This window comes from Melospiza georgiana, chromosome 8 (genome assembly GCF_028018845.1).
Source record: "Melospiza georgiana isolate bMelGeo1 chromosome 8, bMelGeo1.pri, whole genome shotgun sequence".
Lineage (NCBI taxonomy): Eukaryota > Metazoa > Chordata > Aves > Passeriformes > Passerellidae > Melospiza > Melospiza georgiana.
The window spans coordinates 22,107,897-22,225,171 of NC_080437.1; the positions used below are offsets into that span (position 1 = coordinate 22,107,897).

A 117,275-nucleotide genomic window follows, 5' to 3' on the forward strand; every position below is an offset into this window, starting at 1 on the left:
TAAGAGCTATTTCTTGCTGGAGTTTCGCTGTAAGTGAATCCAGTTTGTGCACTGAGGACACTGCACAAACAAGCCAGATCTTGCCAAATGCTCTGCTAGTTTGCAAAGCACACAACAGCTTTTTGTTAAATATTAAGGTAACAAAATTCAATTTTTTTATATAGTTGGTGCAGCATTCCTTTTGTGTTACATTTCAAAGCATTAATTCACACAACACTTAACATCAGCCAGTACATATAATATTCTTGAAACAATTATTCTAGGTTCTGCCTTCCCCTGTTTTTCAGGTGCACGAGTCTTGTTGATGTGATATCCAAGAGAGCCATCACTAAAATTATTATGGTTGCATAGCAACCAGAATGTGATAAATAAATGGCTTTAAAAAGTCCTAGGCTATTTCTTTCCCAACAGAACCCAAAGTTTCTTATCACTGCACCTAATAAAACTCTTGAAGAAAAACATATGCAATTTTTACCACTAAAGAAGTTTCTTTATTCAAATATCTTGTTATTTCTAGGCACTATCACCAAATTACTGCACCAAGTTATCTTCAAGTACGCATTATTCCAGCATTGTAACTTCTCTGCAAACACCACCAAGACCCATCTTGTCTCCCCTGCTTGGATCATCAGCTGAAAGCACAACAGAAATGGTCTGAAGGTAGAAATTAACCAGTATAACACTCATCATCCAGCTGTAATTTCCAAAAGCATTAGGTTTTTCATACAGCCAGATAAATCTTCCCTAGAGAAACAAAACTAAATATGGACAAACCCAACATGCAACTTATATATTCCCAGTTTGTTTATTTTCATGGAATGCTAATTTAGTTACAATCTGGCAGTTCATAACTACTGAAATGTGACATTAATTCTTCTCCAATGCTATAGAACTGTCTTGATTTATATAGTTTTAAAACAATCTTATTTTACAATAGTTGAGGTCTCTGGTGGTTTTTCAGCTCTGATGCTTAAGCACACAGCAAGCTATAAACCTTAGGTTTTATATTTATACATATATTCTATGTATTCAGACAACTGCTGTAAGTTATCTATAACTTAATATTTATAAAAAAGTGCATATACTGGTACATATGCACATCTAGAAACACACTTTTATACTGCCTCCCTTTTTTATAAAAAGCTGCATAACATACAGCCATATTTTTCTCACTCACTGCTATTAAAGTCTTTTACTATCTTTGTTACACAACTTTAACTATTCAATTACCTCAAACTGAATGTAGGTACTTCTATGTATATTTTCTCCTAAAGAAAAAAGTCCTCCCTATTCCTTTAAGAAGCTTTAAATCATGCATTGGTTTAGTACACAGTCACTTTTAGCATGGATTTTAGAATCCTAGACAGTGTAAAATCTACTTCTGGAAAATGTCGGTCTGTATATTTAATTTCTTCTTTTAGTTACAAAAAATATATAGGATTGAAACATATGGAATACATGCATCTCTCAAAGTGGCTATATTCTAGCCTTATAGATAAATTAAAAAAGTACACCCCTGCTAACAGGATGCAAACATGGCCTCAAATAGGCCATTACCTGTATTTAATAGAGCTCATTACATTAAAAAGTTCAAGTCAGCTGTTCTCACAAGATGGTGTCAAAAGACTGAAGAGCATGATATATATATATAGTCAATATACAAAGGTGGGTGCACAGGCCTAGTGCCATTCCATTCTTCAATACTTTCAAGGCTTCTAGGCTTTGCCTCTGGTGATGTAACTCCTGAAATGATCTGAATGAAAGCTTAAGTTGAAAATTGCTTTTTAAATATACCATAAAAGTAAGCTGTGTTTAAAAGAAAAATGTACACTGAACAACCTGAAGTACTCACTGAAACAACTGTACAAAACTATTATAGATACAGAAAGAAAGAATGGTGGACTTAACTGCAAACACAAGTCACACTTGTTAACAGATGTAAAACCTGCTATGTTTTAATTCTTCTACCAAGTAAGAATTTGCAGCTGTTCAGAACAAGTAAAATTTGAACCACCTCACAATGTTTACATTTAAAGTTTTTATACAGTGCAAACGTTTAAGACAGAATAACTTCCCAGTGAAACAGCTGACACTACTTCATGCCAGTCTTTTGAAGATTCTTCTTTCAGTTAAGTCTATTTACACATTAAGCTAAAGGTTCACTCTATATGCTTTGAAGTTTGCTGAATATCAGCAGAAAAATATGTGAACTAGCAGCAGTTGTATTACAAATATGTGGTGGTTACTTTAATGAATGCATAAAGTTTTCAAGACTGTATTCAGTGTCATACTGCTCTTGATCCCATAGTTCTCCAAGGTTTTCGAGCACTGATTTCATTGATGCTTTCCCAGAAGAGGTAGAGGTATCTGCTTTTTCAGTTTTGCCATCCTTCACAAAAGAAAAAAATTCCTGTTAATATACAGAATAATGTTTTCAACAATCTAATAAATTCTTCAAGTCTGATAATTCTTCTGGGGAAATATCACTTCCTCCTGTTGTTCAGAGAGCTGTCTACTATTCATCAGTCCAACTTACACATTCATGTGATTAAATTTTACATTTCAAAGCAAAGCTTTTCCCTAAGCTGACTCTATTTTTGGTAGGTATTTGTAAAACTGTTTCCTTACCTTGTCAAGAGTGAACAGATCAAGAAGCTGCTCTGTTCCCATGCTCTGTAGGCTTGCATTTTCTTGGCTGATCACTGTATTTGCAATATTCATTTTGAACTTTTGAAGACCCATGATCTTCTCTTCCAGAGTTCCCCTGGTTATCAGGCGATATACATTAACAACACGTTTCTGAAAGAAAAAAACCACACTTAGCCAACAAGTATCATCTCAGATATTCAGGAAAGCATAAGCTTTTAGTGTTTAGCATGGACAGTCTAAAAGCAGTTTGGACTGGAGCCACCCTTCAGTAACTCTACTCAGTCTGACAGACATTAGATGGAAAGCACAAGACTGCCACTATACAGTAGAAACCTCTTCAGTTGCCTCTGTACTCTGGAAGAATTCACTGATTTCTACAGCTCTAGAGGAAAACTATCACCACTCATTCTTGCACCGGAGAGGAACAACCCTGCAGGCTGTCCCTTCAGTTCCTTGTCTCAGTCCTGAGTTATCTCTTCCTCCACCAAAGGGTGATTCTTCTCTGGCCTCTCCCCAGCAGCTCAGGAAGTACAGAAGAGAAGACTTATCAAGTTGAGGGCAGAATAAGGAAGAATGCACTTCAGCAGCTGGTATATTTGCAAGAAGTATGAATGGAAGCTTGATAGAAACCCAGAGATGTCACTTTGTTATACATTACAAACTCTCTCAAGCAAATTCAGCATGAGAAAAGCCACCCTTACGGGAAATGAAGAGGTTTTCACCTGCCCAATGCGATGTGCCCGATCCATGGCTTGCAGGTCTCTCATTGGGTTCCAGTCATGTTCCACAAACACAACGGTGTCAGCCCCTGTCAAGTTAAGTCCCAGTCCACCAACGTGAGTGGTGAGCAAAAGAACATCTATAGATGGGTCATTATTAAACCTGCATACAAGAAAAGGTTAAGCATGGTAAGTTTCATCTAAATAAAGGATTTATGAACCTCATCTGCTTTGAGGCAGATAAAAAACCCAATTTTGCACCATCTAAATAACACAGTTCATCAAAGCTGCCTCACAGTGGTTCTAGGGGATGAGGCATACCGGGAAACAATGGAATGTCTCTGCCCAGCAGGAATGCTGCCGTCCAGCCGCAGGTACGTAACTGAAGGTAACTGAGGTCTCAGAAGGTCGTGTTCCACTATGTCCAGCATACTCTTCAGCTGACAGAAGATAAGCACTCTGTGCTGGGCCACAACTGCTTCTGTACCACTTTCTGAAGATCCACCATTCCCCAAACCACAATCTAGCAGCAGCTTTAGGTAAAAGAACATTAAAGTGTGTCATTAAAATGACTGTAGAGCTCGTATAAATATTGACATTCACTGATTATCAAAAGCAGAAATTAGAGAAACAAACTGCAGAAGGAAGTATCTAATTGACAGTCACTTAAATGACAAGGAGACAAAGTTTGGCTTTACTGTCAAACTATGAAAAACTTAAGAGCCATTAAAAAATTAAAAAATCCCACTTTCTTTTCTTAAACTCTATTGTAAGTAAAGCTATGGAAATGCAATTTAACTTTATCAAGTAGTCTCCTGTGTAATAAAAACGAAAAAAACCTGCAACAAGGAGGACAGAAAAAAACATAAGTAAGGTTTTTCATATGCCAACAAATTATATAGACATCATCGCCATGAAGATTGTGTTTCCCCCTCCTTCTTAAATTATCAGGGAAAATAGGGCATATCCCTGAAACACTTGCATTCTTTTCATTTACTACTTAATTTTATTAAAAAGAGTTTTCTTATTGATGAAAGCTTAAATAAAGCATCCTAAACTGTAACAGCAGCAGAGACATTTGGGAAATTTAAGGCACAACAAATGTGTACTCACTTGTTTCAAAGCAGACAGCTTAGGTGCATGCTGGATGTCTCGAAGGGAAGAATTCTGAGCTGCAAGTTGCTCTGTAATTCTCTTGTACTCTGGGTGTTGGGTTGTGAGCACCAATGCTGGATGGTTGCAGAGCTTCCGCAAGTACTGCAATGCCTTGAATTATTTAAGAAATGAAGTTCAAAGAAATGATAAGCAAAAACACAGTTACAGAAAAAGGATTAACAGAATTAACTATAAGTACAGGGGTCACATTCCACAATCTGGACTTTATGGTGTATTTTCATCAAAGTTACACATTTAAAACCTGCATTTCAAATTGTATCCAAACACTGTTACACTCATTGTGATCTTGGTCCCCTCTTTCTGGAAAAATGCAAGGATTACCATTTTCCACACTTTGATCTGTGTCTGCAGTAGAGGAAATGGGTTTGGGAGCACTTTGAGAATAATTGCTTCCAATTAACCAAGAGTTAATCTTCAGTTCTATAAGATCATGAACCTTCATAAATTCAGATCTACCATTAAGGAAACATTTTGTCCATGTTTCAGAATCTTAATGTTGAAGTGTAAGAGTTGATGCAATCAGAATTACTTCCCTCATTCTGAGGTTTTGCTCTCTCAGTACTCAGTTTTTACAAGATCCACAAAACAGCAGAACTGAGCAGATCACATTAAAATATGAGGCAGTGTTATGCATCATAAGACACAAACTCATAATTTAAACATAATAGCTATACTTCACATTCCAGCCATAAATACTCTACTTAGATCATATGACCACAAATGTCTAAGTTTACTATTTTGATTTTAATTTTCTACTAAACCTATAAATACAGTTACCAAAAATGTATATACTAGGTAATAAAAGTTACTGAAAAAAACTGTACCTGAAATACATGACCTGTAGATTTAAGCTTTGGTTTTTCAGTTTCGTCATTCAGTGAAATTGAAGAAACTGTTTCATCAATATCACATTTGGCACGAGACTTGGCAAAATCTTCATAAAGCTGAACCTGCAGACCAGAGAATGAGTGTGTTTTTTCTGACAGAAGATAAAATTCAGAATTATCATTTATCAAGAAAGCTAACTTGAAACTAAACTCTGAATAGAACTATTTCATATGTAACAGAACATAAACTTTAACAACAGAATCTCTTGCCATTTATTCTCTTTCAACTTGGAAAGGGTTATTGAAAAACAATCTGCAGATACCTACATGTTGTTCTTGAACAATGCCCAAAATTAAACTCAAGAAATATGCTATTAATACAGGACTGGAATTAGTGTTTTAAACACATAAAACACATACTACAAAATTCTTTTAGTACACCCAGAGACTGTCAGAGCTGATATCAAATTGACGCAGGAATAGAGAATTCATGCCTTTGTGGTCTTAATTATGCTGAGAAATAAACTTTCAGCCACTTTTTAAGCATACCTGTAGAGGACTGAGAATACAGTAATAATCTTGAATAATTTTGGGTGGAAGATCTTGCAGCACATCCTCTTTCATTCTCCTTAGCAGGAATGGCAGCACTTGGCGGTGCAGAGCTTCCATTGCAAGTACCCCTAGTGAGGGCAACAGCAGCAGTGTTTTAGAAGAAAAACATTTTTCAAACCATTCAGCTCCCCCTCAATCTCTGATGTTAGAAAGAACCACACTTCTTTTCATTAGCAGATCTCATTTAAAAGGCTAAAACAAAACCCCAAAGATGAAACACTTGATCCTTACCAGCCTCTTGCTCTCGACTGGAGCTGCGGGCATCTCTGCTTGCCAGGATTGGTTTGCCATAGCGAGCTGCAAACTGGCGCTCAGTGCCCAGGAACCCTGGCATTAGGAAGTCAAACAACGACCACAACTCCAACACGTTGTTCTGCACATAAAAGAAACATTTGATAAATTATTTTCATAAGGAATAAGTTGTTGCAAGGTATCAGAAAACGTTTCCATACATATTTAAAATCCTACAAACTTCACACTACAACCTACTCCCAAGCTCCTGGAGCTTGGTGGCTCTTTCATCCATCTGAGTAACAAAAATACCTCTGCATGCACCTGAATGTATAAATGGACTTTCCACTGTGTCCAGTGCCTTAAGCCACACCTAGAGTTTTCCTGATTAACAAAACCCAGGACACACCAGTGGTCTTAGTCCTGGGTGAGACAGATACTGCAGAGCCAAGTCATTTGGACAAAGTTCAAAATCTGGAGATCTCAGAATTGAGTTTCCTGATAATTTTACTTGAGGAAGTGATAGAGAAAGTCTTGCTGCCAACTTTTGAACTCCATTAATACCACAAAACTTGCATTCATTCCCCTATACACAGATATACCAGGAAAGGAAAAGATGATGTTTTGAGCATTTAGAAATGAAAAGCTGTTTTACAATGTATAATTTGAACAAGATGATTGTTAAAAGGTACAATAAAGCTGAGTGCAAGACAGACCTATCTTGTTTTCCACTATTCATCCAAAATAGAAAATCAATTACCTGGATTGGTGTCCCAGAAAGAATTATCCTGTAATTAGCAGTCAGCTGTTTTACTGCTTTTGACAGCTTTGTTTTTCCATTTTTTATTACATGGCCTTCATCAAGAATGCAGTAATTAAACTTAATATTTCTGGAAAAGAAGAACACAGACTTAAGTAGCATTTAAAATTGTAAGCTATTAAAAACCTCAGAAAACAAGCCAATTCTTACCTGAAGAAATCAATGTCATTTCTTACAACATCATATGAAGCCACTATGAGATTGTGTCTTTTCACCTGGTGTTGCAATCTTTAAAAAAAAAATTGAGTTAATTGAAGTGTTCCTTACTTGTTATTATTTCAGCCTTTAAGGATACCACCACAAATGTTTCCATACCCACAAACTATGCTTCAGTAGTAGTAAAGTATATTGAAAACTTCCATGTGTGATATTTTACTGTAAACCAGTTATAAATGCAAGATTGTTACCTTGCTCTCTCAGTAGGAGGTCCTGTATAGTGCAATGGATTAAGATATTCTTTTGAGCAAAATTTGCCCACTTCATCCACCCAGTGTCCTGTGAGTGTAGGAGGACACACCACCAAGGAGGGAAGAGGAACACTGTCCACCAGTTTTGTTCTTGCATATTCCTGAGCCCTTGAAGAATATAAAAAAAAGAGTTTAAAAAACTTGTTTTTCACAGAAGAGTTGAGGTGAGAAGGGATCTGTGGAGTCCACCTGGTCTAAACCCTCTATCCAAGCACAGCCACACACAGTCGCAGTTGCTCAGGACTATGTCCAGATTCATTACCACACAAGACTTTATAAGTCTAAGACAAAATGTGATTTGTTTAAGCTTACCTGAGGCAATGATCACCTGCAAGAATGCAAATGGATTGTAAAGTTTTTCCTAAACCCATGTCATCACAAAGAATTCCATGAAGTTTGTATTTATTGAGAAATGCAAGCCAGTTCACTCCATCCTGAAATTAGAAAAGGAGAGTGACTCAATAAAACCTGGCTTTTTGCTAGTTGAGCTTCAGTTCACACATCCATATGTTCAGTGACCCAGCACTGCCAAACCAGGAGTTGGTTCCCCACCACAAATGCATCCCCTACAGCCCATTCACTAAAAGCAGGAGGAATAAAGGGAAAACCAAACATCCAAATAGTACAGTGAGGCCTGGCTTTGCAGTGCTGGGCTGTCACAGTCAGTGTTAGCAAGGCACAGCCCACTGACAATTCCCAGAAAAGGCAAAATCCAGGAAGGGGAAAAACATCACTAGAACAGTATAGAAAGGATGCATTACTTCATTTGTTCTTCCATACCCAGAGTCCAAGATACACACTGCACAACAAAAACCAAACGCCCAAAAAATTCACAAGAAAAAAATATATCTGAACAACTCCTACTATCCCATGAAACCATATCAGACTGGAACTTTAAAAATAAAAATATAAGCTGTTACCTGCTGGTATTTTCTGAGCTCTGCTTTGATTGGTACTGGAATTTCATAGTTTTCCAGTTTTTTTCCATCCAGTAACTGCTCCAGAAAGTGACGTTCTTTAGCCTTCATCCTGATTAATTCTTCAGACATATTTGGTGGGTCTGGTATACCAGCCTAGGGTAACATTTTAAAGCAGTCATGTAAGGGCTACAGGACTAAACTGCCACACAGAGAAGAAGAACTTAAACCTCACATTACTCAGACATTTTAAACACACAGTAAAGATCTGCAATCTTCTCAACTGTATGATTCTAAACTCAAAAGTTAAATACTATATTTAGCTATACTTGTTTGATTACTTGCAGGTCAAAACATGCAGAGTTGCAAGGTTCAAGAGATAAATCCTGCCCCAAAAGGACACTTTGAAAAGATTGATAAAAATTACACAAGAGATAGAAAATTCTGGTCAAGCTGCTAAGATTCTACAAAGACTGAGCTATTCTACCTCTAATCAGAGGGTTTATCTGGCTTGCTAGAGAATCCTATGACACCCACTCCTCTTGAGCCACAAGCTACCATCCAAAGTTTGATGGATTTTTTTCCTACTTAGCAGAATTAGATCTAAAGTGATACTGAAACCCACAGGATGAATTCAAGCAGTTGGAAACTGTTGGGAGAAAAAAACAAAACCTGAACCCCTCTAGGTCTGTAACAGCAGACCTTTACTTCCTAGGTACTCCCCATAGCAGGCCAGAAGCCCAAAGAAGGCATGTGGGGGCCAAATATACTCATTCTTGCTTGCAAATAACACACAGCAGCAGCAGAGGCACTGCCATTTCACCACCATCACATTTGTCATCCCATTTTTCTGGGCCTCTTCCATCCTCTTTCATTTAGTCAGCTTTACTTCAAAACCCATCTTACTGAGCACTTACAGAGGGCTCCTGACTAAAAAAATCCTCTAGCAAATATTGCCACCATGTATGTGGTTAGTAAGGAAGGGGGATGTTAGTACTGCCCACAGGATATTTAAAAACACAGACAGGGACAGCAGCCTCCTTGTTCAATGCTCTGCCTACACTCCCTTTTGCAGATCCCACCTGCAGTATGAACACTGTGGCAGGTCATTTGGTTCAAATATGTTGTCAGCTTGCAGCAGAATTGCTTATCAATACAAGTTTGATCAAGTTGAACCATTTATCTTACAATCCCTCTCTCAGTAATACTTTCATTTTTATGGTTGCAGGAATATTCAATTTGAGCATAAAGATGCAGAAAACAGAGCATAGTTTAGTTGCCCCAATTCACTTAATGCTATTTATCTATTGTTAAATAAAATACTGTTCCATGACAATACGAGTATTTTCTCTCACTATTAATCTGCTTCACTCTATGCTCACATATTTAATATTGTTCAGTATCTGATACTGAACTTGACCAGAAATGGAAATTTGAAGGCACTTCTTCCATAAATATGGAAAATAAATATGACGTGATCATGCATATGCATGCAATTAATAAAACCACTACAGTAGGTTTTAAGAGATTCTCACTGAACTTTATTAAAATAGCTTTAACCCTCCCCCAAGCTAGGAGTATTCCACAGGACTGTGTTTAGGATGCATATGAAGAAGGGCCTGGTGCAAATGACACTGCAATGAGCATGCTAGAAATTAAGTTCTTTGCTCCCTTTCAACCAGTTGAACATCTCAGTGTAAGCACACAAATTAAGTGTGCTCCTGTTAAGGCAGATCACTAGTTATCAGATACTGAGGTTCTATTGTGCTAAATTAAAAAGTGAAAGAATAAAAAATTCATTAAGCTGACAATTGCTTTTCATTACTGCTGTGGAAATTCTAAACTGTCTTCTATTACCATCTGGTGGTCACATTAAGTTACTTAGAAGCATTGTAGTCCTTGATGCACAACATCAGAAGTTGTCTGAGCTATGCAAGTTGTAGCACGAATGAAAGTCTGAAGCAGATCTGTACTGATTAAGCACTACTGCATCATAATATACAATATTTTATCTCTATATGTAGGGTGGTGCTTTTTGATTTTAGGAACTAGTAATAAGTGACCCTACTTATCCCGACATTATTTCTATTACTGTTATTTTTGATTTTGCCTTCAAACCAGTACTGCTTTTGTGCATTTCTCTTGACAACATACTTAGCAACACACATACCTAAGAAGAGTGCACACAGAATGCCTAAAGGTTTTAAATCCAAGCTAAGAAAAGCAGCATTACACACAAAATTAATAAATCTACCATTTAATTTTGTGCATACAGCTGGCATGAGCTTCTTATAAAGAAAAATTTCATTTTAACATTAAATTAGAAAATTGCTAACACAGAGTCCAATTTTGCTCATTTTAAATGGCACATCTTCTATTATTTGATATGGACTCAACACCTATAAAACCAGTTACTCATTCACCATTTAATAAGCCAGAAGCCTGGACTTTGCAGCTGGTGAGAGTGGATGCAGGACAGCTCACACATCCATATACTTACAGCTGGAGCTTACCTCAAGAGGCATCAGTCTGATCAGTGTGGCAAAGCACTGAGTGGCCATAAAACGTACACTGTTTGTCTGATCACTCATTCTGCCCAGAACTGGAACCACCAGAAGAACAATGTATGGGACAATACCAACATCCAGCTGCTCCATTACACCTGCAGTGCTCATTAAGGAAATAGTTTTTAATAGTTCAGGTTTGTCTGACAAATATACACCCAGGAGATTTCACACTCAGTAAGTCACTAATTGTTACACTCGGATGAGTGAAATTTCTAGTAACAAAGCAATGCAGAAGCAGGGAAATCTGATCTACCCAATTACATTTAGCCAGCAAAGTGCATGGTTTGAGAAACCAAATTACCTCCACCAAAATGTCACATGGCAGATAAAATACGGGCAATGTAAATTAAACTTTCTTCTGTTTCTTTCCACAGAACAAAAACCAGCTTAGTATTTTATTTCATTCCTCCTCCCATTTTTTTCAGGCAACTGTTTTTGTTCACCCAAGTGAAACAACAAAGAATCTTCTGCATTTCTGAATACCCAAGCAAGGATACATGCAAGTGCTTCAATTGCACCCTCTTGTTTGGTGTTGTCATCTATTGCTCCCAGCCACGGCAGAACTTTCTCTAGAAAGATATTCATTGTTTCCATGGTTGCTATTTTGCTCATAACACCCACACAACGGGAAGCCATGTGTCTCACAGCAGTGCTGGGATGTTGAAGGCACATGTAAAGATGAGGCAAATGCTGTATTAACTGAACAAAAGAAAAAGGTGCAGGGAGTAAAGGTTAATATGAATAATAAAAAAATTAGTGGGGTTTTTTTAAACTACAGAGTCTTTTAAAGTCATTTAAGAATGCTTGGAATGGCTCCTTTGCAAGATATAATTGTTTAAAATGAAAAAAATTATTTCAAAAGAAAAAGGCAATTGAAACTTTGAACATGTATTACTCCCCAATACAGACAAAATTCAGTGACAAAATTTTCAGCATTTCAGTCAAAATCAAAATTAATTGAGTCCTTAGTTAGCAAGGAAGTATTTCACACTGAAAAGATAGTACTAAATACCCAGTATTTTTTATTAAAGAGAAAATAATTATTTCTTAAATACAGATACACAGATTTAAGAATTCCTTCCAGCTAGCAAATTCATCCTGGACTCATTCCCTTTGTGTTTATGCAGATTAATTACTCATGTTGGGAATCTCAATTCTGTGTGACAAGGAGGACACCCAGAAGGAAATCTGCATCTCCCCAGCTGGGTATACATCAATGTCTCTGGTGTGTGTATGTGTCTTCCTTTTAATCAGAGCAGATATGCCTTTGTATTGGATACCTAAACAGATGGTCAGGTTTTTCCTAGTGTGCAAGTCCCTAAATACTAGCTTTGATGAACCAAGTTCAGCCTCTCTGACATTCTACAAATTTCTTTTCAACTGCACACAGTATTAGCAGCACCAAAATCAATTTACACAATAACCACATACCACATTTATGTATATATACATAAAAGGCATGTATTAAAAAAGTCTTTCAGTCAGCCACACAGTGCTACATCACCACATTTTAATCTGCACTTTCATAACAAACAGAAGGCATCATATTACCAGTCTGTTCTCCAGGTCTAGGAAATATAGAGTTAGAATAAAGCAGAGCAGAGATGCTGATTCCAGTGTAACACAACAAGACACAATAAAGACTTAAACTAGCAACAGAGAGACTGAAGTGTTTCATGCAAAAGCTGATTACCAGAGGATGTAGCTGAGTGTCCATTGAAGCTGCTGTTGTTTCAAAAACCTGCAAGGAATTCACCAGCTCCTGGGCAGGAGCATCTCCTTTTTCCAGTAACAGCTTTCGGTCTGGTAAAAACAGAAATGGTGCTCAGTTTCAGACTGACATACTGACTCCAGCCTGCCACCCTTCCCCAGCTTAAATCAGAAGTGCAATTACCAAAATTATTTATGTGAATGTTGTTCCTTAACGAACCAACCATAGCATCCCAGAGATGTGGCAATCCCGTTGCCATTTCAGCACCAAAATGTTTAGCTATAGTAGATAAGGCAAATTCAGCTCCTCTTCTCTGTACAACATAAGGTTTCTGAGCCTAGAATGAAACAATGCAAAGTAGCAAGGTTAGATACATTTAATAACAATTATTGTCAAGGGTGACCTCTCATTACATAGGCATTCAATTCTGATTGTGTTTATACCTACCTACAACACATTCACCAACAGATTTTTTCCTGAGTTAATTCCTTTATTCTTTATACACGTGTAAAAAAACAAAAATTCTTTCACAGCCAATTATTTAAAGTCTATAAATCTGAGATTTGGCCTTTGATGGTACCGGTCCATTTCAACAAGATGTTTCCAAGTGGTTCTGGTTCCCGAACCTCAGATATGGCCAATACAGTGATACCAAGAACAGTACTTACTAGAAAACTTAAAATACTTGATTTGTTATTTATCCCTATCTCTTGCTCTCTCTGGCAAGCAGAATTAATAGAAAACATTAATTATTAAGAATAAAATCCACAACACTGTTTAGGAGTTCACAATCCTGCCTAGAACCTCATTAAAACATGCTGAAGTTTGAAATTAACAAAAGGGAAGAGTTTAGGACACCAAGTATGGAAGTCACACAGACATGCTGTTTTACAACCATATTTCAATTGCTGGTTTTAATGCTTCAGGAGCATCCACCAGGCATTGAGATGGACCAACACTAACATGGGCAGGTCACAGCTCATGTCATCTTGTGTTTGTTCCACCCACTGTGGAAATCCATCTCCATGAACTTATATTGATATTCATATTCTACAGTAAATACAACATTTCAGGAGTTAATGTTCTTAATGACAAACATTTAAAACATCAAACATAAGCTGCTTGCAATCACAAAACTTCCTGTTTTGTGGTGCAAAACCCCTGCCACCCTACTACAAAGGTATCAACTCCAGTGAATTCAAAGTAATGGAAAGGAGGGGTGGATGTGAAGTTGCAAATTCAAGCTGTTGAAATTTACCTCATCAAGTTCTGTAGGAATGCTTCCACTGCTGCCTGTGGGGAGATCTGCAATAGGGGCTTTTGGAGCTTTTGGCGTAGGACCTCGCCGACTTGTGATGGCAAAAGCAGCTTTCTGATGCCTGTACAGTGTAATTATTCCCCTGTGCTTAGTAACTGTGTGCTGCATCCCATCTTTATCAGAGTTGGGCCCTAAAAGAAAAGGGAGAACAGCTGACAACACTTTAAGCTGTAGTTTAACACATAGGGGGAAGTGAGAGCTACCTACAAGTCATCTGCTGATTGTGCTTTAAAAAAACCCTAATTTTTTCCACTCTTGAGGATGATGGAGCTTCAGTACAAACAGCTACTGTGCTAGGACCACACTACAGACTCTGGATGAGAAGTTAAGTGTGCAAACTGCCAGAAATTATAATTCAGGAAGAGGCACAGGTAACATGTATGTTACCTGTGAACACATTATGTTCTAAAGTTCCAGCCAATTTATGTTCTGTAAAACAGTTCAATACTTCTGTCATGATACAATAAAAGATGCCATCAGTATCTTTGCATTTGTTGATGTTTCCATTTATACTAGAGAGCTTCATTTTCAATCAGATGTGAATGTTATTCTACTCTGAGATAAAGGAGGACACATTCATTAAGAAAGAGTAAAATGTACAATGGTCAAATCTTAAAGAAGGTTAGAATGTTTGAGAGAATTAAGATCTTAATTGGGTTAATCTGGGTTCATTCAATCCATACACTTTCAATAATGGACAGCCATTTAAAAAAATTCATGACCATTGCATGCATAGGATTATTTTATTAATTTTGAACACCGTCCTCATCTTTTTATCTTATGATTAGCCCATGGAATGTAACACAAGCCACACATTTTTGACAGGCTTTAATTTCCATTTTTACTCAGTAACATCTGTAAGTGAAATGTCATCAGAACTAGATATTAACCAAACAAGAGTCCACACCTGGAAATTGGAATTAAAGTATTTTATACATATATATAGATATATAGATATAAAACAATGCACATCAGTTGCACACAGTTTAAAATATCTAAATGAAATAATTATTAGTAAATACTCAGATGCTGGCATTTTAAAAATCAGTGAAAAGAAGCCTCGTTCAAATATTCATTTCATCAGCTCAGAAATAAGCACAGACATACTAAGAATCCTGGTAGTCTTAGATGTCCTACCTTTTGAGTTTTCATGGCTACTCTGAGGCTGTGCAGGACATGCTGCCAGTGGAGTCAGATGTGGATCCACACACAGGGAATTGCAAAGATTTTTTATAATCTTTGAGTTGGGACAAGGAGACCTGGTTGTACATTGCTGAAGTAACTTTGCTATGCATGAAGCCACATAGTTTTGTATGAGTGTATTCTCTTCTTTTTTGATAGCTTCCATTAAGGGTTTTATAACAGGATTTAGTTTTTCTGGAAGTTGCTGCAAGTTCACAACCGCACATGCAGCAAAGGTATGGACTCGCAGATGCAACACCTGCCATTCCTGATTTGTTTCTGTTACAGTCATTTGGACTTGTTGCCTTTTACTGTCCAACTGTTGCAGAACTTTAGGATTCAAAGTAAAGGATGATGTCACCTCATTGAAAACAGAAGTAACCTAAGAGAAAGGAAAAGAAGGAATTACAAATCTGCTTCATTGACTGTAAAACAGGATATCCTCATGGCACAACATGAGTCACTTGACCACATATCACCATCTCCATTTCTCAGTAAATAACAGGAAATGCTCCAAAATGTATTGCTGGGAAACCTGAACTGCAGATCAAAGAGAAAATCAGGTACATCATAGACATTTAAAGTCTAGATTCCCAAAGCTACAAGACCAGTTTATGTGCTCCTGCAAATTTAGATTGTTCTATATCCCATACCAGTTCTACCCAGATATTCTGGAAATATTTAAGCATGTGACAGATTAGCAAAGTAGAATGTGACTACAACAATCCAGAAAGGATGCGCAAGGTCCTGTACATGAACAAATTGCTCCTCAGCTGACTGTCTTTCGAGGAAAGAGACTGGGATAAAAATCCAAGAAAAAAGCACAGCAAAGTAGTTGCAGAACCTTCCATATCCTTCCCCACTCATAAGTGGTTGACTATTGTTGCCTAAATCTTTCACTGGAAAAAGATTAAAAGCAGATTAAAAGGTCAGGGGCAAGGTGGGGGAGAAGATCTAGAATTTACATAGTCTATTTACAAGTCTTATGACAATGGCTTTGAAGCCTGCTTTGTTTACTTGTGTGTAGATTTCAATAGTGAATCCACACCTGGGATCAGAACACTCAGTTTTATTTTCCCATTGACTATGTACCTTGCATTGCACTCGATTTTTGTCAGACTGTAAACACACCTCAGGGGAAACAGTAAGCATCTTTACACATTTTTTTTTCATGAGATATACAAAGGACACCACATTACTTCTGCAAGTTACTGTCTATGTAATAATTATGCTGAAGGTGTATTTCAAGACAAAAACAGATTGGGAGGAAAGGCAGGCATGCCTCTACTTACCAGCTCATTAGCTTGATCTATTGTAAATACACTGCAGTTCACTCTGTTTCCAATGTCAATGTGAGAATCAGCTAGCAATGAGATGAGTTGTTTACATTCGTTTTGCATCCGCGTAAAAGGAACAGCAATTTCATCGTAATAGAGATGTTCAGAAAGGACCCCAAGTAAACGAGGTTGAACACAAATAGCCACAGTTGTACACTCCTGCAACAGAAAAACACAATTTGCATTTCTGAATAATCACAGTTTCTTTGTTCAGTCTTGGGCAGCTCAATCTAGCTACAAAAATCCAGTTTCCAGAGGGACTATTAACATTCATAAACCAGAATATTAAAGATAAAGGATTAGGAACAAAAAGTCTGCCACTAGAAATTATAGTGAGCAGATAAAAGACAGTCATCTTAAAAGGAATCACTGACCTTAGATAAAGGCATCTTGAGAATATATTTACTTGTAGAAAAAACGTGAGCATATTTACTGATTCATAGTTCTGACAGCTGGCATTTATCTACTGAGTCCTGTATTCCTCCACTGTCTAACAATCAAGATTTTGGTATTTAGATGTACAAACACCATTTTAGCTTACCTACTGAAATTTTATTTCAAGCTAAGTACCACACAACAAGCAGTGGATTGAGATAGTAAGTAAAATATATTTTTGCTGCAGAAACATCCTACCTTTTGCAAGGCTGCCCACTCACAGATTACTAACGCAACACTAATCCTCTGCAAGGCAGATTTAGAATTCAAGTGGAAGAGCAGTAGCTGAGCTAATGATTCAGCTGGCTTTATTTCTTGAGTAACAGTATTTACACCTGGGTCACAAATGCAGCAACAAAGTGCTCCCAGCAACCTGACAAGATGAAAAAGAACAGTCACTTCAATGTCATAATTACTCTGCAATCAATGATTCAACGTGAAGATGCAAAAATGATAATTAGATTTTAACAAAACCACGATATTTTATGAAAAAATACATTGCTTTTAAGTATTTTTTTCATATTTCCAGTAAACTGACTTTGCTGCCATCATCCGAGCACGCATGACAACGTAGTCCCTGGTTGCTGGATCTTCTGCAATGCTGTCTGCCCCAGCAATGTATTCCTGAATCACTTCTTTGTTCTGGGCTTGCCCTTGACGCAGTTTAGCACCTGCTTTTTCCTGTGAAATAAAGGAAAGGCTGAAAGGGTGTTTGTAATGAAAAGATAAATTCATATTCCATAACAGTACAAATAATCACCACACCATGAAAAAGTTGGACTAAGACAGAACACTTCTTGGGTAACATTTCTTAAAGCAGTCAATACTTGGAAATCATCTCTGTAGTCATCATTCTGTAGTCCAGTTAAATGTATGCTACATTCCTTCAGTATAACATTAAGGCTAATACTTGACATACACCTGATAAACACACAGAGGAAAAAGGAAACCTCTCTCAGCATCTTTTCAGAAACACCACAATGTTTCTGGATTTAACTCAGTCCTACAAACAGATGGCTCTACAGCCATGCAAATAAGGACTTCTTGATATCTCTACACAGAAACCACTACACAGCAGAACTTAATTCTTCATGGATAACCTGACAAGAAACCTTCTGCTCTACAGAGCTGAGACTTGTAAGACAGTTTACATTTAGAACTATAGAAAGGCACCACCACTCCCCTCTAACACCCTTAGAACGTGTTTTATATACAGCTAAGCAATTTCTTACTTTCCTCAGAACAGTCAGTGAGACCACATTTCACTTACTTTGGACCTGGTTTTTACTTCTAGCAACATGTTTAAGTCAATGGGCAAATGAGATGGCTGCATCATTAAGCAGAGCCAGGCTCCCATCCATGGACAAGCAGCTGCAACAACATACTGTACAGATGCCTTGTTTAACAGTTCCAGCCACACCTTGGGAAAGAATCACAATAGGAATAATGAAAAATTTGTACATGGTCTACATAAGATCATACACATGCTGAGAAACTGCAGGAACTCTCTCATCCATTCTACAGTAAAGCATTGAAGTATTTAACATTAGCACACTATTCTTCATCTGCACAAAAGTACAGAGGATTTGAAAGAGTGGGATACACAAGCACTATATCCAGGAGAAATCTTGCAAATACCTTGTGAATAAGATCCAGAATTTCTTGGTTGCTTTCTAAGATACAAAACTGAAATATGTGCCTCAACATGTCTTGCAGAATTGGAGTCAGCCATGTTGATGAACTCTGAAACAAGGCAATCATATGACCAAGTATATTCCAATATGCATCACAGTAAGACATTAATAACTCTAATTCTTACCTGGTCTTGGGTAGACAACAATGTGAATAATGTTTCCAGTGCAGCTTTTCGCACAGAAGATATTGTGTGGTGCAAGAACGGCCACACACGTGGGACCAAAACTGTCAGGGACTGCTGAATACTGCAGGAGAGGGAGAGGTAGAGGCAGTGTCAGGGATAAAAACATACATACACACAGAGCTAAGTTCATTTTGTTTATTCTCATTTTATCCAAAAGAAGAAAAGAAAATACTTTCTTTAAGAAAAGAAGTATTTAATATACTTGGGGATTTTAAGTGAAGGATTAAATTACTACAGCTTACACATTTAAAATAGTTCAAGTTGGTATCCTTTTTCAGGAAAATACTGATTTGGGTTTGTAAAACTGGTATGGAGAACTAGTCAATTTAAGCACATATTTTTACGTTTTTTCCCCAGATTATACTTAAGGCTTTGTTCAACTTTTAGAAAAAAGGAGGAGCTGTTTCTGTTCTGAAGTTGCTATTGGGCAGTTATGACTTTACCAATAATTTAAAACAAGCTTGCATCTTTTTTTGCAAGAACTGGCATATCAACTGATGCAACTGGCATACCAGCTGATTCAAGTAGTACATGCTGAATTTAAGACTACATTAGTAACAAAACTTCATTCCTTATTTTAGATTTGGGCAACCATCAGCTTCAGCAGTGCTAATCATACAGGATGAGAAAAACCAAATGTGTATAGTATCTACCTTAAGTGCAGATACTGTGAGTTTACCATATGTACTATGAAAAATTGACAAACTAAAGGAACTGCATCTTAGTATGTTAAGAGTCCCAAAAAGATAGCAACTAGGCAGCATCATCAACCAGTCACAGAATTACTGGTTGTACTACTGATGTGAATTTATGTTTGTAGCTTATTTCAGAACTGTTCCAATAGTAAAGTTCTACAGGCTCATGAATGTGTTGCAATAAACAGTTTGGTCTCGTCTGGAGTTTTGTCTGTTCCTTGTTAAAAAACAAGATGTTTGTGGGCAGGACCACCATGTGAGTGAAGCAAATATCATTTACTAAAACAACCAAGATAAATGGACAGGGACAGAAGGGGTGGGGTGGAAAGCCACATATAAACCATGTCTAGTACACTTCTTAATTCCTTTGTTGCATTTCACTAATGTCATCAAAACAGAAGCACTGTCGTAACCTTCACTTCATGGAAAAACCAGAGCAGAAATAAAATATTGAGTTACATTAATCATCTCCTTGGTACATGATTTGAAAGAAACTGGTAATTCCAATTTGACAGTAAGTGGTCACTCAGACCTGTAATAATGAAGAAAAACTAATTGAAAAGTTACCTGCATTTGCGGACCTGAGGGTAAGTCAGAAGGGATGAAAGAAGGATCATGATACTGTTTGTGGAAGCTGTCAAGTCATCCAACTCCAGAAGTGCATCCCACAAGGTATTAAGAATAAAAGGCACCTACACAAATAAGCAGAGGAGGTTTATCATTAAAAAAAAAACAGCAACAAAACCAGTGCTGCCTCTAAGTATTATTTTCTTTACTTAGACCAAAAGTGAACTTAAAACAGTTCAGTCACCTTCTGAGACTGAAGTTGGACCAGGCTTTCCACTACTGGTACTAAAGATGCTGCAGCAACAGCTCGGACATCATCATCCAGATCTTGCAGACCTTCAATTATTGCAGGCAACACTTTAGGCAATAAAGTGTTGATCATGTCCTGCCAAAAAGATCAAAAGCATTTTTACACCAAAAAAGCTTATAATGATACAATCAACTAAGATGCATTCTGTGTGTGTGAATGAACCTGTTTCAAAGGGATGGTACAGGTCCAACATCGTAATCTAAGTGTTTTTAAGTTACCATTCATGAAATCAAACATAGGTTATAAATTTAATGAACTGTAAATCAGCTCAGTTTTGGTATAAACAAAGCTCAGTGTCTACAGAATAGTCTAACCTTCTTGTAAGACTCTGCTCTGTTACCTGCATATGAGAATACCACCAAGACCAGGCAGGCATATCTCTATTTCTAATATTTTCTGCAAGCACAGCTTGCACTATATACTTGCAGCATGGATATAGAAGTGCAGTCACACATCTCAACCCACAGGACTGCACTGCAAGCAATCTTGCTTTATCACACTTAGCTACTCTTCATCCACATCCTCAACTTTGAGCAGAGATTTTTGATCCCAAGCTCTCTACAATTTGTCATGAGGGTTATTACCTGACGTACTGCCAAAGCATACTTTATTCCTAGGAGACCACCATGTCTCACTTCCCACTGCTCCTGTGTAAGCAGCTTCAGGAGAACATCCACAGTTTTATGAACACCAGTTTCATTCATGTGTTTCAATACTACTCCCAAAGTCTGAGCACAAGTCTCACGTACTGGTGCCACTACCTAGGAAAAAGTAAACAATAAAACAGATACTTCTGTATGAAATTTGACTTTAAGAGAGATGACCAAACTGCTGTACAAACAAGGTGAAGTTCATGTATCAGCTACCTTTTAATAAGCATCTCTGAGCAGTTTTAACAGGCACATGCAGCAGCACTACACAAGGCACAGCTAAGCTGCTGCAGTGTTATCTCCTGCAGAAGCCTGCTGATCTACCTGTTCATGCAAAGGTAACTTAAACTTACTTCATCTGAAACAAAGTCTCCAAATCTGTCTAGTGCAAACACACAAAGAAGTCTAATAACCAAGTCTTCTAGCCACTCCTGATGCTGCTGAATCATCTGTAAGAAGAGAAAAGTTTAACACCTTGACTACACTTATTCTTAAAGCATTTCTGATACGCTTACTTTAGCTAAAATCTGTAAAAGACATGACAACTAATGCTCACATTGACTCAATTATTATTAACATCATAACCTGGATGTTTTCTCTCTAAAAACAGTACTTTTATCAAAGGCTAGTGTCCTGCTTTCAGTTGGGACAGAGTTGGGTTTTTTCTCAATAGCTGGTACAGTGCTGTGTTCTGGAGTCAGTGTAAGAATAATGGTGACACCACACTGAAGTTTTGGTTGCTGTTACATTATGCTGACCTAAGTCAGAGATTTCTGAATGTCTCATGCTCTGCCAGTGAGGAGGGCATACATAGCAGGTTTTGAAGGTAGCTGGAGTACACACACTTTCCATAAATAGTTAAGAAATGGTTTAAAGTATTTTATTATTGCAGATTGTGTTATTATTACCCACCCAGCCATCTCCATGGAACAACTACTACTCTACAGGGAAGCAAGGAGGGAGAAGTTTTTGCTCTCACTATTTACAAAGTATGCTGAAGTACACTGATTTAGACCTCATTCTTCAATTCTCTAAGCCATAAGCTCTTCCAGCTGCTTCTACAGCAAGGGAGTCAGTAGGAATCTGGATGAAATTCACTATTAGTAAACAAGCTATTATTGTCAGGACATTTTAAAAAAAATTATTGTCCTTTTAAGAAGACTAATTTAATTCTTTTTCTCATAATAAAGAGAGCCAGTTGATAGAGTCCTCTTACTATTTAAGCAAGGAGAGTTAAATGGTCTGAGACACTACCAGAGTAACACAATTAACTTGTCAATTTTGTTTCAGTACAGTCTTACCAGGACTTGAAAACAGTATATTCTAATATGGAAGCTAATGTTTAATAACTTTATACACAACCAACATATTAATGGCTAATTATACAGTAGTACTGGGTTCTGCATAAGCCTTTTAAAAACAAACAATGTTTTGTCAGTGCACACAGTGATGTCATACAGATGATTCTGAACAGAGAAGTCTTGATATTATTCCCCCATATCACACACCTATTGCAAAGTAATTTAAGAAGTCTCTTTTCTAAGCTTCACTTAAGTAAAGTATTAAGTCTACATGACTGGAAACTTACCTCCTCTAAAGAGCTATCTCCCATTTTACCACCACTTTTACCATGAGCTTTAAGTATCTCTCTCAGTCCAGTACCTGCACCATGTCGAACCTAAGAAAGTGAAGCAAAAAGTCAATAAATAAAATATTAGGGGACAGAAGACAAAACCCATGCTGGAAAATTGAAATAATACTACTGTATTCTTAACAGAGATGTTTCAAGAGCTGCAGAACTAGCACTACTTAGACTTGTGGCAATTTTAAAATCAAACCACCTATTAAAATATTCACCTGTCCAAAAATCAAACTTCTTTACCCCAGGTATTTGCCAGCTTATGAAGAGAAGCAATTAAGAACTGCTTCTATTTTCTAACACATTATGACATCTGCAGCAACATAGCCAACATTCATTTACTTTTGAAAACTAGTGGCACTAGTTGTCAAAGAGAAGTTTGAAGATATTACTGTTTTTATTAAGTTTATAAGCTAAAGCAAATACATATTATTATAGTTTCAAACACTTCATGTTTAATATTTTCTATCACTCTCTGTATTGCTTAAACGGAGTTTGGATCCTCACTGAGTATTCTGGAGTCTGCAAAACAAATTTCTGGGAATTACTATTCTGCATAACATTTCCCAAGCAATATGGGAAAGCAAATTATAGGCACATGCATGCTCTCACCAAACTTGAACAGTTGAACACACTAGGAAGAGTTCTGGAAGTAAGAAAAGACCAGTAGAAAGATGTGCTAAAGACACACCTGTTTCTGGGATTTCTGATACCTAACTGGACTAGCAATTGGCTTTCCTTCTGTTGAGTGAAGGAAAGCTCACTCAAGAGATATGCAAAGCTGCAAAAGCAGAGTTTTGAACTGGGCTCTCATTGAGAAGTCATTACATAAGTTAGAAGAGAATAAACACTTTTTTTTAAGAACAGCTCAGATACATGTTTGTTGCTAGCAGAAAATGGTTGCATTTCATTTCATAGCAGTAACAACTAGAACTGAGTACTTGGTAGCTCCTCCCTTCATCAGAACATCTTACAGGAAATGCAAACATAGATGACCCCTATGTACAGCTTAGTGCCTGCTGGTTAAAGCTATAAGCAAGCCAATAAAAAAACAGAGTCTAGCCTTAAAATCCTAACTGGTCATAAATCCAAGACAGATCATGGGCTAGGTTTTAAAAGTCAAAAGAAGGAGACTTTGATAGCTGATGTCTCAGCTTCTGCAAATACAAACCAGCAAGACACAAATGTATAAAGGCAAGAGCAGTAGTAGGATTCATGCTGCCTGACTTCAGCTGCCTGTGAGCGTGGCAAGCAGTCTGAAGTAGTCACCCAAGTGACCCCTAGACATTGCAAGATGCTGCCAAAGAGCCACTTTAAACATACATTTTGAGGCAGGTTAGCCTGTTTTTCACCCAGAACATACTGAAATAATGATTCTGTATTGATCTACCTCCCCTGTTAAGATACAGGTGCCTTATATCAAATGTACTAAGAAAGCTATGAGAACATCTACATACCAGAAGACAAGTGGACCTGGCCTTCAACTGCAAACAGCCTGCTTTCAAATAAGGTGAGGCTTTTTAGCTCAGGTGCAGTGATGTGCCACACAAATATAATGATTCTTTTTCTGGGACCAAAATAATTGTGCTGGCTGCATATGATCTATCTCTGTTTCCAAGTTTGAGAGCAAGCTGGCTCTGCCCATACTGACATCACCGAGACTGTGCTACAGATACACATAAGGATGTTAGAGTTGCTGTTAATATTTAACCCTTCACAAGATCAACTCAAGAAAATGAAGTTAGTTGACAACAGTTATGTCCACCTTCTGCACAAGTTGTTAGATCATTATCAGTTACTTCATATTTTTACCTGAAATTTCTACCAAAGTTTGTGGACAATTGTATAAGGACTGAATAAAAAGTTGAGTAGAACCATTTTGAATCTTGAAAATAAATTGTCTAAGCAACCAAACATATAGCTTTTGTAGTTATTAAAGGATTGATTCCCCTTCCTTTGCTACTAGCATAGCATTAGACAAACATACCACTGTTGCCAGCAACACTCACATAATATTCCTTAAAGTCTTGATGAACCCAAGTTTAATTGCTTTGTCTTTTAACCATAGATTGATGTGATTTTATTTTGCTTGAATTTCAACACTCCCATAATTCTCACTTAAATAATGATTACTTTTCATATCTTTCTCACTCTCCACAAGTATACATTACACGTTTTCCATTCCCCTTTAAATGAGTCTAAAAAACACCTAAGTTTGCTAGAAGCAAATTTGTCTTGGCTATGTAATCTGTATGCATAAATGATTTAAATGTTGATATCTGGCAAAATTCTCTCAAGTTCTACACATACAACATTTGCATTTCTGTTAAAGCCCTTTTTAAAAAACCATTAGCTCCACCTTAAATTGTCCAAGTGTCTTACCTCCCAAGAAGGGTTAAAGAGATCATTGCACACCTCTTCACAAAAGCTTTCCAGAGGCCATTCATTTGCCTAAATCCATAAAAAAATTATTAAGTATGAGATTGAAAAAGAGAGGAATCATGAACAAACACTTCTTATATTGTTGTCTGTGCATACTTCAATGGCATACAAAAAACTCCAAAAGCATAAGTACTTTTTATCATTACTGGACAGAACTGAAAAAACAATCTTCCTCCCCAGCTCAGAAACTTCACTGATTAGCACTGGATCTCTTAGGAAGTTCATGAAGTTTCTGTTAACAGTGTAACCTCTTCTCTATGGAAATTAATTTTGATGCTCTGGAATTCACCTTTCCTTTAGAAACCATGCTAAAGAAGAAAATTAAGCAGAGTTTCTTATTCTACCCAGTGATCCTTTAAATTTATGAAGTTTGCCTTCAAAGAGCATAACAGGTAAGTCTCAGTTTGAAAACACACTACATTAATGAAATTGGGTCAATGAATCCAGCAATAAACAACACCATTTTCCAAACACATACTACTTTTTGAAAACCAAAGGATATCCACTATCTCAAAACTTTTTACAAGGAAACTGACATGACTGTGGAAAGACATTTTTGCCCCATTAGTAAGTTCACATCATCACATACACAGAGCAACTGGAAGACATTTAAAAACCAGCAGCTATTCAGCCTGTAGTTATTAATACTTCAGATTAATTTTCCAACCATTTTTTATGCAAATAAAATTTTAATTACTGAACTATGTCTGGAAAGCTATTTTTGTAGGATACAGACTTCTCTAGATAAAGTCTTCTCAAATAAACTTCTATGCATCATTTATATTCTGGTTTAGCATTTCTTAATTTTTAGCTTTTCAGTCTGTTGAAACAAATAAAAAGTTTTTTCCAAGACTAAGGTAATTGTTTTAATCTTCAACTATTAAAGATAGAATCTAATTCTAAATTAAGCCTAATTAAAGTACAGCAAAGATTAAATAAAGATTAAATAAGCATTTAGATCAAATTATTTGTGGCTCACTGTAATCCCACCATGTAAGTGTTTAGCACAGTTTTCCAGTTTAATACCCAGGTCTGACACCTGTAGCCACCTACTCATGTTAATTTGGGTCACAAACTACTACCAAAGGATTAAATGTGTTTTCTTCCTCAATGCTGTAACAGTTAGAAGCTCACTTGCTTCATTATGTTAAAAGTAAGCTGGCCATGGCATTCTTCATTCCACTTGTCTGAATGCTAAATGGACTAAAGAATTTGGGGCACATGAAGGAATTTTGTTTCAAATTACTTTGCTGAAAAACTGAATGATCTCTCCTGCTAACAGCAGAACAATACATCATACCTCTTCCTGAGCATTTTCTACCAATGTTTTTGAGTCTGTGGCAGGCTGGTTGATGACAACATTTGCAACTTTTCTTCTTTTTTCTTCTGGCTCCCCATCAGTGCTATCATTGCTGAGAAGGAGCAAGTACATGTTTATGAACTCAAGGTATGCTTTAAGGCAAGTAATTACATCTACTGATGTCTTCAGATACAATAAAGTATGGCAAGAATACAAAACAAAGAGGCTTAGCACTGTGAAATATGCAAGTTAGCTGAGTTTATATGTAAAACCAAAAAATGCAGTGAGGAGACAGTAGAACGCTGTCCCAAATTCACAATCTGTCTCAGATTTATCCAAGAAACCCAGCAATTCCTAAATAAGATCAAGAATTTTGTTCATCATTCATTATGAACACAGTAGATACAATAATGTGCCAGTATAAACTACAGTGAAGAACACAGCACACATCAGAAAACTGTATCCTAAATTTTCAGTTGCTCATTTTCTTAGAATCCCCTGTTTTCATGCATTATTCTCAAGCCATATTTAATAACCACACATTTCAGCTGTAGCATTCCATTATGTCAAGATGCCTCTGAAGCTGGGTCCTCAACAAAGCTCTCCTGGGAACAAGCACTGCATGCAAACTTTCCACCATCAGCACAATTAGCACATAAGAGATTTAAGATGCAAAGACTGTAGGAAGTTTCTCAACAGATAAATCAAATCACAATCCCAGCTTAACAGAAATAAAAGGAAACCAGTTCACTATTATACCTCTTCTCATTAGCTTCCACTGCATCTCTGGATCTTTGCTTTGCAAATAGCTTAGCCATTCTTTTGGCTTTATTCTTTTGTCTATTGCTCATACCAGCTCGAAATTCTGAGTCAATTAACTCAGCAGCCTGAAGAGTCTGAAAGAAAAGTCATTCATTGTCAATTCTTCTTATGATGGAAGTCCTGAAAAATTCTCAAACCCACAATGCTCTCAACTTCCCCAACCCTCCATTTCAAACATTTCAGCAGTTTGACATGAAATAATACTAACAAGCAACTATGGGATGTAAGAACTGAGGAAGCCAAAGCACACCACATTAGATGCCAATCATCTTAGTTAAAACAGAAATACTGTAACCACAGAAGCTCAAATACAGCAAACCCACTGTATTATTTCTTGCAGTCAAATAGCCCAAGGTTTTACCTACAGGTTGTTTGTTTACTAGTAAAACCGGAGAAGGAGAATAGTCCAAATCTTCATCATTGAACAGATCCTCAGTATTCATTCCAATTGCAGCACCCATATCTAAGCCAAGTTTCTTTTGAAGCAGTTTCCTCTGTCGTGCTATCCTCTCTTTAGGATCAATTTCACCTTAAAAAGGGATTTTAAAAGAAGATGTGTCAGATTTCCAACTGGATATTTTACTGATGACTTGCTCAATGTACATAACAAAACCAAAATGTACAGGATTAAATTGCACTTGGCTAATACAATCTGCTAAGACAAATCACATTGATACCAGGAAGACCTCTTCTGCTACTGTAACTACACAAGTACTTCAACTGTGATTGAGCAAGGTTCATTTTGGAAATCAAAAGATGCCACCTCAAGAATGCCTGATGTTTCAACACTAACTATAGAACACCTAGGCTTCGGGAGCACCTACAATTGCTTTAAAAATACAAGATTTTAGCACCCAAGTAGAATAAAACCTCCAAGCAACCCACAACCTGTAGCTGGTAGGGCTGTCAGACTTCACTTCACATGCACAGTACAGAAACCAGCCAGAAGGAGTTGTTGTTTTGGTTTGTTGGTGTTGTGGTGGGATTTTTTTTTTCAATTACCAGCACAAACTTTTAAGTAGATGACCAATATTGATACAATTCTGGGGTGTACACCAGGTTGAGTAGTAACCAGTAGTTAATATTGTGTAGTTTTTTAAACTGCATTTAACTGACAAGCAAAGACAAGCAACTTCCATTCTTTAAAAAATATTTTTGCTTTTAACATAATCTCAGGAATAATTATCAAAGGCTGCTAATTCTAAAGATTAAGTTACATTATGTCCATTTATGTTGTCTACTTACTTGAAAAGGGAAGTTGCTATAGAACACAGAAGAGAAAGCAGACTGTACATTTTCTCATGAATAAAAAAAGCAGCAACTAAGGATTTTTGTTTCATTTTCTTATTTTTTGATATTGTATTTCTTATTTATTTTCACATAAACTTCAAGGATGAAATCATGTGACATTGGAATAAATATCAGGCTTCTATGAACTGAAGTGTTGGGTTTCATTAGATGAGGTGGAACTCGTACACCACTTTATTAATCTAGCTTAAAAGATGGCAAGCAATAAATTAGCAACCTGCCTGAAGAGACAGGACACTGCTCAAGTTTCAGCAGCCACATGCTCTGCTCCTTGCTGAGCTACTGATCTTCTGAGTACCCTGCACAGAACCCATCACACACAGGGAACAAAGGAATCAGGGCTACACAGTCAGATTCTTATCAAAAGCATCACTTAATTTGGTGCAGAAACTGGTAGATGGCCTGGAACTAAGAACAGGGAAGTACAGTAATAACAAAAAATAGCTTAGATTAAAATAATTCAGTGCCATTACACTGACAAACCAACTCTCAGCTAAAAAAAATACAGAAAAATGTTAGACAAGTCACTTGAAACAAAAAACATCACACAGGCACTGGTATTTGATCTTCCAACTTTGTCAGTCCTATCACAGTATTTTCCATGCAGTCTTTCTATACTTGAAACCTTCAAGCTTTTAAATAAGCCACATCCTACTTCTGTATGTGGGAACACTGTTCAGGTAAAGAACAAGCAGTGAAGTGCCTGCCCCTTCTAAAAATGTCTACAGAAATCTTTGATGCTTTCAGTTTTCCACCCCTTCTTCCCCACTGTATACACAGTAATACTGCTATGGAAAAAACCTAAACAAACAATACATCCCTCCTAAAAAACTGTGTTACGTGAGGAAGAAAATACAAACCACACATTGGGGAATAGGTTCTGCCATTATTTCCTGACATTCTGAGAATCTATGGGTGGCTAGAGTCATAATGCTGCCAAAACAAACTTTTTCAAATCACTAAGTTTTCTTGTCTGCAAGTAAAATCTAGATACCTGATTTATCATCTTGGACTTCAAATTCTGCCCCAGCAGATCCAAGAAGAGATGCACCATGTTTCAACAAGCGACAGATATCAAATCTGTCAAAGCGCAACCGGTCTGTGGAAGGTGAATCTTCATTGGGACTTTCTGAGCCTGATTCTAGGTAGGAAATAAAAATAATATTAAGGACAACATGATGAAATTTTTGTCCAAAATTCTGGCACAAGATTAAGGAAAAACAAGATATAATATCTCTCCTCCAAAGAATCAGCAGACATACAGCATTTTAATTCAAAGTATAAAGGCTCCATTTTCACAAAGACAAACTGAAATAGGTCACTAAATGTACCTGAAGAGAAAAAAAAAAGTTTTTCTCTTAATAAATTTAGCTTTTAAAATCTTGGACACTGACCTACAGCCCTTCTCTGTACACACAGGGCCAGCTTACAGTTTTGAACTGCACACAGCTCACAAACAGTATCACAAACACACCAACACTGCTGTGTGTCCCTACCAGCCAAGTATCCAAAGCTGCGAAGCTAGAGTGTGCCTAAACAGGTGTGGGAGAAAGGGCTGCTGATGCCCAGCTGTGAGCTCTTCTCAAACAGTACCTTTTTCTTAAGCACACAATAATCTTTTCAATTTCATTAACGATCTGATAGGCAGAGGTGTCAGAACTGGACAATTCATTTAAAAGGGTGCTGTACTCTAAGACTAACAGGTTACCCAACTTCCATGTACAAAGGGCATGCTAGAAGTAATCCCTGAACTAGACAAGTGAAATGAACTTCTCTCCTTGGTAATACAGAGTAGACAGTAGCAAAATTCCCACCTGTGGTAGAGGAGGTTGAAACTAGATGATCTTTAAGGTTTTTTCCAATTCAAACTATTCTATGATTCTATAACCAATTGATTAAGCATATGGATAAATATTACTCACTGGGAAAGAGAATTGCTCTGGAAAAAAACACCTTTTAATAACCTGATTATCAATGTCCTTAAAGAGCTGCCACAAGTGGATAGAGGGCATCCAGTGAACATAATACATTCAAAAACTTTTGGCAAAGATTCATATGAAAGAATAAATCAAAAGAACCAAGTTAGCACAGAGCTGGGGAGAACATCCTTTTACAAACTGAAAGGTAAAAATTAGTTCTGGAGTCCTCTGGGGCACCAATCCTTTCATTGATGGAAAAGACATTCACTAATGCACTCTTCTCCAAGCACACAGGTGACACCAAACTCTTTTGGGTAGCCTAAAGTCACAATGGCACTAAGGAATCCAAGGAGGACTCTCAGAACAGACTAATGGGCAAATAAGTACACAAGGTGTAAAATGAATAATCTAAACCATGCCTACACAACACAGCATTCAATAAAAATCTTGGAGGCATTTCTGACAGCTTTCTGTACTCATCTGTTTACTGAGCAGTGAAAGCCAGGGCAGACAAAGTACTGGGTCTCACCAGGAAGGACACTGATGGCAGGACAAAGCACATCATTTTGTCACTATGTGTAAATTTCAGTACTCTAGAGATGTAGGTAGACTGTGTGGAGTTCTGTGCATCTCATGGAGAACACAAGTAAGAGAAAGCACAGAGGAAAAAAAAAGTTACCTAAAAGACAAAGCAGCTTGTGAGGAAAGACTGAAGAGAATGCAAACCTTCAATATGAAGAGCAGTTGCTGGAGGAGAGCAAATATGATGGTTTACAAAAATAAGGACAATGGACAAGGAAAATGCAGAACTTGCTTGTCAAATTCAAAGCCAACAGAACTGGGAGGCACCAAGTGAAACAAATATGAGATCACCTCAAACAGATGTGAGTTTCATTGATGCTGTTTTAGGGTGTGTATGTGTCTGGTTTTAAACAAGTCGGTAAATTTCTGGAACCTGCACCACAAAGCTGTGAACACAGACAGTACCAATGGATTTGGACAAAATCATTTAGTCCATAATTCAACAATTAAGGAAACTAACATCCCTAACACGATGATTTCAGATGAAAAGAAACAGAACAGACAAGCAAACTGCCATCTCACCTTCCTCAGAAAGGTGCTCAGATTAAGGGAACAGAGAAGAAAAGAGTTTCTGCAAACTATCATGACAAAGTTGATTGGTTAAACATATTACCATTTTACAAGCTACTCCTTTTCTTTATAAAGGCTTTATGAGAGTACAAAGGACAAGAACAGGAATTCTGAAAGAAATAAAGGTCAGGAGCATCTAAAGCCAAAGAGGTTTACTTATAGTCCTACTTCACAGAATCATAGAATAGTCTGAGTTGCAAGGGACCCACAAGGATCATCGAGTGCAGCTCTTAAGTGAGTGGCCCAAATAGAGACTGAACCCCTGACCTTGGCATTATTAGCACCCTGCTCCAAACAACTTACGTGAAAATAAAACTTTACACTCATAAAAAACCAAATTACACAGATGCCTTGAAAAGTCTCATATCACAGATGGTTTGCATAAGACAAACAATGAGTTATACACAATGAGTTTAAGGAGCACCTTGTTTTGATCTTGGAGTTGGATTCCACTCAGGTACATTTTTCACTATTGCTTCGACAGCCTGGCCAGCCGCAATACGAGTATCCCAATTCGTGCTTCTTAAATACACTAACACCTTGAAGGAGAGATTAATAATAAGTATTTGCTCAAAATGTACTTCCAAAACAATCCATCAGCTGTTATGTTCTATTAAAACACAATTACTTTAATGCTATGACTTAATAAAACATTCAGAACAAAAATATAAAGGACAAAAAAAAAAAACAAACCAAGAAATGTCACCAGCCTTCTCTATATTGCTCACTGCTTAGCAGAACACTTGTCAGAGACAGACCTTAAGACTTTATATAAGATATATTTAGTCCAATCAGTTAAACTGAAACTTTATTTCCTCCAGGTACTGAACAAGGCTTGAGACATGTTTTTATTTTTTGGGTTGGTTGGTTTGTTGCTGTCTTTTTCTATAAGGAAGTGTTCAAAATTGATTAACAGACCTTAAAACCCTGAAGTAATTTAACCCAAGAAGAGATACAACATGGGTCACTTGAAGCAATATATGATCTTCTAAACTAATTTATCACTATGTCACACATCTGGAAAAACTATTTCTTCCTCTGAAAGCAGTTTGATATTTGTGATTCCTTGGCCACTCTGTTGATAGCATCAATTGTGGTGACAGCACCTGTTGCATAAGAACAGAACTGAGGTCACTGAGCCATCTCCACCTGTCAGAGATGGATTATTTTTGGTGGTTTTACTAGACTTGGTCAGACTGAAGTCTCAAGCTAATGGAAAACTCTTCCCAATTTCCTTTTAAAGACATGCAGCCTCTTTTTTAATGTTTTATCACACAAGTAATAACCTTTAAAGGCAAGTGAAAAAATCTTTGTAAGGCAGCAGAGCTTCTCTTTATAGAACAAGCTCTGAACTTACAGCAAATGCTGAATATCAATACTGAATGCTAAGTGAAACCTCACATAATCATTTCAGAAGCTGACAGAACAGTACCTTAAACAGAAGCAGCCCCTAATTTTCTTCATTCTCTTACTTTTGAAAAACCCAAGACCACAATGCATTTTCTTCTTCCCACAGAAGCACATCCCTTTAAACTAGTTTGATTCTCACCATTCAAGTACTAGGGAAAAACATATGCTTACTTTAGATAAGAGATTATTCAGTTCATGAGGATGCAGTTTCACTACTTCCCCAAGTTGCTGTGCAGCTGCTTTTCTTGTTACAGGTGTTGTCCCAGTGTCCAGTAAAATAAAGAGACGATCGAGCCTAAATGTGATTGACAAAACCTGAAAAGTTATGCTATTCATAGCTCAGTTGTCCATTTCTATTAATATTCCCCCACATTTTGCAGTTTATGTAACTCAAAGAGAAGAGATGTCTGTCTGAAGACTGTCAGTTGGCAGAGTGAATAATGTACTATTTTTCTAACACTAAGCATAGCTGTTTTAAAAGCACATTTAATTTGGCAACAAAAAAAGCAACAGTAAGAAAGGCTAGTTTAAAAAAATCTTCAGTTACAAGAAAAAATTAATTGCTCCTGTCTTTGTTCTGTGATAGAACATTTTCAATCTTGAAACAAATATGTTGTGAGTGATCATCAAATTCTATTTGATAGAAAAAGCAGAGGGCTCAGCTGCTCCTATTGCACATTATCACTTCTATTGACAACACAGCCTATTATCTGCAACACCAAACTCTGCCTCTCCAGGATGACAAATTTTTACTTTTCACATCTTTTCCCCCTAATTACCTGGAATACACAAAACCAAACCTCTTGTATTTACAGCTTGCAAGTCATCTGATGCTTCTGCTCTTCCCTCAAAATACAGGGATTTAACCAGCAGATCTGTTTCCACAGTAACTCTGTATTTAGTGAAAGACTCCAATCGTCTATTTGTAGAACAATTCATTTCTTCCTTGTTTAGTTACTGAATGAGAAATAAAGCCTGTCTTTATGTATATATTCACATAACAATCTAGATACTCAATCCATGACTGGAGTTTCAAGTATTCATTATTCCCTTACTATCAGTGGTTGATCAGAGCTCTCTAATGAGTGCCAAGTTTATGCTTTAGTTATTGGGCAGTATGAGGTTATTACTGAGTATCAATCTAGAACCTGTTCACACAGTGCAATAAAAATAGTTCACTCCAGCTTTACATAAAAGTACTCCTCCAAGAACTGCAGCAATACAAAACCAGACCTTGCACAGCAGTGAAGCTCACCTAGAACAGCCTGGCACAATAAAGATACAGGTATCCTGGACAACCTGTCTTCATAACCACACACCCTTGGTTTGAGCACACACAGGAAATAACAAATGCCTTGTCCCTGTTAGTCTGTTGCTACTAATTACATTTCATGTAAATTGCCTTTGACATTAGATCAAAAAATATAAAAAGAAAAAAAAAACCACCAAAACCTCTTTCCAACAACACTGGATTTTGTGTTTTCTTTGGCATGCTTAAACTGCACTTAATCCTGAGTTTATCTTAATGGGTTCACAATACGATAGGAATTGCAGTGCAGGGCCAAGGTAATACCAAAACCCAAATACTCTCATAACTGGGGGTATTAGATTAAGTATTCATTAGATTTAAAATAATTATAGCTTTTTAGACAATTCTGCTATCTGCCATCCCAGAAATAATTCTCTTCCTACTACTAAAATAGGTGAACTTATTTCAGTCTTTGTAGATTAAAACTAAAGTTTCAATTGCTATGATTTACTAGTTAGAAAGTTGTTTTAAAATCCCAAAAATTAAACCCTAGATATATGAAATCCAGCAATTTTGTCTGATCATACAGTCAAGGAGAAAAAAGCTTTACAGATCCAACACTTCTGAATCCCTGATAGTGGACTAGTCATGAGAAACATACCAGGTACCTCATTAGCTGTCAGTATTTTTTCTCCTGTACTTTTGGCACTAATAACCCAACCTGATTTGCAGCAGTCACTATTTTTCAATACAAAACACAGAGGCTTTGAGAAGAACCACTGTTTGCTCCAACTTGCCTGTTCTCACCCCTTTCATTCTTCTGCTCTCTGTGAAACTTTGGTGTTCCATACTCAGGTTTGCCATATAGTACCACAGTGCCTTCAATTATCAAATTATCTTTTTTTATCTCAAAATCAAGCACCATGTGTAACTGTGACCACTTCCCCAGCTAGAACTCTTCATGAGTCAAAACAGGAGGAAACCACTAAGTCAGCCTACCCTCAAAAACTCAACCTGAATTCCAGACGTAGTTACAACACTACATCTCCACTCCTAAAACCCACAACTTTCTGAAGCTGTGTTACCTGCAAAATACAGCTTGTTTTCTTGGAGTTTTCCTTAACCTACAGTGTGCTTGGTTTGGAATTTGTTATTTTAAACTGTCATCTGCTTAAGTTAAACACAAATGCAAACCAAACAAAAAAAATCTTTCACTTGTCTGACATCACTACAGGAAGGTTTCAGCTTTCAACTGCAGCAAAATACATGGAAACAGGATTAGCAAACACAGCCAACATCTGACTAACAGTAGTGCTGGTCACACTAATCATTCTCTTTTCCTCCCGCAGAAGGATGCAAAACTCCCAAACTGATATTTTGGAGCTATTAAGATTTTCAAAATGAGTGCTGGTGTTGCTGCAGCAGAGTATGGCAGAGCCTGAATTCTGCAAGAGTTGGAAGGGTAGCACTGAAAAAGTTGTCTGTGATCAGCAGTGCTAGTTGGTTTGTTTTTCAAATTAAAGCTTTCAGACTGAGTTTCATTAAGAATGGAAAAAAACCACTAAAAATTCCAAACTACTTAGTTTTGAGTACCTGCAGTTTAAAAAGGAAGTTCTGACAAGGTTTTCATTTTCAGAACAAACTAGCAGCCTCTGAACAAGTTACTAAAGCCAAAGAGAACCAAGTTTTCTAGTGGCATGTGGTTCTCTGCTTCTCATGCTAGACAGTGCTGTAAGCAGGGCACCACGTGCCTCACATCATTCCCAGAAGTGTGAAGCAGTGTGGTAGAGGGAGATGCTCTACAATGCAGATAAGGTTTTTAATTATTTTATTAAATCTGTCAACTCCATCCAAAAAATTGTTCTAAGCCTATGGAAGACAAAAACAAACAACAGAAACACAAGGAATACTTTGGGGAAAAAAAGATTAAAACAAAAAATGTTTATAAATTATTATGAAAAATAATTGTAAATTATTATGAAAATTGAAATACCAATGCATGCTAAAAATTAAAGATATCTCTGAAACTACTTCTGCTGCAACCAGAACTTAAAAATACCAAGTTCTTCACTTTTAATTCTTAAACAATGGTTCATATCCTTCTGTCATCCTCCAATCCCATGTTAACTACTTCTCATCAACGGGATAGCAACCATACACACCTTTGATATGAACTCACGCTGTGTGAGCAAGCACAAAACACTACCTGGCTCAAAGAGATCATTTCTTCCTCTCACTTTAGAAATTCAACATTTTTCTAGTCTCTGTTGAAGTGTATCAGCAAGACACAACTGAGAGCAACAACTCAAGGTTCTTATGACCAGCACTCCACTCAATTTTTTCTTGTAAGAAACACCTTTTACGCTGCGTCCATTAGAAATGTTTCTGACACAGACATCAATGCAGGTGCTTCAGAAGAAACATCACTATCATCTGAGATGCTTCACCTCCAGAAGAGTCACCACACCCAGGTGGGGGCACTCTCCAGGTACCACAGTGATTCCACCTCTGGTCACCAGTTTTGCACATTCAGCATTGAACCAGGCTAGACATGACCCTCACCCAGGCACAGGAGGCACATGCTGCAATGAATGACATGTTCTGTTCCTCATGCTGATCTGCAGATCTTTGCTGCTGCCCCAAACAGAGGGCTGATCTCCATTTGAAGGGGCAGTTGTCACACTATTTAAAGTGAACTTCATGGCACTCCTGAGGAAACAGGATGGCGTGGATTTGAGAGCCCTTCAGCTCCAGAGGCATTACAAAGCTAGTAGCTGCATAATTAATGTCAAGATACAGGTGTAAGCTACAGTCTCTTCAAAATGTTTGCTAAAGAACATACCTGCAGCTGCACTGTATAAAGATCCCAACTGTCCCAGTGTAAGTGTTCTGGCTGGACTGGGTGCCCACAGGACTTGAGATGATGAAACTTTCCATTTGTTGCTTTCAGTGAGTGAAGGCTTAAAAGGAACAGTGACCTGATCACTGCTGCCCATGAAACAATCTGTTTGGACTTTTACATCTCTGTGCCCCAGCATGTTAAACTGTCCTGAGAGTAATCTCTAATAGTAAAGGACATCTGGTAAGAACACCTTGCAACTACCTCTGCATATCCTCCAAGCCATGAAAATTGTGTGACTACAAAAAACCCTCAGTGGCATAGTCCCTGGAACAGTAATGTCAAGCTCTGCCTAGAGCTCTTTGAAAAGCTGCTAGCTAGCACCCATCAGAAGGCAAGGGAATCCTCTTAGGAGGTGATATTTCCAACATCCAGAAAACTTCCTCCCAGGCACTATTTCTTAATACAGAAATAGCCCAGACACCTTGAAAACATCCCTAAATTAAACTTTAGACTTGACAAGGGTGAAATTCAACCGAAGTTCTAATGGAGTCTGGCTTTTCTTGTTGACCTGACAGCCCTCTGCTGTCACTTCATCATTTGGTCAAATCCCAGCTTGGTCAGCTCTTAACACTCACTCACATGAACAGTTAAGTAATCAAATAAGCAACTTTCAAATATAGAATCAGCCAGTAAGAGGAAAAAAACCCACTCAACAGAATTCAGAACAAGACCCAGAAGTGCAATGATACACAAAGAATGGATTGTGATTTTACTTCTCCTAGGTGTGCAAACAGTTATGAAGGTGGGACTGTGGACAATGAAGAAATCTTGTTTCCTACACAGCAGCTGAAGTAACATCTGGAATGAAACAACAGCTCCAAGACCACACCGGGTCACAGTACCATACACTGCATATGGAATCCAACCAAATGCTAAAATTAGTATAATTGATTCCATATGGACTATGTATTTCATGAATGACCTACAACTTCATGCTGTACAAGTTTTACTTGTTAACTATTACATATGTATCTGCAACTAACAATGCACTCCAAAATGGGACCAATTACATTACAAAACCTGGGAGAGAGAATTGCAAGTTGAAGCAGCTGTCAGGACAGACTAACACAAGATGTGTATCAGTAAGCTACAAAGTGAACACCTCAGTGACTATTCAAATTCCATCTGCTGGAGCAGGTTGGCATTCTTATCAGCACACAATCCCGACTTTCAATTTTCAGTCCATTAGAAAAGTGTGTGTAAGAAACTGAGAGCTCTGTCTCATTTGGGCAGCAGGGCACATGCCAGCTCTGCTTCCCCCCTGCCCATGGCTGTATCAGCCCTCCCACAAAGAGCAGCACAGAAGGGCAGTCCCCTGTTCTGGTCCAAGTTAATCTCCACCAGCAAGGGAAGAGTTACATTATTCTTCCCCCCGTTTGAGTCTGAGCTCCCATAAGTACATTGGTTCTAGAACATCTATTCCAATGCTTTGGGCACAGGCCTTTAAGCAGCAGTGAACACATACTTGCTCAGGTTAACTCCTGCTTTTTATGCAAGAGCAGCCATGAAGTAATAGCTTCCACAGAAGCTAAAAGCTGAATTCTTCACAGAGAAAGTCTGTGATAACCTCAAAAAGATTTCTAAAAGGTATGCAGTGCACATAAGAGATTTTGGATGCAGTATTCAATTTGAAATTTTCCAACAGTAATGATGCCAGCCAGTGCAGCCACTTGTTCTTGGGAAGTCACAGCCCCACACTTCAAAAGCTGAGAGCAATACATGGGGCCTGCTTAGGTCACAAGAGCTTTACTCTCACAGTCTTTTGACATTATTTGTTTTAAAATAAAAACTAGGTTCCTAATCTACATATTACAAGTCATACAGAAATTCAAGTAAACAAAACCACTGGAAACTCTAGAAAACAGTATTAATCTTACACAGATCAAATCAAGAATGGGTTGCAAGAGCAGCAAATAATGCTCTCAATATTTCTGTAAGGAACTGTCTTGAATACACCCTGAAGAGGTTGCCTTCAAGGTATTTCAGGGAGAACTTAAAGGATACACCAACTAAAATAAAATTGTTTACTCTTAATGTACCTTAAGAGTACATTAAGAGTAAACAATTTTATTTTAGTTGGTGTATCCTTTAAGTTCTAATTTTAGACTAATTAGACTCCCAATTTTAAAACATTTACATTTTAAAAGTACATTGGTTCTCCCTCATACTGCAAAGGCACTCAAAACAGGAGAAAGGCACTAACACCTTGGTGCTAGAATAACATGAGGCGCCTTTGAACACATTGAGAAACTGGGAAAGTTTTATTAGATACTGAAAGACTATCACCATTTTATTACCTACTGCAACTCTACTATCCTGAGTAATCTATGAGTTGTCATCCTCTTAGAAGTACTACTTTCCCTTCTGAAGTATGTCAAAAGATCACTGGTGAGCCACTGCAATTGTTCACTTGGATTATGCACTTTGTAGGAATGAAGCTGAACCAAAACTTTTCACTTCCTTTTTTCTTTCTCAGTTCCACTATCAAAAACATTGGAATATTTTTTATTAGCTATGCAAACATTATACCACTTCATCTGTAAGATAATGTTAAGTGACAGAAGCTAAGGCCTACCACATGACACATTCACAGAAGGAATACCAACCTTCCCACCCACCTATCCCTGCTTCTGGAGGATTGTGTTCATCAGTCTCCCCAGCATAAACTACCAAAGAGATGAACATGTACAGTGCAAAGATTCTGCAACATCTTTTGGGATGAGGTATCTACTGTTTCACTTTATGTCTGTTTTCTAGAGCATCAACACAGATGCTTTATAGAAGGAGGTCTTCAACCCATGTAACATCAAATGCAGAATTAAATACCAGACTTTTTTTCAATAGGTTACAATTAGTTACAATTACTTTTAAGATGACCTTACTAATAGCAAAGCTGCAATTTCTCAATCTAATATGAAGGTATTTCAAAGCATTCACTATGTTTTTTTGGATCTCCCTCAACAGATTAGAGTTTTGAGAAAGGTTTCCAACTGACAAAAAAGCAAAAACTAAAATTTCTGGGAAAACAACCACCTGATATTTTATTGGTTTAAGAATGTAAAACTACTCCAACCCTCACTTCCAAAAAAAAGATATTTTTAAAATAGCTGCTCCAATATAGAACTATGCCTAATGAAATGATTGTTAATAGTAATGCCTGGTATGCAGTCCACAAGGTCTGTGGGCTTTTCAGAAAGATTAAATTGAGTCAGCCTCTTCCTCACTCTCCAAACTTGTATAGGTACAGAGGCATTCAACAATGAAATATTACAGTAGTCCATAAAAGTAACTGTAACTACCTAGAGGAAAAGTGGAATTAGAACAGATGATGGACCAACTAAACTGAACAAAAAATAGATATGTGGTTTATTACAAGTGCACAAACAATTATTTGTAATATGTCTGAAAGGAAAGGACCTCTGAAGCTCAATGTTCTGAAGTAAAAGGTGAAGAAAGGTTTCTTTATTTACAAAAGCAGCACTGACACTGTATCGGTGCTCCTATGGTCCAGCAGCAGAAAGGAAACTCAACTTATCAGGAGCTGCTGTCTAACTTCAAAGGGAGAGAGACAGACAAAATTTACACATTATCATTTCTTACAATTACAGAAACATTGGTGCACACCAGGAATAGCCAAGATGTTCCAGCACTGTGAAACATGTATTCTTTTACCTAAGTTACACGTGAAGCTCAAACGACTCTGAATCGACTCACCAGTATTACAGCACCTCTGCTGACGTTCAGTACCTTGTGCTCAGTTGTGCAACATTCGGATACTACAACTATCATCTGAAGCAATATAGAACAATCCTAACACACCAACTTTCAATGCTTCACGTTGAATCTTAGAATGAGGCACATCTAGTTTTACTTTCAGTTCCCAAAAGGTGTTAAGTAAATCTCTGTACTGCTGCTTTCCACTAAAGCAGCCTTGGTAACTGAAATGGAAAGCAGCCTTTAGAGCAGCCACAGCCTCAGCACACAGTGAAAAGCTCTATCTTGATATTCCTGTTAGCCCCCATATCACATGTACATTAGCAAAGTTGGTTAAGCAGACTGATCAGACCTAATGTAATCAGACAACTCCTCTACTTTACATGATGACTTATTTTAACGTACACGGTAATCTTGTTACAGCAATCCTCACTACTTCCACGTTCTTATGGACAGATTTGGGGGATGAGAAAAAGCCACAACAAACACATAACAAGTTGACAAAAAATAAGAGTAGAATAAAACAAAGGGATACTCTGTAGAAACCACAAAGCTTAAAATAAAACACCTGCTACTAGAAGTCCCTAAAAGGTGCATTGCTGCCATTATTTTTGATGAAGAATGGGTTTCCATTATAAATGTGCACACCTTTACCTTGCTACATAGAATCGCAAACTTATTCACACAGAGCTACTGAAACAGAATTTACTTTTGTGATAGCACTTTGGAAGTACAGATACTATAACACGTGAGTTGGAGCTAATCTATCACAAGCTTAATTTGGATTTATAGTTTCCTTTCAATTATCCTGTTCGGAAGCTTAACCCGCCCGTTTCACACACACACAAAAAAAAAAAAAAAAAAAAAAAAAAAAGAAAAACAACCCCAGGAATTTGTGCTCAGCATTTTTTATAAAACAGCGCTGTTAAGACACACCTCTGTATCTGTGAATGCTTTAAACGCTGGCACACCCCAGAGCACATGTGTGCAAGCAGATACTGCCCAACATTTTGAGGCAGAGCCAGAATCCACGGATCACTTTTCTCCATGAAAGCCTATTTTATTTTGGTTACTTTACAACTGAGGGCTCTGAAACGCAAAAACAGTTCCTTGCCAGTTTTTGGGACTCGATATCCTAATTTCCTACTCCCTAGCAGTTTAACCACCCTAGGAAAGACTGGCCAACAAAACGAAGGTGTCGAATTCGGGAGGAAGCCCGAGACGCCCCAGGCAGAGCTCCTGCGGGCCGAGGGAGGAGGGGGCACGGGAGTCACCGCAGGGCAGGATACAAACCCAGGCTCCAGAGCACGCAGCCACCCCCAGACCCCGGCGGGGCGGCCTTGCCGAGGTCTCCGCGGGCTCCCGAAGCCAAAGGAGACGGAACGCGGGCACCCCTCCTCCCCCCCCCCCCCCAGCACGAGGCCACACGGAGAGCCGGGAGCGCGGGTCGCCGCTGTCGGCCCTACTTCCCCCATTCTTCCCAGCTCCCACCGACCTGGAGACGGCCATGACCGCCCGGAGCCGGGCCGGGCTGACGGCGGGCGGCGGGACGGGGGGGCCGGGGTGCTGCCCCGGCGGAGGGCGCTGGGCCTCGCTCGGGCCTGGGGCGCCGCACCCGGCCTCGGCCCCGCCGGCGATCCGCGGGCAGCGGCTGAGCGCGGCAGAGGCCGGCGGCGGTCGGAGTGTCGCTCCCCCGGGCGGGGTGGCGGCGGCGTGGGCGGCAGCGGCGAAGGACCCTCGGAGCGCGGGTTAAAGCCTCGATTCCCCCATCACCGGGGCGAAGCCCAATGCCTGGTTTTATATGAGCAGCCATCTTGTATTTATTCCCTTCCTCCATGAGAGCCGCTTCCTGATTGGCAAGAGCGCCCAGCCGCAGCCAATGGCGGGAGCGCTTCTAAGAGCAAGGAGGGCGGGAGCGCGCAGCGCCCGCACTGAGCAGGATCGGCCATGGAGCCCGCCGGGCCGGCTGGGGGGGACGCTGGCCTGTGCCGGGGCGTTCCATCTGCAGGGCGATGGAGGGGGGCAAGCTCCAAGGAGAGCACCCCAGTCCCGAACCCCGAGGGGAGAACAGGTCGCGAGAACGCGGAGTAAACGCTTTCCCTTCCATGTCCACTGGGTGGTGGCCCCTCTGCCCCACGAACAGGGGGGGACAGCGCGGTCGGTATTCGCCGAACCAACGCCGCACCTCCCTCTTGCCGAGGTCCGCCGTGCATCGACCATGCCCGGTGCTGCGGCGCGAAGTCGCTGCCCGTGGGACTACAACTCCCGGCATGCCCTGCGCTGTGGCCGGCCTCGGTCGCGCGGCCCCGCCGTCCTTGCGGGCGGGTGGGCGCCGTTCTGGAGCCCCCGCAGTGAGGGGCGGCTGTGGCACTGCGGGCTGGTACCGCAGAGGGGCCATGGCACACGAGGGTGGCAACACCCCAGGGTTATTAAACGTCGCCGGCCACGCCAGGCAACGACGGGACGGCTGGTCCGGCTCTGTGAGGGGCCACGTTCTTTCCCGCTCTCTGCCGTCGCCCCGGCTGGGACAGCGGCTCGTCCTCCCTCCCAGCCGGGCGGGCCCCGGGCGATGCTGAAGGATCCTGGAATCCCGCCCGGCAGTGCCCCTTGTTCCCGGCAGGCACACCAGGCTCCCAAGTGCTCGCTATCAGCTTCCATCAGATCCAGATTAAGAAATTAGCCTTCGACTAATCATTTAAATTAATGGTCCCAGACTGGTACATAAAGTTAGCTGACGCAGGTAACCTTTCATGTGATAAATTGGAAACAAAATAATAGATTTTTTTTTTCTTCCTGTGATGGCATGAACTTGGATAAACACATGAATTTGCATAGTGCTGTATGATAAAGTTTTCCTCTGAAGCCCATTGTGCTGTGCATGTTTCACACCCAACCCTTCTCCAGGGATTTCTGCTCGCCCAGCCTTTCTGGTTGGTCTCCCTCTCCCCTGAGAGTTAACTCTTCATGTATGGGCTCACTCATTCCGTTCCCACGAGCACATATTCCAAACAGACATTCTACTGCTGTGTGCATTATCACTGTCTTTTGACAGTTCTTTCAGGACACTGGGATAATGCTTCAATCTGCCCTTCTCCATGCAGGTCCCGCCTAGACTTCAGCCTTTCCTAAAGTATGCTCGGGGTGCTGCTTTCCTGCCTGTCTCTTCTGTCCTTTGGTGGGAGCACGGTGGCAGCTGGAAACTGGCATTGAAGTGGCCCCAAACACTGGCAATGAGAGTCAGCCTGAGGCCTCTGAGCACAGAGTGTGGCCAGAGCAAAGCACAGACCTGTTTTGCAGTGGTGTTCGTGGATTTTGTCACACTGCTACGCTCAATGACCCAGGTAATGCCTTTTGCTTGTCATGGTTCTGATGCAGTAACTACCTTCAAATAGCTCAATATACCTTCTGTAGCTGAATACACACAAAAAGTACAGTGGATTTAGCTGGAGGCCAAAGGCCTCTCACCAGAGTACTCCATAAACTCCCCACACCTTCCTTTCTGCCATCCCATACCCTCGTTGCAGGTGCACCTGCCTGGGTCCCTGCCCATGATCCCAGGCACATGCCTGCCCCTGTTCTCTGTGTGTACATGTTTGATTTAGCTGTGCATGGGAGGGAAGCAGGGAATTGGGGCAGGGAGTAGCAAGGAACAGACTGAGGGTGGAGATATTTTCCTGGTATGTTTGATGCTGTTGACATGGATGTATAGCAAACATCCCTGATAGTATATCCGTGTTTGTTTAGCCAGGAATCAGCAGCCATCCTGTCATCTGTGGCTGTTATTGAAATGATCCTCAGGTGATGTTTCCAATTCTAACATCCTATTTCCTCTAAGGTTCTTTAGAAACAGTTTTAATAGCAGTCAAGGCAGAGGGCACATCAAACATGAAATAAAGTTTGTTTTGAACAGCTCCTACCTGATAAAAATAAATGCAGGGAAGATATTGGTGGTGGGTCACATGCACTGAGTACTTATTGAAATTATGATAAACTGCACTTCCAGCAAAACAATCTGCAAAAGACAGAAAGAATGATCTGTTATAGCAGGCATTCTGGACAAACACAATTCATTCAAGTATCACATCATATATATTTGTATTTTGATGTGACATTTATGTAAAGCACATCATTCACTTGTATCTTCTGCTCAATCCTTTCCCTAAACCCTATGAAAACTAATTCTTCTTTGTCCATGCATCTGTTCAGTGCCTCTATAAGTCACACCAATTTTGTTTGCAATTTTTATTGACCTATTTTTCAAGGAGTACCTATACATTTCCTTCCCTCTTCTGTTAAAAGAACCCCCCCTGAAAATCTGTTGTGTGCCAGTATACTCTCTCCAACCTGCTCCTAAATTAAATAAAACTCAATAATTTCACTCCTTTAGTATGTTTTAATCAGTACTTCCTGCATTCATCTCAACTGTTTTTATTTTCCTTTCTTCCTCCTGCCAGCTGTGTTCCCCTGCAGACTCTTATTGCTTGGGCTGCAGATTCCCAGTGACAGCAGCTCAGGTATGGGCCCTGTTGGCTGCCAGAGCCCAGGCAGAATGTGGTGCAGCCTCCAAGAGCTCCAGCTGTGCAAACAGCAGATGACAGAGGCACCATTTTTCAGGTGGAATCCCCCTGATTAGACCTGACATAACATAATCTTTTACATGTTCTGGAATTTTAGAAGACTAACTTCCAATTAGTTTTTTGTGTCCTGAAGATTTGTAGATTTGTATTGCTCTGGATCACACCAGCCTCTCTGTACTGGTAGGTATAACATTTGCTGCCTTCTGGTCTGATAAAAAAATATTATTATTTTCATAATAGCTTACATGTATCTTCGTGTCTATGTTACTTGATATCCAAATTCCCTTGGAAATCTTGCCAGAAGACAAGCTAGTCTTAGAAGCTTGTCCCTGCCATTTCTGGGAGATACATTTCTGCAGAATGAACTGATGCAGGTAAACTGTGCAGGTTCTTTCCAACAAAAATACTTTCTGTTCTGAGGTCTGCAAACTAACTAGATATCTTGTAGACTATTTCTAACATTTAAACTTTAAAATTCTTGTTTGTTTTTATATATTTAACTGCTTTTTCTTCAAGTATTATTTAATCTTCCTTGTTCTTATTTGACATTTTATCGCTGTAGGTTAGGCCCTTCTTTAGCAGTGTTGTTAAAATCAGAGTTCTGATTGCTGAAGGATTTTTTTTCTTGAGTAATCTCTTTTCTCTTGCTAGATAATAGTGTCTCTTGCTATTCTGCTTGATTTTTATTTAAAGGTGTATTTATTTTTTCACTAGTTTCCATGCCAACTCTCACGGCTTTTAATTGTCTTATTTTTATTCCAAGGAGTTTTTTTAGTAGCGGCACAACCTTCTCAAAAGCCTCTTAATAGAAAGTCATATTGTTCATGGCCTTCCTTTTAAGTTCTTCACAGTAAGTGCTGGTGGCTGGATGCTGACTGACAGCTCAGATACCAAGGAAGTGCTGGATTCTGAGACAAACCAGGGCAAAGCATTGCCACCCACAACATGATGGGCTTCAGTTTCTCAACATCAAACAGGATTGCAATAACCACTGGGTAGTGAAAATCACCAACATCTAAAAGATTCCCAATGTCACCAGAGCTGTGTAATTATCTCATTAGATTTCATTACCTCTGATCATATTTTACATTGCCAATTTTAGACAATTTTCCCGAGTGAGAGGCTCATGATATGGCAGAGAGGGAAAACTTGTGTTTCTTTTCTTGTGGATTTCTGCTCTCAGGAATTTTATCTCATGAGGTGGCACAGACTTGTTCAGAAGTGTTGCTTCTTGCTCATCTCCATTTTAAAGAGATATTCTGTACAACTGATCAACCTTGTTGTACAAGGTTGTACAACCACCTTGTTTTTGGTAGCCATGGACTATAATTTCTTCAGCATTTAGTTCCATGATCATGAACTTCCCATTTTCTAACTCAGCTCTACTTTCCACCCTATCTTATAACACACGGAGACATAAATTACTGATACCCTTTGGAAATCTTTTATATACAAAAACTGTAAGTTTCTTAGTTTTGTCTAGCAGTTATCTGTGCTATCCTAAGTTAAATAAATATTTTATAGTTTGGGTAGTTTATTGTTCCTGTGGTATTTTTAGGAAACGGTGTTATCTATGCATTGCATACTGTTGGTCTTTTTTTCAAACAAGCTGTTATGTTTACATTTAAAGCCTCCCTGTTTGACCCCTCTGTGCATGGAACTGCACCACTTCCTATGTCAAGAAAGTAACTAAAGTAAATTTACATTCAGTAAATAAACTTAATACTTCATTATTAAAGGATTAACAGTAATAACTTCCATGGACAATTGCATCTTTATATATACCTGCTCTTTCACTGACATTTATGATAGCAGAGATCTCCATTTATACATAGAAATATATATATTTATATATATTTAATGTTTATCATATGCATACACCTACATTTATACATAGATATGCATGCATATATACACCCATATAAAAATGAATTTAGTATTTCATATCCAGAAAGAAAACTGAAGGGGAGAAAAGCTCATGTCAAGTATCTAATTGGGCTTGTTTGGATCAAGGTAACAGACACAAAGGAGCCAGTCAGACACAAAGAGAAAGGGAAATAATGAGGTCAAACTCTTCCTATAAGTCTGCAGGTCTTTCTACGTAGCCCCGTGGAAAAATGCAACATGAAAATAACATGACAGAAACAACTAGAGTCCTTTTACTAAGTTTTTCTATTATCTAAAGTTGTGTGCTTTAAGGGCTTTTTTCTTTATTTAATTTCAGTAGTCTGATTGTTCTTTATTTTTTCATGACCTAATGCAAGAGGGACATTAGTCTGTGCAGTTAAAAAAAAAAAGTGCATATAATTCCAGTGTGCACAAACTGAATACAAAGAGCATAAATAGAAAAGCACCTCTGTCATCAGGGACATAAGGATTCAGAAGCACACTATAATGCTGAATAAACAAGGCCAGAGGTTTCACATCTAGTCCAGCTCTTTCCAAAAGCTGTTGCTTTTCAAAGATAAAAAAGAAAGCTAATCTGTGGCCATCATCACAAGTTCTGCAGCAGTTAATGAGTTTAAATTAGATTTAAAAACAAGTCTGGTGCACATACCCTTTGCTCTTTATATATTTTAACTCCTATATTTAAGTGACAGAAAGCAATAACTATTTTTCTTTTACTTTAATTTGCAAATATTGTTTCTCAGAATATTTTTTAGGCCTATAAAAGATTGCCAGCATGTTGTGTGAATATCATAATTTACCATTTACTGTATACCAGAATTGCTACTGAATATCTACAACATGATAACAGGATGGGACCACCCTATTTTTCATCTGAAGTCTGCAGACAAGGATCACTCAGGTCTTGGATATACTCATTTTTATTTCTTTTAAACTTACTGTGTACACCTCAAAGATGGACTGAGATAAACAGATATTAATGATATCTCTTTTCTTCTCCTGAAAGAGTTAATCTTGTTTTATGGATTTTTGTTTGGTAGTATAGCTCTGAAAGTAAAAACTTCTTTCTGTTTATGTTAGAGGAGGCCCTTTGAAGAACTACATGGGGAACATCCTCATCTGTAACAACTTTATCAGACTTATCTATGTTGAGGGTTCTTTCATCTTCCTTTGTGGAACATTCAGTCCTGAGTGTTCCTCATAAAGGAATAAATGTCTCTTGCTTTCAGTATGTATTGTATTGTCCTGCTTGTACTTCTTAGAGAGTTACTTCAGATTTGTTTGTTACACTTTAACTAATTTATAACTGTAAGTTTTGTGTGATGGGTACAGTAATAGCAACATTATAGTGTGTTTTTATGCTGTCCTGAAAGAGTGAGATAAAATAGGTATGTACCTGTAATAGACAAATGGAATTTAATTCATGGATTCCTGATACCCAGTAGAAACTGAGCTTGTTTTCAATGTGGAATAGGTTTGTGGAGTAGTTACTTACTTGATTGTCTGAAATTCTCATTGGATTCTACAGGGAATATCATCAGGATATTATACTACACATAGACTAGATTTAAGGCTTAGAGAGAAGCCTTAATTAGTTTTAAGATCCCACATGACTTTACTTTAGGATTAGAGGTCTGAGTGCTCCTGTATTTTTTGATAACTGTTATTTACATCAGCTCACACAGAGCCACATGCACAGCTCAGAAGACCCAGATAAGAAGTTGCCAGGAACTGCTCCTCCAGCATGTGTCCTCTTTTTATACCCACTAATCCTTCACCAGCTTTTTACACATGCACCTTTTGCACCTTGCTTCCCTCACAATGGTGACTCTCTCCCCCTGACACTTGCATTTTCATTTTCCCTCCTTCATTTTTCTTTTTTAAAACAATTCTTTTCCTGTCCTTTCCCCACAAACCCTGCATTGTCTTCTCATCTCAGGAGGACAAAGAATCAAGTTGTTTCCTCACCTGGTTCATTTTTGTCATCTGTTTTTCTGGCTCTCCACAAGAGGAAGAAAGGGAGCTGCTGGTTTGGTAATTGCTGTCCACTGGAACCAGTAAGGCACAGTCTGCTGACAACTGGAGCAAGTAACAGCCTGGAGAGGAAACAAGCTCTGTGGTTGGTGACAGCTTGGAAGCTATTGCTTTTAGTTTGCACACACATTTTAAATAAACTGCTCTTCACAGCAGCCAAGGACTCCTATCTCCTTGCTAAACCCCACATGGGGGATACCTTCCTTCTTAGCACTGAGCAGCTTCTTAGGCCACAAATGACCTTTGGGTGCCTGCATTTCTGGATGCTTCACATAAGAATTCTTTCTTTTAAGAAAGAATTGATCTTTGAGAAGATGCTGCTCTGGTCACTGAACTCAGCACACTGGTTGAGCAGTGCCCCCCAGATCAGATGGGTAACATCACTCATCATTCTTGCACACACAAAGAGAAAGCCTGCAGCTTGCTAGCAGCTACTTCAGAGCAAATAAACAGGGAAGGATCCCAATTACACTTGTGGCTTCTTGTAGGTCATTTACCTTTTGCCTCAGCTGAGAGAAAAAAAAATCACATGCAAACCTTTCTAGCCCTTTTATAGGTAACCTTGTTCTTCACACAGGAAACTGAATGCTGTACACATTCAGTTAGATTACTACATATAAATTTAGTTTTATCCTTGTGTTCTGGTTTCCTGTTGGAGCTGACCTCTTCTTTTCCCAAGCCATTCTTGGGAATCAGCCTTCTACACAAAGCTCATGTGAATTTTCAGGGTTTTCCAGGAATCACCTGAACACTTCCTAACTCAGGATGATCACAGCTCAGGGCAAGCTGGCATGAAGGCTTCACCATCTGATAAAAATCCTATGAAAACATGACATCAGGACAGCAACAGAAAAGTTTTCTGAGAGTTGAGTTCAACATTTCTATATATTAGAACTGTTACAACTTCTTTAAATAATTTCATGTTCAGTCTGAATTTTCTGTATTCTTGTGTTTTTCTTCAGAATTTCACACTCAGGGCAGTGGGAAACCAACACTATCTGGCTTTTTATGCTCTGTGATACAACAACAACAGCTAGTTCTGTGTTTGCTGAGAACATACATGAAAGAGACCAGCAAAATTTTATGGCCTTTTCGTACAACTGTGAAATAAATAAAAGTATTGTGTTTTAGTTATGAGTGCTGCTGTAATATAATATTCCCTTTAAAAACAAGAAACATTTAATTTCATTCTCTATCATGTGAATTTAATTAGCAATTAAATAGTACAGATGTGAATACACAGTGATGAACCAATCTGTGGAATTTGAAATAAATGTCAGCTGGAGTTCATAACACATTATATGGGCTTAGTTCTGCATAATTCCATTAGGAAGAAGAGGGTGGAGAGCCTTATCCTTAATTATAAATAAATAAATACACAAACAAAACAATGTCTATTTCCATACAGACTTCTCAAAACCACTTGTGGAAACATCATGTCTAACAATATTCCCTGAAGAGAGGCATTCAACATAGGCAGCAAAGTGACATTTGTTTTGTTAGATAACAGAATTGCCCCACCTGGTTGTTTGCACCTGACCCTCAAAGGGTCCTGCAGGAACTGACAAGGGCTGGTAAGAGCTGCTGCTGATCTTAACTTCTTATGCCATATTTCTTTTTCACTGAGCCTTCCAGTGCAGCAGCTTCTCAGCTCTCCAGTCTGAAGTAGCAAAGGATTGACTCTAGGGTCACTGCAATCCTAAATAACAAACCCCAAAACAGAAAGGGCAAATGTTTTCTGCTCTTTATTCACTTTATGAATATTGCATACATAGTAGGAAAAAACCTCAAACAAATGCTTATAATATCAGTCTGTAATTCTTGAGTCCCTGCTGGAAAATGCCAGGAAGGGTGGTTTTTGTTGATTTTTTAAAAGGATCTATAGTAGCCCATGTTGCAGATCTTTCTTGCTTCCAAATAAAGAAGTGTAGATAAAGATTCTCATCTTACAGCTCAAGTTAAAAAAAAAAAAAAAGAAAGCCAAGTGAAGGAACAAATGCCTTTTCATGACTTTTAGTGTTCAGTTCCACAACTGGTTTATATAGACAGGGCTTCATTCCTGAGACCACATGAATGAAGCTCACCATCAGATTTGATGGCAAATACAATTTAATGGGAAATACAAAGCTGCTGTGAAAATGAGAAAACTATTTACTTTGTACAATGAACAAAGCCAAAGTTGTTCTACCAGTTGCACAGGCAATGAAGCATTTGCAGTATGAATTTATACCCATGGAGTCCTTTGACTTGGGGAACTGTTTGCATGTGTTACCAAACAACAGGAGTTACAAGATACTCCAATCTAGTTCTTATTTAGTACAGAACCACGAATTCAGAAATCTGGGTTTTATGCTGCCATTGAAAGCCAAAAAAACTTTTCTGGGTTTTGGTACAAACACTTTTTTTCCCCAGTTTTCTAGAGTATACCTAGACTCTCTTGCTTAATGCTTTAAAGCTTTGCTTTTAAGGCAGTGTCTTAACTGTATGACTTAAGTAGCCTGCACTGAATTGTTTAATATAATGCTTGACCTTTATCCTTATTTACTGTGATGCCTTTTCAAGTATTACTTCATTAAAATGTAATAGTAACGAAAGCTGTAGGTATTTCAATTTACCTAAGTGTAATAGTAATACTGTTTTTTATCCTAGGGAATGATTTCCTTATCCATAGCAGGAGCTCAAGGGGCTACTGGGCAGCTGCTGGCATAAATTCAGTTACTGTTTGTTGCACTGCCTTTGTGAGAGCCACAGGCAGTTCAGGAGACTGCTCAATACATGACCCTTAAAAGGAGCTCACCTGAAGAAATAAGTTTGCTGTTCTGATTACATTGCTCTGCTGTAAGAAGAAACTAGTAAACAACAGAACTGAGGAGTGGGGCAGATGTGACTGACAAACAAGGGGGTGCAAGTACATGGGCACCAGTGTCCTTGGCCAGTCGAGACGGTGAAGGTGACATACATGACCTACCTTCCTTAGGATCTGTTGCTGAGAAACTGCTGAAATTTACCTGCAGTGGGCTGTTCTGAAACATAGATAACCTAAGGGATCAGGAAAAAATACACAATCAGGATGAAATATTCCAATTACTGAAAAGCAAGTTTGACATTCAGAATATTCAAATTCCAATTGTTTACATGTTCTTAGCAATCTGGGAAAAGTTCTGCTATGAAAAGAATGCAACTAGGTCAGTTCAGTGGATGGTACAGATAATATGGAAGTAAACTATGGTGCTGCAGTGACTTTTAGCAGTAATTCAAAGTTCTGTTTTCAAAACTGTACATAACCGGGCTTCATCCATTTCCAAGTATTTTCCCTATACTTGCAATGCTAGTCTACCTGATAGTGCAGTGTTTTATTATGCATCTGGAAATCACATATATTTTAAAGAACTGTAAAACAAAAAACAAACACAATCACTCAGAAAGTTGTTTGTTTTAAGGGTTTGTTTCTTTCAGGGTTGCAATTTTACTAAAAGGAAGGACTGCTTTAATTCCATGTGTACGGAGACATTGTCTCCAATGACACTTAACAAATACAGCCTAATAAATTTAAAGACCCAAATATCAGTAGAAGCTAATCTTACAATAGAGACCTGTACTTTACTACTGAAATTTTCATTTAACTAATTTGCTTTAAAAAAAATTGGTCCACATACAAAATAAAATGGGTGAAAGCAATTCTAAGCTGAGCAAACACTGTCCTTTTTATTCAGTTCCAGTTGTAGTGGTCTCTTGGTGGTAAATCATAATGGGATCTCTCATCCTCTTCAGGTCCATAGTCTAGTGGCAGACCATAATTGTAATCAACTGTTACAACTGGTAATCTTTTATTTTGTTCCATGCTTCTGGTAGTTTCACCCTGAAAATGCTTTCTTTCATAGTCTACTGAACTATCTTCTTGGTGTACGGATGAAGATGGGTGCATTGTTCGTGAAGAGTATGGTGCAAATCTGTTTTTTCCTCTATGAAATTCCTCTGAGGGATGCACTCTCCTATTGTCTTCAGGACAATGTGGTCGATTACTGCAAGAACAAATATGAACAGTGAAATTCACAGAAATAAAGCAGTTGATTTATTGCTGAAGGCCACCACTAGAAATGAACTGTGTCTAACACTGAAAGAACAATTCAAACCCTCCTTCTCATTTTTAACCCCTGAAATTAAAATCCTCTCTGTGGATATTGCAAACTTGTTTGTATTAACTTTCCAATTCTAGTGATTAAAATTACAGCTCTTTACACTAAGTAATTCTACTAGATGAAGTTTTGTTTCAAGTGCTGTTTACAATTAAAATTACTGGTTTACTGAGGATATCTTTACCTAGGGGACTTTTTTCCTAAGTTTGTGTTTTCATTTTTGTGTATAATATGTAACAATAGCTCTCTAGTACATAGCCTCAACAGGCAATAATGTATTTTGGAAAATATTTTAATTATTAATTTTTCTGCAATAGAAGACTCACTCTCCTATAAAATACACATGGAATGGTCTAAAAATGCAGACACTGTATATATATATTTATATTTCAATTCTCTTTACTCTCAAATACCTTCCTTGCTTGGTGACGTAAGTGGTGTATAAAGCCAATTCAAAAGAATCTTTAAAATTTTAAAATCTTCTCCCTTACTGAACCATAGATTCACTCAGACTGGAAAGGATCTCTAGAAGTAGCCAGGGTCACTCAAACTAAGTCTCATTAGATGAGTTCGTACAGGGGCTATGTCCATTCTTAAAGGATGTGTGACAATGGCTCTGGGCAACCCAGTTCAGTGTCTGCCCACCCTGCACAGTAAAACTCCTTAGCTCATTGTACACAGCACTTGAGTTAAATATAGCATCTCTGCTTTGCTTTTTTGCTCACTGACACACCATTTTCATATTATGTAGTTCATTGCCATGTCAATGATTATGTCAGAGATTCACACAATAATAACACTCAAAACTCAGTATCAATGGAAAAATTAGTCACATTAATTTGCTCAGTGCTCAGATCCAATGGGTTCAACTGCATTTAAGCAAAAATATTAACACAGATTTTTACACTGTGCAGTTAATTTGTATTTCTGAGCTGGAAACAGAGGGAGTAATACTACAAAGGTAAGTCAGAAAACAATGTATGATATCTGACACTTACCTGTAATTTCTGTTAAAGTCATCATTATCAGACCCGTAATCTCTGTGAAGTGAAGGAGATGAGGAGAAATGAGGTTCTGGTACATTTTCGTGGGAAGGAAAGGACTGACTTCTGCAAATAACCAAAAGAATTGCATGTTAGGAAGACAGTTGTAAGATTTGGGGAAAAATACACATCAAATGAAATAAAATATTTCTTCTTTTAAAATAGATTACTTAATAAAAATGGAAATAACTGTATTCATTTAATACCTCAAAATCATATGCTTCACTGTAATAACATTCTCTGTTTTAGCTGTACAATGAAACAAATCAAATTTAACTAGTCCAATGAATCTGAAATACATTCTGCAATATTAAAAGTATTTTGAAATATGTCAGAACCCTATAGGTTTATTAGTAAGTGATGTATGTATCTGTGAGAATATAATGCAAGTTCTGAAGCAGATTTCTAACAAATTATTAACTCATGGGATAAACAAAGGCAAATCAAACTTCTTTGTAGCACTCCTGTTTATCTGTTTGGCTGAAGGCATAAATAAAATTTCATATCCCCTTTTGTCCAGAGGACTTCTTTTTAGCATAAGTTTCTGTACAAAACAAAGTAGGACAAGAGTTTTGTTTCAAGCTGACTGAAAGGCAAAGGAAACACAAATTTTAAAGATGCACAACCTTCTAATTAAGGAAACACTGGTTTTTGAAGCTGCAACACTCCAGCTTATATCAAACCCTAAGTCAAGTAAGTCAAAACAAGAAAAGTTAATGAACTAATCATTTATATAGAAAAAGGATGATTGATTTTTTTAAAAAATATTTTAAAAATTACTTCATTTAAGTTAAAACTGCCAAGGTTTACACTTTTATTCTCTATTTCTGTTCGTACAGCTCAAGGATGCTTTACCTGTCTGAACACCATTCACGTGGCAAGTCATTGTGGCCTGGATGATCATGAAAAGGTCTTGGCCTTTGTCCGTGCCCTTTATTACCATAATCAAAATCTTTTGATTGAGTCTGTTCCTGTAAGCCATCATAAGGCTGAGGGTCATGAAAAGGTCTGCACCTTTGTCCAGGACCTTTATTATCATAATCTTTCAGCTGCATCTCTGTTTTTAAGTCATTACGAGGCTGGTGATCATTGAAAGGTCTCGACCTCTGCCCACGACCCCTCTTAACAAATTCAAAATCTCCCAACTGCATCTGTGACTGCAAGCCATCATGTGACTCGTAGTCATGGAAGGATCTTAGTCTTTGGCCAGGACCTCTACTGGCAGAATCCAATTCTTTTAACTGCATTTGAGTCTGAAATTCATCATGAGATTGGTGGTCACGGAACAGTTTTCGCCTCTGGCCACGGCCCCTGCCACCGAAATCAAAATCCTTTGACTGCCTGTCTTCCTGGAAATCATTAGGAGATGGATGGTCAGGAAAGGATCTCTGCCTCTGCTCCCGTCCTCTGCTGAAGTCAAAAGACTGCCTGTCTGCTTGCAAATCATCATGAAACTGGTGCCCATGAAAAGATCTCAAACTCTGTCCATGTCCCTTGCTACTGAAGTCTAGGTCCTTCAGCTGCATGTCTTCTTGATAATCATCATAAAACTGGTGATCAGTAAAGGCTCTTTGTTCTGGTCCCCTGTTGTAGTCCCAATTTCTCATCTGCACTGATGCTCTTAATTCATCCTGAGTTTGATGGTCATGAAATGGCCTTCGTCTTTGTCCAGGCCCCTTATTAACGAAGTCAAAATCTCGCAGCTGCATCTGTCCTTGCAAATCACTGTGAGAGTGGTCATCATAAATTCTTAATCTTTTCCCAGACCTGTTAAGAAGTATTGAATATCATCCTTAAAAGTGCTACAAGTCATTAATGAAAACAATTCATTTTTAACCAAGAATTTATATGAAAGACATTCATCAAATATTAAGGTATCAAAATTATTAATAATCCAAACTGTATGTAAGATTATAAAACCCTCAGTGTCAAAGCAGAAGCTGCGACAAACATTCAGTTGTAACTCTACAGTACTTGTTAAACAGGCAAAACCAGTGATTCAAAATTAATTAAAAATAACTGCAGATTATTGTAGAACAATAAAGAACGACAGGCTAAGTAAAACTGCATTTTCCTAATTGAACTACTTACTTACAGACTTCTAACAGCATACATTCCCTTTCTTACCCATATCTTGTTGCTGTTTTGTCAAATTCTGTAAATACATTTTACATGGATAGGCTATATTAATAAAATCTCCTTTGAGTATCTATGGTATTTTCAATAAGAAACAATTCTTTTGTGTTTTTTTGTTGTTTTGTTTTTGGTTGGTTGGTTTTTTGTTTTGAATTCCATTTTTCAGCCTATTACCCCTGAAAATCTTCAGTTGGGAATCGCTCTACAGATCCTTCCATTGCATGTGGTGGTGGGATAATATCTTCATCTGCATCCCATACATCCATTCCAAGGTTACTAAGGGGGGAAAAAAATCTCACATAAGCTTCCTTTTTAAAGCATACTATTGACAGAGAAAAAACCCACTCCCATACAATTCTTCAGTTCTGAATGACAGAAATTTCATGTTAAGTAAAATCTACAGACAACTCAGAAAATATCAATCTCGTAAATTTATTTTTAAAATTCGACATGACTCCAACTTAATCTTGCACAGACTATGAAACAACAATAAGAGCAAAACAAAGGACCTTCAATTAACTGGGAAAGAAACAAATCACTCAGGTATTAATTTTAAAATTCATTTACTGCTACAAGGCATCATTGGCACAAATACTTTAGGAAGACGATAAACATAATGCTCTTAATCATCAGAGATACAACTACTGTGAACAGAGGGGACAAGAACAATGTTCCACTTTCCTATATTTTTTATTCTTAAAACCGTTCTACCTTTTTTTTTTGTAGTATCTTGTTCTACAGTGCCAACAACAGCAGACAGATCACAGAGCTTACAAAGACACCTTTGCAGTGGCTCCTTTCAGCTTCTGAGAGAATACAGACTCAGTACATCATACACTTGTCACAGTATGATAAAAGCACAACAATGTTCAGTAGTAGCTGTCAGATTAAAAACAATCTTTCAAACCATATACACTGGAAAGATGAACAAAGTACCCTGCACTTCATGTTATTCATCTGACAATACACAAACTACTACACAGATGTTTTACATCTATGTGTAGTTTCATATTAGAGGTTTAAGAGGGAAGTATTTAGGCTTATGACTGGAAATGAACTTTTAAAAATGCCAGGAGACATACTGGAAGATCTTAAGCACACAACCAAAAGCTTTTGCTCACCTTCGCATGGGCTGCGTCCTGAGATCTGTGAGATACACAAGGCCATCCATACGGTGACCTCTGGCATCACCAAAAGCTAGAGAAAAGAAAAAAATACAGTCTCATGAAATGTGGTCAAACTGAGCCACAAAAATGTGAAAGGCAAGTTTCTGTTCCACATGAGATGCTGAATTTGAAACAATTCTAACTTGGTATTAAATATTTCAGCAAGCTGGCTTCATTGCAGCATTTTTGAAAAAGACCCCTGAAACTAGTAGTGGTAACAAACTATGAGTGAAAACTCTTTAAAGTAAAAATAAAAAATTTAAGCAGCTAAAACATACTCCCCCTATGCTGTCAATCTGCTATTGCTCAAGTCCTGCCTGGAATAGAATCAACAGTTGGCTATAAAATCTTCTATACAAGTCAGCACATGCAATTGCTGAAAAGATACTAAAATAGAATTGTTGTATTTGTGAGTTTTTAGTAATTGTAAAGTACAACCTGATGTGTGCCTTAGTTCAAAATATATACCTACCCTGAATTGCTGCCTCTGGATCCCAGCCTTCAACATCTATAAGATACCTGAAGAAAAGTATGACTATGTTATTGTCCCAAAGGGAACAGAGAGTAATATAAGGATGTTACTTTTTGTGAAGAATAATTTCTGCTTTCATACAGCCTTACCTACATATAAGATAGCCAGTTCTATTAATTCCGTTAGTACAGTGCACACCAATGAGTTTCTCTGTCAAAAAAGGAAAGAGTCTTTAATAGTCCAGAAAGTGAAATTAATAGAAAGCTAGCACAACTATTTTTTTTTTACAAAAAAAATCTCTGCTTTTCTAGCAAAGTAATAACAAATAATGCTGGCTATTTACAAATTCTACTGTCATGCCTGTAAGACAAGAGACATGTCCAGACAAGATACATGCCCTCTCCATGCTGGATCTCCAGCAGCTGTTAGCTCACTACTTCCAAACCTGTGATGGCTGAGATTGACTCTGCAGAATGTAGAAAAAAAGAGAGTGATGGCAGGTAAAGCACCTAACCTCAGCCATTGCAGTAACAGAAGAAAAAGAATAAAATACAGGTTTGAAAGCAAATCTCAACAAGCAAATGTAGAACTGAGGAACTTAACTTACACATAATGCACCTGAAAGTATGAAAAGCTTAGGAGCATAATACATGGAGGGAAAAAGGATTAGTAATCCCTACAGAAATATTTTTAAAAAAGATTATTGGCCAAAGGCTAAAAACTATTGCCAGAGTGTTTCAAATGACAGAAACAGAGAAACTGTAATACAGTCATGCAAGGCACTGGTAAAACCCCATCCAGACTATTTATATTCATATTGAAACGTAATGAAAAACAAACAAGTTAAAAAAATATATATAGAAAGGGCTACTATGTTGGTCATAAAAGAAGGAAGCTTGTCTTAGTCTGTAAAATCAATCTGAGATACTGAATGTAATAGTGGGGACAGAGAACAACAATAAAGGGCAAAGCTGGTAGAAGAATAAATGCATAACTGATTATGTTTTAGGCTAGATTTTTGAAGAAAAATGATCATCATCAGAAGAACAGAGTTTTGGCAGAGACAGTAGTGACAGATGGTCTTTGAAACAGGACATTGATAAACTTTTGAATGACATAAAATATAACTGAGAGAAAATGTGTTTGCCACAGATCACGACAGTCTAATTGCCACAGAAGTTCATTCCAAGTTGATGTCCTAACAACTCAAACACCAAAAAAGAACCACCTTCTTAAAAAGTATTTGTAAAAGGAATTCTGAGATATTTTAGGGATTATCTAAAACGGAGGCCAAATTACAAGGAGGAAAGTTCTCTCAAGTCAGAAGTTACATAAGCTCTGTCAAAATGCCCTTACAAGCTATAACTGCATGTCAACATCCAGTAACAAATCAAGAATTGATTCTCTCAAGATCAGAATCAGATACACACTATTCTATCACACAAAAATGCACTAGATCCAAACCAAAAGAAAACTAATAATCACCAGGTAATTTCCTTAAGCCAAAAAAGAGCCAAGGAAGAACTAACTTCCTGAGCAAGGACAAAGGCTTTTTCTTATACTTTTTCAACTTCCCAGCAGTTTTAATTCAGGCTCTTATATCTGAAATTAAGGTCAGAAGTTTTTCACAAAACAATTGATCAGCTACAGAAGACCCTGGTTATGCTTTGCAGTAAAAACTGTATGCACTTGGGCAGTTAATATCTCTACTTTCTCAAAGAGAATGCCAAAGGAACCACAGCAAACATCACAAAAAGGCATGAAAGAATGGTCCACCATTACTGGATAAACAGGTAAAATCTGCCTAATCTGCTCACTACCAAAAGGAGTGGGAAGCTTAAAGCTACAAACACACTGTGGCAAAACACACACTAAATTATTTTCACCAAAAGCACCTTATCTAATCTCAGCCAAGAACTGTCCTGTAGCACAGACACTGAAACAGCAGCACAGCCACACTGTGGAAACACCAACACCGGGTCTGTAATCAGATTTTCAAGAACTGCTCAGATCTGAGGGCAATAATGGACTCCTAAGGCACAGAACACTACATCAGACTAAATGGACTGAAGCTGCTCACACAGATTAGTGCCCAGTGCTATTTCAAACACCCACCATGGGCTGGCAGCTCCAACACTCACTCAGCTGATGGTAAACAATTGGGTCACACAGAGGAAGGCCTTGCTGCAGTTACTTTGACACATAATACAAATGTAACACTATTAGGAAGCACATTTAAGTTACCAGTCATTTTTGAAAAAAACATGTTTTGATTGAAAAAAAAGATACACAGAGGTTTGCATAATGGATCTTATCATGATAATGAAGTGGAAAGTGCTGCAAAAAGCCCAAGCCCGAGTTCCCTGGTGTCATACATTTTATTGAATATTGAAACTAGTAAATGACATGGTTAGTACTGAAATAAAATTTTGGTGAGTTTTTTTCAGTACAGGATACTGATATTTACCATTTCCTGCATTTTCCCAAAGGAATTTTCTGACCCACTTTTTGAACTGTAGGATAGTAGCATTATCAGGGACTTCCAGTCCAACAGTGTAAAGTTTCTTATACTGCACACTTTTAGGTAAATCCTAACAAAAAAAAAAAAAAAAAAGAAGAAAAAAGCAATGGTAAAAAATACTGAAGTCTTGCAACAATGAGAAACCTTAATCACTATCCAACATAATGACAATGTAAACCAGTTGTTCAAATCCTGAACAGGAACTGAAAACAATCTTGACACAATTTTATAGAAATAAACTCTCAGAAACTACCACTAACATTTCTACATTAAAGACCATGTCAGACAAGGAACAGTTTCCACATAAGATTTATTTATCCCTGCTAATAAGGCTGCACATTAACTAAGGGAGTAGTGAGTAGTTTCTTGGCATTCCATTCTAACCCATTTTTCAATTATTAGCAGTATTTGTCCCTCCTACCCACAACCATGTACACACTCAAAAATTCACTCCCTTAATTCCTAGAGCCCCTGTGCATACAAAGATTTGCATTCTGATATAACAATGTCATTTATTCTCCTTTTCAACAGGAGGCTGATTAATCACAATTGTTTGAACCATCCAGGCAAAAACTTTTAAATTGATAAAGTACTTTAAAAATGTACACTTTCTTAAGCGGATTTCACTGAGGATCAGTAAAAAGAACTAGCTAGGAATAAATGAGAATATCTTCAGGACACAGGATACAACCCCTCTGCACTTTTTGTGCAGTGCCTGGCACTGAAATCTTCATCCATTACTGAGTTACCATAATACTAATCAGCCATAAATGCAACTAGCTGGGAGAATGAGCTATCTCCTCTGTGATAAAACATTTATTTTCTATTGGAGACATAAAAGTAGTCTAGATAGCTTGTCTATCCAAATTCAAGGTAAGAAAATGTATGAACACTTTAAAACAAAAGTTGCAGAAACAATTTTACATTTTTGTTAGGCTTTTGTTACCTTAACTTCATAGTATCGTGTGGTGTACGTTAAATCAATAATTAATCCAAGCTCCACATTTAGGGCTTTCATTGCAGCAATTAAGTCTTTTGGTGTAAATTTCTGGGTTGGGGTAAGCCTCTGGTTAATTGCCTAAAAAGAAAATGGAAAAGAAACATATTCTTTTTACATTCTAATAGTAAGACATTTGTAATATTCAGCTGTTTTAATTAGTACTAGGAAACATCAATATTTAAAAGAGAGTGTTTAATTATCAGAACCACATCCATGTATTATACAGGTAAGAGGAACCAAAAAGAAAGCAAAAATTTATGTATTCCTATTTAGATGAAAATGCAAGGCAATGCATTTCTGCTTGTACAGTGTAACAAACATTATTAAAATTAGCTATAACTTGACAGACACAAAAATTCTGAAAACTGCACCATGTATATATTGATTTTTATATAACTAAACACACCAAAAATCAAAACACTACAATCTACTTCCCCCAAATTTTGTCCTGCACAGTAACTCAAAACTAGAAGTGCATTTCATATAAAACATAAGAAATTGTGACACAAGAGTTCATTTCTAAAGGTTTAACTTTCTTCCCACAAATGTTGTGCAGACATTTTTATCCCTCCTTCATCTCTTGACAGAGTGTACTTGCATATCATTTAGCACTGGGGAATATTAAGTAAGACCAAATATCGTGACTAAGAAAGCTGTGTGTTGGTGGATAATGAATAATTCATTTCATTTGACAAACAGTGAGAAAAATGTTTACTCACCCTATTGTAGCTGTGGTTTTTGAAATGTGTTCTTCACTTTAGGTATGAAAATGGCTCATATACTCAAGACTGGATTTTCTCTGAACAGTGCACTTGTCCATTGTGAGAGCCTTTTGACACAGGCTCAGCCAGAACCAATAAAGACAGTGGCAAAAGATGCAGCAGCCTCAACCACCTGTCAGTTCCTTTGTCAACAAGAAATTCAAGCAGACTGGACTCAGAACTATTGGAAAGGAAGGCAGCCACAGACCACATACTTCTTAGAACCACAGATGCTATAGGGTAACTAACCATTCCTTGTTTTGACTGTACAGATTCTAATGTAAAATGCTAGCAAGAGCTTGAGTCTGGAAATAGAGACAGGAAACTGAAGTAAAGAATAAACAGCAGGGCAGTCATATCAAAGCTGGTAGGTGATTAGGAAGCTTGAGCTGAAAAGGAGGAGGAGGATAGAAAGGAAGTAATAAAGTATTCAGTCCTATGTATTTCAGACATCAGTGCATTGCTGAAAAAAGTGGATGTTGTAGAAATTTAAACAAAATGAACATGAGTCAGTTATGTCACTGCTACTCAGCAATGACTCTTAGTCTAACCTGAAACTGAATTTAACAACTTTGAGGTGACAAAGGTGAATCTGCAAAAGGTCTATGGTAGAATATTAAAGAATTTTTACTATATGACATGACAGAAACTGAGGAGGAATGTAATTTACAAAAATAAGGTATCTCCAAACACATTGATTGAGTAGACTGTTATATGTGTTATGAAACACTATGTTTCGAAAGGCTCTGGAATTTTCTGAAAAACTCTCGCTGACTATTCAGTAGTTTAGGTGCTTAATAGGGCTTTGAGAATGTGAGAAATCCGAACCAATTCTAGAAATCCTCCTAATGGCATGAGAAAGAACTTGCCCAATTCTTACTACACTACAAGTTACTGTTAGCATTATAATGGTGATGTGAAAGGAAAGACAGAAAATCCTTCCAAGTAAACATATGATCTTTACTAACAGCACATCTTCTAAGATGACAACCCTGTATCTTCAAATACTGAAAATATGTTGTCTCCCTTTGGAAGAAATCACCAATCAAGTTCCTAATACACAGCAAAGAAGCAAACTGCTGCATATTTAAGAGGTCTGTTCCACCAATTTAATAAATAATAGGACTTTCAACAAACTACAACCAATCAGGTCTTCAGCATTTTCAGACAGATTTACTGACCACCTCTGCAAAGCCAGTCACACATTTTATGTGTGTTCTGCCACAAACTCTGTGGCCTTCAAGCACACAGTCTCTGGCAGACTTGTCATTTCTCTGTCTGGCATAGTTGAAACTGAACAAGCTGAAGGGACAGAAATGTTACAGATTTTGCATCCTTGGGTACCAGACATTATGTCTGGCCAAGACAGCTTCCCAGAACACAGATCTACGCCCCAGTGAGATCAGTAGGACACGAAATGAGTAACAGGCTGATGTGGAGTGGTCCTTGTGACAAGAGTAAAGAAGCCAATTATAACTCTACTGGATTTTATATCCACAGCTTGATTTGTTGACTGGTAGTCTTGGTGGAAAATCACACAACTGCTGTACAATCCATCCACATCTTGGAGAACATGACATGTTAAGTATGACATCCTTGGTGTCCAAGGAACCAAACCATCATCCTAAAGCTGTAAAGGCAGCTGCAGGAAGCAAATCCTGCATTTCACTTCAGTCATTCCTAATAAAACTGAACTGAATGGTGACTGAAAACATAATGGGTAGTAATATACCCAAAGAACCATAATTTTTGTGTATGGATACTAGAGAGCAATCTGAAGACAAAAGCTTAGACAGAACATTTCCCTTTAACTGCTAGAGTTATGTCAGACCACTGTACTTTAAAAGTGCTTGGAAACAATTATTTTCTCTGTATCTAAAGCAAGGACTTGTAGAAGTCAATTTATGCTGCACTTGTCCTATTTGCCCTTCTGTATAAATTAACACTAATTTGCCCTATGCCTCCAAAAAGGCCTAGGCACTAAAGAACTGAACAGTCTCTACAAGACAACCTCCACATATTGTAGAAACAAAGAATTTAAAGATTTAACTCAGTGTATTTAATAGCTTAGGATGGCACTTCAAGCTAGCAAGACTCTAAAGGAAATACTAATAAAAGTACTTCATAAACGAATTAATTAGTAAAATAGGAGAAATGTATGAAGACTTCTTTTTTTAGCTATAATACATTCCCACCAGATTCACTGAAGCTTTTTGCTTATGAAATTGCCAATTTGGATCTATAGTTTTACAAGTTCTGCAGTGGCTGGTATCCTTCAATGAGTGCTTAATTTCCATAAAATTATACTTTGGCTTACATTGCCTAGACTGTTATTCATATCATAAACTCTTCCATATGATTTTCTTAAAACAGCCATGAAAAGATATTTAATAAGATTATGAATTTAGGCACTTAATAGTTATCAAATGAAGTATGCTGATTGATTTAGAAGCTTGATTATTTTTAAAAGATAAATAAAAAGTGTAACATCAGAAATAAAGAAAAATAATAAAAAATATAGAATATTATTTTTCAAAGCCAGATGGTTGAAAGGCTTAAATCTGAATAAATTATTTTTTAAAAAACTGTCTTGAAATTTGCATGTATAGTCATGCTATTTTTTATTGCTTTTGCAGTTTATCTAATACAGCCAATTTGCAGTTACTTTTATACATACCCCTTTTAAAGGTACTTTGAATGCAATAAATCTTGTTCCTGGAATAGGCTGTCCAACTGGTGTCAAACTCCGCCATCTGGAAGGAAAGAAATATTGAAATATTACATTTTAAAGATTTTCAAGTTGCATGATTCAACAGAGGACACCCTCAGCACAAAGCACATAAAAATTGCTGCTATCATAAAGTCTAATTAGGTCCCCAGATTTGCAATTATTCCATGAAGCCGTTTCAAAGTATCATCAGGATGCTTGAAAAGAGTCTTTTTCCTTCCTTCTTCTTCAACTTCAGGAAATTTCTCTCCTCAAAATGGCAGAATAACATTTACAAACACGTAGCACCAATATAAAGCAAAGCAGATGTGTAAAGTTCAACAGGTAAAAATGTATTGTTGTAGTTGGTGGGCATTTTTCAACCTGACTGAATCAAACACCTTAAAAAAGTTGCCATAGGCACACATCAATCATTTAATTGACAATGAAATGCAAAGTTTACTTTCATTAACAATACAGATAATCAGTATTTTCCAAAAATGTTTCCTTTTTAATATGCTTCTTTTTCAAAGAAACACTCTTGAATGAACTTTCTCTCACCATTTTGAAAAATAGAGAGACTATTCCATCACAACAAAACCTATCACAAATCACCAACAGGAAGACTTGTTACAACACTCAAAACACCTGTAATTCCAAAACCACAAAGAGCTGGTATGCACAAGTTCTGCATTGTGCTGAAAAAGCTCTCCATATATAGTATTTCAGAGATTTCAGTTTTTAAAAAAGGATGAAAAGCATTATCTGAAGAGGAAAACAAGTTAATCAGCAGATCAATTTTACCTTCAAAGAGGTTTACTTTCTAAACTCAGAACTATTATTTCTTCTTCTGCAAGTGCAAGTTGTCGCTATAACCTAACAAGTGCAGCTGGATGACTTAAAATCTACACAGAATTTTTGCATTTTTGGCTAATATCTCAACTGTTAAAATACAAAACATTTCCACGAGATTCTTTAACGCTGTTGTCCACTCCCTTGCAATTTTCTGAATTAATGCTTAAATTAATCTCTCTCTTTGAAGAGAGCATCCAACAGCTTCTAGATTCCTTTCTGATGTTCATACAGCTACAACATTTAATGAAATAAACAAAGTATTTAATTTTAAAATATTCTAACCACTGACTACTTTGCTTTGTTCACAAATCCTGTATTGGACCATAAAAACTGGAAAAATTCTCAATGAAATATCTATAATTATGTTTGTCATGTTATATAAATAACAACATCACCATTCAGAGATGCTTGGAAGTAACAAAGGAAACACAAAGCAGGGTGATTGAAGTGTATTTGATTTAACCAACCACATAAAAATCTCCTACAGCCATGTCTTTAGCACTAACTTCTCTCTGTAATCTTCATCATGAGGCAAAGAACAGATGAAGGCTCACAGTGCAGACACACAAGGGCTCAGTTTAATGGACAACAAATGAAGTAACACAGGAGTAATAACAACTCATCATCAGGAAAGCTGCTGCAAACAGCTGGTCTGTAGAAGACAGACACAAGGAGAGAAAGTGTAAGGGCAAACTAGAGATGAGATCACTAAGAGCTGTTTCAAATCAAACCTTTTACTAAATTCTAATTTTTTTGCAGGATAAGTCCTCTTAAGTGGATTTTTAAGTTTGTAAACTCTGGAGTCTGGTAGCTTTATGCTTGCTGTGAAGTATGAAAACAAATCTGAGACTGTTCCATTTACTCCTATTTAAGAGATGTAAATTGTACATTAATCAATTAAGATCAGAAATTCAGTGCTGTTTTAACCTGCTTTCTCTTGGAAATCTATGAGTGGAAATAAACCATAATTATTACAGATAGGAGCATTTAAAAGTCAAAAAGGGCTTTAAAATCTTATTTTCTTTAATTAACAATGTAAAAAAGGCTTTGTAAAAATTCTGAACTTTTTTTCATATTAGGGGATTTACAGAACAATACCCCAGGATTAGCCAATTTGTTGTCAGACCTTAATAAACTTGGGGTTTTATTCTCTTGTATTTAAAGCCATTTCAATCCTCCCAGAAAAAAAAAAATCTGCACAATCAGCAAGAAACTCAAAAGCTGCTGACAGCTCTATGGTAGAAAATGAGCAGAAGGCACTTTTCATCAAAAACATAAAGGGTATGTGTTCCATGTTATCTTTAAAATGGTATTTAAAAAGGAAATTTCAGCACACTCTGCAGAACTAAAAATAAACCCAGCAGATTGAAATTAACCAAAGATTAGCTACGGAAATAAGTTCACATTTCTTCTGTTCTCAACAAAGGAACATGGCTGGGAATTAAAAGTGGCCTGGACTAAGGAACGTCAAACTCTTACAGAGTAAGTACAGAAAAAGGCAGAATGATCCAAGCTGATCATCTGCCTGTGGTCACATAAACAGCAATTACAGGAGCAAAGCCTTAACTAAGCATTTTAGCAGTGTGAGTGAGACTTGTGACACGTGATCTGTGTCCTGCTTGAACATGAGTGGAAGCAAGAAGGGCAGGAGTCAGAGCTGTTATCACAAGAGTTGGCACCATCATCATCCCTGTACCAGGGACTAAGAGCAACAGAGGCTTGAGTGGAAACCAGGCTGGGCATGAAGAAAACTGATTATGGATTACATCCAGCTGCATATTTTATCTGCTTTGGTTTTAAATAATATAGCCAGATATGGAACAAGTGTTTTTCTCATAATTTATTTTAACATTAACATTGTTAAGGTCATATGGAAGCTTTAATTTCCAGTAAAATGTTCTGGTTTAGAACTGATTCATTGTAAGATTTACTTTTACAACTACTGTCACCTCTAGCAAGACCATTTAGAAAATACTACTTGGAACCTCTTTTCCCTTTTTTTGGCCACTGATACTGCATGATATACATGCAGCCTGGTTTTCCAATTGACTTCCATACCTCTATAGACACTAGATTCAAAACTGATGATAGGAAATACTTTTACAAATAAAATATCATCCTTCTCTCCCACTCACTGTTGAACACGCACAATCCATTATGCCACAGTATTTAATATTCCTGTCTAAATGAAAATGCTGATGCTTTGAGTCTGGACAGAAAAAAATCAGTTAAAGAAGTATATTTATAGTGGATTGGCAAAAATATTTCAGCTTTGCCCTTCTAACGAAAAGACCCCACTCAGTATTTTTTATACTATTCAAGGGAAACTTGCCAGAAGGTGACATTTCTGCAGATGCTCTTCAAAATTGGAGTTTATGTAATTATACACACAGCAGGATTTTGGATGCTGAAGCACAAATGAGTATAAATTTGTAAAAACATCATAGTATTTTGTGACTTGTTAGGCAGCTTGGACTGTCTGATTCTTCACTAAAACATTAGAGTATACAACTACTGAAGGTTAAAACCAGTTCAGACACTGTGAGGCACCAGAACTTGACTCCATGTGGAAACTGCAGTGCAAGGAGTCACTTGAACCCCTCTTTTACATTGATGTCTCATTTTGCTACAAAATTAGTGCCAGCACTATTTTGTAGGTTTAAGACTGCAGTGGACACTACACCATAGCTCTGCTCCAAGACATTACTAGTAAAAAAGAAATATAATTTCCTCTACCATAGAATAGCTTGGGTTGGAAGAAGCCTTAAACATCATCTAGTTCCAACTCTCCTGTCACAGGAAGGGACAACTTCCACTAGACCAGGTTGCTCAAAGACACATCCAACCAGCCTTGAAAACACTTGCAGGGAAGGGCACCCAGAACTTCTCTGGGCAACCCATTCCTGTGCATCAACATCTTTATAGTGAAAAATTTTTTCCTTACATCTGATGTAAGCCTCTTCATCTTTAAAGTCATTACCCCTTGTCCTAAAAAAAGGTTCACCATTTCTTGTTTAGTTGCACTATTTCTACTTACCACCTTCACTGAAACCCCCAATTTATTGTATTGCTCGAATTAGCATAATGAAGTCTGGATTAAAAGTGTTAAAAATTGAGGCACTAAGAGGAAGACAAAAGATGCCAGTATTTAGTGTCACTCTCCTTATCTCTTGCAGAACCATTAAACCCAAAGAGTTAGAGTATTGCTATTACAACATGGAGACTGAGGTTGTGCTTCCACAGTCTGCACTGTCTGCACTTGTCCTTATGCTCCAGGGTACCACAATCCCACTTCTGCCAATACCTATTTGTGGGGCCAGTGAATTGCATATGCAGGATGACCTAGACTCAAACTAGTCTCCTTAAGTCCCTTCCAGGGTTCACTTCTATGTCTTCCTGGCTTACTGAACTGACAGTGAAGAACATGTTGTGCTAGCACAAGGGTGACATCCACATCCTGCTGCATGAGACTGAGGGGCTGACAAGGCCTTCAACTTCATTACAGCCAAACCCTAGTTACTGTGGATGTCTAACTTTATTTCTTAGCAGTATAAAAACTATCTGGAGAACTTGAAAGCACTTCAGTGTCAGGCACTTTGTCAAAAGGTGATATTAACTTTATAACAAAATATTTGACAGTAGCTGTTTCTCTCCCTGAAAGGTATTAGTTTCCAACTGAAGAAGTCAAAAGTACAGTCCATGGATTCTTCCATACTTAAGAAATCCGTGTAACCTCACAGCTCCTCCAGTTCAAATGCGAGGGGGGGATAAGAAAGGAGAAACGAGCACTTGATTCTCAAAGTTTTAGTAACAATTTCCAAGGATGAAGAAAGCAAGGGCAACTAATTGTTTTCCAATTTCTGAATCACTGCTTAAAAACTAATCCACTTTAGCTCACATCTAATATGTAACTGAAATTGCATAGAAATTTTCAGATAAAGACATGTTTAAACAGTTTTTTTTTTAAAGTTTATTCTAATTTTAATCCTTGAGCTTGTCAGCCATGCAAACTCTTCCGCTTCTTTATTTTTTAAATTCTGTTCATCTTTTGTTTCTATTTACTGGTTTTTGGTCCAACATATATTACAGGAGTGCATGTTTTTTCTATCTTATTACTCCTCCTAAGAATGCTCTTAATAAACCTACTTAATAGTCCCCCTGAAACCAGCACAATGTAATTCTTTCCTCAAATAACGTATAAACTGCAAGTTATGGCCCCGCTACAGTGTGCCGCTATCTCAGCATACCCTCCTATCCAAAAGTTTGTACAGATGCCATCAAGAACACATGGGTTAAAACTCTTAATTTGGACTTCTTTTCTTGTGCTTTATTAGAGCTGAAGAATAGAATTATATCTGTTTTAATTGACATCATTCTGTGGTCCACATATGCACTCCAATCAAGTCATCGCAAGGCCTGTATAGTGCATTTAGAATAATTTGGGATTATTTTTGCTGATACAACATTTTTGTCATACTCTTGTTAGAAACAAAACCACGAGATGTTTCTGGATTCGAATTCACAAAAATATTCCTTGATCTTGTGCATGCAACTACCTGCTCCCATCTTATCAACTCTTTGGCCATTCCTAGTAGCAAACACGAGTAGCCAGGAGTATGGACTACTCTCCCATTTCCCAAGTAAACAGACACTTGGGAGTAAAAAGATTAGGAAGAAGAAACTGTGTGCGGCCGGTGAAGGAGAAGTGTTTACAGACAGGCTGGAGCATTATACTCACCTGGGGAATGAATGGCTGGGCTGCTCCTGTCTTGGAGAAGATACCTACCTTAACCTGTCTGTAGGTGGTGAAGACGCTTGAGGCAAGAAAGCGCCTGGGGCAGTCAGTGCCCCTCTCTGTGGGATGCCCGCTCCTGCCTCTTGCTTAGTGTGAGGGATACTTACCCATCAGGGATAGTGTTCTTCTTTACCATGCTGAAAGCAGGAGCAGGCAGAGCAGGAGGCAGCGGTGAAAGTGGGCACTGCAGCAAAGGAGAGAGAACCGCGCGGTTAACACGGTGCTAATCTCTTTCTCCATCAGCGGGCCTTTGCATAGGGCTGAGTCTCAAGTAAAACAAACCAAGCAGCCAGCTGGGGCTTGAAGCCGTCCTGAACAAGTTCTGCACCTTGCAAGCTAGCCTACTTCTCCACTGCTACTGCGCGACAAGAGGGAAAGACAACTCACCTCTCCTCTCCAGGTGATCACAAGAAAGAGAGAGGAGAGGCGGCAGGTTTCTCTGTAACTCTGGCAGCAGCGCTGCAGGCACGAAGATCTTCCTGGCAGTCCCTTCTGTCCCACTCTGCGGCTCGGAGCCGTCTATTCCGCCCTTGCGCTCCCAGTTAGAACCCGTCTCAAGGAGAAGAACCTCCAGGTAGCTGCAAGAGGCGAGGCCGGCACCTCAGCAATGGAAGGACCATCACCTGCTCCCCCCTAACCTACAGCGGTCCGACCCCGCTGGACGCCGGGCGCCCGCCGACCTTGGGGGGCCCGGGCTGGGAGGGGGGCGAGGGGAGCGGCCCCCATGGCCCCGCTGCACGGATGATGCTGATGAGGCTGCCCCTCACAGCCGCATGTCCCCGGGGCAGGATCGGCTGCGGGGCCGGCCCAGGGCTCGACAGCGGCTGAGCTCGGGGCAGGGACAAACAAGAGACCGGGGCGGGGGGAAGTCGCGGCCCGGCTGCGGGGGGCGGGCAGGCGGCTGTAGAGGGAGGCGGGCGGGCTGTGAGGGGAAGGGCGCGGGCTGCACACGGTGACGGGAAAGAGCCCGTGCGGCGGCGGGGCGGGGCGGAGAGGAGCGGGGCTGCGGGCGGCCCGTACCCGGACAGGATTTCCCTGGCGGAGGAAGGAAAGGCTGGTGCGACACAGAACCTTCCCGAAAGGGCCGCGACTGCGCCTGCGCGGCAGCGGCGGGGCGGGGCGGGGCGGGGCGCGGAGCGCGGGGAGCGCGGCCAATGGGGCGAGGGGCGGCGGCGGCTCCGCGCGTGCGCGGGGCGGGGCGCGGAGAGGCCGAGCCGGGCCGGGCCCCGGGAGCGCCGCATCCCCGGGAATGGTGGTGCGGGGTTGTTCGGCTGGATGTGCGGAGGTACACCGCCTCCGGTAGTCAAGGATGTGCAAGTGATGTCGATTGAAAAAGCAGCTAATCATCTCTCTTGCTTAAGCCAATTTTAAAAGTTCTTGACATTTGTTATTGCCGTGTGCTCCTGCACGCCGCTCTGAGGTGGTGTCTGTGGGAGGCAGCAGGGATGGTTGTCAGTATCAGAAGCACGTTCTGAAAAGTTAAACCATGATTTACTGTGAAACAGCTGTTGTAGTGTTGGTCGTCAGAATTTTTTTGTTAATATGTTTTTATTTCTGCTTGATACGGTATCCTTTCCCACGGCTCATGGAGCAAGTAAATATGCTAGGCATGTCTTTTTTGACTGTTTTTCTTTGCTCTGTAGTATCTTTTTTCCTCAAAGACTTCCTTCAGTCTTCAGTAAGTTCTTTGGGGCAGCAGTTCTGAGGTGCCTCATTTATGGAATTTACAAATCCCCTTTCTATATGCTGCTAATGATGCATTGGATGCATTGGATGAGTCTCTTGGTGCTCAGTATAATCTGATAGATCACGCCTCTTCATTTCTTTCAGTATTATTTAACCTTTGACCATTTTTTAAAATTTCCTGTATAATCACTAAACATCAGCAATTATATTTTTAATTGAATCATTCATTGAAGTTCATTTTAATCTGACATCTTTGGGATGTCAGTAGAAATTGAAAAGGACAAGAGAGAACATTTTGTTAATAACAATGCTGCTATAGATCAGGAATAGCTCTTGGTTTTGAATGTGTGGATTTGCATAACCATAGCTGAGAGCAGAGTCCTTTTTGAAAAGGGAAAACTTGCATCAAGTGATGTGGCTTGGACTTTTTACAAATAAATATTTGTGTTTTTTAGAGGGATGCTCGTAGGCAGTTTGGTTATATTGATAGATTGAAAGAAGACGAAGTAATTATGGCTGAGCCGTGCCTATAAACCAACGATCTTGGAAAAATGACCTTGACTTTAAGAAAAAAATTAAAACAGCCCTCTGAACAACATCTGTGTTTTCTGTTCAGCAGTACAGTGTGACACTACCCAATACTTCTCATCCGATAAATGTTAAATATAGGTTTGAATGTGGTAGATTCTTTACAGCATTTCACCGAAATCGCTTTTCACTGATTTTTGAAAGAACGCAGTAATACCCAGAAGCAAAGCAGATTAAATAAAGTCATTAATTTACTTTCTTTTGTGTGGGGGCGAGTCTGACCGAGGCGCTCCGGGCGCGGCCCTGCCCGCCGCCGCCAGGGGGCGCCGGTGCCGCGGGCTCGGCGCTGGGCGCGGCCTGACCCGGCCGTGAGGGAGCGGGCCCCGCGCCTGGGGCACCCCCGGGCGGAGCGGCCCGGCCTTGCAGCCCCTTCACACCGCACAAACCTCGCCTGGGAAAACGGGACAGCCGCTGGTCAAGCAGTTAGTGCGCAGGGAAAAATATATCTGGGGTTATGCTCCGCTGGAAGCTTGTACTGAGGATATTGGTAGACGACAAATAGAATGGCTTGTAAAACAGAACCTGCAGGAAGGTAGTACAATAAAAATACTTATTTACATATTTCCTGCTATTGTGCAGCAAAACTTAACGAGTCAGTTAGGAATGTATTATTTTATTTTTACGTGCTTACATTGAACAGTCCCATTGAAGTTGGTGGCGTTTCCCGTGGTTTAAGGTAGAGGTTTCTGGGTTTAGTTTTCTCATTCTCTCAGCAGCAGCAGTAGTGACTGCAGATGCTGTGTGAGGTCTTACTGCTGGAGAGGGATGCTCCCAAACCTCTGTAAATGCTTTCACTGCCCTAAATGAGGAACCTGTGCTGCTGTCTTGGCCATCCTCATCACCTCAGCCTCAATTTTGCACCTATCTGAGCAATGCTGGTATGGCAGTATGCAAAATACAGACTTCCTAATGTTGGAAGAGTACTTAAAGAAAGTATCATTTACTTGTTCTGCAGATGCATTGTATTGTCTTTATTGGGGACTGAATAGTGCCTAGACAGACCTGTAATCTGACCCATTAATTTTTTTTTTGTAGCTTCTCTGCTATTTACGCTGTTTCATAAGGCAAATGGCACTGCTATTAACTGGAAAATCTGGTCTAGAATACATGATGTGCATTTAGAGTGACAGTTCTGTACCTTCATCTACACTTAATGGAACCACTGTGAATGGAGCATCTGGTAGAACAAGTTTTCCTTAGGACATGTAAGTATTTATTTTACTGAGATCAGTAAGGAAACCTGTATATGTATTCAGGTATATTATCAAACATATTATGAGAAGAAAATAAGTATACAAATAGCTGCTCACTTGTATTGTGTTAGTAGTTGGAGGAAGTTTGTGGAACTTACTAAGACAACCTGATGTCCTGGTCCTGCTGGAGCTGCCTGTGACCCCATTGAAGTGTCTCTAAGTTTATGTTCACAAACAACCTCTCTTCCCAATCCCCCTGCTCTTGGAGCAAGTCCAGGATGACAGTGCCTGCTACAGCTACTGTGCTTTTTTTACTCAGGTCAGGTTGGGCACATCTGCCTGCCTGAAAGCAGGGACCAGAACTAAATTCAGTCTTCTGCAATTTCCAGTTGACTTTCTTCCCCTCTGTCCACACATTCTTCATTTATCTTGTGGTGATTTGTTTCTGTTTCCTGACTAAATAGCTTCCTCTTGTTTCTTCTCTAGCACCTGTGGATGGTAAAATACATGCTGAAAAACAAATAAACTGGAAAATCTACACATATTTTATAAAAATATTTTTAAATCATAAGCATGTCTTCAGCACATCACTGCTTTTCTTAGTTTTTAAAGTGCTATCTGATCAATATCAGATATTCATCAGATACTTAGCATTTGGGTACCAAATTGATCTTAATCCTAAAATACAATTATCTAATTTACTCACACTGTGAATATCTCTGCTTTGCATGGTCCTGATGTAATAAGGTTCAGAGAAATACTATTGCTTGTACAAGGGTTGACATCAACCCTCAAGGACTGAAAACATAAAAGATTGTATCAATGACTGAATGACAGAATATGTATTCAGCTGATATAAATCTTACTTTAAAAATCACTTAAATTACAAACCTAGCTGATAAACTTAATTAAATATCTTTTAAGACTACTAATGTGTTAGTATCAGATAATAGTACAGGAAGAATTATCATGTGTAGTATCAGTAATCATATATGAAAATTTGGATAAAAATTAGACCTTACTGTAACTGTCACCAGATGGATAAATTGTTATCACACAGAAGCACCTCTTGTGAAATCAGTAGTAAGTCTGGATCATATAATCACAGAGTCATAGAGTGGTTTGGGTTTGAAGGGGCCTTAAAGATCATGTGGTTCCAAAGCCCCTGCATGGACAGGGACAGCTTCCACCAGATCATGTCATTCAGAGCCCCATCAAACCTGGCCTTGAACACTTCCAGGATGGGGAATCCACAGCTCGTTATTTTTAATAATCTGAAATTTGAGTATTTTTCTTCCCACTTACCTGAAAATTATCTAAAATAATTGCTGAGAAAAATCTGCTGCTGGAAGGAGGCACTCATACATAATGGTGCAGATCTCTTCATGACTCAGTTATGAAAATTTGCATTTGTAGCCATTAAAAAGTCATTGTTACTTAAAAAATAGGGAGTATGTCTACAAAGTATAACTGTTCTTCATAGTCACTTTGAAAATAATTTAGATGTCAAATGACTAATGCCTGAATAAAAGCAGCTAATGCTCTTGCAGGAACATCTTGCTGCTCTTTTGTAGAAATGGCTGAGTGGCACTTCATTAACTGATGAAGTGTTACTGGGACAGCCACAGGGAGGGTTGTGAGGTGCTCAGGTGGTTTTAAAATTACACCAGTCAAGGTGGGCCAGTTTACTTTTTTTTTTTTTTACAGTTTGTAAAATGATTTGAAGTGAAAGTAGTATGCCAAAGCATGCAAACAGTACCCAAGCCCCTGACTGTACCCTTTCTGTAATAAGTTCTGTTACAGCTACAGTGACAGCTCAAGAAAAACAGATAAAGTCTGGCCTGGGTTCTGAACACCATGTCCTTATCCTGAAAGGAGATGGAAGGATATGGAAGGAAGGAATACCAAGGAATATGATATTTCCTCACCAAAAAGAATCCTCTTTGAACTCTGATCTGACAGGCTGTTGATACTGACCTCTAACTGTTTTGTCAAGTATTTGTTTGTGGAGCATGTTTTCTGAAGGTTTTAGAGAGTTCATTTTTTTCTCCTCTACTAACTGTAAATTCAAGGCAGCATCCTCCTTCAGGGAAATACAAGCTCATCAGCAATTCAGATGTTAGAATGCAGGTGAGTTGCTATGGCTGTGAGGCAGAAAAGTGTAAATTTTGTTTGCAAGCCACATGGTTTCTATGGTCCATTAAAATCAAGTGGAAGTTTTACTTTATTTGGAGGGGCAGAGAGGGTGACTTTTCAAATATATTGAATATATATATATCCACACACAATCACATTGAGTGGCTTTTTCTATTCTGTCAATAAATTTTGATTTAGATGTACCTTTCTTTCTAGATGAAGAAGAAACGGCATGCTCTGATGCCAGGCAAACTCATGCATGCTTTATCACGGGCACCTGATGAAGGAAGTGCTTTCCTGTAGCTCCTGTTTCACAGGTGATAAATTCTGCTTGATGCAGGTGGTAATGAATATTTTTAAGTTTTATCAGCATTCTCATCTGTTAGAATTTCATGCTTAGATCTGTGGGAACTGTTTGTCAGTTGGTTTAGGGTTTCTTAGTGCTTCCTAGTTGATTTTTTAAAATAGCTATAATGTTAAACCAGGTAACCTGATTAATCTGTCAGAATTAGAAATGTGTTATAAAAATTGCCTACGTTATAAGAAATTTCTGTTGCCATTTGTTCCTTTGAATGTTCTGCAATTAATGATAGATGGCTTTATTTTAATGTGCCAAGAAATATCAATGCAGAAATAGCTACTGGAATTTGATGGCTCAGTCACAGGCAAATTTATCAAATAGGCTCAAGCAGTTGAGTTTGATCCCAAATATCCTAAGTATTCATGTATGAGGGTATTCATATATGATGGAATTGATTATGGTAATGTTTAGCAGATTTTGATAGTCCATCTTCACATGTTTTTTTAGAAGGAAATACATATTGTCCATACTGTAGTAGGAGTATTACAGGGTAATTGTAGATACTCTTAATATTTTTCATGCAAGTTCTTTGGCTTCAAGATTACAAATAACAGGGACCAAGTTAAGACTCGTTGTGTTTTTAGAAAGTCTAACAGATAAAAGCAAAGCATGGGAACAAACTGAAGCAGTTATTACAGTTATTTAAAACCCCAGAGCAGAACTGTTGCCTGAGATTAGGTCTCATACCAGAATAGCCAAACAGAGGAAGCTGTATCTTCTGCTGCAGTGGCATAGGGGTCACTTGTGTGCCTGGGATAAAGGTCCTGTCCTCTCCAGGACACCCAGATGTCCTGTGAGCACTCAGTAGCTCTGGGATGTTCTGAGCACAGTGGGTTTATTGCATGAGCTCAGATGAACCCTGGAGAGCTCAGGCCACAGTTCTGAGGGCTGTGCTGGATATTTGTGTGTCCTGTGCAGCTCACCTGCCTGTGCTCCCTGTGTCTGATGCATCTGGTGATTAACAGGTTATTTATTATCAGTAATATCTGATAATCCAGTGAAAAGAGAAAAAACAAATTATATTGTTTTGTAAGAAACATCTTTAATTTGCAATACTACTTCTTAGAAAAAGACGTTTTAAAAATTTTTGTAATGCAGAAAAATATTTATGTACAATTTAAAGTAAAAGTATACATCTTTTTCTACTTTTCAGAAATTCACTTCAGTAAAAAAAGTATGAACTTGTTTAAAACTAAAAGACATTGCAATTAGACCTGATAAATAATTTTGGCTCAGATAAGCCATGTTCTAGCATATGCTTATGCTACTGGTGCTAGTCAGAAAGATATATCAGAAGTCTGTAAAGGTTAATTAAGGAAAAAGTTATTTTGAAATTGAGGCAATTTGTAAAACCCTCCAGCTTTGCCCTTACATTCTTTCACAGTATGCAGGATCCAGGGAACAAACCATTCCAAAATACTTTTGAACAGCTGCAAGAAGAATTTAACTTTGTTACTGAAAAAGATATTAAAAAGTGTAAATGCTTCCAGCTGTTGCAGTAGTAAAACTTCTGTTTATAGGGAGATACAGCATACAGTATTTCAGGAATTTGGTGTTTCAGATACAGTCTTTGTTTTGAACTTATATTTGATAAGTTGTGTTACATTTAATCTCTGATTTTTTAATATTTTCTGAATCAATCTTTCCTGTTCTTTTATATGTTTATGTAACAGAAATTTTGTTCATTATCAACCTAAATGCCAAGTTAGAGCTATCTATACTTTCAACACATTTGGATTTACTGTAATTAGAAGCATATTAGATATATTAGTTAAGAGTACAAATTAAAAATCCAGTAAGAATTTTGTTATAGCTTGCAAAATGTTACTTATAGGTATTAGATATATATTGAAATGCTATGGTACTTTGAAGAAAATTCACAATTTTTCTCTAGAATATTTGCAAAGTGAAGCTCTGGGTAAAAACTTTAAAATGTAGTTAATACCCAACATTTTGATTAGATAACTGCATCTAGCATGCTGATTTTTGTAGACTGCAATCCTTCACATTCTTGACTGGTGGGATTGTATATTTATGAAGCTTTGTGAACCCTCACATGGAGCTGCCACAATTTATCATGAGATGGAGCTCTGAGGCAGAGCAAGAGTCAGCAAAGGCAGTGGCATTACAGCAGTATGGGCATTATTCCTTTCTAATGGTTTGGGAAAATTTCTGGGTTCTCTAAAGTGTGAAGTCTTCAGCTACATTTAGAAATTTCCAAAGGAACCTGACATCCTCTGAAATACTTTTGCAGTTGAAATGCTGGAAATTTTTTTTCAAAAAGCCAACTGGTATGAACTTCTGTCTTTTCCTTCATTAAAAAATCTTATTGCTCCTCTTTCAATTAGTTGTTTCAAAAATTGGAAATCATGAGAAAATATCTATCACACCCCTAGAAGAGTTGTCCTAATACTTAGATATCACAATGCTTTATTTTTGTCATGTACTCCAGTTTAAATTTGCAATGAATCAGCTTCCTGGACTCTTTTGTGGTGTGCCCATATCTGCTAGCTCAGGATCCTGTACTAGATATGTTCTTCTTGTGCAGAGCTGATAGGCTCCTGGTGGCACTCTGTGTTTGTGAAGTTAAATTGGCTTTCTTCACTCTGTCTCTAGAATGCAAGTTTTCTTGTAAATGTTTCTTGCAACTCTTTCTGAAGCTTTCCCATTCATTGAACTAATAAACTAGGGATTTTTTTTTTTTTGTCATAAATATTTTCATAGTGCTCAGTCTTTATGGCAAGATAAGCTATGAAATTAATGGGTTTTAAACTGTTTTCATGCAAAGGATGGGTATATTCTGGGAGTTACTAGTTTTTGAGGTCTATTTTTATAGAGGTTTTTTAATAGTTTCCTGCCAATGTTTATGCTTTTCTTGATAGTTGCTGATGAGGCCAGGAAAAACTGTGTGGGTTCCCTAACCATACAGAGAACATAAAATGGAAATAAAACCTGTGATGATTGATACAAACAACTGACACATAGACTGATAGTTTGAAGTATCTACTATCTCAATTCTCAAACCCTTTGTAGCATGGCAACCTTGAAAAAAATCCCTTCCTGACTGATGATGCAGTTGTTATCTTTATAGATACTATAAAATTATTTTATACCCTTCTTGTAAACAGGTGTGTCCACATGAGTGCTGTCAGTGGCAGCTGTACACAGGGCTATTCATCACACAGAGGTGTAGATTAAAAAATTCTAGTAATTCCAAAGAAATTATAGTTGCATGAGCAGATGTCAGAAGCAGCTGAGTTACCTATTCATCTATAGAACTCATCTATGAGTAAAGTGCCAGGTAAAAAGGGAGTTGGAAGGTATCAGTAGGTGGCAGAAAAACACTGGTATTGTACCTTTACCTGTGTATCCAGAACCTGACATCTCTGCCTTTATAATATTTTAAAGTTTTCATCTTTCCCTGTGCTGAGCTCCAGACCCCTTTTCAAGACTTCTGTTTCCATGTTTTCAGTTATGACAGCCTAGTGCTGTATTACTGTTCTTCAAATAGTTCAAATCTGTCATCAGAGGGAACTTTCCAGATGCTTTGATGTGAAGCAGACAGCTTCTCTTTCCATGAGAAGGGAAGTTTGAGGGGTGGTGAAATGAGAAAGTGTTCTCAACACTAAGAACCCTTGAACTGATACCAAAATTGCTCTAGGATACTGCAGCCATAATTTGGAATACTTATTTTGCTCTTCTGTGGTTTTGATTTTTTTTTTTTTTTTTTTTTTTTTGCTAGATGTCATTTTTGTATCAGTTTGAAAAGGTGAACTCTGAGCTTAGGACTCTTGAGCCTTTGATCTGCACAGCATCATTTTGGATTCAGCAGTGCTTACTTCAAAGTACAATAATATATGAAAATCATGTCAGACTTCTGTGGGCTTTGGAAATTATATGACTGCATCGACTGTGCTCCGTGTTGAGCTAAGAAAACTGGCTAGATCCAAGCTGGCATATGAGAAACCAGTTCTGCTATCTATACCAGCAGCACTGTTGGTTCTTGTTCAATCTGCCAACAAATAGTTTTAGCTTTGTGTTCACAGTTATATCATCTTTGCTTTTGTTAGAATGTGTTTAAGTTTCACATTGGCCACTCATATGAGAAAGAACTGGCTTGGATCAGTTATCAGTCTGTTCTCAGCTCCTCTGGAGCAATTGAAAGTAATGCAAAATTAAATATAAAATATTTCTGTGGTATTTGTAAAACTCTGTAGGAGCTTTTGTTGTTATGAAAGTAAGGTGATAAGGTTTTCAGAGTGATGACATTCTGCAGAGTCCAGTAGTACATATTATAACAACAGCCCCACTGTGTTATCATTTGTGAGAACTCTTGGTGTCTCTGTATGCCTTGGAGCTGATATGAAGACAGCTCCCTACTTTTGTAGCATAATTCCAAAAAAGGCTTTTCCCAAAACCTTTTTAAGAAGCATTTCTTTGTCTGATTTGTGACTACAGTGAAAGGTGCTGGCATATTTCCCTCATGGAGGCCTCAAGGAGGAACTGAAATTAAGTTTGTCTGAGCAACACAAGGAATTCCAAGAAGAATAGAAAGTTCAGTCACAATATTTGGATTTTAATCTATTCAAGCTCCAGACTCTGTGTTCAGCCACAGCTGATGACTATCTTGAGCATATACACAGTAGGAAGTGGGGAATAAAAAATTTATTTAAGGGGTATTTAGAATATGGCTGTTTGAAATAAAATGTTTAATAGGCTGTTTTAGAATGCTTTTATTGAAATAAGTTTTAAATAACTTTTTCAACTTGAATAGGGGCATGGAAAGTGAATTGCAGAATACTAAATGTCTTAACATGATAGAATAGAACCATAGAATGGTGTAGGTTGGAAAAGACTGCCAAGTCCATTTAATTTTACAAGTTCCTGAGATTGTCAGTGTTTAAGTGCATTATTCCAAGGTACCTCTTGCACTTCTCTGAGACTAGAAGAGGGCTTCCCAAGATAATTTGTCCTCCTGGGAAAAGTCCACTACTGTTCTTGTCAAGTGTTGGTGTCCTTTTACAGGACTTAGCAAGTAGAATCCTTTGAGGAAGATATAAATAATTAATTGTAGTGGATTTCATGTGACTATACCACAAGTTTTACTTGGATACACCTTGAATTAGACATTTATTTCCTAATGCCTTGGAGCACATAATATTATTTACCTACATAATTTTCCTCTGTAGTTAGGCTTTGAAGTTACAAATCAAAGTAATTTGTCTGTTCTAGTTCATAGGATACTAAAAGAAATAGTTCTTCAAAGAACATGTATTTCTAAAAGAAATGTAAAGCACAATTTCCAAATAGAGTAAATAATAACTTGTGGTTTAACAAAGGAGGAAAGAGTTTTAGTCATGAACTGTATTAGAAGTGTTGAATGTGCCACAAGAGCTATTGAATGTTGGTCTCAAATAAGTTATTTCAGCATCCAGTAAAAAAGCAGAATTTGTGAATTTCACAGGTTCCCCAAACATTCTGAGTTGAAAGGGACCCACAAGGATCATCAAGTCCCACTCTTTGACTGACAATTTAATACTGTAATTGATAACTTGCTAGTAGTGGCTGTGGAAGCTGAACCAGTAAAATGTAATTTTATCACAATTCCTAAAGGTGTTTTTTCAAGAATATGTGCTTTTGGGAATGTCTGTTTTAGAGCTAAGTCTTTAATTCAATAAATGTTTGCACATCTTTATTTCTGTGCCTAGGAAAGCAGACAGCAGATGCAGTGCTCAGCAGCACTGAATATACACATCTGTTATACCACAAAATTGTACTGAAAAGTAACTGTATCAAGTCTAGGAAAGTGCTCTTGTTTCTGCATTTAATCAGATTTACTGAGTGGAAGGTGCAAGAAATCCCATCATAGACCCTATTGACTAATTTGCATTAAGAGATATTTCTTCCTTACCTCCATTAGTATTTGGCTTAAATCCTGAATGATTTCATTAGCTATGTAAGGGCTTAATCTCTTGAAAATCCTGCTAAGCTCTTGCCCGCATTGAAAGCTGTGATAATTTGTTCTAGTTAATTTTGATTTAAATATATTTAGCCTTTCAGTTCTAGTTAATCATCTTGGCTTTTTTTTTTAAATAATAATGACAAGATGAATAAGAACACCATTTTTTTCTTTATTTTATTATTTTGCATCCCTCTGCTGTTTAGTCTTAGAATCTTCTTTTAAACAATACCACTTTTTTTCAATCTGTCAATTGCACTGCAATTGTAAGTGAGGTAAAATGAAATACTTATGGTAGTTGATGTCTTTAATCCTGTTTTTTCAACCTAAAGTGATATTTGAGACAGCTATGATTTTTGCTGTAATTATTCTTTTGACATATGAAAGACTTAGATTTATTCAGAGTTGTCCTGCACCTTTTTTCCAAAGGAAAGAGAACAACTTGCAAAAGGTTGTAGAAGAAAGTGCTCCTTTAAATCTGTTTTATATTACTGCAAGTATGTAAGGAAGCTAAATAATGTTTTTACTTTCTTTTCTATATGGAAGTACACATAATTTCTGTTACCCATTTTGTGTTGATATAGGAGGGAAAATTGCATTTGTACTAACTCTAGAAAAATTCTTTTGGAATGTCTTAGTGGGGCTGTATTGCAAGGGGATGTTATGAGCAGTTTGATACTTTTTTATCCTCTCCAGAATACTGACTGCATTGTGAATGGGGAGAATTTAAGGATGTGGTGATAGGATGGTTTCCTGTTAAAAAAACCCAAGGCATGTACTAACATCAAGTATAAACAGGAACATATAAACAGGGATGGCTTATGGAAACAAACAAAACAGGCAGTTTTTTCCAGGAGAAAGTGGCAGTGGAAGTGCTTCCAAGCTAGTTTTGTGTTGTCACAGTCTGGCTGATCAAGGAAGTGGAAAAAATTCTTGATGGTCTCTTGTAGGTGTAGTGCTGCATGCTTGCTGCCTTTTTAGCAACCAGCTCTCTCAAGTCTGAGGATACTTTACAAGAAACTCCCAAAGGAGTCTCACAACCCCCTGTGTGTTGTGGGAGGATCCCTTTAGAGCACATAACCCAAACCCAGGTACAGATGTCTGAAGGGGACTTTCCTACCAGTTAGAGAACCTGTTGCCCAGTAGGGCCTTATCCACTTTTCCCATTTGCCATTCAGCTGTTTTTGGATGTGTGGCCACACACCTACTCCTTCATCTGTCAGTGCAGATAGTCTTCAAGGTATTCATAATCTCTGCTAAAAGAGAATGGAATATTCAAACCCTTGGGAGATTGTCCTTACTGCACCACAGTAAACAGGAGCTAAGATAAGGGCTGAGATGGGATGCAAGGTCAGGAGCACAGAACTGCTCTCCAAAATACAGGCACTTTGCCTGGAAACTCAGGCTTTGTGGTATTTCTGAAGAATTTCTACACCTCTGGAGATCTGCAGCAGTGCTGTCTGGAGTGTCATCCATCCTCCTGCAAAATCTGTCCATCCAAGCATACAGAACTTAGCAAAGCCTTGCTGCTCTTTGTGTTCTTAAAACAAACAAAATAAATAGAGAACTCTTCTCTAAGTAACATATCTGATAGTTGTTGCAGAGGGTAAAGCAGAACACCATTTGGCAAAATCTTTCATGACATCATGTTAACAACAGGCAGATTGACAATCTGTCCTCCTCTGCATGGAGTCTCATTAATAAATCTGTAGGTCAGACTGAAGGGAGGGCAAGTGTTTAAGTTCCCCCAGAATGGTGAGCTTGAGTACTGAAATACCCATAGTGCAACTGTGCATACAATAATTTTCAATTACTTCTATTCAATTTTATGTTTTAATTTTCTAAGTTTCTAGGCAATGCTTTATGTATATTCTTTGTTTTCTTCAAGATGATAAAGATATCTAGAGACCTGAAGGTGCATAGAAGGAGTTTAAGGAGAAAATAATTATGCAGTTACACATTGTTTGGTTTGGGGTTTTTCTTTTCAATGTCCAGTAGCAAATGCTTTCCTTTGTCAGAATGCATGCCTTGTTTATTGAAGTTAGAGAAATTTCTTACATTACATTTAATTCCAGGAAAGAGCAAACAGTCTAAGGTAAGCTGCACAATTGTACTTGTGCCCTAACTGCTAAAATATCACTGAGATGGAGACTAAAAACAGTGTGTATTTTGTTATTGCTGCTTTACTTGGCGTTTTGAAAATTTGCTGTTGACCACCTTTTAATACAGGACGACCAACTGGGCACTTGCACTCAGTCAGATAAGGCCTTATCTGCTCACAAGACTTTCGTTCCTGTGAACATTCAGAATGCAGAGTCAATAAATTATTGCAGGAATATGCTACATTACTTTCTGGCTTATATATATTTTAACCACAGTATTAGAGTTGGAAAAAGTTTTTATTTCTGGTGATGCGTCAGTCACTAAAATGTTGACTTTAAAATTCAGATTTTAAGCTAAATTTGCAATGCTGGAAGACCGTAAATAGCCTCACATTTAAAGTAAATCATGAACCTGGGTCATGGGAAGCAGAGATAAGGCTTTTCTTGTTATGTACAAACACAAAAATAGCTTGACTTGCAATTTCAAATCTGAAGCTGAGACTTCTACTGAAATGTTGAAAAGTATTTGGCAGTCCTTGTAATTGTTAGGAGACTCAGAAATGTCACAGGTAGTTCCTATTTTGTAATTACAGTGAAAAAAAATATAAAAACTTGAGATTTCAAGGCCAGTCTAGACAGACTTGACTTTTGCTGCCTTAAGAGTGAGGACAAACTTCCCAGATCAAAGTATCCATGTAATATGCATGCTATCATTGTGTTAGAGCATTGCCTTTGTTCCTTACAGGGATGGAGTACAGCTTGCTTTCCCTCTGGCCCTTTGTCCTCCAGAAATGTTTTCACTGTCAGTGGTTTATTCCTAAATGGATGGGTGAAAGTTAAGAGTCCTCATAATTTCATTTTTTAACTTTAGACAAATTCAATTTTAAGCACGCTTATTAATTTTTGTGACTCAGCCTTGCTACAAATATAAAGTGTGCACAGTGTTAGAAAGAAACAGAACTATTTCTAGTAAGCAAGAGTTAGAAGTTCAAAACAATCAAAAATATCTGTGCTAGGATACATCATGTGATTCTATAGTGCCTGCAGCATGACTGACCCTTCACAGCTATTGTAAATAACACTAGTGCTTGTGGCTCTTGACAAGAGGCTATTCCCACATCTCCTAAATGATTTCTAGTATTAGAAATCTGAGATTGCCAGCATTAATGGTTGCTTTTCTGCATGAGAACAAAATGAATTCCACCCGCTGGCTCTTGAGCTACTCGAGTTCTTTTGTTCTTTATTTCTTTGTTACAGCTGTGTACTAGACTCATTGTTGAAGTGTACAATATTTAGCATATGCTGTGGCTGCAATTAGTTTTAACGCTCCTTCCTGCATGATTTCCTTCCTACTTTTTTTTTTTCAATTGTGAAGTCTGAGTGTTCCTGAAGCTTATGATATGTCACAGAAAACAAGGGGGGAGGGAGAGAAAGAAGTCCTTACAGCTTCAGCCAGCTACACAGGGCAAGACAGTTTACATGCTTTTATAAAACACAATACAAAGCATAACACACACTGGAGCCTTCTTACTCAAAACTAGTTTTATTTTAAAAAATAAGTTGAATGCATAGCACTCACAAAGATTCCATTGTTTTGGACATTTTGCATTTAGAAGCACCATTCTTATTTATGCCATAAAAAACACATTTTGGTTCTAATAGTAAGAACAGTGTATTTTAATGTACACTGATAAAGCCCTTTTAAATAATATAGATTGAAACTGTTCAGTGTACATTTTCTCTGTAGTCATGATGCAACTGTAGTGTCAGAAAAAAAACTCAGACTAAGTAATAAATTAAAAACAAACAGTATGTAGTGGATCTTTTTACAATTGACCTAATGTCTTAAAATAGTCAAATAAAAAATACCCTATTAAATGTAAAGCTGTGGTATTAACTAAGTGAAAAAGCCCCCCACCCATTATAATTCCAGTGTTAAGTATTAGTTAAATTTTTATATATCAAATGCCTATGGGATAAATTTACTAATACCCCAAAAAAAGAAGAGCCTATACTGCTGTGTCACAAAAAAAGATGACAAGTTAGATGATTTGAAGATTTTACAGAAAAAAATTGCTACAGGCATCTGCTGTTATTTCAAGTCATGGTCTATTACAAGACTGTACATTCATAGCATCAGAGGTAGTTAGAACACTGAGGACTTGGATACAGCATTGCAACAAAATGAAACCAGCAGAAAGAAGTCCATTTCCCTCTAAAACGGGTAACAGTGCTGAGTGAAAAGCATGGCATCTTATAAGGTGGAAAGTCTCTACTTAACACTACTCTCAGACACAGGGAAATATTCATTAAGAGATGAAGAGAGCAGAGGAAAAAACCAAACCAACTTTCATTTTAATAAGGAATTGACCACACTATGCCTATTTCAAAGTTGATTCTCTAGGATAAAAGAGAGAGGGTCATCTTTTCCATTCATCCTCCTATTCTTCTTGACTTGCACATCTATGCTACAAAAGCCCACAACAGAAATTGGAATTTAAGACAAAACAAGAGAAACAGGATTTCTTCTCCTCAGCAATAAATAGGTTTTTTGTAGCATGTTATAATTTAGCTCTAGAAAGAATGAACACAGCTGTCCTCCTCCATTCTGAACATTGTGATGATAAAGCTTTCATCTTCGTATTGATAATGTAATTTAATTGCCCCTGCTTTCAAAACAGTTTCTGTAAGATTCACAATAATTCAGTGTCATTTGATGGAACACAACTTTAAGTGCTGCCACTAAGACAGGGAAGAAGATGGTGAAAAAACAAATGAAACTACCAAAAAAAGCCTTAAGCCCACGTACTACAAAGATATTTTAAAGCAGTAAGAATCCTGTTATTCATACCACTTCCTCCCACATTCTACCACAGGAGAAAGTCTGATATCTTCTTGTATTTAAAGAAAAAACAAAACACCCCCGTAAAAAAAAAAAACGCAACAAACACACAAAAGGACCCCAAAAACCATCTCTGTTAATATCTCTACCATAATTTTCATCCAAGAGGTGGATGAGTGAAGCTTTCTACCCTCAGCCTATCCACTCCACAGGAGACAGTGTAATTCCATAAAGTTCTACTATTAGCACCTTACTTGTGGTGAAGGAGTTCACTCTGCTAAATATTTTTGATCCACCCACTTGGAAGAGCAAATCTCTACATCTTCTTCTGGAACTCCCAAATAGCAGAAGAAAAAGTTGCCCCTTTATTACCTGAGAATTTTCCTCCACTATAAACATGACAGAACTGGATTTCTATCAGCATTTAAGTGTACTTTTTCTGTAGGGATGGTACTGTCAGTACAACTGGAGGATGCTTTCTGTTGGTTAATAGTATTCATGTATTTGTGTGTGTGTACAAAGAGGAATCACAGCCACTGTAAGTAGTTCTGGTACAGTACAATTTCAGTTGAAACTTTCTCTTTTCTTCAATTATCACACTGCTGGGCAGTAGTTCACATCTACATTCTGTGAACACTAACATATCCCTTTGGTACTCTGCATAGATGCCCTGAAGAAAAGCCACTCCACTTGCTATAGTCTCTTCCCCCTCTGCCTTCCTTCCCCGAGTTAAACCCAATTAGTGTACAAACCAGCAGCACAGAGTAACGAGTAGAAAAGTCCCTGAGTTAGTATGAAAGAGTTACTTTAAACACAAAAAAGATAGGGAGGATAAAAGAGGCAAAAATATACTGTCTGTCCTGTAAGGTACAAAACTTAAAAAACTAGCCAAAATACCAGTTAATTCACGTGTGTTAGCCTAAAGCAAATAACCAACACCAGTGGTGAAAAAGGGGCAAGATGATGGAGCTAGCCACATGAGATTTGTTTCTTCCTGTGATCTCCATGTACCTGCAGAAGTCTGGCATTCAGTGGATTCTTAAGTTTCAGTAAGTATAAAGTAAGTGTTAATACTGTATGGTGGGATGACATAAATGTCTTCAAAATAATACTGCATATCTCCTTCATTAAAAGATAAGTCTGTAGTTAGTCCACAGCTGGCTTTTTTTTGAGTAGTATTTCACAGACACACATTAGAAGCAGAATATTCTGAGTGTCAGAGGAAGAACACATTATCCCCAAGCATACAGGTTCTTTTTCAGAGGATGGTCTGTGTGCTAACTTTTTGCAGGCTGCTATTTGAGCTGTGGTACCGGTTGCCAGTCCAGTTGCTTTCTTTCCTGGGATGACACCTTTTTTAATTCAATTTTTTGCCCTCCAACTTTGAGGTTTAACAAAACGAAACCGTTTTCCACACAACTCTCTGCCCCAAAAAACAAACAAGCCCAAAAGCATTTTGTACTTATCACCTCTCAAAGCAGGGAGTAATGCAGGAATATCGTCCGTTCACTTGGTACGTCCGGTTGTAGGAGACACTGATGCACGGCTTCACGTCCAGCGGCACAGCCAGGGACATGGCAGCGCCCGTCTGCACGTGGCCTCGAGCCTGAGCACTGCTCTGCAGGGCAGCAGGGCAGCTCTGCAGTGGGTAGGAGGCTGTGTGAGTGGATGACAGTATCTGCTGGCAGCTCTGCTGCTGGGATGCTGGGTGGTGGAACTGCAAGGAGGGCTGGTGAGCCTGCAGGTACTGTGGCACGTGCTGGTGCTGCTGAGCATTGGCCTGCTGGGCACTGGGAGCTGGGGGCTGAAACACGGCGTGCTGGGCAGACTGAGCCTGTTGTCCTTTCTGCTTGTTTGCTTCCTTCACGTCGTTATCATGCGCACTAAAACAAAAGACAAAATACATCAAAATAGATATTCATGTAATTTAAACTCCTTTGAGTTAACTTTTAGAGCACTCTAAAAAATGATGCAAGTATCTGACAGCTTCCAAAATTTAAAAAAAAAAAAATTAGTTTTAGCTACCCTTTAAAATCACCTAAGGTTTCAAAATGTGGTTAGGGTACATTCTCTTTCCAGCATTTCACTTCATTGTACAGCAATAAAAAACACAGATAAAAGCCAAGTACAATACATGCAAGAGAGTGGGATCTAGAACCACAGTGCAGTAAAGTTTGCTATTGTACTTACACTGGCCAACAAATTGCTGGATTACCAGAACCTGAACTGGCTGCTTCTACCTAATTTAAATTAAACAGAATATAAGGTTCCTAAAGGAAAGATACCAGAAAGATTTGCAGTATCTACATTACAGTACTTAAAGATAATATGCATATAGGTATTAGATCCTGTTCTAGAGAGCAAAACCACTTCATTTTTTTTCCTTTGTCTCACCTTTTTCCTACCCTATCCAGTATGGCTCATCTGAATTCCCTTTGATTTACAACTGTCTGAAATATATCTAGACACACTCTCTTTCTCAATTCTATGCTGAGGTTAAGCAGATGCCACCTACACATTTCATTACTAACTTCCTGATGGTGCCTTCCCTATGTTCCAGAGCAATACTGAAAACACTTCTGCAACAGCACTTGCATGCTTTAGGTACTACTCCTTTCATCATACACATAAGTGAAGCCAACAGAGGCCATCAAGGATGATAATGTCACATTGCTAAGGCTGATGTGGTTCTTACAGATACAGCTGTGCATCTTCTGATCACAGCTATGTTAGACTTGGGTAACAGCAAATTTCTGTAGAGGGAAAGCAGATTGTCTACCATGCCTACCCGAGAAGGTTCATTTGGCATTCACTGGAATTTTTATCTTATGTCAGCTGTAATGCAAAAATGGATACAGCAAGAATAGATACAAACTCGTGGTTATCTCCTCCTGCCAAAGCTGGTCACCTAAACAGTCTGCAGGTTGGATCCATCATCTCTTTGGAGCATGCCTTGAACTTCCAAGGCATACAGTCATAGGCTCCTTTGCCTTTGGCACCCTTCACTATCTCTTTGCTCTCAGATCAGACTAGAGAGATTGGGAACAAGCTATTGAAGATGCTCAAAGCATCCCAGATGTTCAGTGGAAATGCAAGGCAGAAGTTTATTTGTTGAAAAATCAGGAAAGAGATTAGATCTGATAAAGTTTTCCCTTTTGGAAAGAGCAAAACAGTTATTGCCTAAAAATATGTACCAAACTTATACACAAGTATTTTTGGAACAGAGGAACGGAAATTTTTAAAGAAATGTAATTGCACTGCTGGCAGCAATTAAGCATAACAACAGATGCAGAGATGGGCTTAAAAAAGCCACTGGTGTTAACTCACATTAAGAGTCGCTCAATACACGGCACCAGGAAGTCCCAGGAGTAGGCAGTGAGGTGATGCAGCCGCGTGGGCCACGTGGGTGACAGACGCAGGATAATCCTTGAAGAAGCTACACATGCAGTAGCAACTAAAGAAGGGGCATAATTTAAAAATTCATGATCTAGAAAGAAGGAATAAGAAAAAAAAAAATCATTGAAGTTTGATATTGTCTGTCAAGACAACAAAGAAGTCATTATCTGAAATCTGTAACTCACCTTGCAATGATACTTCCAGAAAGTAATCAGCATATTTTGCCATGTATAACTTAGTCTTCTCTAAGCAAACCATTGGCCAGCCATCATGAAGATCAGTCTCATGGACAGCAATAGAAAGATAATAGTCGATGAAATGAGCAGCAGTTGGAAGGCACAGATTCCACTGAAATGTTTCTAGCAACAACAACTCCATATGAAGCAAATTCTGTTTTGTAAGTACCAAATTCATGTTAGTCATACAACCCAAGCTGTTCAGCTGTTCAAGTTTGGGAACACTGTCTTCCTTTTCTTCAAATTTACCTTCAGGTGAACAGAAAGAGGAGGGAAAAAAAAAAAAAGGTTCAGCACATATTCACTATAAAATGGATTACAGCTAATGTCTTGTTGGTCATATTTCAATTCTACTATGTCAAACAAGCTTGAGACTTTCCTGCAGATGCAAAGCTCAAATAGACTATGTTATTAGAGACAAAAAGGGGTATGTACTAAAATGGGCTAAATTTCAGCAGATAATGTCAAACACTGTGTAGGATATTGTGCAGTGCCATGTTTCCTGTTGGTTTTCCCATGGTGGCACACAGAAGCCAGCTGCCAAGAGCAGAATATTAGGACATCACTGACACTACATATGCAAGTTTTTGTCACCCAATTATTGTATAATGTGTCCCCACCATCAATGAAATACCACTTTGATGTGACTTGGCAAACACACCACAAAAGCATTTGGCTTTAATCACCCTCCCACCCCTGCACACCCTTTTTGTGTCTAAAACTCATTAGAGCATAGCTAGAGCTCCAGCCAACCTGGCTGCTTTTAATGCCTGCAATGGTAGGTGCAGTTCTGTACTTGAGATCTGGCAAACAAGTGGACTTCAGCAACATGCATCTGAAAACCTCCTCTGCCACATAACCTGTTGCAACCTTCCTTGGACTTTCAACTTGTCAGGCCTGTATGTTTTTAGCCTAAAGCAAAACTGTGTATGTAGAAAACCCATTAATAAGAGAAACAAGTGTCACATTTCCATACAGTTTGCCATATGGTTGTGCTATTTCAATTTCATTGCAAATTCTTTCCATCTTACACTCTCTATTCAGTGCTATATGATAGGTTGTAAATGCACATTCTTTGAGTTTTGCAGGACTGAACATACATGAACATTTACTTTTTTCAACAGTGGAGGTACTTATATAGGACTTAATCCAATACTGGTGCCAGTCTGTTAGTTTTTGTTTCCCATACTCCAGTAATCACAGAAATAAAACTTCAGGAGTCACATAATAATTCCTCTTATTACTTCTTTAACCTTATCAGATATATCACAGTGTCATAACTTATTACACCACTGATTAAACTGCTTGTTTGAGGCACACAGGGCAAAAGTTTAAAACAGCATTTTGCTTCTCTCTCAACCAATCCATACACAGCTTCTCCAGGCTTTTAGATCTCTACTTGCAGCTTGCCATGAACTATGGCAGAGGTTTGTTTAAAAAAAAAAAAAGTCTCTTCAGAACATGAATTTAATTTGAAAATCTGGCATTAGTTCAAAGCCAATCCATTTTCCTAAATGGATTACAGTGGTTTCTGAGGCAATGTTTTCATACTCAGCACGACACCCTTTGCCAAGAGAAGATTACTAGCTGGTGGCACCTAGTCAAAGTCTGCCCTCAGAAGAACATGGAATAACCCTTTTCTGGTTTAACTGCTCTGCTGAATAGCTGTATTGGTGGACATGGGATGCAGTGAAAGATGAAATCTGTCCAATACCACTGCACTCCAGTTTTGTAGCAAAGAGGGCCTAGAGCCCTTACTGGGAAAAATGAGAAGAGATTCAGAGAAACAGATCAGCAGAAACTGAACCAACAGTTAGTTCTGCTGCCAGGACCATTTTCTCTGACCTCTATTTCTCTGTGACCAAGTGCCAGCAGGTTTCCCAGCAAAGGGCACCCTTATTTTTTCAGGGATACTGAAAAGGGGTCCCCGAATGTTGAAAGGTGGATACACACCACAAGAATCTGATGTCACTATAAGCAGCACTGTTTATAATGAGTGTTTGTAATTAATTCTGTCTTCAGAGTACTGTGTATTCACCAATGCATTTTACCTGTGTTACACTTTTTATGTGACAATACAGGATTTATGTTAGCCTTAGCTCGCTTAAATAACACTGCCATTTACAAAAATCTGGAGTATTCTAGAACTACACAGCACAATCAGAAGGATGCAGTGCAGTCTACACATGGTTTATTTAATTTCTTTCTTTATCACAGATAGGCAAATTTCTCATTTCCAGCACAGAATGGACCTATTTTGAGATAGACTGTCTTTCTAGAGGTTTCTGTTTCTACAACACAGGTCTTAAGTTCACATTAGAATAATTTGTTTACAAATATAAACATTCGTTTTTGATCTCAGCTTGTTTTTTCCCACCCTCAGTTTCATCAGATGCCAACAGAAATCAAAACAAGTCTAAAGAAATGTTCTACCAACTGGGCCAAACCGATATGCACTGCTTATCGTTTATATATCCACTTTATATCATTTATATAACCACTTGGCTTCCTCCACCTGCTCCATCCCACCCAGACATGCTCTGCATTTGGCAGTAGAATCGACCAGTCCAGTAAAGTTTGGTGCCACATACTTACTTGCCAAAAGTAAACAGGACAGAGCAACCACGTGCAGCTGCTGTGTGGAGATGTCGTAGCGGTCCATGAAGAGGTCCAGCAGGTACACAGCCAGGTGGCGCGCAGCAGGACACAGCCTGAAGCGGTTGCTCACAATGGCAATCAGGTCTGCAAAGTATCTTCTCAGGTGTAACTGGGGAGACTGGCCTTTGTAAGGGGGCAGCTTTAGCTCCTAGGTGAACAGCAACAGGAAATTTTATTAAAATTATGATTTAGTTTGAAGTGGTATCAGATTAATACAGCTGATATTTTAATATTTCTAACGGAAGTTTCAAAGGATTTCTCCCTTCTTCCCTCTGTTCTCATAATTTCAGAATTCCTTTTCAGCAAAAAAAACATATATTTGTTGTATTACAGAACAACTAAAAAATACTTTGCTTTGTTTCTGCACAATATTAACAAACTAAAATTTAGCATATTTCATCTGGGCAATCAGACAGAGAGACTTCAGCTTTTACCATGTCTGTTGTATTGTCTCTGCTGCAAAGGCTGTACAAGGGCATGCAATTCCTCAGCTGCTTCAATGCAAAGTTCAATAGTTAACTCAACCCCTCTCTTGCTACAGCTCAGTCTGGGCAACCAGACTTTGTACTGAAGTGTTCGCATGTTCTAGAGCTGCCAGATCTCCTGAACAGCCAGCTGACCCTCAGGAAGGGGAGCGGGTGTGCCTGACCCAACGTTGGCCTCGTGCACGGTAAAGCGCTGCCCCGGTGTGACTGATGGCACACTGACACTGACTGCAGCGCGCTCTAAGGCACCTCAGCTCACAGGGTCTCACACCTGGGGGGAGGACCCCTCAAAACAAAGGTCCTACATTTGAGCAAATCTGTGCCATGATCTATTTTGAATACAAAATTTGGACTGGTAAAAAAAAAACCGACCAGGCTCCGGCCGAGAAGCCAGTACCTCTTCTTGTATGCAGCAGACCAGCAGTGCTGTCCTCTGTCCCCTTTATAATGAATAAATTTACGATATGGACTGTGCACCCACACGCTGTGTTCAAGTAGGATTTGGAGAACATTTGCAGCAAAAATTCTCTTGATTAACTTAACTTAATGACATCAAGTTGCAATGGAGTCAAATTTTTCAAAGTTTTAATTTAAATACAAAGTTTTGAAACGTGCTATTGAAGTGAAACAAAAGCCCACAAACAAACTTCCCACCTACTAAGCTTTATAATTCACTTCTCACAGCACCAACTTAGCTTTAGTAAAGATAATCTAGTAGCAAATAAATGATCCTCTCCTTCCTTTATTTCCCTCCATCACCGGAAAAAGAGTAAAGCAATCAAGACTCCGGGAAAAGTAATCCGCTCATCGAGTATCATCAAGCAACAAAAGCGCTGTTTTAGCAGGTTCGGTCATTGTAAACGGATTTTTAGCCCAGGTGTTAAGAGGTGCTTTATCAAAACACTCTCGAAGAACAACTCCGAGACAATCGAAGCAACTTCTAAGCAATTACCTTAACCCTCTACTGTTAACGCTGCCAGCGTTTCTTTCACTGGGTTTTTGTTTGGCTAGTAGTTTTTGGGGTTTTTTTGTGCTCCAATAACACCACAATGCTTTCTGCCCAGTTTAAACCTTGCAAATGTCTCAAGACCGGCACCGGGCGCACCGTGAGCCCTTGCCGTCTCCAGGGAGCAGCGGGCGCACAGTCCGGCCGCTCGGATCAGCTGTCACGGCCGCGGACAGACGGACAGACGGCTCGGCGAGCTCCGAGTTCACAAAAGCCAATTCCGCCGAGCACGACCGCCCCAGGCGCGCCCTCCGCCCGCTGCCCCCGCGGCGGCTCCGCCGCCCGGAGCCTCACAATGACGCCGGGGCCGCCCCCAGCCCGGCTCCCCCCGCGGTACCTTGTATCGAAGCGCTTGGTGGATGTCGGCCGCCAGCTGTCCTGTCCACCACTGCGCCTCCAGCTCCATCGGCGGCGCGGCGCCCGGGCCCAGGCACCGGGGAGGAAGCGGCACTCGCTGAGAGCGGGACAGGCAGCACCACCCTCGCCCCTTTCTGGCTCGCCCCCGGCTAACCGCGATCAGCTGATGCGGGGCACCCCCGGCCCCCTAGCCCAGCTGGCCGCCATGCGGGGCACAAGTGCGGCTCGTTAAGCCGCCCCCTCCCGCCGCGGGGCACGGCCGGGCGAGGGGGTCGCGGAGGCGGTGGCGGCGGCCGCGGGGGAGGCGGCGGGGCGCGGCCCGGGACACCAGAGCGCGGCGCGGCGGCCCCGGGGCTCCGCCGCCATCACGCGGCGCCGCGCGCCGCGCCCATTGTTAAAGGGCCGCGCGTGTACAAAGCCGGGCAGCGCCCGCACGGGCCCGCCCGCCTGCCAATCGCCGGCCTCCTTACAGCGCGGCCCTCACCGCTGCCAATCGCCGGCCGCTTTACAGCGCCCCCGGCCGCCAATCAGCGGCGGCAGGCGCGGGCCGGAGGTGGGCGCCTCTGGGCCCGGGGAAGGTGCGGGCGGGGCGGCCCGGCCGGGGTCCCTCAGCCGGGGCAGTGCGCTCAGCCGGCCGGAGCACAGCTGTCTGTGGGCCCCCAGCAGCTCCGGGTAGCACTTTTCTTTTTTTTGGCCCTCTTATTCCCATTTCCCTAATTTCCCCCGGCTCTTTCCCCGTTGGCTCAGCTGTGAGGGTTCAGCACGTGGCGGTGGCAGCGCCTCGCTCAGCTCCTGCCCTGCAGCGCATTGTCCCGGCCGCGGTGCGGGGCGCACACGCCTCCTCCGAGCTCTGAGGCTCCAGTCCCGGACTTTGGTTCCCCGCGGGTGAAGTCCCGGCAGGAGGTTTGCAGGAGCGTGCATCCTCCCTTTCAGGAGCTGGTGCCGCTCACCTGAGCGCTCACCAGGAGACCGAGAGCTCCCACTCGTGCCCCTGGCTAACAGAGCCTTTTCCTTGCTGCTTTCTACTCCCCGGTAACCCCCCGCTACAGGCACCTTACAAAATGAAACTTAGTGCTTTATAGTCCTTCACATATTTGAATTTATAAATATTGAACCAACTAGTTAATGAGTAAAACCTGGTACAACAGGTGATGCAAAGTGATGGAGAAGAAATGCTTTGGGTGCAATTTTTTTGTTGAGAGAATATATTTAATTTTTTGTTTCTACCTTTGCTCATACATGATTTTTTTCCCTTTTAATTAAGAAAATAGAAACCAACTTTTTGACATAACCAGTTTAATGACTCTAGAGGGAGCTGTAAAAGCCTGTTCCTGTGTCTAATGGGTAACCCTATAGACTACAGTAGTCCCTTTCAGCTGAGGTGTGCTCATAGGTGGAAGCTTTTCTTTTTGAGGACAAATTTTTGGACTGTTTCCATTGATAACAGATGTCATTATAAAATGCATAATTTCCTGAAGGAAAAAAGCAAGAAAAGTTTGGAGTTATTTTTCTTGGTGTATAATTACAAAAATATTTCAACTATTTAGATTAGCTATCTGAGATCTACGGACTATTGACAAATTAGTATTTTCCTGGTCCAATGGCTTTTTGTCTCATTTCTGTACATTGTTTTATAGGCAAATGCACACTCAAGCTAATTTTTATATTTGCAGATATATTGTTTTTAAATTGTTCATCTTTGAAGAAAGGTAATACCAAAGTGTGTGTTTCAAGGATAAGTCTCAAAACCAGATTCCGAATGGGGACACTGTCTTTTATAAAATCTTTATTGCCTTCAAAAATGTGTTGCCTGCATGAAGAGAAGGCTAATAAACACCAACATGCTAAAACCTGTTACAATGGGCCCAAAGAGGGAAGTGATGGTTCTTCTCTTACTGCTGTTAGCAGTGCGGCCTCCCCCTAGAGCTTTTAATCACTGTGGATTAGTCTGGTGCTGGACTGTTAAGCTGGGAAAAAAATACTGATGCTTGCTGACTTATTTCTGAGATATGCTTGATTGGCTTGGCTAGGAAACAGCATCCTCATAAGGCTATGTACTCTGAGAACTATTCCATTTATATATAACAAGAAAAACAATGATGTCATTGTTAAGTGCCACTGCAAGGTGGAGTGAGCTGTGGAACTCCCTATTTCAGATTCTTTTCCCCATTACAATCTATGTTAATTGTTGGTCTTGTGAACAGTTACATCTGTCTGCTTTTCACGCAATGAAAACATAGGTTTGGAAAGAGCTTCATCATCCTGCCCAAGGCCAGGATTGCTTTTGGCATGCATTTTTCTAATCTTGGAGACATTCAGAAAACCATCCTATTGAAAAAGCCAGAGCACTTAAGTACAGCCTGGTTATCTGCAGGAAGCTTACATCCTATCAGCTGTTAACAATCAGCCATTGGAATAATCTCCTCAGGGAAGTGCAGGATTCCCCAGCGTTGGACACTTTAAAGATTCGGTGGAGTAGGGTGTTGGGACATTTTGCTTTTGCCAAGAAGGTTTGGACAAGATGATGCTGGAGCTCCCCTTCCAACTTGGTATTCTATGACCTCAGTTTATGCCTTAGCCCCAGCTGGAAGATTTGAGAATAATCTTGGAGTGCTGAGCTGAGGCTGGTTGTTTTCAGAGTTTGCAAGATCACACTTTTGAGGTTTGAATGGGAATGGGAGTAGCACAATTGTAGTGAGAATAGGTTAATACAGCTTCTCTACATGCCTTACAAACAATCCTAAGTGTACCGACCACTGGAGTTTTTTTAGCCAGTCCAGATTTCATCTACTTGCAGTTGTCAAGGCTGTGTACAGTTTTAAAAGTATTCCTACCTTAGTCCCCTCTATGTAAGTCAGGATAGAACAAAAACCAGCTCAGCAAGTCCTTAGAATAAACAGAGGATATTAAACGTGACTTTCAGTGGCAGAGTTACATTTTCTTAGCAAGAAACTGAAAGCATGAAGTATGTGTAGTATATAGAACCTGAGAAAACAGCAGAATTAAATGTTGTGGGACCATTTTGAAATTGGTATCCTCTTTCTGTAAATGACCCTGGATCACCTAAGCAAATATGTGTGTCTCAGGGGGGGAGTGAAATTGGCTGTGAGAGCTGCTGTCTGTGCTTTGAAAAGGTGCCAAGTAGCAGGAAATACCGTTATTCTTGGAACTCACCAAGAAAAATTATTACCCCGAGCTACATCCAAAATAGGCTAGAATGTAACCTGTGAAATCTGGACTAAAATCCCTGTAACATTTTTGTGGAATCTTCTGAAGAGGATGCTGCAGAAGTCTTACAATTTATGGACCTGTAATTCACAGGTTATAGTCCTAACACGGTTTCAGACGTGGTGGGTGAGCTGGCTTCTCTTTGTAGTTACCGGGAGGTTAGATCTGTATCTCAGGAGTTAATGCATGCATTTATGTGTTTAAGCTGTTTTTTCCTCCCCTGCTTTTCTTCTGATGGTTCTTGGCCTATGAAAAAAGAAATTTGACTTTTAAAATACAAATTAAGAACTTGAAAGTAATTGCCAAGTACAGCAAAAGCTCTGATCCTGCAAACCACATTAGAACCCATTTACCCCTCCCAGTATAAAAGGATCTGTTTCTGGTGTACTGTTCTTCGTTTTAATGGTACATCAGCCACAGAGAACAAGTTTCTAAAGACTGACACTCCTGTGCCCCTTGCCATGAGATATATCTCTGAACTTTGGATTTGTCTTGACTGGCAGAATGAGATGAATCAACACACAATCAGCACCCAGGATGGAAGCTAAATTCTGGGGTGATATAGCACTGAAATAAACAAATAATGGCTCAATTGCTGTGTTAATTGTGGGCTTTGTTTATTGGTTCTTGCTTTTGTTTTGTTGCTCCTTGGTCATTCTCATCTGAATAAAGACATGGTAATTCCTTAAAAGGCATTTCTGAAGTATTTAGTTTTTGGAACTAAAATGTAAGGGAATCTCAGTTTTGTAGAACTGAGAATAATTTAACAAAAAAAAAAAAAAAAAAGTGCAGACTTAGTTCCTGAGTTTCTTGGGGCTGAGAAAGTTCTACTTTTTTTCTGTCATTGGTCTTATTTTCAAACAAAGGCTGCATCTGATGACATTCATAGCAGTAATATTTCAAGGGCATTTAATTAAAGGGAATGAATCACCCTGAAGACAGGACTGTAATTGCTCACAGAGCTCTTTTACAGCATGGTGGTAGATGAAATGTGCCATGTTGGTAGAAAGTCTTAACACTTCATAAGGATTAATGAAGGAAGTCTCATACAGAAAATACTCTGGGGTTGTATTTGTAAATCCTATATTGAATGCTAAAGGTACTCTGTGGTTAGGATTTTCAAAGTTGTCTGGGGATTTGAATTCCCAGAATAGCTACTGAAATGTGATTAATAGATTTGATCTGAGCTGGTAAATATCCTTTGGAACTGTTGACTTTAGTTGTTAATATGGCTATTAATACAGAAAACATCTGAGAATGCTCAGGCCTGAGCAATACATGCTTTTCATGAAGCATTTTGATGAACAATTTGGCTTTAAATATTTTCCCATCTTCTGGAAAGCTATTATAAAAATGTGCACCCATGACTGTTTTATTTGGCATTAGGATGAATGTATATGTTTTTGATAATGTGTTGGATGAAGGAAACATTTGTATACGTGGAAGGGTGTTGGTGGATATAAGTTGCACTGGGGGGGGTTGTTCTTTTCTGTAAGTTGCACTCTTGGTTGTCAGTAACTAAAAAGATGGAGGAATTTTGCATCTAAAGCAAATGTACTTCCTGCTTGGAGGGCTGCAGCTCATTTGACTGGAATTTAGTAAAGGTTATTTGTTGTGCAGTTGGCTTAGGGATGGGGGGAGAGCAGTTAGGAATACTCAGTTGTTCCTGTCAAATATATTGATTTACTTATATCCTTATATCCACAGAATTGAAGCAGGGCAAACTGGCCTATTCCTTTTCATTTCAAACTTGAGGTCCATCACAGATTTTTTTTTTTAATTTTTTTTTTTAATATATTATCTGGAGCTAGCCCAGGCAGAGCACCACAAAGTTAATGCTTTTGTCTGCTAGAGGTCCCCAGGAGGAGAACTGCCTGCAGATGTGGGACAGGGGCACTTAACTTTGTGGTGCTTCTTGTTCAAGTACTTAACTAGTCGAGTTCCATCTCAGTCGAAGCACAAGTGGAAAACTTCACACTTCCAGTTGTTCCTAATGAACGGCCAATTGCTGCTAGTGAATAACAAAAATTATTGTCTGTTCAGAGGGTTTGGTAAGCTAGTTTCATCTGTTGGGATTTACATGCACAGATGTGAAGAGTGCAGCACTGATTTTTAGGTTAGGGAAGGCTACTCCAAAGTCGTTCTGGGGCTGTCTCTTCTCTGGGCTGAACAAGCCCAGATCACTCAGCTTCTGTTCAAAGGGCAAGTGCTCCAGTCTCTCCCCATCTTGGTGGCCCTCTGATGGATTTGCTCCAGTTAGTCCGTGTCCAGTGTCGTCGTCGTACTGGGAGGAGGAAGGTGGCCCAAAACTGGATGCACTATTCTAGATATGGTTCAGTGAATGATAAGAAAATGGTAAAAATAAATATTTTTTGCTTTTTAGCTATGGCTCGGTTAACACAGGCCAAATGCTGTCAGCCTTTTTCAGTGCCAGAGCATATTGTTGACTCTTGTTCATCTTGCCGCTGTAGGAGCCTTCAGCTTCCCTGCAGTGCTGGCTGGCCTGTGTTGTGCTCCCTCCAGGATGTTTGCCAGGGTCACAGCATGGTTTACTCTGTGTCCACAAAGCAAACAAACAAAAAAACCTGGCCAAATATGAAGAATGATAAATTTCAGCAGATTTGTGACTGGGGTAAATCCTGCCAAATCCCACAGGGATAATGTATATTCAAAGTGTTGTACTCCTTGATCCATTATTCAGAAGTGCTGTACCTTAATCAGTTGTGTTGTTAGGGATGAGCCTGTGGTTTGGGGCTGCAGTAAATAGGAATAGTGATTCCCAACATGATCATAGATGACAATGAGATTTGGGATCTTGTTCTGCCTCAGTGTCCAATGCATGTGGCCAATTCTGCTTCTGACAGCCAGAGCCTAGGGGTTCCTAATGTAATCTTAGCATCTCACTATGCTGAAAGAATTTGAGAGTTTTATGTGTTTGGGACACATTTTACTGTCAGGCACATGGTCCCATGTTGAAGGAGCTGATTAATATATCTAGATAGTGTAGATGTACCTTTCTTGAGGTTTATGGACAAGCAGACCTTCACCTCAGCTTCCAAATATCCTCATGTTATTTATTGTGTAATCACCTACTCACCACACATCTAGTCAAGACATGTTTTAATAGACATGAGTCAGTACTCCTTATTTTCACTCATTGCATTGTGACTCATTACACCCACTGCATTATTAGAAATACAGAAACATACTTCCATTTGGATATTGCTGAAAGCACTGTGATCACTGGTTTGACCAGTATGTTAAATGATCAATACATTTGAAAGGATCTCTGGATGGAAGGGTAAAATGAACCTAAAATGTTTGGCTTCACAGCTTGTTGCCAAGTGCTGCTCCCCTCTGAAATTGTGACCCCCATTTTGAGTTAGACTGGGACATGTGTTTGATGAACACATGCAGAAAAGCAATGCCTTTAACGAGTAGTTAACAACCCGTGGGTGGAAGGGTTCAGTCGAAAGACTTTTTCTGTTGAAATTAGTCATCACTGACTGATTCTCTGACAATAGCAGACAGTATTAAGGTTGCCCTTCTCTTAGAGCAGAACCTACCTCACAACTGCTCTGTAAGAGATGGGAGAAGCTGGTGAGGCAAAGCTCATTTTGAGCTTTAATCAACCTCACAGTTGGGGGACAAGTGCTCTAAAGAGTCAGTGTGCATCTCTGGGCTCTATTTAGTTGCTTTGCACATTGCCATGACTGTGAGCACATTTTCAGAGGAACTCATCTATTCATTTTCTTGTCCCATTCAGAAGTACTTTAAAGGACAATGTTTAAGAACCATGTGTTTTGTACTGCTTGCAAAATGGAGTCATGTTTGCTTAGCATTTTGAATGCAAAACACTGCATACGAAAAAATGATATAAATCTCAGGCTGAAATTAGAGCTAACCATATGGTAAATAAACAATATCTGTGAAACACTCACACACTACCATATCTTAAATTTGTACAAGATTCTCTTTGGCAAGAAAATAAACTAGCACTTCATGTTTCTCTTCTCACTAATGGCCTCTTATGAAATGCCAGCATGTGTTTTTTCTTTAAGTGGTGGTCCAACAATTTCAAAACAGATGGTAAAAGTCAATCTTTGTGTTTGAATCAGTACTTTGTCTAGTATGTGACTGTGATTAGAGTAGGTATTGCTTGTAAGAAATAAGCTGATTGATACTGCTGTGTGTTTGTTTTGTGGATGTTTGCTTTTGAGAGTAGTTTGTAAATTACTCTTTGCTTGAAATTGTCTGTAGAATTCTTTGGAATTTACCATTTGAAACTACATCTGCAGTTGGTCATTTACCATGTTACTTAACTGTAAAAGCCAAGTGTTATTATTGTTGGTTCACTGTTGCTTTTTGTAAATAATCATCAGAATTGAATTGAACTGAGTTCTGATCTTCCATTAAAGGTTTCATAAACGTAAAGAGTGCCTTTTAAAGTTCTCCTGAGCATGTGTTAGTGTGTTTACTGCTCAAAACTGGCTTTTTGTATCTCCATGATGTTGTAGGGAAGCAAGAGCTCTGGACTGCAGAAGGTGAAGGGAGATGCACCTCAGCAATGTTGGTGTGAACATGTGGCTGCAGGTGATTGGGATGGGAGCATATGGTGGGATGGAGTTGGAGAGGAGCAGAAACAGATGATTAATAGGATTGATCATGAGCTGGTAAATTTTTAGAGATTGATATTCAAAGCAATGCTCAGACACTGATATTGTGCTTGGTTGGGGTCACCATGGAAAAGTTGGTGGTTCAAACAGCTTCAGGTATTCATTGCTGGGCCAACATGTCTGTTAGATCACAGGGGCTAAATGTGGAGGGAAAAAAGCATGTCAGATTAGACTGCCTTTTCCAGTCTTTACTAATGATGTTTATTTAAGGTTTCAGATAAACAATTCCATCGTTATAAACTAGAAGTGAAATTAAAAAACTCACCCACATTACTTATGAAAACCAGAGGTATAATGCTGCAGGCGTGGAGTCACAGATGCTAGAACCAATTTGGGTAAGGGTTTAACAAAATGTTAAATTCAACTTTTGGATTAGTATAAGTAGTTTAAAAATGTGCTGCTGCAGAAACTCAAAACTTTAATCTTTGGCATTAAGTTTCTCTGATAGTTCAGCTTTGTTTAAAATACTTATTGGGTTACTCTTGTGCTGTTTATATCAACAGTTGTCTCTTACTGTAACACTTAGATTATACAAGAACAGGAATCACCTGTCCTCTGACAGACCTTGAAAACTCATGTAAAAATATAAAGCAAAAATAAGCTCTGTAATTTATATTCTTTCTATTCTATTTCTATCACATCTCAATGTGATCTGTGTAGATCCTTCTATTGTTCAAATTTCTGCTGCTGACTGATCCAACAGCCATAGATCTGTGGTAGTGCCTGTGGAAGCCTGGTCTTAGCTATGGATGAGAACATTTGTATCCTGGGTATTTGAGTTTCACCTCCTTGTTCCGTGAAAACTGTTAGTTAGCTGTGGCCCAAGTAACTTGTGACACTTGTGCCATACAATCACTGGATGCAAATAATCCCTCAAATCATGCTCACCTAAATACTAAATTGAAATCAAATTGATAACATGAGGTGGCAGAGTACGTGAGAACTCTTAATGTAGTTCCTGGAAGCAAAAAGATAATGAAGGCTTAGATATTTTTTTTTACTATCAGTGGAGGAGGTTGAAAACTGAAATTATTTTTAAAAGATAAGATTGCATCCTTATTGACCAGTTTTGTGGATCTTTTATACAGATTAACTGAATTCAAAGAAAAAACACAGGAGAAGTAATAAAAGAATCTACTGGGTTTGCTTCTGAGTTCAGATTAGGTCATACTGAATATTATTTCATGGCCTTTCTCTAGTGGTTTGTGAGTATTTTCCAAAGCCAAAATATACATTTTTGACTGATTAATGATCTGCAGTTAAACGAGGGCGAGCAGTGAAATACTCTTGAGGTTACAGAACACAAAGTGAATTGACAGAGTTCTACAACATCCCCCTCACAACAGGGGAAACATTATTTCACTGTCCTCATTCCCTTTGACTGGGATTTTGTTTTCTCATGAAACTACTGAGGTCATGATATAAAATTTAATAATGGTAATGTACATTTCACTTCTTAAGACATAATTTAGGCAGAGAAAATGAGGGAGGCAAGCCAGCAATATGATCAGAAAAATCTCCACAAAGTAGGAAAAGTAGATATATAGATGTAGGAGAAGTTGAAACAGGTGCAGTGCACGCATCTGTTTTCAGCCATTTTCAAATTTGGATTATTTGCAACACAAATCTGTATAAATGTATCAAGATTAATTTTATAATTTCATGGAATCATCAGTTTTATCTAGCTGTATTAGGAGGAGCAGGTAAATGAGCTGAGCAGCATTGTAGAATAACACAGCATTTGTCTTGCCTTTGTGTTCTTAGCTACTTTCTAAAACAGAGGAATAAATGGTACAATTACAGCCAGGATTTTCTTATGGACACCTCAACTACTTAACTAAGAGCCTGGTATGGAGAGAAAATGTTCATTTGGAAAATGCAGTTTAACATGGGCTATTTTTCACATCATTTAGAAAGAGTTCTCAGGAGTAAGATTCCAGGGTAATTATTCATGTGTGGCAGGAGCCTGCCCTGGAAGCATTGCCTAACTTTGACCTGCTTTCAACCAGCTGGGAAACAGCCAGGTTGCTCAGTGGAATTGATAAAACATTCAAAGGATGTATTAGCATAATTTAAACATGTCATAAGCATATCATCACCAAGGTTTAATTGAGGGCTACCCATAATACAGATTTTTAAAACTGATTCTAGTTACTGCAACAGTTTGGTTCTGTTCCCACTGAAGTCAGTTGAAGTTTTGATATTGAGAATTTTTTTTTAAGTTGTCAGACCTGTACAGTCTTTACTAAATAATTTATTACTCTCAGTGCCACATACAGCAGAAGCAGTTCTGGTACCATTCCTATTCCCAGTTGTAGGAATAGCTGTAATCTGAGTGTAGCTCTCTCTCTCACAGAGTCTACTTACCTGGGATATTAATAATATAATTGAAAATAAATCTTTTAGAAACAGAAGATTGAATAATTTTGTATGCATGCCATTTATTAAAAGGTTCAGAGACTACATCAATTGCCAGATCACTGAGGGTGTCCCACCTGACAGAAGGAGCAGTTACTTAGAAACCCTAAGGTTTTGTGTTAGTGTGGCTTGTGGCCTTAGTGCATCTTCCTTCCATCCTCCATCCTCAGTATGTTCCCAGACACTGTCACAGTAACTGCCTGCAGGCTTTTTGCAATATGAATCAAATGGATTTCAGAGAATATGGGGGCTACTTTGAGGATCAGTATTTAGGAAGAGCATAGACATGGACATCTGTGAGGACTGTTGTGACCTATACTTGTGAAACCCTGGCTGAGAATGATGAAGGCTCTGGGCTGAAATTTGCTGAACTTGCCATGGCCCTTTTCCTGATAATGTAATGTTTCTGTTTATGGACCTGTCAAATCTAGCACTGCCACTTGCTGTCTAATTCTCCAGTAGTATCTAATGATGCTGTCCTTTCAGTGGTAATCACACAATGTCCTGATTCAAACAGAAGTACGAAACAATTTATTAAAAGCAACAAACAAAAATTAAGCCCTCTTCCTAACTCTATTCATTGCTGCAGGTTTGTTCCTATTAGCAGAGCCTTTTGAGGTGTATATCTAGAATTAGCCCCATTCACATATTTTAAAAGAAGGCATTGAATGTTGTTAGCAAAAGTAGCTGGGTAAATTAATATATCAATATTATTTATTCCAATAAATGAAGGAGCTGCATGCAGAAACTAAAGTCACTCAGTAATGAATGGCTTTTGCAATGAGCATAAGGAGAGAGCAGCAAAAGCAGACAGCTTTTCCTTTGCAGTAATTTGATGTAGACCCACAATTTTTTGTATGCTTCTTAGGGATTTAAATTCCAAGACTCAGCTTAGAGTTACTGAATAGGAAGCTATGACAGATTACAGACCATTTGCAGGCTCTTGATAGTGCAGTGTGATTTAAAACTGCTTGCCCCGGTGTAAAGAAAAGCCAGGTGGCATCTGTGTGCTGTGAACAAAGACTTAGCCAGGTGGTTGCTGCAAGGAGGCCTGTCAGGTTTGTTTGTGTGCAAAGAATTTGAAGTACCTCACTTGAAACAGGGTTACAATATACAGTGCTATTGTAAAAGAAACAGAAATGATTAAGTGCTCACATGTTGAAAATAATTTCAACTCTGAGAATGCACGGGAGTATCTTAGTTTCAGGATCATCTTCAGACATAAGTGAACTAGTAGCTTATTGAATTTTCTGTCATTCTAGGTACAGAACTTTCCTTATATTTGTGGGTGTCTTGTGTATGCCATTGGGATTAGTCACTTCAGCTAAAGGACACTGGAGGATTTTCTGGCTTTTTATGGATTTGTCTAGTAGGTGCCTGTGCACAAATGTTTGATTTTGCTAGATAATGAATCACATATTAGTTTGAAAAAGGCTGGTGTGGATGTCTGGCTCTGGAAAGTCTCCCACAATGCTTGGATTGGTTTGGATCTAGTGAAGGGCTGTGGTGAGAAGCTGGTGCTGATAGCAGAGACTCAGGTTTGGAGCAGTGCAGCCTGGGACTGAGAAGCTGCATTCCCAGACAGATTGCCACAGCCTAGGCAGGCACAGTGCAAGGCACTGCTCTTGGGCTTGTGTCAGCTGTGGCTTCCAGGTTTGTAGGTGTACATTTTTTTCTGTACTCTTCACCACAGATCCAGCTCAGTTCCCCTGAAATGCAATGGAAAAATCCTTTGCAACTCCCTTGGGTGCCTTGCTGATTTGAACTGCACAGTTCATTGGGAACAGTAAGTGACAAGCTGGTGGCTGAGAGCTCCACTGACTGCGTGCAACTGCAGAGCAGAGGCAAATGTATTCGTGTGTGTGTGAAATTGAGCATCCAGACTGTGAAATGCTGTCAATTGGCAGCAGAACAATCAGACAAAGAGCTTTTGTTGCTATCTCTTCTCTTGAGGAGTTTGTTGTGATCAATATGTAATCACTGTGAGAAAGAAGCAAAAGATCTACTATATCTATCTATCTACCTATCTGTCTATCTATCTATATGTGCACATATGTGTATGTATTTTTTTCATTAGAAATACTTGGATATTTTTCCTGACAATAATTAAACAGTTTAGATGTTATAAAAAAGTCAACAAGCACTGTTTATGTAATTTTGTTTATTCACCTAACAGTGCTCCTTTAAGTGATTTTATTTTCCCTTTATTCAGACATGAATGCTGTGAGGGATGAAGGTACAGAAATAGCCCACCCAGCATAATCATTCTTAGTGTGTTGGAATCTTCAGCCTCGGGGTTTCAGGGGCTGGGGCGCGCAGGGCCGGGCGCTGCAGCAGAGCCCGCGCTCAGCTCCTGGGTGGGGTCATGGCGCTGCCACTCGGTGCCTCCCTAAACCTGATGGTTTGTACAGCTCAGTGAGACCTGCTCGGATACGTGCCGGCTTCTCAGAGCTCACACTCCTATCCCTGTTTGCCGGCCCGGCAGGGATGTGTGCGGAAAGCAGCTTTGGGGACAAGGCTGCTGTTTCACCTCTAGAGGGACGCCCAGGACCGGAGATGAGGCTGTGCCACACGGGCGGCAGCGCGGCCGCTCCATTGCTCTGCTCCCCTCCCGAACCCGCTCTGCCTCAGGACAGGGCGCCCCAGGCTGCTCCGGAACAGCAACAACGAAATCCTGAAAGGAGGGGAACGGCGGGAAGCAAAATGTTTACAGGAATGGCACTAGCAACGTGCAGTGTTCAGGGCGGTGAGAAATCCCTCCTGACGGGGTTCGAATGTCTTCTGCTCCGTCTCCTTCCTCCCTGTGAGAGAGGCGATGGCTGCACTCATGCTTCGTTGTGAACTGTAAATACAAGTGATAAAAAGCAATAATAGGCAGTGTCAGTGTTTTTTATCACTTGTATTTGCATTTCAAACAGCTTTAAAGCACTGTTCCTCTCCAGTCTGGCCTCTGCCACCACCGTCAGGGCAGGATGAGCCCTTGGAATATGGTGGGTTACTTCATGTCTGGACGTGCCTGTAGCATTTTTGTCTCTGCATTAAGCATTTGCACTGTGAAACTTCTGCTAGGATGAGTTAGGGTAGAAAACAGCTCTTTGACAAAAGATGAGAAATCACTCATTGGCCTGTGATTCAGAATAGAACAAGGTGAGCGTGATTTCCTTGTTACTGTCTCTCCAAACTAGTCTGAGCTTGCTCTTCAGCATGACTCTTTCACGCAAAATTCTGAAAGTTTCCTCATACTCTGCCAAATGTGTCTCCATGATCTTTGATTTACTTATTTTTGATAACTACTCACAGTGAAATGCTTTGAATACATTTTCAGCTTTTTGATCTTAAGCCTCTATAAATGAGGAGCTTTAGGTATGCAATGCTGTTTACATAGGCAGCCTTTGAGAGTCTGATTGTCTAATGCTTTGTGGAGCTCTGAGCACCACTGAACCTTGAGCTGGTGTAACATGCTGGGCATTGCTGCACTCACTGCTCAGCCCTGCTCTGCTGTGTATGCTTCTGCTCTGCTTCCAAAGGAGAATCGAAAGACTGCAGGGAAGGTGACTTTCCAGTGTTTTTATTCACACACATCACCGTATGTCTACGTTTGTGGAGCAACAGCCGAATGTAGCAAGTGAGCAGCTCACTGCAAGGACCAGGTTACCACTTGGTGGTTGCAAAATAAATGATCAGAAACAAACCAACTGCAAAATTCAGGAGACTTCCCAGCCACAGATTATTTTGTTGTGTGAGTAACCAAGTCCAACAGGTGCTCCAACGTCTGTGGGTGTAGACAGTGAAGTTTATATGTTTTCACTGGTTTGGGTCACATCCCTGGGAAAACCCTCTTTTGGGAGGTCTTTTAGGTGAATGAGCTGTGTCTGCCTGGGACTTGGTCAGACACTTCTCACCTCTTCTCCAGTGGAAAGAGGCAAAGAGGAAGAAAGGGGACCATTGCGTGAAGTAAAGGGATAGCTGTAGTTGCTGGAGAGAGTTGGCTGACCAAAGCTCTTTTTTGACTTTTCTTTTTCTGGAGAAATTGTTCCACACAATATAGGCCACTCTCTTGGTCTGTCTTGCTGCTTCCAACAGTGGGTGATGCAACTTGTCTTTTCTGCATAGCTGGAGGGTTGCTGCTGCTTTCCAGCAATCAGTGTCTTCATGGAATGAGCTTTGTTTTCCATAGACACTTGGAAATTGGTTAATTTCTTCCATGAATTAATCAACTCTAACTTTTTCAGATCATAACGCTCAAGGGACTTCTATTTGCAAGCATCTACAGTTTTCCCCCTGCTAAATTGTAAGAACAGCTCAATGCTTTCTTTCTTGAAAACAGCCTCACCCTTTCCCCGTGCTACATTTTCATCTTCCTACAGCTACCCTTATAGTTAGGCTGTTGCAGGTAGTCACTCTCAGGAGAAGACAGTGGTGATGAAGGTGACTGGGTTGAGCTTTTTTTTTTTTTTCCTGCCATCCTGTTCTTGCATCCTGTAGATAGAGAGTAACCAAACAGCAGGAAGCAGTTTCATAGCAACCATGCTATTTTGCTGTCTCTTTTCTGAAGGTTATGCAAAAAGAAGGTAGCAGAAAAATTCCAGGGACACCCCTGTGTAATGGCTCTCTTGGAGTGTTCCTTGGGCATTTCTCTGCTTTTACTCTCTTATCCATCCTGCCATATAAACCAGTCTTTCACCTCTCCCACCTTTATCAGACCCTTGGAGAACCCCAGACAGCATCACTGTCCATTTTCTCTGAATCTCTTTGGGGGGCTGGTGCTTTTCAATTGTTTCAGCTGTTTTTAAACAAAGGGACATTACCCTCATTTAGGTGGCAGCAATGTGGGTATCACAACCAGCAGTTTCAGAGAGCTGTTTTAAATCCATTCTTGGCAGCATAGCAAAATGAAATGGGTGTTAGGGATGCCAACATAACCTGTTCTACTGCCCAACAGGTTTGAAGTCTTCATTATCATGCACTGAATTTGTTACCTGCATTGCTGAACACACAACTCATGCAAGCTTTTACTTGCATGAGTCAGCTTCTCCACTCTTGGAAGCATCTGCAGAATTATGTTCTGTATCAGTTACATGCTCACAAGATGTGATTTCTCATTGCTGCTGTGAAGGAAAAATATGTAGGCATTTCTGATTGCTTTGAATTTTATTTACTTTCATATTTAATGTTATAGTCTTGTAATTTTTCAGACAGTGTGTCCAGATTATTTTTTTTTATTTCCTTGTTACAGAATGCTGCATAGAGGTTAATTTCCCCCCAGCAATCTCTGAACTTTTAAATGCTGAAGTCACTGCTCACAAGAACTGATTACTTTATATTGATCTTCCATCTTTAATGCTTCTGCTGCTCTCCTCTGGATACACAGACCTCACAGAGGGATTAGGGAATCCTTAATGAATGTAGGTTTTTGCCTTATTGCTCTTTCTTATTTTTTTATTTTCTAAATTTTCTTTCTACTGATTTACTTCTCTTTCCTGTACATTCAAGTGCTCCTGGTGACTTTTTTTTTTGTCTGTTTATATGTCTAATAGACTGTAAAGCAAATGTCTTTCCAATATTAAATTACATTATGATTTGCTGATTTTCCTTTTCACAAAACCCAGAGAACTTAGAGGAGGTTACCATAACTTCATGTTCATTTTTGTCCAGTATACCAAAGTAGACTTGGAGTTAAAACTAGACCCAGTGACCATGGTGCTAAAATCTGTATGTAAATGCTTTATTTCCAGTAAAATAAATGGGTGACAGTCTAAAACAGTCTGGAAAGAATTAATATTCGGGTTTCATGCATACACTTACCTTCTTTCACTGCTGTTAATCCCTGGTTAATACTTCTTCCCTGGGGGGTTTCACCCCCAGAATTGAAGTGTCAAATTGCATTGACACCAATGATTGCCAGCGGACAGGTCATGGTGCAGGCACACGGACAGTAACCCCAGAGGGAGCAGGGGATGGATCAAACTCTTCAAATCAGCTTTTGCAAGAGGAGATCTAACTACATTGCTGAGACACTTGTTTGCACTCTAAAATCTCACCCTACTTTTTAAATTTATATTCTTGACATATTCTCAAGTCACTTTTCTATTTTGTTATTTGCTGTTTGTAACAGAGAGGTGCCATGGGAATCTATGCCCAGTCACAGACAAGGATGTCATTATGCTGGATACTGTATAGATACATGCTTGAGAAGGGGCTTTGAAGAGTTATAGTACATTTAATTTTCCATGTTTTTGTTATTTATTTAAATGATCTAGTTATGAAATGTCTTAAATCTGTATTAGCAAACTTTCAAGGGAAATGAAAAAAAAACTCTGCAGCCTGAAGTTTGCCTTTTCTCTTAAACAAAGCTAATGAAGTCAATGCAAATGTATTTTCCATAGAGGAAGCTAAATTCACTTTCCTGCTGACCCTGTTTTCACATTTTTTCTAGTGATTGTACTTGTTTTCCATCTGCTGCCTGCAGACCCCCAACTTTACTTTGGTTCCTGGATCAGCTTTTTTTCTTCTCTCTCTTTTTTATTTTTTTTTTTTAACTTTAAAGTGAAATCATGATGTTGGGGGTAAAAATGGAAGAAGTAAACTATAGTCGGGTTGAGAAACTTTAGAGGCTTGGGTATCTGGATGACAAAGTAACCAGAATAAGAAGATGATGTTCATTGTTATTATAAAGGTTTTTTTCCAGGTTTGAGGGTCGATTTAATAACATCCAATTTCTATAATAAGTCCTAAAAGCAGCTGTGAACACATCCCCAAGGAGTAACACATGCACTCCTTTACCCCAAATATGACACAGTAAGTGGGTGCTAGGTGGGAATGACACCAAGCTGGCTTTGATCCATCCAAGTGACACTTCTGAAGCAGAAATTCCCACTAAGTCAGTTTTATTGTTTTGTGAAACAGAGCATGGCCCCTGTGAAAATGGATGAGAATTTTTACTGCGGTTTGTATGGCATGATTGGGTGCTTTGGGAAGGTAGAGTGGGCCAGCTGGAGAGAGCCCACAGCAGTGGCCCCAGGAGTGTGTCACCTGTCACCGGGAGGGCCATCCCAGGTTCTACAGACCTGCCTGTAGAACGAGCCATGCAGAGGGACCAGACCAAGCCACCCAAAGGGACCAGGGTCACCAGCCAGGGAGAGGAGGAGCGTGTTCCACCTCACCTGGTGGCGAGGGACATCTGGTGTGTGCCACAAAGCCACAGCCTCCCCAGCACCTCTGCAGGGCACTCACTGTGCAGGCTGCCTTGCTGCTCAAGGGCTGCTCTGGGGCTGGACATGCAGGAGCTGCCCTCGCTCCTCACTGGCAGCACGGGCTGATCGCTGGGAAACTGCTGGCCTTGGGCAAGGGAGAAAGGAGTGGGCCAAGCCAAGGCTAAGAGAGCAACAGAGTAACGAGAGGGGCTGCGAGACAAGAGATGTGAAGGGGAGGGAGGGGACTCCCTATGGGTGTAAATTTTCAAGGACAGGGCAGGGATCTGAAGAATGAGGCTGAAACTTTCAAGTAAGGATGTAGTCAGCAAAATGGAAAACAGTGGGGAAGGAGTAATACAGAGTTGGTTGGTTATTTAAGGTGTGTTGGGGAAAGGATATAAAATCAAGCAGACAGGGCTGTGGTAGGGTCTCTGTTGAGCAGCCCCATACCTGATCACTGTGGCCTGGAGCAGGATAGACCACACATCCCAACAGACTTTCTTTTTCCTTGCAGGATTTCTGCCTCTGTTCACTGCAGTTTAGTTAGACTTTTGAAAAGATAAGTTTGAACTTTTTCATTGATCTCTTCAGTAATAATCATCTTCACAATATCTCTGAGATGAGTGTTGTCTTCCTTGTATAGAAGTGGATCTAGGTCATGAGGAGAGTCAAATTGAAATTCATGTTGGGTGCCTGATTCAAGAAAACTGGAAGGTGACCCTTCAGAGAATTCAGCATGATATTTCACTGTGCCTATTGACAGTGTTCTCCACTGGCGTGGGTGGCAGATTCAACTGCTGTGTTCTTCTGCTCACTGGGATTTTATTCAGAAAATGAGACACTGAAATTCCAGAGGTAACATGATGCTTCAGTGGCCTAGTCAGCAAGCTGGGGGACTTCCAGAAAAGGCAGACATAAGACTGTGTTCTCCAGCATTCCTTGCAGCTGCACCTACTGTGCAAAGCTGTTCTTACTATTGCAGTAACCCTGTCCTGTCCCAGCGTCCCTCACCACACTGCCCTATTCAATTCCATGGTGAGTTCTCTGAAACTCCAGCAAGAGCTGCATATGCACAGTGAAGTTAAATTAAGGGGCTCAGTGGAAGCTTAGCTGCTGTTTTCACATCAAGGAATATAAATTAGCTGACAGCAGGACAAAATAACACATTAACCACCACAAGCATAAAATCCTGACCAAGCATTTCTGCCGTTCCATCCAAGGAGCTAATCTGATCATACCTATGTCAGCAATCCAGCATCCAATTAGCACTTAAAAGCAGAGTTGGTCCAAATGTTGCTATTATCAACTACTGCTTAAACTCACATTTTTTAAAATAAAAAAATCTCTTATAATAAACAGATTTTCGTTGAGATGGATGAAATAAAATGTTTTAATAAGTCTTAGTCCTGTTACTCTTCAAAGTTTTTACTTAGTTTTAATTTTAACTAAGTAACTTCTATGAACATAATTTCCCAGCTTTATTAATAGTTCCATAGGTAAATGAGTCTATCGGACTGCAACATATTGACTCAGTTATGTCATCAGCTTGTAGTGTCAGTCTTACACACGAACTCCTCCTTGTGTCTCAGGCTTGCCCCTCAGTTTGTTCACAATACCTATTCCAGTTGTGTCTCCATCCTCAGGCTTCTAATGAGTGAGTTTACCTCTGTTTCACACATTTCTCAATGTAGATTTCTTGTCTAAGTAATTTGTTGGCCACAATGCACCATCACACAAAGCTCAACACCTGTGGGTTGTGGTTCCCCTCCTGCATTCCTCAACAATCACAGGTCTTAATTTGCCACAAGTAGCTCCTAACGAAATCCCAGGGGCTTTTGACAGTCTCTCATCTTCTTTTGCATCTTGCTCAACTCACTCTTGGTCCTGAACCTGCTTCTAGCTTGATACCTACTTCTCAAAAAAATTCACACATTCTTTGTTTTCATTTAACCTTCATTTTACAAAGTTAAACAAGATGTCAAATAGTAGTGTCAATGTAAGAGGGAAATGTTATAATACATCATGAAGAAAATTAAAGTGGGAATTAGAAGGCTTTTTGCTATCCATGGAGTGAAATTCTGCAAGATCCTTTGAGAAATAAGTGAAAAGAGGTATGCTCAAATATTTTCATCTGTATTTGCACGGAAGTTTAATTTTGCTCAGGAATAACTATCTTTGAAATTTCAGCTATTAATCTCTAATATAATCCCATTGACCGTGTGTAATAAAAGATATTGCATAAACTTATGGATTTTAAATTCTTACAGGATTACTGATCAGGAAGGTAACAAGATTATCCATTAATTTTTAAATTTTTTGGCTTTGTTCAGACTCATAAAATCACTGAAATGGTGAGGTTGGAAGGGAGCCCTGGAGATCATCTAGTTCAAAGACTTTGTTATGCTGAAGTTCTTGAGAATCCTGTCTGCCCATTTCTCCAGCGTGTCCAGGTGTCTCTGAATGGCAGCACAAAGAGTGGTGTATTAACCACTCCCCCCAGGTATGGCTGGCAAACCTGCTGAGGGGGCACTCTGCCCCATCACCAAAGCCTTTAGTGAGGAGCTTACAAATACTGAACCCCCTATCATGCCCCTGAGGATTATGTGGGACTCTTATCATTTTATTGCCAAAGTGACAGAGCCTTTCTTCACCTTTCCTTTCTTCACCATACAAGTTTTGGCTTTCTTTTTTTTTTTTTGGTTCCTTTAATTTATTTTCTTTTTTTTTTCTTTCTAATTTAATAATATAACAAATATTGACAGAAGAAAATTTAGGCTCAGTTCACGAAAATAACCTAGTTGTATGAAAGGACTTTGGGATACACCTGGCAAATGGAATTTCCTTGGTGATATAAAGTCACTGGCACAGGATAATTGGCAGCTGTGTTTGGGGTAAATGTGGCCAAAATGGTACTTCACCTAAGGAATTATGAACTCTTGGACTTGTCTTTCCCAGTTGCATAGAACTGATCTCATATTAAAGGACTGCACATAGTTCATCATGGATACAGCTAAGAGTCTGGGCCTATAAATCTAATCTTTCTAATCAGTTAATCTGATAAATGTCCTTTCTGAAAGTGCAGAAGAATGCTAGTTGGAAGGGAAGAATTGGAATTCTTTTAAAGCCTAATTGCCTCATGATGACTATTATTTTAATGTATGATACAGCCAGCAATTGGCCAGGATATGTAGTTCTTAGGCCACCTTTTAATATTAGTTTATTCCTGCCAAGAAAGGAAAAGAAGGTCCTTGGCTGTATTTATGTGCATACTACTCCACAACAATAATGCAAGCCTTCTCACCATTATTCTAACAATGCTAATTGGGGGGAGTTCAGCAGACGTGTCTGGTATTCTCTGAGGTCCAGCTGGTATCCAATTGCCAGCAGAGTTTGCTGAGAAACATGAAGGTCAAGTAACGTCCCCAAGGTTACACCATAAATGGCTCAGCTGGGATTAGGACCCAGATTGGCCTTGCTCCTAATCTTTTGCCTAATTAATCACTGTAGTCTCTTTCTGCAAATACTGAACAGGTTTATCTTTGTAGTTCCACCAACAAAAAGTTGTGGGCAAACTCACTTAATTTGGGGGAATAGATTTCATGAGGAGGGAAATAATGAAATAGCATTAGCAAAGCTAACTCGTAACTGAAATGGAAAACAATTAGGACTGGATTTTGCTTCTGGGAGATGTTATTGTAATGGCTGTGTTGTGCTTCCC

The 117,275-nt window shown here is 39.0% G+C and overlaps 3 protein-coding genes across 5 annotated transcripts; all 3 read right to left on the bottom strand.

Annotated features, from left to right (window-relative positions):
* Positions 1–468: 468 nt before the first annotated feature.
* On the bottom strand, positions 469–42,497 carry BTAF1 (B-TFIID TATA-box binding protein associated factor 1). The gene is made up of 38 exons (XM_058029264.1): positions 42,422–42,497; positions 33,233–33,356; positions 32,076–32,190; positions 29,575–29,721; positions 27,638–27,801; positions 27,210–27,346; positions 26,451–26,562; positions 25,091–25,159; positions 22,658–22,747; positions 21,423–21,518; positions 21,004–21,180; positions 20,354–20,494; positions 20,110–20,234; positions 18,788–18,908; positions 18,607–18,711; positions 18,239–18,388; positions 17,507–17,649; positions 17,167–17,341; positions 16,489–16,692; positions 15,152–15,578; positions 13,955–14,145; positions 12,880–13,033; positions 12,679–12,788; positions 11,483–11,684; positions 10,932–11,080; positions 8,422–8,574; positions 7,814–7,935; positions 7,442–7,609; positions 7,185–7,262; positions 6,975–7,104; positions 6,215–6,356; positions 5,921–6,051; positions 5,369–5,494; positions 4,482–4,634; positions 3,690–3,901; positions 3,372–3,531; positions 2,629–2,799; positions 469–2,389 (listed from the first exon to the last, which is right to left on the bottom strand). Exons 1-38 carry the CDS (start codon positions 42,433–42,435, stop codon positions 2,243–2,245), a joined length of 5,535 nt encoding a protein of 1,844 aa, XP_057885247.1. The 5' UTR covers positions 42,436–42,497; the 3' UTR covers positions 469–2,242.
* Positions 42,498–51,166: 8,669 nt separating this feature from the next.
* LOC131086224 (uncharacterized) lies at positions 51,167–72,124 on the bottom strand. Of its 3 annotated transcripts, XM_058029136.1 has the most exons (13): positions 72,058–72,124; positions 71,425–71,615; positions 71,145–71,221; positions 65,358–65,433; positions 61,866–61,997; positions 60,866–60,989; positions 58,548–58,608; positions 58,399–58,445; positions 57,882–57,957; positions 56,935–57,036; positions 55,480–56,391; positions 54,580–54,690; positions 51,167–53,467 (listed from the first exon to the last, which is right to left on the bottom strand). In XM_058029136.1, exons 3-13 carry the CDS (start codon positions 71,171–71,173, stop codon positions 53,155–53,157), a joined length of 1,983 nt encoding a protein of 660 aa, XP_057885119.1. In that variant the 5' UTR covers positions 71,174–71,221; positions 71,425–71,615; positions 72,058–72,124; the 3' UTR covers positions 51,167–53,154. The 3 variants fall into 3 exon arrangements, with proteins under 3 accessions (XP_057885119.1, XP_057885121.1, XP_057885120.1); XM_058029138.1 differs by lacking the exon at positions 71,145–71,221; XM_058029137.1 differs by lacking the exon at positions 71,425–71,615 and having other exon boundaries at positions 72,058–72,089.
* Positions 72,125–88,014: 15,890 nt separating this feature from the next.
* Positions 88,015–96,097, bottom strand: CCNJ (cyclin J). Its single transcript, XM_058029054.1, has 5 exons — positions 96,023–96,097; positions 94,132–94,342; positions 91,486–91,785; positions 91,232–91,391; positions 88,015–89,787 (listed from the first exon to the last, which is right to left on the bottom strand). The coding sequence occupies exons 1-5, from the start codon at positions 96,089–96,091 to the stop codon at positions 89,370–89,372; spliced, it is 1,158 nt and encodes a 385-aa protein (XP_057885037.1). The 5' UTR covers positions 96,092–96,097; the 3' UTR covers positions 88,015–89,369.
* Positions 96,098–117,275: the final 21,178 nt, after the last annotated feature.

What these genes read in the sequence shown, in the direction of transcription:
- CCNJ (XM_058029054.1), bottom strand. Translation starts at nt 96,091, where the DNA reads ATGGAGCTGGAGGCGCAGTGGTGGACAGGACAGCTGGCGGCCGACATC. An exon ending in ACCAAGCGCTTCGATACAAG is followed by an intron (nt 94,343 to 96,022) that starts GTACCGCGGGGG and finishes CTGTTCACCTAG; the next exon opens with GAGCTAAAGCTGCCCCCTTA. An exon ending in GTCCTGTTTACTTTTGGCAA is followed by an intron (nt 91,786 to 94,131) that starts GTAAGTATGTGG and finishes GTTCACCTGAAG; the next exon opens with GTAAATTTGAAGAAAAGGAA.
- BTAF1 (XM_058029264.1), bottom strand. An exon ending in GCTCGGATGATGGCAGCAAA is followed by an intron (nt 17,342 to 17,506) that starts GTCAGTTTACTG and finishes TCATCTTGTCAG; the next exon opens with GTTGCTGGGAGCACTTTGTT. An exon ending in GGGCACATCGCATTGGGCAG is followed by an intron (nt 2,800 to 3,371) that starts GTGAAAACCTCT and finishes TTTTTCTTTCAG; the next exon opens with AAACGTGTTGTTAATGTATA.
- LOC131086224 (XM_058029136.1), bottom strand. Translation starts at nt 71,173, where the DNA reads ATGGTAAAGAAGAACACTATCCCTGATGG. An exon ending in TCAAAGTACCTTTAAAAGGG is followed by an intron (nt 61,998 to 65,357) that starts GTATGTATAAAA and finishes TTTTCTTTTTAG; the next exon opens with GCAATTAACCAGAGGCTTAC. An exon ending in CACGATACTATGAAGTTAAG is followed by an intron (nt 60,990 to 61,865) that starts GTAACAAAAGCC and finishes TTTTTTTGTTAG; the next exon opens with GATTTACCTAAAAGTGTGCA.